We start from the raw sequence: 144,179 nt of genomic DNA on the forward strand, positions 1-144,179 counted from the left end.
TGCTGGCGGTGTTGTGGAAAATGCTGGAAATGTTAATCCTGAAAATGTTGTAGCTGAAAATGATGGGCAAGTTGCACAAAATGTCAATGTTGGAAATGTTGTTGCTGGAAATGTTGCAATTCAGGAACAAAATGCTGTCAATGGTGTTGCAAATGAAGCAGTGCTTAGACAGGTATGACTGTTAAATTCTAAGGACCGATCTTCTAGTAAGTGTAAAAATTCAGGGACTAATTTGATTGAATGTTTTATTAAATAGGGACTGATATGATTGAAACTGTTGTTGCAGGGTGTTCATGCAAGGAGGTATGGCATTAGAGGGCCAATTATAAACACCAATGAGGGGTCTTGCACCATAACTTCCAACTGCTCCTGGCGTTATTCGAGTGCCATATCCAAATTATGGTCCATCCGGTTCAAGTCAACCTAAGTTCATGGAGTTTATCCCAACCCCCGACTTTCCAAAGAAGTGATACTTGATGCATGTTTAAATTATGCTTTTGGATATGAAATATTTCGACTTGTTTAAATTATGCCCCTAGTTGGGTTCTTTTTGGCTATGTAATATTTAAGAACATCCTTCTATGACTTATGACTTGTCAATGCCCATAGTTAGGTTGCTTTGGCCTATGTAATATTTCAAACTTAAGACATATGACTTATTTAATGGTATTTTCAAGGATGAAGTTGTGTGTTCTGTCATTTTTAATTTGTTCTGTAAATATATGCTTCAAGGATCAACTTGGAAATATGTTTATATAATTCAAGAACTTATTTGACGGTTTTTAAAAATAATTTAGGGATCGATTTGATAGTAAGTAAAAATTAACAAGGACTGTATTGCATAATATTTTCTGAAATCAATCAATTTCGTCCTTGGAAATTTTTGTCATTATCCATCAATTTAGTCCCTTCTTATGTGGCATATGACATGGCAACCAATCTCAGATGTTAACGGCCACGTCATCACCGTTAACGTCTCAAATGGACGTAGGGACTATTTTGATGGACGTTTGTTAAATGCAGGTACAAAGCGTGCATTTCGATGAATTGGGGGACATTTTTGTCCGATTCGTGAAAATCCAGGGACGAATTTGGGTATTCACTCGTTTTACAATATTCGACACATTTCTATATAATGTCATTAAAAAAAATACAAAGACTACACATGAGTTGACTTAAAAATAGAAATCAAAAGTGGTGATTGAAAATTTCATAGAGACCAAAAGTCAAAGGAACATTTTAGAGAAACTAAAATAAAAAATTGACATATCTATAAAGAAAAAAAAAACATATTTAACCCTTTATATTACTAAGTTAATGCGGTGAGTGTTTTTTTTTTTTTTTTGTTGAAATGCCGTGAATGTTAGAGTATTAAGAAGATTGTGTTACTAACATTTTTTTTTTATTATATGAGAAATAATATTTGCACAATCATTTTGTGGAGAAAGTCTAACATGCATGGTCACAAACACAAATAAAAATGACTTAAACACACACATAGATAAGAAAAATTTAAAGATAAAAGTAAAAAATGATGTGACTAATTTATTTTTCTTTTAATTCTCTCCATTTATGTATGTGTGCCCAAATATTTTTTATTTGGGTTTGTGTCTAGGTAAGAATTGCTCCCATTTTATGATAATTTTATCTCTCATACTCATATTATGTTTTTACTTTATCTCTCTATTTTTGTTTATAAGATTGTTCAAATAATACATATTTTTTATGTATTTTCTTGTAATTCTTGTTTTGATAAGTTATGTTATGGTACGTATTCTATCGAAAATCCTATCGTCCCTTTTCTTATTATCTTTGATTCTATGTATTGTTAACATATTTACCCTTTTCACCTAATTCAATTTAATTTCATTTGCATCTCCAACACCCCACCCTCCCATTTAGCTCTCACTTGTGCTTGCTTTGATCGTTTGACATTGTTTTTTCTCCCTGTTGATGTTCATGGTGGTTGTGTCGTTGATAATATATGCGACTTTGCATCACGACAACACAATCTTCTGAAGAGTATTGTCTTCAAGTTCACTTGTTACATTGGGATTGAAATTATTCTAGCATATTTTAATTGCAGTTTCAAGCACATCATTGAAGTCGCGAAATTATTCTAGCATATTTTAATTGCAGTTTCAAGCACATCATTGAAGTCGCTAGAAGTTTAATGGCGGGTAGGAAATATAACCAAAGCGATGGAAGTAGCTTTTTAAATTGGAGGAATCACAATTTAGTAATATTTTCATGTAAAATGACATATTAACTACGCTAAAAAAAATTTAATATATACTAGCGTATAAACGGTCACTTATATTTCATTGTCTATATATTTTATCATATATTTTAATTTAATTAACTTATTTAATATCTATATTATTTAAAATTATTTGAATTTGACTTTTAATATTCAATTTAAATCTTTTTGAATTTGGAAAAAAATATAACAAAAAAAGTTCAACTAAAACATATATTTAGTTTTCAAATTCCTTATAACTATGATGTTGATTTAAATTTAAATTAAAAATTAAAAAAAGTTGAGTTAATAGATGTAATATAAAAGAAATAATAAAAACTCATCCCAAAATTTCTTATTCCCTTTGTATTTGGTATATAATTTTTTTCATTGTGGGCTTATATATAATTGCAGGAAAGAAGTAAAAAGTAACGGGGGCTTATAATTGCAACTGAATGCTTCGTAAAATTGTCAATCTACTAAATTAAAAACATGTAAAAATAATATTTTGTAAAAATTGATATACATTTGATTCTATAGAGTAACACATTCTATAACAAGTTAACTACTATATAGATTAAATATATTTAAAACAAGGCTACATAACCTTTTTTAATCACTAAATATTATTAAGGCATAACCCGCACAAGAAATGCAGGCTAGCTGAAAAAATGTGAAATACACTTGACAAACAATAGTTTCCGAATATGATGGTGACTGCTACCCGCTCATACAATACATGATGCAATTACATTGTACTAGATATTTGACCCGTGCTCCGCACAGGTTTATTGTAAAGGGATTGACATATGAATAAAGATATAGCCAACATGATAGGAATGAAATTGGTGCGATGTATTTTTTTAGATGGAATTTGTTAGGTTAAATTACTGATAACCTAATACAGCAAATGAACGGAAAATATTAGATTAAATTGCTGCAGACCGAACAAAATTAATAAATAAGGATATAGCCAACAAGATAGGAATGAAATTGGTGCGATGCATTTTTTTAGTATTAAATAAGTGTACAAAAAAAAAAGGCAAGAGGATAGAAATGAAATTGGTGCGATGCATTTTTTTTAGATGGAATTTGTTAAGTTAAATCACTGCTAACCTAATACAGCAAATGAGCGGAAAAATATTAGGTTAAATTGCTGCAGACCTAACAAAATTAATAAATAAGGATATAGCCAACAGGATAGAAATAAAATTGGTGCAATGCATTTTTTTAGTATTAAATAAGTGTACAAAAAAAAAGGCAAGAGGATAGGAATGAATTTGGTGCGATGCATTTTTTTTTTAGATGGAATTTGTTAGGTTAAATTCCTGCTAACCTATTACAGCAAATGAGCGGGAAAATATTAGGTTAAATTGATGCAGGCCTAACAAAATTAATAAATAAGGATATAGCCAACAAGATAGGAATGAAATTGGTGCGATGCATTTTTTTAGATGGAATTTGTTAGGTTAAATTACTGCTAACCTAATACAGCAAATGAGCGGGAAAATATTAGGTTAAATAGCTGCAGACCTAACAAAATTAATAAATAAGGATTTTATGCGGAAATTGTACGACGGTCGGCAGAAACATTTAATATCAAATATGACACACATTTTATATATATATATATATATATATATATATATATATATATATATAGACACACACACATAGAATATATAATCCGAAAATACCTAACAATCTTTTTTGATTATATAATCTAAACAGAGAGTATTTTCAAAAAGCGCGAAAATAAGATATTATTTATATATACATATATGGGTTATGATAGAAGACACCTTTTGTGAAGGTGTCTTTTATCAAGTTACTCTATGGGCATTTGTTAAAAGACACCAACTACTTTTTATGAAGGTGTCTTTTATCAAAGTTATAACTAAAAAAGTGAAAATCACACCTTGAGGTGTGACTTGATAAAAGACACCACACTACTTTTTATGAAGGTGTCTTGTAACATAACCCTACATATATATATATATGTATATGTATATATATATATATATATATGTATATATATATATATATATATGTATATATATATATATATATATATGTATATATATATATATATATATATAGAATATATAATCTGAAAATACCTAACAATCTTTTTTGATTATATAATCTAAACAGAGAGTATTTTCAAAAAGCGCGAGAATAAGATAGGACAAGAAAAGTAATACTCATGAAATAATACCCAACGAAAGGAAAAAAAAAACTGGCCTAATGATAGGGGTTTGGCAAGTGCACCAAATACTATCGAAGTAGTAAAAATATCGATCCCACGAGGACTATGTTAATCTCAATTCAGCAATAAGGTAAAATATTTAGGATGCGTAAAAGTTATTTTTGGTTTGCCACTAGGCAATAGATTTGATTGCATAAAATTAAATAACATAAAATAAAGATTTGGTTAGAAAATAATAGAGAGATGAGATCAGGTCTTTCGAATCATCTATGTTCCCCTAATTGGTATACTGCACCTATTCTTATGACTGATTTCCTAGTCCCACGATAGTTAACAAAATAGTCCTAATCAATCCCTTGAGTTAGGACCCTCTTCTCACACTACATCCCCTAATCCCTTAGGTGGTCTAATAATATTTAAAGGTTTAAGCATGTTAACCTAATATCACTAACAAACGATTATCTATTCCTAGACTAACCATGTTTATTAGAACAATTCAATTTGGTCTAAGTCGAAAGCTATGGTCAGTAGTCATTCGTTCTCACAAAATCATGTTTATATTTGATCAGGATATAAAAAGCATTAAGAACAATTGAATTGAATAAAGACTAAACAATCATTCACAATAAATAGAGTTTCACAGCATCATGTATCAATTAGGGTTACAAAGAATCATCTCAGACCTAATCTCTAAGAGATTTAGCTACTCATAATTGAGTTTACAAATAGCATAATCAATGAAAGAATTAAAACATACATAAACTGGTAAAGAATGGAGGAAATCGCCCCGTTCTTCAGTCTCCAGGTCTACAAATCACACTTTCTCTCTCCAGAATTCGTAACCCCTGTTTTCAGAATAGTCTTCAGCTTAAATAGGCAACAACTGCTCCTAAAATCGTGGCACGATTTAAGTAAATCATGACACGTTTCTGTCTTGTGCATCAAACCACCAAAATTAGGGTTTCCATAATCGTGTCACGTTTTAGCCATCGTGACATGTTTTCCTCAATGTCGAAACAATGCATTCTGTTTTGTGGAATCGTGGCACGTTTTTAAAAAATCGTGACACGTTTTGAATCTTTGCATATTCTTCAGTTTTCCTGCTTTCTTGCTGCTTAAGTTGCCTTGTGAACTCCAAAATGTGATGAAAATGACACTAAAAATAGCGAATAATTGACTGTCATCACAGCCCCAAACTTGAACCATTCCTTGTCCTCAAGGAATCTACTTGCAATATTGACAATTGACAGTAAAATAACAATTACCTGATCAAGCGATAGTACCCAAAAGTTCAACACCTTACTAGCTAAAGATGAGCTAGTTTGACTTGTATGTATCCACCAATTCACAACTCCACGCAACAATATGAAAAGGGTTCACACACAGTCGACATGCAATCTACATATTGCCATACGCTTGAAAAGTTTCTAAACGTCAATCAAAATCAATGTCAATGCACACTTTGAGGTCTTTAAGGGTTATAACGGGGCTTAGGTGAAGGTGGGATAATATTTGGATAAGTAGGCTACACAAAATTTGAGTTAGGCATTCCTACGGAAGTTTAAAGCACAAATTCAATCCATCATTCATTCACCTTATGGAACAACAATTATTGCAAAGGTACTAGAGAATACTTGTAACTATTGGGACAATCGAGTTTAAAGTTACTCAGATTTTCAATGTTTTGTCCCTTTTTCATTCTATTTTCTTCTTTTTTTTTTTTTTTATACACCATTTTTGTGTGTATTTTTTTTCATGATAATGTTCTTTGTTCTCTAGTACCCCCAGCCCCAAAACTTAGTTGGTTGCAAATTCCAATAGCAACCCCAAACTTAATTATTTAGCAACATTCTACAATGCCTAACTCAGAAAAGCAATATGGGACAAGTCCTAAAAGTCTCTAAGCTTGTAATGTAGTTTGTCACCGAACAAAAAGTTCTAATCCTACCGGCTCAAAGTGGTTAATAAAAGGATAAAATATAACAATTAACAATCAGGGTAGGCTTCAAAAGGCTCATAGGACCAAGCACTTTTGCCTCAGTGTGCTAATGACAAAGATCAATCAACAGTAGAGAAAAATCGCAAGTTCTAGAAATGTACATGCATGGAATATTCTAATATAAGTAAATTGAAAAACAAAATTTGGCAATGAACCTTATAGCTGAGATTTCTGGGAGTTGCGACTACCTATCTTTACTGCCGTACATTTCGCCTTTGAAAACCAAGTCACTCCTCCTTTTGAACTTTTGGAATACCACTTGAACAAACATTTGTTACTAAACTGTAAAAAGTCAACAAACAAGCAAATTCATCAATAATAAACAAGTTCAGATTCAATCACATAACAGGGGGATACAACTGAGTTATTCAAACATACTGACAATTGTCTGACTCGACAAAAAAAAAATACTGAAAATAAAGACATAATAAAAAGGATGGGTTGCCTCCCACCAAGCGCTTTCTTTTACGTCATTGAGCTTGACGCTTCAACCAATGTTAGGGTGGAAAATATGATAGAAAGAATATATCATCCTTCTTCTTCCTCTTGTTTGGTAGGAATTCCATGAATTTGTAGCAAAGAAGTAGATGCTCCCATGCTCTCACCGTTAAACCTTTGGAATTTAAGCTCTCCCACCGTAGAGAAGGACGTGCATCCATCTGCACACTAGTGATTTCCTTAACCTCCGTTGGTCCAGACTTCGGGAAAATATCAACACTCATCACTTTGGGTTTTTCTTCCACCACAACCTTGTGACACTCACTCTTCATCTGAACCAATTTCCTATGAGACTCATGTGCTTTCTCGACAAGATCACCACACTTAAGATCAAACTTCTCAAATGAAACTTGATTTGACACCAAGAAATCATCTAAAATATTTTGAAGTTTAGTGTTGTAATCTATGTTGGCCACCTCTTTCTTCCCTTCGCAATTACTACCCGGTTGATTCACCTCATAATGACCATATCTCTCATTTAATAACGAGATTTTGCTGTCCACACATTTTATCTTCAAAGATAGCACAACGTAACAATCTCTTTTGTGTCATGGAGGTATAACCTGTCCATCATAGCTGCAAAACTTGGATAAATTTTTTAGTAGCACAGTACAATGAGAAGAAAATGAAGAGCATAAATCTCTCTCTTTTTTTTATATATATATACAAAAATATAAATGACAGAAATCCTAAATAAAAAACAAAATTGCCAAATTGAAATGACTTAACAGTCCCCGGCAACGGCGCCAAAAACTTGATAGGGGTTTGGCAAGTGCACCAAATACTATCGAAGTAGTAAAAATATCGATCCCACGAGGACTGTGTTAATCTCAATTCAGCAATAAGGTAAAATATTTAGGATGCGTAAAAGTTATTTTTGGTTTGCCACTAGGCAGTAGATTTGATTGCATAAAATTAAATAACATAAAATAAAGATTTGGTTAGAAAATAATAGAAAGATGAGATCAGGTCTTTTGAATCATCTATGTTCCCTTAATTGGTATAGATATAGTGACATTTAAGATACATTTAAGAAGGGAGTGTGAGAGTGGAAAAGAATGGAGGTTTGATGTGGAGGTGGAAGGAAGAAGAAAGAGGAGAATTAGTGGAGTAGTCAAGTGATTTTATCTTTTTATTTAAAAAATGTTAATTTTCACGTTGGTGAACACAAAGAATAAGATTATATGTCATTAAAATTAGTCACGATAGTTTTTTTAGGGGATTTAATTAACTACTCCTTGAACTTCAAAAAATTGCATATATACTTACTTCTTTGTACGTTGCTTGCGAGACTTATAATTTCTAAAACATATACCCTATTTGAACTTTAATCAATAAGACAGTGTGGTAAAAGGTACATGTTAATTAAACGGTGCTTTAGCACATTTCCAAATTAGAACCGTTTGTTGGCTAAGTCCCTAAATGAAATGTGTTTTCTTGTGGCACAAAATATCATTTTATTCTACCTTAAGCTCTTGTAACTCTTGGACATAAGCAGATTATTATCATTCTTCCAGTAAGGGTTTGTCAAAATCCCAAAGATGTGTCGTTGGGTCCAATGGAAGTCTTCCCAGAGTAGCCTCATCTTTAATGACTCTGAATGCCAGGTCTGTTTTGATAAAACCAGGTGTGGCAATTGTTATGCCAATAGACCAACCAAGTTCAATTCTTAAAGTCTCAAAGAAGCTTATTATCGCTGCCTTACTAGCCTGATATCATTCAACAAATCACAACTTTAAGACCATCATCTATATATGTGTGCATTTTAACAAAATCTAAATGTGATGTTGTGGTGAAAAACACTATTTCTACAATATTTTGAAATTAATGTTTTAGTTTACATTATAGATACTGAGTCTTGGAATTGGAAACCACCCACAAGCTGAAGCAACCACTAGCTCTGTTTGGTAAAAATAGCGGATAGTTGATAAGTTAGCTGATAGCTTTTAGCTGATAAGCTAGCTGATAGCTTTTAGCTGATAAGCTAGCTGATGACTGATGACTGATAAGCTAGTTGAAGTGTTTGGTAAAATTAGCGGTTTAACTAGCTGATAAATGTAAAATGACATAAAAGGGTATTATTAATTCAAAATATAAAGTTTATATAACTTGATATTTAAATATTTAGGAATTCTTAATTCAATTTTGTTTTTTAAAAAGTAATTGAAATTTATAAATTTAATATATCTTTTATATTGTAAATTAAATTTTATTCACTAAAAAATTTATTTAAGTATAACGAGGTATATATACTTTTTTGTCAACGCAGGTATATATATTTTTTGTCAACAACATAAGGCAAGAGAGATAAATGGAGGTATTTTGTAAAAAAAAAAAAAGAAGATAAATGGAGGTATATATTGTCAGCAACATAAGGCAAAAGATAAATGGAGGTATTTTGTAAAAAAAAAAAAAAAAGATAAATGGAGGTATATATTGTCAACAACATAAGGCAAAAGATAAATGGAGGTATATATATTGTCAGCAACATAAGACAAGTGAGATAAATAATAACGAGGGATGTATTTGTCAAAAAAAAAATAACGAGGGATGTATATTTATTAGGGGAAAAAACGAGGGGTGTATATTAGGAAATTGTAGGTTTGAATTAAATTATAATAAAAGGGTAAAAATGGATTTTAGATAAAACAATAGGGGTAAAAGTGGAATAAAATATGAGAAGCTATAAGCTATAAGCTCAAACGCTACTTGGAATAGCTTCTGAAAAATAGCTTATAAGCTCGTGAAATAAGCTATAAGCTCATGGTCAAAAAGTGTTACCAAACAGAGCTATTTTTGTCAAATGTGCTTATAAGCTACTAGAAGCTAAGAGCTAAAAGCTCTTTTTTGGTGTTTACCAAATAGACCCTATATGATCCTGCCTTTACTATTTTTAAGATGTGGGATTGCATATAAAGTGCCACGAGCTGCTCCCCAGAAGTTTGTTTCCTGAGAAAAATAAACACATAAAAGTTACCTTTAATTTGAAACCAATTTTGCGACGACGAAGATGATAATAATAATTAAGAGCACCGGTTAGCATGATCGTTTTTGTTTCTTTACAACACATAAAAGTTACCTTTAATTTGAAACCAATTTTGCGACGACGAAGATGATAATAATAATTAAGAGCACCGGTTAGCATGATCGTTTTTGTTTCTTTACAAACCGATAATATTTGCAAACAGAATACAGGTTCTATAAATGTATAGATGTGATTGCTAGCGCTTGACTCAACCCAGTGACTCCGTAATTTTAAATGAAGTTCCATCTTGCAATTTCAGACGTAATTTTTTTTACTCCATGTATATATAAATTATGCTTCTATCTCTCTAAAATAAGTTTTGTAGATTCATTAATTTTGATATATTTTGAGTGTATACAACTTTACATTGTGAAACAATCATAACCAATCGTATTATGACTTTTCAGATAGTTTTAGTTAAAGTCCAACGTTGTTATTTGTTAATAATTGATTGATAAATAAAAAGTTATTTACACTTCAAATAATTTAGTTAAAAAAAAAAAAAAACACTTTGAAATAGACTTAATAGCTTACTTTAATTTGTGTGTATTTAGACAAATCCGAAAAAGCCTCTACCAACCTTGGAACCCCAATAACTCCAGCATTATTTACCAGATGATTAGGGGTGGAAATAGGCTAGGCCGGGCCGGGCTTTGTAAGGCCCAAGCCTGACCTACTTCAAAAATTATAGGCCTGAGTCTGGCCTATTACCCGTCATAGGCTCAATTTCGAGGCCTGGCCTGGCCTATTTAAAGGCCTGATGAAGCCCGAAAGCCTATTTAAAAGCCTATTTTACACTAAAGTCTAGCAACACATGTAAGCCTACTCCTAAATAGGTCAAAACTTATTAAGGCCTAAAGCACACAAATATGTTTGCTACTAAATAATGAATTCTTACGAAGGTCTAATCACACCAATATATCAGCTACTAAATAACCAATCATATGAAGGCTTGTGTTTATGGAAAAAAAACTTCAAAAATATCAATAATGGAAGATATATTATATAGGAAAAGCTTAATAGGCCGGCCCGATGGGCTTAATAGGCTTTTTTGCAAGCCTTGGCCTGACCTATTTAATTAAATAGGCCTTATAAAAAGCTTGAGCCTGACCTTGTTAATAAACGAGCTGGGCCGAGCTAGGCTTTAAATAGGCTAGGCCGTAGGCCCCTGTCGGACGGCCTGGCCTATTCCCACCCCTATCTACTACTAAATAACCAATCATATGAAGGCTTGAGTTTATGAGAAAAAAACTTCAACGATATCAATAATGGAAGATATATTATACATAAAAAGCTTAATAGGCCGGCCCGACGGGCTTAATATGCTTTTTTGTAAGCCTTAGCCTGGCCTAGTTAATTAAATAGGCTTTATAAAAAGCTTGAGTCTGGCCTTGTTAATAAACGAGCTGGGCCGAGCTAGGCTTTAAATAGGCTAGGCCATAGGCCCCTGTCGGACGGCCTGGCCTGTTCCCACCTCTACAGATGATCCACTGCATGAAACAAAAAGTAATCCCCTCATATAATTTTTTTTGTAGATGCATAATAAAAAGAACACAAATATCAATCAAATCAATTAAAATTTTCACTAGTGGTCCGTACATCGTTCAAAGTGGTTCACTGTTTCATCAACAAACCGCTTACTGTCTTCAACCTTGGTCACATCTGCACCAATAATGATAACATCAGGGGAACCAAGAGACCTTGCCATATCAGCCACTGCTACTAGATTCTCCATTCTAATGTCAACAAGTGACAACCTTGCTCCTCGTCTAGCATACTCATAAGCTAGTTGCTTTTTAAAATAAATAAATAAATTAACAAAGAAATGTTTTATTAGCAAATAACAATATTGAGTGGAAAAAAAAGATAGCAACATTAAAAAAAAAAAAAAAAAGATAACAATTTGACGACATGTTAGATTTTTTCATACTTGATTTATTTTTAGTGCATTTAATTAAATTTTGAGTTAATTTTGACTTATGGATATCGATACTGGCCACAATTTTTTCAAAAGGATCAAAGAATTTCACCAAAAAAATAATAATAGAGCAAGTGATCAGACCTCGCCAATTCCAGAAGCTGCTCCAGTGATTAGTACAACTTTTCTTGCCATATTTTCTGTTCGCACCAACCTTTTTATATAAATAAGCAATTTGAAGAAAACGTAAGGTAGCATGATGATAGGGAGCAGAATCAGTGACAGTGGGGGAAATGCTACATTCAGTATCTTGCAAATAACACTCATTGTCTTCAATATTTGTTTGTTATATATATACGGTATTATTTCATGTGTTAAATGATTATAAGCCTTGAAATTTTCACAAATAGCATGCGTTGATGATGGTAGGCCTTGAATTTATGATGTACACTCACCAATTTTATTGAGGGTAGTTACTAGTTAGATGGTAGGGTGGATATGGATACGAGACACACCAATTTTTGGGAGTTTCATTTTACAAAATAAACTAGGGTTATGTTAACTTGTGCCCTTATGGCACAAGTTAAGGAGCTTAAAATGAAAATTAAAAATAAATTTTATATTGAAAGTATAATTTTTGCAACTTTTAAGACATGCATAAGTTTTAAGAAAAACCTTATATATTTAGTTTCTTAACTTATACCCTATGGACACAAGTTAGCATTTCCCAATAAACTACCTTCGTCCCTAATTATAACATCCTTTCGAGAAATTTTTTTGTTCCTTTTTATAAGACACCTTTACTATTTCCAACTACATTAATTATTTCTTTACATACATGCCCCTATTTATTATACATATTTTTCTTCAATCAACAATTAATAACATGTTGAAAACTTAAACTAACTCTATCTCTAAAGGATAAAATTGTAAAATCAATAGTTATTACAAACAACTATAATACAAATATCTACTTTTTTAATTCATGTGATTTTGGCAAAAGTGAGATAACGTGTCGTAGTTATTAGTTACAAGGGGACTTGTTGATTGATTTGTGTAAGAGAAAACACGTTTTAATTGTTTACTTACACCCTCGACAGACAAAAAACATGGGTGCATGTGCATCTTTCTACTTCTCTCTCCCCAATTGAACTCAAGTAGAGAGGTTATTAGTTTTTTCATCTTATAAATTTCTGGTGCACGCTATTCTGATTTTAAAATTTGAAATATTTTATTCTACTTCTCTCTCCCCAATTGAACGCAAGTAGAGAGGTTATTACTTTTTTCATCTTATAAGTTTCTCGTGCACGCTATTCTGATTTTAAAATTTGAAATATTTTATTGTGTTTTGGAGGTTTTTATGAAGTGTTTAAGTTGTTCGGATTATATAATCCAAACAAAATAGAGTGCGTGAGAAATTAATAGGTGGAAAAAAGGAGTTGTAGAGAAATCTATTTTTAGATTCACGTATAGATTTGTCAAATAAACCGATCCGATCCAATCTGGTCTGGCTATATAAATGGGGCAACTCGACACATATCATTTATAATTAGGTCATATATTTTAGAGTTCGATCTGATCCATGTTGGTCATGAGCTATCCCTTATTATTTTATTTTATTTATTTATTCACTCTTTGTTATGTTTTTTTATGAGATGTGATATTTGAACATCCTAAAAAGGTTGTCAAGTATGCATATTGTAGCATTATAACACAAATTACAGACTACACGCAAATCAAGGTAAAGAAAGAAACTAATAAAAAAAAGGTTAAATATGTTTTTGGTCCCTATAAATATACCAACTTTTCGTTTTAGTCCCTCTAAAATTTTCCTTCAACTTTTAGTCCCTAAAAAGTTTTCCATCTTCAATTTTGGTCCCTCTTTTAAAGCAAACTCATATGTAGAATTCATATTTTTTGAATAAAATTTAGCAGAAAAATTGATAATATTATAAGAATCTCTCCCAAAAAAATTCAGAATTTTTTAACAAAACATGAATTTAATATGAATTTTTATATTTTTTATGGTTAAAAATTCATATTAAATTTATGTTTTGTTAAAAAATTCTAATTTTTTTGGGAAATATTTTTACAATATTTTACACATTTCTTCACAATTTCATTAAAGGGTTAATTAAGTTTTTAGTCCCTATAAATATTCACAGTTTTGTTTTTAGTCCCTACAAAATAAGATCACACTTTTTAGTCCCTGTGACATTTTCCTTAAGCATTTTAGGGACTAAAAATGTTGATGGAAAAATTTTATAGGGACCAAAAATGCTGATGAAAAATTTTATAGGGACTAAAAATGTTGATGGAAAATTTTATAGGGACTAAAAAGTGTGATTTTATTTTGGAGGGACTAAAAACAAAATTCAAAATATTTATAGGGACCATTTACTTAATTAACCCTTCATTAAAAAATACTAAAATTAACTTAAAAATAGGGATCAAAAGTAGTGATTGAAAATTTTATAGGGACTAAAAGTTGAAGGAAAATTTTAGAGGGACTAACACTACAAGAAATTTGCCATTTAGCAACGGCAGAAACCGTTGGTTAAAGTCCAAAAAACCGTTGGTATAGGTCATAAAACCTATACCAACGCCCACCTGCTACCGTCTAGGATACTATGCTTATACGAACGGCAGAAGTGTCGTCCCAATAGCTTATACCAACGGATAACTAGCTTGTTGCTAAAAATTTCAGAGCTATAGCAACGGCATTTTACACCTGTTTAATTGCTTTAGCCAACCTGTATATCCGTTGGTATAGGACCAGACTGCCCGTTGCTATAAGTTTTTTTTTTTTTTTACAAATAAATATTTTTGTCTAAACCAAATAGTTTTTTAATAACAAAAGTTTTACTCTGTTTTATTATATGCATCACACAATATTTAAAGCAAAATAAAAGAAAATTTCAATTATATTGTCAAATTAACAAGTCTTACAAACATGTGAAACTAAAATCTTACAAACTAACAAAGCTACATGGTACCAAGCTCTTATCCTTATAGAATTAACTTAATACAACCTATTTATGACTTAAGCTCGGATTTCTATTAACGATTTAAGCATCTCCTCTTAAGGAACTGGAACGGAGAATGTTATCAACACAGTCGTTGAATCATATTTGAAGCCGGCACACACTTCAGCAGATGCTGCAAGGAAGTAAACTTCAAACTTGCCACTGCCTCTCACCTTAACAAATTCACTCGTCTGTAACATGGGAGAGAGTGAATTATTAGAATCCAACAAAAAACACACAACACAAAGCCTACATCCTACGATAACAAAACATGTAACAGCCCGTTTTTCGCTAGATTTATTTTATTATTTATTTATGTGTGTTCTATGTGCTCTTATGTGATTAATTATCTCTGTGTGTATTTTTGGTTGGGATTCGTAGAGTTCGGTGTTAGAAGGGTATTTTAGTCATTTTGGGCTTAGGGGCATTTTGGTCATTTTGAGGGCAGTGGCAATTTTGTAATTTTGCAGAAAGTTATTTTTAGTGCTTAGTGAGGGTTTTATTTTACTAATTGCTAGAGGGTGTAGTAATTATTTTATTTACCGTTAAGTGACCGTTAGTGTTATATTTTACCGGTAAGTGAGTAGTGACATTTTGAGTGTTAGAATAGAAATGGGTTAGGCCCATTAAGGTTTAAGAAATAAGCCCAATTGAGTAGAGCTAGTATATAAACTCTAGTTGTTGGTAAAACTAGGTTTTACAAACATTTTCATTTCATTTGAGAAGAGAAGAGAAAGAGGCTAGAGGGAAGAACAAGGGTTAGAGCTTGAAGAGGGGATTCATCATCTAGGAGCTCAATTGAAGCTTGGGTTAGAGATTCTTGGTGCTAGAGGTAAGAGGGTTAGGTTTCAACCATAATTCATCTTTTTTTTCTCTTTACCCATTTTTGTTGAATTGATTAATTGAACCTAATTGTTGTCAAATTCGTGCATAATTGTTGTTGTTATGTTTGAGAACATGATTTATGTGATAATTGCATGTTAGTATGTGAATTAACATGTTCAAATGCATAGTTGTTGGTGTTTTGTGTTCTTGAGCAAGTTTGATGAGAATTGATGTTGTGATGTTGAATTATGCATGAATTTGTGTTCATTAGTTGTTGTTATTGATTTGGAACATGTTGTTGTGGAATTGGTACCTTGGGTATCAAGATTGGTGAATTAATGATGAGATTTGATATTGTTGTTGAAAGTTGAGAATGAATTGAGAAATTGGTGAATTTGGTTATGTTGATGATTTAATTCCAAAACTTGTATGTGCTTAAGTGTATTGAACCTATTTTGACCTATAAACACTTTCTGGAACTTGTTTTAGTGATTTGGGGGATTGAAAATGGGATTTTGGGATGAATTTGGGTTAGAACCCGTAACTGAGTTCTGAGAATCTGATGTAGGACGCTTTCGCGTGCTTAGGACGCTTAAGCATCCCATCAGCGTCCCAGAAGCGTCCCAAAAGCGTGCTGTTCCAGGAGTTCTGGAACTAGGACGCTTAAGCGTGCAGAGGACGCTTTCGCGTCCTAGCCTCAGTTCAGCAAATTTTGATTTTTGTTTTCGAGCACTTGGGGACCAATCCGATACTTCTAAAATGTTTCTTTGGACTTAATTAACCTCTGTTTATGCCTTTAATCCTACTGGAACATGATTTGGTTTGGTTTGGACTTGAATTTGTGAAAATCGTCTAACTTTTATAAAAACGGTTCAAACGTTGATTTTTCCGAAAACTCGTTTTTCTCCGGAATTTGAGGTGGGATTAAAGTTGTATATTGTTTATATGATTTCTAAAAATGGTTGTGATTGGTTCCATCAAGTTTGAACTTGTTTTGCTTTGAAAATGGAAAATTTTGTGAAAAGTGATAAAATGAGACGAACTTTGGGTTTTTCGTGAATTCGTCGCATTTGGCCGATGAAATGCTTATGTACCCTCTACTGCACACATATGTGAATTGTGAGAATACAAGGCATAGGCAATTGAGCTTGTTTACTTGGTTTTGACTCAAATGTTCAATTAATTTAATGTTGTGATTTTGGGAGACGAACTTGACTAAAGATGACTTTTGAGAATCAATTGACTGTGAATCCTTTATGGAAAGTTATTGTGTGTTATATGGAGATGATTGGTGTTATAATTATGTGACAACTACATGTTGTGTGATTTTTGGATGTGGTTGGTGATTGTATATATGATATGTAATGGTGAATTGTTAATGATTGCATATATACAAGTATTGGTGATGGTGAGGTGATTATTGTTTGTGTGAACATATGCATTTGTAGTTGAGTCATATGTTCATGCATACATGACTGATGGTGGTGGATTATATATCCAATGGAGGTGATTACGATGTTTTTGTTGCATCAAAGGTGACGACCTTGAGGTGTTTTGGTATCACATGCATCTAGATGAGTCTAGAGACATTGCATAAACTGTTGGTGGATTGAATTGCATTAAGATGTGTTTGATGGTTGATTATTGCTAATTGTACTTGCGGATTGAATTGTTAATTGTTGATTGACAAGGTGAGGTTGTGATATGTGTGAGATACACTTGAGGATATGAACTGGATATGATGATATTGAATGATCTTGGATTATTACATGTTGTGAATATTGTGGAACTATGTATGAATTGTCATTCTTTATCCTTGATTATATCTTTCATTTCCAAAGTTCTTATTAATCTTATATGGATTATGATGATGTAATGCTAACCCTCAGTGGTTTACCACCTACCTTTCTGTATGGACGGGTAGATGGAGTGCAGGATGCTTAGTGTTGCTTGTTGATGGCGAGGAGTGGAGTTCCTCTTTTTCATGCAAGTGTCTAGATTAGGGCTCTGATCTAGGATAGTCATTGCATGTTGTTTATTTGACTTTATGTTTTGAAATTGTTGAGCTATTTTGTTATTTGGAGTTTGGAGAATACATATGTATTTTATTGGAGATCCAGATATGTCTATGAATTATATGTATATGTTCCGCTGCTATGTGATGTGACATGATCGTTATGCATGTATCAATTGTGGTTTGTTTGGAGACGTAGCATCTATTTCTAGAATATGGTTGTATATTCGCGCGTTTTACCGTTTATTAGAAATAGGGTGTTACAAGTTGGTATCAGAGCCGTGGTCAGTCTTGTCTAGACTAGTAGATTAGTGTTTGTTGATTTACCCCATTAGTATGCGAATGGTAATGAGTTACCTTCGGTACTTGTTCTTGTGTTGTTGTGATGTTGTTCTTATCTGTTAGTTGTTTTTCCCGTTGTATGCGACATGTACGGAAGTACTGTCGATACTTGTTCTGGTGTTTCGTTCTTTTAGGCGGGTCTGAGCTAAGTGGGGAGAAGCCGCATACTCTAGGTATCTTTTGGATAGAGAAGCTCAGTTGTTTGTGGTTGTGGTTTCGGCGAAGTTTGAGGAGCTTTCGAGGTTTTGTCCGTACATCAATGCGGAGGATGCTATGGTTTCCAAGTGTGTCAAGTTCGAGAGCGGTTTGAGGCCCGACATCTATCAGTATATGTGTATTCAGGAGATCCGTGATTTCGATACTTTGGTGCATAAGTGTCGTATGTTTGATGATGCTGGAAGGGCTAAGGTTAATCACTACAAGGCTCAGAATGAGAAGAAAGGAAAGGGGCATGGATTTGGGAAGCCGTACAACAAAGACAAAGGCAAGAAGAGAGAATCTGGTGGAGGCTCTAAGGTGAATGTTGCTGAGGTGAGGTGCTACAAGTGTGGCACATTGGGTCATTTTGCTAATGATTGCAAGAGTGGTGAGAAGTGTTACAAGTGTGGAGAAGCAGGTCACAAGGCTGCAGAGTGCAAGAAGGAGATCACTTGCTACAATTGTGGTGAGAAAGGGCATATCAGTACTAAGTGTACCCAACCGAAGAAGGCGGCGGGGAAGGTGTTTGCATTGAATGCGGAAGAGGTGGAGCATCCTGATAATCTCATCCGAGGTATGTGTTTTATCAATAGTACTCCTTTGATTTCAATTATTGATACTGGTGCTACTCATTCTTTTATCGCGGCGAGTTGTGTTGAGCGTTTGGGTTTGGTTGTGACTCCATTGTCTCGAGGGATGGTTATCGATACCCCAGCTAGTGGTTCAGTGACTACTTCTTTAGTGTGTGCTAAGTGTCCTGTTAGTTTTGGTAATGTTGACTTTGAGTTGGATCTTGTGTGTCTTCCGTTGAAGCATATGGACGTAATTTTTGGTATGGATTGGATGTTGACTTTTGGTGTTAACATTAATTGTTTGACCAAGAGTGTAACGTTTTCTAAACCGGTAGCTGAAGAAGGCGGAAGGTTCTTAACCGCGGAGCAAGTGAAGAAGTCTTTGGATGGCGAAGCTTGTGTGTTCATGATGTTTGCTTCCTTGAAGGAGAGTAGTGAGAAAGGAGTTGGTGATTTGCCGGTAGTGCAAGAATTTCCAGAAGTTTTTCCGGACGACATTACCGAGTTACCACCGGAGAGAGAGGTTGAGTTTGCAATTGATTTGGTGCCTGGAACGAGTCCTATTTCGATTGCGCCGTATCGGATGTCTGCATCAGAGTTGGGAGAGTTGAAGAAGCAGTTGGAAGAGTTGTTAGAGAAACAGTTTATCAGGCCGAGTGTTTCTCCGTGGGGAGCTCCTGTGTTGTTGGTTAAGAAGAAAGATGGAAGCATGAGGTTGTGTGTGGATTATCGGCAGTTGAACAAGGTGACAATCAAGAATCGGTATCCGCTTCCGAGGATTGATGATTTGATGGACCAGTTGGTTGGTGCAGAAGTGTTCAGCAAGATTGATTTGAGATCAGGATATCATCAGATTAGAGTGAAGGCGGAAGATATATCCAAAACTGCGTTCAGAACGAGGTATGGACACTATGAGTATTCTGTGACGCCATTTGGAGTGTCTAATGCGCCAGGTGTCTTCATGGAATACATGAATAGGATATTTCATCCTTTTCTGGACCGTTTTGTGGTGGTGTTTATAGATGATATTTTGGTATATTCGAAGTCTGAAGAAGAACATGCCGAGCATTTAAGGATTGTGTTGGGAGTCTTGAAGGAGAATAAGTTGTTTGCTAAGTTGTCGAAGTGTGAGTTTTGGTTGCAGGAAGTGAGTTTCCTTGGTCATGTGATTTCTAAAGGTGGTATTGCCGTGGATCCGTCGAAGGCTGAGGCAGTGTTGCGGTGGGAATCACCTAAGTCTGTTTTTGAGGTTAGAAGCTTTCTTGGATTGGCAGGTTATTATCGGAGGTTCATTGAGGGATTCTCTAAGTTGGCGTTGCCATTGACGCAGTTGACTCGGAAAGGACAAGCTTATGTTTGGGATGCTAAGTGTGAGAAGAGTTTCCAAGAGTTGAAGGAGAGGTTGACGTCAGCTCCAGTGTTGATTTTGCCGAATCCGAAGGAATCGTTTGTTGTGTATTGTGATGCTTCTAAGATGGGTCTTGGTGGTGTGCTTATGCAGAATCGTCAGGTTGTGGCTTATGCTTCGAGGCAGTTGAAAGTGCATGAGAAGAATTATCCGACTCATGACTTGGAATTAGCGGCCGTTGTGTATGTGTTGAAGATTTGGAGGCATTATCTGTATGGTTCTAAGTTTGAGGTGTTCAGTGATCATAAGAGTTTGAAGTACTTGTTTGACCAGAAGGAGTTGAATATGAGGCAGAGGAGATGGTTAGAGTATCTTAAGGATTTTGACTTCCAATTGAGCTATCATCCTGGAAAGGCCAATGTTGTTGCTGATGCTTTGAGTAGAAAGTCGTTGCATATGTCTGCTTTGATGGTAAAGGAGTTGGAGTTGATTGAGCAATTTCGAGACTTGAGTTTGGTTAGTGAGTTAACACCGGATGGTGTGAGGTTGGGAATGTTGAAGCTGACAAGTAATATTCTGGAGGAGATCAAGAATGGTCAGAAGGAAGATTTGGAACTTGTAGATCGAGTGGTGTTGGTTAATCAAGGCAAAGGTGGAGACTTTAGATTGGATGAGAACGGTATTTTGATGTTTCCTGATCGTGTTTGTGTGCCAAGTGTACTTGAGCTTAAGAAGCAGATTTTGGAAGAAGGTCACAGAAGTAGTTTGAGTATTCATCCAGGAGCGACTAAGATGTATCAAGATTTGAAGAAGTTGTTTTGGTGGCCTGGGATGAAGAAGGATATTGCAGAGTTTGTGTATGCTTGTTTGGTGTGTTAGAAGTCTAAGATTGAACATCAGAAACCGTCGGGTTTGATGCAACCGTTGTTTGTGCCAGAGTGGAAGTGGGATAGTATCTCTATGGACTTTGTTGGAGCTTTGCCGAAGACTGTTAAAGGTTTTGACTCTATTTGGGTGATTGTTGATCGGTTGACGAAGTCGGCACATTTTGTTCCTATTAAGACTGGTATGTCTGTGGCGAAGTTGGCTGAGATCTACATTGAGCAGATTGTTAGATTGCATGGTGTTCCTTCTAGTATTGTGTCAGATCGGGATCCGAGGTTTACTTCTAAGTTTTGGGAGAGTTTGCAAGATGCTTTGGGAACTAAGTTGAGATTGAGTTCTGCTTATCATCCTCAGACTGATGGTCAGACGGAGATGACTATTCAGAGTTTGGAAGATCTGTTGAGAGCTTGTGTGTTGGAGCAAGGTGTCAGTTGGATTGAATGTTTACCGTTGATTGAGTTCACTTACAACAACAGTTTTCATTCTAGTATCGGGATGGCACCGTTTGAGGCTTTGTATGGTCGGAGGTGTAGAACTCCTTTGTGTTGGTATGAGTCAGGAGAAAGTGCTTTGTTAGGACCGGAAGTCGTGCAAGAGACGACCAAGAAGGTTAAGATGATTCAAGAGAAGATGAAAGCGTCTCAGAGTAGACAGAAGAGTTATCATGATAAGAGGAGGAAGGATATTGAGTTTCAGGTTGGTGATCATGTGTTTTTGAGAGTAAATCCTGTAACTGGTGTTGGACGTGCTTTGAAGTGTCGGAAGTTGACTCCTCGTTTTGTTGGACCTTTTGAGATTGTTGAAAAGGTTGGGGTTGTAGCGTATCGGATTGCGTTACCGCCATCTTTGTCGAATCTTCATGATGTGTTTCATGTATCTCAGTTGAGGAAATATGTGTATGATGCGTCCCATGTGATTCAAGTGGATGATTTGGAAGTAAGGGATAATTTAACCGTTGAGACTTGGCCGGTTAGGATTGAGGATCGTGAAGTGAAACGTTTGCGTGGCAAGGAAGTCGTTTTGGTTAAAGTGATGTGGATTGGACCAACCGGTGAGAGTGCCACTTGGGAATCGGAGAGTAGGATGAGGGTTGCGTATCCAGAGTTGTTTCCTTCAGGTAATTTTCGAGGGCGAAAATTCTTTTTAGTGGGGGAGAGTTGTAACAGCCCGTTTTTCGCTAGATTTATTTTATTATTTATTTATGTGTGTTCTATGTGCTCTTATGTGATTAATTATCTCTGTGTGTATTTTTGGTTGGGATTCGTAGAGTTCGGTGTTAGAAGGGTATTTTAGTCATTTTGGGCTTAGGGGCATTTTGGTCATTTTGAGGGCAGTGGCAATTTTGTAATTTTGCAGAAAGTTATTTTTAGTGCTTAGTGAGGGTTTTATTTTACTAATTGCTAGAGGGTGTAGTAATTATTTTATTTACCGTTAAGTGACCGTTAGTGTTATATTTTACCGGTAAGTGAGTAGTGACATTTTGAGTGTTAGAATAGAAATGGGTTAGGCCCATTAAGGTTTAAAAAATAAGCCCAATTGAGTAGAGCTAGTATATAAACTCTAGTTGTTGGTAAAACTAGGTTTTACAAACATTTTCATTTCATTTGAGAAGAGAAGAGAAAGAGGCTAGAGGGAAGAACAAGGGTTAGAGCTTGAAGAGGGGATTCATCATCTAGGAGCTCAATTGAAGCTTGTGTTAGAGATTCTTGGTGCTAGAGGTAAGAGGGTTAGGTTTCAACCATAATTCATCTTTTTTTTCTCTTTACCCATTTTTGTTGAATTGATTAATTGAACCTAATTGTTGTCAAATTCGTGCATAATTGTTGTTGTTATGTTTGAGAACATGATTTATGTGATAATTGCATGTTAGTATGTGAATTAACATGTTCAAATGCATAGTTGTTGGTGTTTTGTGTTCTTGAGCAAGTTTGATGAGAATTGATGTTGTGATGTTGAATTATGCATGAATTTGTGTTCATTAGTTGTTGTTATTGATTTGGAACATGTTGTTGTGGAATTGGTACTTTGGGTATCAAGATTGGTGAATTAATGATGAGATTTGATATTGTTGTTGAAAGTTGAGAATGAATTGAGAAATTGGTGAATTTGGTTATGTTGATGATTTAATTCCAAAACTTGTATGTGCTTAAGTGTATTGAACCTATTTTGACCTATAAACACTTTCTGGAACTTGTTTTGGTGATTTGGGGGATTGAAAATGGGATTTTGGGATGAATTTGGGTTAGAACCCGTAACTGAGTTCTGAGAATCTGATGTAGGACGCTTTCGCGTGCTTAGGACGCTTAAGCATCCCATCAGCGTCCCAGAAGCGTCCCAAAAGCGTGCTGTTCCAGGAGTTCTGGAACTAGGACGCTTAAGCGTGCAGAGGACGCTTTCGCGTCCTAGCCTCAGTTCAGCAAATTTTGATTTTTGTTTTCGAGCACTTGGGGACCAATCCGATACTTCTAAAATGTTTCTTTGGACTTAATTAACCTCTGTTTATGCCTTTAATCCTACTGGAACATGATTTGGTTTGGTTTGGACTTGAATTTGTGAAAATCGTCTAACTTTTATAAAAACGGTTCAAACGTTGATTTTTCCGAAAACTCGTTTTTCTCCGGAATTTGAGGTGGGATTAAAGTTGTATATTGTTTATATGATTTCTAAAAATGGTTGTGATTGGTTCCATCAAGTTTGAACTTGTTTTGCTTTGAAAATGGAAAATTTTGTGAAAAGTGATAAAATGAGACGAACTTTGGGTTTTTCGTGAATTCGTCGCATTTGGCCGATGAAATGCTTATGTACCCTCTACTGCACACATATGTGAATTGTGAGAATACAAGGCATAGGCAATTGAGCTTGTTTACTTGGTTTTGACTCAAATGTTCAATTAATTTAATGTTGTGATTTTGGGAGACGAACTTGACTAAAGATGACTTTTGAGAATCAATTGACTGTGAATCCTTTATGGAAAGTTATTGTGTGTTATATGGAGATGATTGGTGTTGTAATTATGTGACAACTACATGTTGTGTGATTTTTGGATGTGGTTGGTGATTGTATATATGATATGTAATGGTGAATTGTTAATGATTGCATATATACAAGTATTGGTGATGGTGAGGTGATTATTGTTTGTGTGAACATATGCATTTGTAGTTGAGTCATATGTTCATGCATACATGACTGATGGTGGTGGATTATATATCCAATGGAGGTGATTACGATGTTTTTGTTGCATCAAAGGTGACGACCTTGAGGTGTTTTGGTATCACATGCATCTAGATGAGTCTAGAGACATTGCATAAACTGTTGGTGGATTGAATTGCATTAAGATGTGTTTGATGGTTGATTATTGCTAATTGTACTTGCGGATTGAATTGTTAATTGTTGATTGACAAGGTGAGGTTGTGATATGTGTGAGATACACTTGAGGATATGAACTGGATATGATGATATTGAATGATCTTGGATTATTACATGTTGTGAATATTGTGGAACTATGTATGAATTGTCATTCTTTATCGTTGATTATATCTTTCATTTCCAAAGTTCTTATTAATCTTATATGGATTATGATGATGTAATGCTAACCCTCAGTGGTTTACCACCTACCTTTCTGTATGGACGGGTAGATGGAGTGCAGGATGCTTAGTGTTGCTTGTTGATGCCGAGGAGTGGAGTTCCTCTTTTTCATGCAAGTGTCTAGATTAGGGCTCTGATCTAGGATAGTCATTGCATGTTGTTTATTTGACTTTATGTTTTGAAATTGTTGAGCTATTTTGTTATTTGGAGTTTGGAGAATACATATGTATTTTATTGGAGATCCAGATATGTCTATGAATTATATGTATATGTTCCGCTGCTATGTGATGTGACATGATCGTTATGCATGTATCAATTGTGGTTTGTTTGGAGACGTAGCATCTATTTCTAGAATATGGTTGTATATTCGCGCGTTTTACCGTTTATTAGAAATAGGGTCTTACAAAACACAACAAGGAGAAAAATACACTCAATCCTACAAGAAATCTCAGTAACAAAAAAACGCCTATGACATGTAAAAGTAGGTTTAACATTTTTCCCACCATCATCTCGGTCATATTTTAATATCAATATTAACTCGGCACAACAAATCACAATCAGAATGACAAAAATCAAAATCTCCAAATCACAATTATTAAAAAGCTAAAAAGAGAATTAGGAAAAATAACTTGGTCTATTGTATCCTTAGCACCTAATTTCATAGCAATCGCAAATACATATTTCAGTGGCTGGCAAAATATCATACTACCAGCAACTTCAGTGTATTAAAAGTTCAACTCCCCACAAAAAATAATGCTAATTAGTACCTCGGATGATAATGGTATAGGAAGTACCTTGCAAGGTCTGAAGAGGAAGTGGCTTTCTCTTAGTAAAAATTCACATGTAGTGCTTGAAACTTAGTAGTTTTATTCTTCAAGGAACTTTCAAACTGCAGTCATGTAATCAAAAAAGAAGAATTAAACAAGTTTTCTTCAACACATATTTCCCTTCCTGCTAATGACTCAGTTAACAACATCATTCATAAACCAATTTGTATTTTAAATACCTCTTTGGAGCTGATATTCAGGTGAAAACTTCTCTTTGGACGGTGATGGTGATGGATCATAGATGATTTGCCAAATAACATGAAGAAGCATTGACACGAAACTGCAACATAAGATTGACAAGACCTTCATGAGCTGTATAATGGAATTCTCTTGTACCACGCTCGATTCAATGTGCTCTCCATTCTTATTCTTTTGAAATTTAGCATTCTCTTAATGCCTATCAGCCTAGTAGCAAACCTGCAATAATAATTTCAATTTCAGACATATCAATTGCTAAGGAGCAAAATGCAGCCCCTAAACACAAACACAACACCCCAACAGGAATCAAAACCAAACACACCACACAAAAAGAAAGCAATAAAGAAACTATAACATCTGACCTCTGGCATATGTGAACCAATTATAAGTAATGCTTTGGAAGAAGTGACATGCAACTCAACAGAGCCTTCAAATGACATAGTGTTCCAGGAACCACAGAATGTCTTGACTAATGACACAAGTTTAGTCGATCCTTCTAAGGACTTATTTTTCTCCAACTCTGACTCAAAGCACTTCATGAAAAATTTGATCATGAACTAGTACAGAAAACACTTTTTAAGTGGGGTGAAAATGACCTTTTAAGTGGGTTCCGGATCCCACTTATAGGTGGTCGACTTAAAAACTATTTTGATTTTAAGTCGGATGAAGTCCGACTTAAAAACCTTCTATTAGGTCTGATCATCCCACTTAAAATATGTTTATTAAGTCGGGTCACCCCACTTAAAAAGTCTCAAAAGGGATAAAAAAAAAAAATCAAAGTTTTTAAGTCTATGCTTTGATCCCACTTAATGACCTATTTTAATTTTTTTTTTATTAGCTATTGCCATTGTATATATGATTATAATATAGAATTTAACAAAATAATCTAAAATTTCATACACAACCACTAATATAAAATATCATTAGATCAAATTTCATAACAAACCGTAAACAAATTCAAATTTACAAAATCATTCATTGAAACCGTAAAACTAGACGTAAGGTAATAATTAATTGAACCAGACTTGCACAACGTTCTTGAACATTCATAATTTCATCATCAGTAAATGGGGTTTCGTCTCCAAAAACCTGAAGAAAGAAAAAATATATTAATTATAATTCATACTAACTTAAAAAAAAACACAAATAATTGAAATATTCAATTACAATTTACAAAAACTAACTTAAATGTCATCTTAACAAATTTTTCAAAAATATGTTGAATTACGGGACTAAAAGCTCAAGTCAAAAACTACTTTTCCACTGCACAGGGTCCTAAACAAAAACAAAAGGCAATACACTAAAGTGAAAAACCACCCAACCACTAGAACACAAACTCAATCTCAGGGAGTGGCAAAATTAAAGTAACAACAAAAACTCAACTAATGGAAATAAAGACTAGCCACAAAGCCACCACGGCTATAACCCGCTGCAGCCAGCTCCCAGCAACAAAACCAGAAAAGTGAACCCGAAGATAATGTAACAGAATAAAAATTTAGAAACATAAATTACATTGCTAAAGAACCCTGCTATGCTACAGTCAACGCCCGAATAGAAGCCCAGAGACAATACCAGACCACCAACCAAACTAATTCATGTAAATGACACATAAGTTAAACTATATCAAAATTCAATGGTTGAATGAATCAACAGACATAAAACTAATACCTGTTGTGTTGTGCAAAGAGATGGCGACAGAACACGGTTTCGCTGCGACAATGAGAGTTGACGGTCCACGACGAAAGTGAGAAGAAAGGAGCTGAAAAGGGTTTTCCAAACGCTGGAGATCACATGAATCCCATCAGCTCTGCATTTACGTCACCTCTTTCAGTTCTATTTCCTACAAGTAACCGAATCCAATTAATTCAAAACATAATCAAACATTCAATATTATCAATTATCCAATTCAAAACCTTATACATTAATCACAACAAACAGATCAAGCAAATTGCAATATTACATAAGCACTTAATATTATACAATACAAATTCAAGTACTTATCTCAAAATACAAACCTCCCATACATACATGATGAAGAACTTCTTTCTCCATATTGCTAAATAAGATACAAAATAAAAGATCATCAAAGCAAACTAGCAGCATAGTTCATAATCAGTGCATCCACACATAGCCCTATCCTTACCTTTGTTCAGCTGCCCATCTGTAACTTAAACTAAACTATGATATTGTATCTCAATGAGTTCTTTATCTATAACCATAAAATATTCATAATAAATTACCATAAATATATCCTGAATTCTTAGCAATCACATTATAACTATTCTAACGTGTATTTTAGTACTACATTGCATAATTTCAACGTTCTTTCATCCCAACACATATGTTGATATTTCATATGGTTGTAGATCATTCACACTAGCAGAGTAGCAGTAACTTCATGGCCTCTTCAAAGAACTAGTAACATCAAAGTCCCTAAAAGTTGTCACTTGCTTTCTCTTTTGATTTCATGTGCAACAATTGCTATAGAAAGATAATAATTATCATAAATCAATATAGGGGCTGGGAGGATCTCAATCGACAAATTAGACAACATTTTCAAGTCAAAACTTTATAAAAATATTGCATTAGTTCAGCCTATGTTCAACCCTTCACTAATTTTAATGATTTTACTACACTCTAAAAATATGGAAAGATCCAATTGTATTATCAACAACACAAAACAGCCCCTAATCAATTTCTAATGCATTATCATCTAATCTAGAGTTCAATGAAGGAGTTTATAGCATCAATCATGGGTTATAATATTTTCAAGTCATCAATCACTTTCTCATGAATTCAAAAGCATCATTACTCTAATTTAAAAGTTCTAACACATTTCAACAAACATGATTTTAAGATTAACAACTTATCCAACAGGTAAAATATCAATTCAATCAACAACTAACACTATCAATTCAAATATTCATAAACTTCATTAACTCAAGAAATAATTCACAATAATTTCTTTAGTCTAGTCTTACTAATTGTCTCTCTCTATCTATAATAGTGTTCAGTCCCAAATTCTCATTCTATTAAAACTCTTATTTCTACTCAGGGATCATACCTAAGACAAAACCCCGAACAAAATCATAATTTAATTAAAGAACTCACCAATTAATGAAGAGAAAGCTTGGAATTCCAGGAAGAACAAGATTGCAAAATTGGAACCCCTTTTTCTATATCAAAACCTATATAAGAAAAATTCTCTAATTTCAATCCTAACAGTTACATCATCACTTTCAAGCAACAAAAAACTATAAATAAAAATAATAAAATCAAACCTTTACCAGAATTTTCGAATACCCAGATGTTATACCCTAATTTTGGACCTAAAAATACTTGATCAATTCTTCTTTTCTTGCATTATAAGTCATTTGATATGTCTCTGATCAATTGCATCCTTCTCTGCATTTTATTTCAATGTTATTTGCAAAATTCATGTAAAAGGGTATTTTAGTCATTTCTTGCATTCAACTCATTTTAATCCTTGAAAATTGTTTGAGTCTTTTAAATTGATTTGCATAAGTCCTTGTTTCAATCCCATGTCAAAATTCATTTCAAAAATATCAGTCGAGTCATTTTTTAGTCAGTTTAGCCTCTAGGGGCATTTTAGTCATTTCCCATGTCAAAATCTCTTTCAATCTTTAAAAATTTGTTTGAGTCCTTTCAAACAGTTTGAATAAGTCTTCATTTCAATTCTATGTCAAAATCCATTTTAAAAATTTGCATTTGAAGTCATTTTGAGTCAGTTTTGCCCCTAGGGGCATTTTAGTCTTTTCATGTGTTAAAACCCTGTTTAAATTCTAAAAATTGTCCCTGAGTATTTTAATTCGCTTGTATAAACTCTTGCTTTAATCCCTTGTTAAAAAATCATTTTAAAATTGCATTTGAGTCGTTTTTAGTCGTTTTAGTCCCTAGGGGCGTTTTGGTCATTTCACATAATATTTCTGATACGTTTTAATCTGCTTCGTTGTTTTTAATCGTCTCGCTTTACGTTAATTTTCAATTTACTTTTTTCAATTCAATTTTAGTTTAATTTTCGTTTTAGTCCTCGTACTTTTGTTATTTGCATTTTAATCCCTTTTAAGTTTGTTAGAGTCCAAGTGCCACGTGTCCAAATGTTATTGGTCCACAAAAGTTTGTTACAAGTCAAGTGCCACATGTCTCTATCCCATTGGTCCAAGGCTAGTGACTTAGTCTATAAATTGGTCAAAGGGTCAATTAATCTTTTTCACCAATCATTATCACACTTTTCACAAAAAATTCACCCAAAAGTCACAAAATTTTTTTCTTTCTTCCCTCTTTCTTCTTTTCTCTCACGTGACAAAAAAAACACCACCACAACTAACTCTTTCCCTCATCTTCACCACCATAACAACCTTCCCTCCACCACTTCACCACCCTAACAAACTCCATAACTAATTTCCACCACCACAAACCACCGCCATCTTCATCAATCTTCACCTTCAACTAACAACAATCATCATCATCATAATCCATCACCAACACATCCATTTTCGTTTTCCTTTACCACACAAACATTCAAACACAAAGCAAAAGCCAGAATTGAATTTGAAGCAACGAAAGAAGAAGGAAGAACGAAATCAAGAACAAAGGAGAACGATTCGCGAAGAACTTCGAATTGGAAGCTCCAAGAGGTATCGCTGCTCCTCTTCATTTCTTTTGATTTGATCGCAAATCTGTTCGTGTTAGATTTAGGTTGTTCTTGATTTAATTTTGAAAAGCCTGCTCGAATTCGAATAGAGAAATAAAAACCGGTTCCGAAATTGCAAGATTCGTTTAGATCGGAGCGTTTTGGGACTCGCCGGAAGCTGCACTTCTCGCCGGAGAAGATGAAGTTTCCGGCGAGTTGATGAATTTTCCGGCGATGTTCATATATTTTCCGGTGAGGTAGGTGAGGGAGATGAAGATTATGATGTGTTCTTGATATTGTTTTCAAAAAATTTGAGAGAGAAGAGAGGGAGTTCACGTGTGTTGTGGTTTAAGAGAGAAGAAGAATTCACGTACTGTATGTGAAGAAAATCATTTGTTATTACTTCTCTTTTTAAAACCGGTTCAAGTAACCCATGGGTCTAACCGACCCATCCCCATTCCTTAGGCCCATATATTTGCCTTTTGTGTGGTTTCTTTGCAGTTTTATTGTTTGCACCCCCCTTTTCCTGCATGTTTTACTATTTTTTTTGCTAATTGCACCCCTGCACTTTCAAAAAGTCCTTTAAAAATTCCTAAAAAATTCCTATAATTTTCTTTGTACTTTTTGATCAATTTTGACATATTACATGTCAAGATTGATCAAGAAATACTGGAGAATTATTTTTTACTTTGGTTTATTGTTTTTTCTTTAATTTTTGTTGAAAATCTTGATAAAAAACTTGTAAAAACCTTGTGATTTCTTTTACATTTGTTTTGAGTGATTAAGACTTGTTTCTTGTGACCTTTTGCATGTTGAAAATTGTTAGAGAAAGTGCATGTGAAATTGTGAATGATTTGTGTTGTTTTTCATCATATCTTGTGAAGCTTTTTTGCACATTTTAACTCCAATATCTTGGCTCATGATAATTGGTACTTGATGGGTGATCTTAGGGTGTTATTTGTTGCATAATATGTAGTGTTTGGTGCTGTTTTGAATGGGTGATAATTGGTTGCTTAGTTAGCAAGTTATTTGTCATTTTAATATGTAAATTGGTGCAAAAATAGACCTAGTTTCATATCATGATTCCTTGGCTTATAATTTTCTTGTAACTCTCACATTAGGGCTGACCCCAAAACTCTTTGAAAAATGTTACAATGTGAGGGTTATGGGTCTTTTGTTTGCTTGGAATTTTGGTATCTTGTTAGATGTATTTTGTCATCTTTCTTTGCCATTTTATCATGTTATCATGCCTTATTTCTTTGTCAATCTTTTCTACTATCACATGCCTATTATTACTAACCATTTGTTCATTTGTTGCATACACCATAAGCATTCCATGTCTCATCCCTTTCTCCACTTTAATTTCTTGCACTTTAAGTTTCAATTTCATGCAATTGGATTTGTACCAAAATTAGAATGTAATAACTAGGAGTTCTTGTAATATTTTACTTTCATGCTTTTAATTTCTTGGCAAAGAGGCCATAGAATGTATCTAGGGTATAATGTAAAGGACAATGGACTCTAACGATGTACACCGACACAAGCACCGACACATGCACACACATCACTATATAGCTAGAATATGCATGTTTAGATGTATGTTTAGGATTGTATGCTTAGATGAATGCCTAGGACTTATACTTAGAAAAAACCAATTTTCCAAACAAATGCGAACAACTTCACTCAAACATTTTCCATAATAAACCTTGGGGTCAAAACCCCATTGAATTTTCCTTTGTCATTTTCTTAATCAAAAATTCAATGAATATTAATCATACTTTGACCATATTTTGCAATTCACTAATTCAACCTCACCTTTTCTTAAATTCTCATGCCCTTGAGGCCTCTTTCTATTCTTCAAAATCCATTTTCAAACTTAAAATCAACCAACAAAAACAAAAACATTTTTTGAAAGAGAACTACGGTGGATTTGATCCCTTAATCGGGTACGTAGGCAAGGAACAAAATTCCTTCAATTCAACTAAAATAAAAATCCAAAAACATTCTTCTCCCTCCAATTCTTCACTTAATAAACTCCTAGGTTTAAATAAACACTTTCAAAATAGCATTTAAAAATAAAGCGCGCGCGTAGAAATTAAAGACGGTTCCTATAGGTTACTATAGTCGTTATGGGTGCCTAACACCTTCCCGTAGCGAAAACAACTCCCGGACCTCGATTCTCAAGGGTTTTGCTTACTTTTTCCCTTCCCAAGAAAAAATAAGATATCACCGGTTAGAAAGGTTCAAACGTAATCAATGTTTGACACCCGAAAACCAAGATAAAACAGCTGGCGACTTCACTGGGGAGATTCGAGAGTTACGCCTAGTCTTTATTTCCACGCTTGCGCTTGTATTTTTACTTGCTTCTTTTACTTGCTTTTCTATGTGAATAAATGTTTAAATTCTTGCAAACGTGTGGGGTGAGAATATCAAAAGTCCTGCACCCGGGTTGAGTGAACTTAGGATTTAGGAGGGATATAATCGACAATTCATTCCGGGGGTTGCCTCGTGTTTTGGATTATGCGATCAATCCCACATAGCTGAGGCATTTTGGGGGTGATGTTGTCGGCGCGTGTTGTCGCGTTTAGGCACTTTACTTCTAATTGCTCTATGACGCTATGAACCGTAGATAACCAAACCCATCCATGGCCATTTTCTAGGATGTAGTGCGGAGGCTAAACCGAGTGTTGTCTCGAGTTTTAGTCGTCACGCGATACTACACTCAAGTTAGACCTTCTTATGTATAATCATGGAGCGAGTGTTGTCTCGTGGCACCATGATATACGTCGGAGAGGTTGCAACTTGGGAACCTTTTTTTAGAACCCGGTTACTATTTCCTAAAACCCTAGTTTCACCGGACACCGTGTCCGCCCATGACTCCTCGACTTTGAACTTCAACCCACCATGTTTTCTCCGAACTTGAACATAATCATGCATTCATGCATACATGCATACATGCATAAACTTTTTTCATGCATTTATCGGAGGACTTAGACAAGTCATCTTTTGAACATCACGGATGTGAACACCAAGTGATACCATCTCAACTAAACTTTTAGTCTTGCTCAAGATCTTCAAATAAAACCGTGTTTCTCCGTGATGTTCACAACCACTTTGACAAGTCTTCTGACAAAAAAAAAGAGTCTTTTTGCATTTGCATATCATGCATCATATGCATCATTCATCGGTCACAAATGGCTTCCCGTGCTCATTGTCTCCTGGTTCTTCTGCCGCAGTCTGAAAAGTGGTTCGTGCTCGCAAGATTCACCAACCAGATAGAGTTCATCAGACAAGATTGTACAAGAGAAGAAACATGGCTAACCTTGAGGAAGAGAATGCCAGCCCCTCGGGCCATCCCATCGAAGAGTCTAATCTGGACGAAATCCTGAGGCTTATCAAGAAAAGTGACTATAAGATTGTTGACCAGCTGCTGCAAACCCCATCAAAGATATCCATCTTATCTCTGCTCATGAGCTCGGAAGCTCACAGGAAGGTGTTGATGAAGATATTAGAGCAAGCTTATGTTGACCACGAAGTCTCTGTGGATCAGTTTGATGGGATAGTGAGTAATATTACCGCCTGCAACAACTTGGGATTTGGTAACGATGAACTCCCCGAAGCAGGGAAACACCACAATTTGGCTCTACATATCTCAGTACATTGTGGATCTGACATGATATCCAATGTTTTGGTAGACACTGGATCATCATTGAATGTAATGCCTGAGTCCACACTAAGGCAATTAAGTCATCATGGGATCTCCCTGAGGGGTAGCAGCTATCTGGTTAAGGCTTTCGATGGATCCCGCAAAGATGTTCTCGGGGAAGTGGACTTGCCAATTACCATTGGTCCTGAGACGTTTCAGATTACTTTCCAAGTTATGGACATCAATGCTTCCTACAGTTGTCTCCTCGGAAGACCATGGATCCATGACGCTGGAGCGGTAACTTCCACTTTGCATCAGAAGCTCAAGTTCATGAGGAACGGTAAGATCGTCACTGTGCATGGTGAAGAAGCATATCTAGTTAGCGAAGTATCATCTTTCTCTTGTGTTGAAGTAGGGTCCGCTGAAGGGACGTCGTTTCAAGGATTGACTGTTGAGGGTGCAGAACCCCGGAAGGCTGGTGCTAGCATGGCTTCATTGAAAGACGCCCAGAAGGCTGTTCAAGCAGGGCAAACTGCTGGCTGGGGCAAAGTGATTCAGATCTTGGAAAACAAGCGTAAAGAGGGCCTTGGATTCTCTCCAACCTCTGGTGTTTCAACTGGAGCTTTCTACAGTGCTGGGTTCATCAATGCTATTACTGAAGATGCTGCTGAAGGTGGTTACGTGCCTACCTTTGTTATACCAGGAGGCACTGTGAGAAATTGGGAAGCCATTGATGTTCCTTTAGTCATGCATGCTTCCATGTAATGTGTTTTGTTGCTCATGTCTTTTGTTTTCAAAATAACAATCCTTTCACTCTGCCCAAGGCGAAAGTGATATCATTGTAAGGGCGTGTTTGTTTCGGCATTGCCGTTATCAATAAAAGTTGTCGTTTTTCTCACGACTCTTTGTTTTTACCTTTTAGTGCCTTTTTTCTTGGAAATAATGGTAATGCCAGAAAAAACCAAAACATCTGTATTTTCTTATTAATTTTAAAAATCTGCATGAAAAAAACTTTTTCTAAAAATCATCCCAATCATATTATGCAGATTGAACCATAATAAACCCGTTGAACACAGTGACCCTACGGTTCCTCCAAATTTTGAATTCCCTGTATATGAAGCTGAAGATGAGGAAGATGATGAAGAGATACCGTATGAGATCACTCGACTGCTTGAGCAAGAAAGAAGAGCCATTCAGCCTCACCAGGAGGAGATTGAACTCATCAGCCTGGGTACTGAAGAGAACAAGCGAGAGATCAAGATTGGTGCTGCACTTGAGCCAGAAGTGAAAAGGAAGATTATTCAGCTTCTCCATGATTATCCAGATGTCTTTGCATGGTCTTATGAAGATATGCCGGGTCTAGATCCCCAGATTGTGGAACATCGGATACCGACAAGACCTGAATGTCCTCCTGTCAAACAGAAATTGAGAAGGTCTCGTCCAGACATGGCTCTTAAGATCAAGGCTGAGGTGCAAAAGCAAATTGATGCGGGTTTCCTCATGACAGCTGAATATCCTGAGTGGATTGCCAACATCGTACCAGTACCAAAGAAAGATGGGAAAGTTCGAATGTGTGTTGATTACAGAGATCTGAACAAAGCCAGTCCAAAAGATAACTTCCCATTGCCTCATATTGATGTGCTTGTTGACAGTACTGCTCAATCCAAAGTGTTCTCTTTTATGGATGGTTTCTCTGGCTATAACCAGATACGGATGTCACCTGAAGATAGAGAAAAGACGTCCTTCATTACTCCATGGGGAACGTTCTGTTATAAAGTGATGCCGTTCGGCTTGATAAATGCTGGTGCTACCTATCAGAGAGGTATGACAACTCTGTTTCATGATATGATTCACAAAGAGATTGAAGTATATGTTGATGATATGATTGTGAAATCAAGTGATGAAGAGCAGCATGTTGTGTATTTGAAAAAGATGTTTGAAAGATTGAGAAAGTACAAGCTGCGGTTGAACCCCAACAAGTGCACATTCGGTGTAAGATCCGGAAAGTTGCTAGGCTTCATTGTCAGCCAAAGAGGCATTGAAGTTGATCCTGACAAAGTCCGAGCCATCAGAGAAATACCAGCCCCTCAAACTGAGAAACAAGTTAGAGGTTTCCTCGGACGTCTGAACTATATTTCAAGATTCATATCTCACATGACTACTACCTGTGGACCAATTTTCAAATTGCTCAGAAAGAATCAGCCTGTTGTATGGAATGATGAATGTCAGGAAGCTTTTGATAGCATTAAAGAATACTTGTTAGAGCCACCTATCCTTGTCCCGCCAGTGGAAGGAAGGCCTTTGATTATGTATCTGTCAGTGTTAGATGATTCAGTGGGTTGTGTTCTCGGTCAACAAGACGAGACTGGTAAGAAAGAGCATGCTATCTACTATCTGAGCAAGAAGTTCACTGACTGTGAGACTCGGTATACAATGCTTGAAAAGACATGTTGTGCTTTAGCTTGGGCTACCAAACGCCTGCGTCATTATATGGTGAATCATACAACTTGGTTGATATCCCGAATGGATCCAATCAAGTACATCTTTGAAAAGCCTGCTGTTACTGGAAAGATTGCACGTTGGCAAATGTTGTTGTCTGAATATGATATTGTGTACAAAGCTCAGAAAGCAATCAAGGGAAGTGTCCTTGCTGAGCATCTTGCTTGTCAACCTCTTGATGATTACCAGCCGATTAAATTTGATTTCCCTGATGAAGAAGTTATGTATCTGAAGGCAAAAGACTGTGAAGAGCCACTGATCAATGAAGGGCCAGACCCCAATAGCAAATGGGGATTGGTGTTTGATGGTGCTGTTAATGCTTATGGTAAAGGAATTGGGGCCATCATTGTAACTCCGCAGGGGCATCACATTCCTTTCACCGCTCGAATAACCTTTGAATGCACGAACAACATAGCTGAATATGAAGCATGCATCTTGGGCATTGAAGAAGCCCTTGACCTGAGAATCAAACACCTCGACATCTATGGAGATTCTGCACTTGTTATTAATCAGATAAAAGGTGAATGGGAAACTCATCATGAGAAGTTGATCCCTTACCGTGACTATGCAAGACGTCTGTTGACATACTTTACCAAGGTTGAGCTGCACCATATCCCTCGGGATGAAAATCAGATGGCTGATGCTCTTGCTACTTTGTCTTCCATGTTTCGTGTCAATCACTGGAATGATGTGCCCGTAATCAAAGTGCAGCGTCTTGATAGACCCGCTCATGTGTTTACTATTGAAAATACGCCAGATCAAGCTGATGAGGTTGTGAATGATAAAAAGCCTTGGTATTACAACATCAAGCAATTCTTGCAGAATCGTGAATATCCACCTGGTGCTTCCAACAGGGATAAAAAGACTTTGAGACGATGGGCTAGTAAATTCTTTCTGGACGGAGAAATCCTATACAAGAGGAACTATGACATGGTCTTATTGAGATGTGTTGACAAGCAAGAAGCTGAGAAATTGATGCATGATGTACATGACGGTACCTTTGGGACCCATGCTTCGGGTCACACCATGTCAAGAAAACTGTTAAGAGCCGACTATTACTGGATAACTATGGAGCGTGACTGCCACAAGCATGCTAAAAGATGCCACAAATGTCAAATTTATGCTGACAAGATTCATGTGCCTCCACATGCTCTCAATGTTATCTCTTCCCCATGGCCTTTCTCTATGTGGGGCACTGACATGATCGGGAGAATCGAACCGAAGGCTTCCAACGGACATCGTTTCATCCTAGTGGCAATTGACTATTTCACCAAGTGGGTTGAAGCTGCCTCCTATGCAAATGTGACCAAGCAAGTGGTTGTCAAGTTTATCAAGAATAACATCATCTGTCGATATGGTGTTCCCAACAAAATCATCACTGACAATGGTTCCAATCTGAACAATAGCATGATGCAAGCTTTGTGTGAAGAATTCAAAATCGAACATCATAACTCTTCTCCTTATAGACCTCAGATGAATGGTGCAGTTGAGGCCGCTAACAAGAACATCAAGAAGATTATTCAGAAGATGGTCACTACTTACAAAGACTGGCACGAAATGCTACCTTTTGCCTTGCATGGTTACCGTACTACAGTGCGCAGTTCAACCGGGGCAACCCCTTTCTCTCTGGTATATGGTATGGAAGCAGTTCTCCCTCTGGAAGTGGAGATTCCATCTCTTCGAGTGATCATGGAAGCAAAGTTAACTGAGGCTGAATGGTGTCAAAGTCGGTACGATCAATTGAATCTGATTGAAGAGAAACGTATGGATGCTATGACCCATGGACAGTTGTATCAAATGCGGATGAAGAATGCTTTTGACAAGAAAGTCCGACCTCGAGAATTCAAGGAAGGCGAACTTGTATTGAAAAGAAAGATAAGTCAGCAACCCGACCCAAGGGGCAAGTGGACACCTAACTATGAAGGTCCTTATGTTGTCAAGAAGGCTTTCTCTGGTGGTGCTTTGATTCTTACACACATGGATGGTGTTGAGCTTCCAAATCCTGTTAATGCCGATATAGTCAAGAAATACTTTGTCTAGAAAGAAAAGAACAGCGTGGTAGGTCGAAAACCCGAAAGGGCGGCCTAGGCAAAAATGCGCTTCCCGGTGGATCGAAAACCCGAAAGGGCGATCCAGGCAAAAGTTAGGGACAAAAAAAAAATGAATATGAAAGAGCTCGCTGAGATTGTACGCAACTCAGGCAAGAATGAGCGCCTCGATGAGCCGAAAACCCGAAAGGGCGGTTCATGCAAAAATGAGGTCAATAAAAGACAAGTAACTATATCTGGCAAATCACCATCACCCCTTGGGGCATCTGCAACTGTCAACAGTCGTCTTCATCAGAGGCTTCAGTACTTGTGAATTCAAAATTTCTATGAAATGTAGCGGTCATCGTGTTCAATGTATCACCAACCAATAAAATTACCATTTTTCCAAGCTTTGTAAATCCGTGAAGTCATGCCTTTGGCTGACTCTCACTCTTCTACATCAGTTTGAGCCTTTCTACTGTTTGAAACTCCATTTTTCTTTCTACTTTCAATGCTTTATACAAAACAATTTCTTTCTATTTGATAATGTCAATGTCTGAAACAAACATCTTTGAAACTTGAAAAATCTTTTCCTGTCTATTTTGAAAGCAAACCTGAGCAACAGGGTACATTTCAATGAAACATGCATGAATGAATGAATGAATGTCAATGTCCATTTCAATACACGTTACAAGCAGGTTACTCCCCAGGATGATCTGTGGTCAATGGCAAGAATGAAAAACAGAATAGAAATGAAAAAATGAAAATGAAAATAAAAAGCTCGCTAAGTTGAAAACCCGGAAGGGCGGCTTAGGCAAAAATGAGCACCCCGCTGATTAACAACCTATGAAGGCAAATCAGGCAAAATGGGGCAACGAAAAGAATATTTATTCCCCGGTGAATCGAAAACCCGAAAGGGCGGTTCAGGCAAAAATGGGGTTTGAAAATGAAAAATGAAAGAATGAAGAATTGAAAAGCATTGACCACAGATGCGAACATCCAATGTTTACCCAGCACTGACACGCCTAGCAACGGCAACCTGTATCCTAGAACCCCCCAAAGGTCCCTTCTTTACAAGTTTTACTGCCCTCAGCCATGGTTTTGATACGTCTCTCAACGACGGTCTCTCCAAAGAGGTTTTCCCCTGTAAATATGTCGCAGCACGAGCCACTACGTGCCCAATCTTCCAATGTCTTGTCTGCCTTTGTGAAACTTTCTTGTCAAGTTGCCAACCAATCATGCATTTCAAGCATTCATACATGCATAATCATGCATTTTATGTGCTCATACATCCAATAATCTTGCTATACCATACATACATGTTGCATATCCAACTGTCAGCTGTCAAATGTCAATGTCAATGTCAATGTCAATATTCAATGTCAATGTCAATTTCAATGTCAATTTCAATGTCAATGTCAATGTCAATTTCAATGTCAATGTCAATATCCAATGGCAAATGCCAATGTCAATGTCAATGTCAATGTCAATGTTAATGTCAAATGCCAATGTCAATGTCAATGTTAATGTCAAATGCCAATGTCAATGTCAATGTCAATGTCAATGTTAATGTCAAGTGCCAATGTCAATGTCAATGTCAATGTTAATGTCAAATGCCAATGTCAATGTCAATGTCAATGTCAATGTTAATGTCAAATGCCAATGTCAATGTCAATGTCAATGTTAATGTCAAATGCCAATGTCAATGTCAATGTCAATGCCAATGTCAATGTCAATGCCAATGTTAATGTCAATGTCAATGTCAATGCCAATGTCAATGTCAATGTCAAATTCAACTTTCAACTCAATTCAAATCAATGTCAATTTACTCTTGGGCCAACAAAAATGGTCATGTCTACTTACAAATCAAGTCAATGACAATTTACCCTCAATTGGTATCTTGTTAAACCAGACTTTCAATTTGTATCTTGATTACTGGTCAAGTGCAAGGTTCAATCCAAAAAGAACCACTTGTACCTGCTTATATGTCTATGTTTCCGGTCAAACGGCAAGTTCGATCCAAAGAACAGTTTGTACCCTTTGCTTATGTTTTGTTATCGGTCAAACGGCAAGTTCGATCCAAAGAACAGTTTGCACCAACTTACATGTTGTGATATTGATCAAGTGGCAAGTTCGATCCAAAGAACAGCTTGTATCTACCTTTTGTCTATATTTCCGGTCAAGTGGCAAGTTCGATCCAAAGAACAGCTTGTACCCGTTTCTTGTTTGTATTTCCTCGGTCAAGTGGCAAGTTCGATCCAAAGAACAGCTTGTACCCGTTTCTTGTTTGTATTTCCTCGGTCAAGTGGCAAGTTCGATCCAAAGAACAGCTTGTACCCGTCTCTTGTTTGTATCTCTCGGTCAAGTGGCAAGTTCGATCCAAAGAACAGCTTGTACCCGTTTCTTGTTTGTGTCTCTCGGTCAAGTGGCAAGTTCGATCCAAAGAACAACTTGTACCTGTCTATTTTTTTGCCCGTTCTTTCTACCTTGATGTCTATAAATCCTTTGGTGGTGTGACACAACCCGTAGATTCCGGTTCGATTGTCTTGCATTCATAAATGAAATGTTGCATGGCATTCGTGTTTGTTTGAAAATCTGAAAGCGTATTTTTATGTCCAAAAGCAGTGCAAATGTTAATATTTAAGTATCTTCGTCCCGTCAATTCTAAGACTTCGTCTCTTGACTCCCCGGACAAAGAAACTTAAATAGGGGCAGCTGTTATACCCTAATTTTGGACCTAAAAATACTTGATCAATTCTTCTTTTCTTGCATTATAAGTCATTTGATATGTCTCTGATCAATTGCATCCTTCTCTGCATTTTATTTCAATGTTATTTGCAAAATTCATGTAAAAGGGTATTTTAGTCATTTCTTGCATTCAACTCATTTTAATCCTTGAAAATTGTTTGAGTCTTTTAAATTGATTTGCATAAGTCCTTGTTTCAATCCCATGTCAAAATTCATTTCAAAAATATCAGTCGAGTCATTTTTTAGTCAGTTTAGCCTCTAGGGGCATTTTAGTCATTTCCCATGTCAAAATCTCTTTCAATCTTTAAAAATTTGTTTGAGTCCTTTCAAACAGTTTGAATAAGTCTTCATTTCAATTCTATGTCAAAATCCATTTTAAAAATTTGCATTTGAAGTCATTTTGAGTCAGTTTTGCCCCTAGGGGCATTTTAGTCTTTTCATGTGTTAAAACCCTGTTTAAATTCTAAAAATTGTCCCTGAGTATTTTAATTCGCTTGTATAAACTCTTGCTTTAATCCCTTGTTAAAAAATCATTTTAAAATTGCATTTGAGTCGTTTTTAGTCGTTTTAGTCCCTAGGGGCGTTTTGGTCATTTCACATAATATTTCTGATACGTTTTAATCTGCTTCGTTGTTTTTAATCGTCTCGCTTTACGTTAATTTTCAATTTACTTTTTTCAATTCAATTTTAGTTTAATTTTCGTTTTAGTCCTCGTACTTTTGTTATTTGCATTTTAATCCCTTTTAAGTTTGTTAGAGTCCAAGTGCCACGTGTCCAAATGTTATTGGTCCACAAAAGTTTGTTACAAGTCAAGTGCCACATGTCTCTATCCCATTGGTCCAAGGCTAGTGACTTAGTCTATAAATTGGTCAAAGGGTCAATTAATCTTTTTCACCAATCATTATCACACTTTTCACAAAAAATTCACCCAAAAGTCACAAAATTTTTTTCTTTCTTCCCTCTTTCTTCTTTTCTCTCACGTGACAAAAAAAACACCACCACAACTAACTCTTTCCCTCATCTTCACCACCATAACAACCTTCCCTCCACCACTTCACCACCCTAACAAACTCCATAACTAATTTCCACCACCACAAACCACCGCCATCTTCATCAATCTTCACCTTCAACTAACAACAATCATCATCATCATAATCCATCACCAACACATCCATTTTCGTTTTCCTTTACCACACAAACATTCAAACACAAAGCAAAAGCCAGAATTGAATTTGAAGCAACGAAAGAAGAAGGAAGAACGAAATCAAGAACAAAGGAGAACGATTCGCGAAGAACTTCGAATTGGAAGCTCCAAGAGGTATCGCTGCTCCTCTTCATTTCTTTTGATTTGATCGCAAATCTGTTCGTGTTAGATTTAGGTTGTTCTTGATTTAATTTTGAAAAGCCTGCTCGAATTCGAATAGAGAAATAAAAACCGGTTCCGAAATTGCAAGATTCGTTTAGATCGGAGCGTTTTGGGACTCGCCGGAAGCTGCACTTCTCGCCGGAGAAGATGAAGTTTCCGGCGAGTTGATGAATTTTCCGGCGATGTTCATATATTTTCCGGTGAGGTAGGTGAGGGAGATGAAGATTATGATGTGTTCTTGATATTGTTTTCAAAAAATTTGAGAGAGAAGAGAGGGAGTTCACGTGTGTTGTGGTTTAAGAGAGAAGAAGAATTCACGTACTGTATGTGAAGAAAATCATTTGTTATTACTTCTCTTTTTAAAACCGGTTCAAGTAACCCATGGGTCTAACCGACCCATCCCCATTCCTTAGGCCCATATTTTTGCCTTTTGTGTGGTTTCTTTGCAGTTTTATTGTTTGCACCCCCCTTTTCCTGCATGTTTTACTATTTTTTTTGCTAATTGCACCCCTGCACTTTCAAAAAGTCCTTTAAAAATTCCTAAAAAATTCCTATAATTTTCTTTGTACTTTTTGATCAATTTTGACATATTACATGTCAAGATTGATCAAGAAATACTGGAGAATTATTTTTTACTTTGGTTTATTGTTTTTTCTTTAATTTTTGTTGAAAATCTTGATAAAAAACTTGTAAAAACCTTGTGATTTCTTTTACATTTGTTTTGAGTGATTAAGACTTGTTTCTTGTGACCTTTTGCATGTTGAAAATTGTTAGAGAAAGTGCATGTGAAATTGTGAATGATTTGTGTTGTTTTTCATCATATCTTGTGAAGCTTTTTTGCACATTTTAACTCCAATATCTTGGCTCATGATAATTGGTACTTGATGGGTGATCTTAGGGTGTTATTTGTTGCATAATATGTATTGTTTGGTGCTGTTTTGAATGGGTGATAATTGGTTGCTTAGTTAGCAAGTTATTTGTCATTTTAATATGTAAATTGGTGCAAAAATAGACCTAGTTTCATATCATGATTCCTTGGCTTATAATTTTCTTGTAACTCTCACATTAGGGCTGACCCCAAAACTCTTTGAAAAATGTTACAATGTGAGGGTTATGGGTCTTTTGTTTGCTTGGAATTTTGGTATCTTGTTAGATGTATTTTGTCATCTTTCTTTGCCATTTTATCATGTTATCATGCCTTATTTCTTTGTCAATCTTTTCTACTATCACATGCCTATTATTACTAACCATTTGTTCATTTGTTGCATACACCATAAGCATTCCATGTCTCATCCCTTTCTCCACTTTAATTTCTTGCACTTTAAGTTTCAATTTCATGCAATTGGATTTGTACCAAAATTAGAATGTAATAACTAGGAGTTCTTGTAATATTTTACTTTCATGCTTTTAATTTCTTGGCAAAGAGGCCATAGAATGTATCTAGGGTATAATTTAAAGGACAATGGACTCTAACGATGTACACCGACACAAGCACCGACACATGCACACACATCACTATATAGCTAGAATATGCATGTTTAGATGTATGTTTAGGATTGTATGCTTAGATGAATGCCTAGGACTTATACTTAGAAAAAACCAATTTTCCAAACAAATGCGAACAACTTCACTCAAACATTTTCCATAATAAACCTTGGGGTCAAAACCCCATTGAATTTTCCTTTGTCATTTTCTTAATCAAAAATTCAATGAATATTAATCATACTTTGACCATATTTTGCAATTCACTAATTCAACCTCACCTTTTCTTAAATTCTCATGCCCTTGAGGCCTCTTTCTATTCTTCAAAATCCATTTTCAAACTTAAAATCAACCAACAAAAACAAAAACATTTTTTGAAAGAGAACTACGGTGGATTTGATCCCTTAATCGGGTACGTAGGCAAGGAACAAAATTCCTTCAATTCAACTAAAATAAAAATCCAAAAACATTCTTCTCCCTCCAATTCTTCACTTAATAAACTCCTAGGTTTAAATAAACACTTTCAAAATAGCATTTAAAAATAAAGCGCGCGCGTAGAAATTAAAGACGGTTCCTATAGGTTACTATAGTCGTTATGGGTGCCTAACACCTTCCCGTAGCGAAAACAACTCCCGGACCTCGATTCTCAAGGGTTTTGCTTACTTTTTCCCTTCCCAAGAAAAAATAAGATATCACCGGTTAGAAAGGTTCAAACGTAATCAATGTTTGACACCCGAAAACCAAGATAAAACAGCTGGCGACTTCACTGGGGAGATTCGAGAGTTACGCCTAGTCTTTATTTCCACGCTTGCGCTTGTATTTTTACTTGCTTCTTTTACTTGCTTTTCTATGTGAATAAATGTTTAAATTCTTGCAAACGTGTGGGGTGAGAATATCAAAAGTCCTGCACCCGGGCTGAGTGAACTTAGGATTTAGGAGGGATATAATCGACAATTCATTCCGGGGGTTGCCTCGTGTTTTGGATTATGCGATCAATCCCACATAGCTGAGGCATTTTGGGGGTGATGTTGTCGGCGCGTGTTGTCGCGTTTAGGCACTTTACTTCTAATTGCTCTATGACGCTATGAACCGTAGATAACCAAACCCATCCATGGCCATTTTCTAGGATGTAGTGCGGAGGCTAAACCGAGTGTTGTCTCGAGTTTTAGTCGTCACGCGATACTACACTCAAGTTAGACCTTCTTATGTATAATCATGGAGCGAGTGTTGTCTCGTGGCACCATGATATACGTCGGAGAGGTTGCAACTTGGGAACCTTTTTTTAGAACCCGGTTACTATTTCCTAAAACCCTAGTTTCACCGGACACCGTGTCCGCCCATGACTCCTCGACTTTGAACTTCAACCCACCATGTTTTCTCCGAACTTGAACATAATCATGCATTCATGCATACATGCATACATGCATAAACTTTTTTCATGCATTTATCGGAGGACTTAGACAAGTCATCTTTTGAACATCACGGATGTGAACACCAAGTGATACCATCTCAACTAAACTTTTAGTCTTGCTCAAGATCTTCAAATAAAACCGTGTTTCTCCGTGATGTTCACAACCACTTTGACAAGTCTTCTGACAAAAAAAAAGAGTCTTTTTGCATTTGCATATCATGCATCATATGCATCATTCATCGGTCACAAATGGCTTCCCGTGCTCATTGTCTCCTGGTTCTTCTGCCGCAGTCTGAAAAGTGGTTCGTGCTCGCAAGATTCACCAACCAGATAGAGTTCATCAGACAAGATTGTACAAGAGAAGAAACATGGCTAACCTTGAGGAAGAGAATGCCAGCCCCTCGGGCCAGCCCATCGAAGAGTCTAATCTGGACGAAATCCTGAGGCTTATCAAGAAAAGTGACTATAAGATTGTTGACCAGCTGCTGCAAACCCCATCAAAGATATCCATCTTATCTCTGCTCATGAGCTCGGAAGCTCACAGGAAGGTGTTGATGAAGATATTAGAGCAAGCTTATGTTGACCACGAAGTCTCTGTGGATCAGTTTGATGGGATAGTGAGTAATATTACCGCCTGCAACAACTTGGGATTTGGTAACGATGAACTCCCCGAAGCAGGGAAACACCACAATTTGGCTCTACATATCTCAGTACATTGTGGATCTGACATGATATCCAATGTTTTGGTAGACACTGGATCATCATTGAATGTAATGCCTGAGTCCACACTAAGGCAATTAAGTCATCATGGGATCTCCCTGAGGGGTAGCAGCTATCTGGTTAAGGCTTTCGATGGATCCCGCAAAGATGTTCTCGGGGAAGTGGACTTGCCAATTACCATTGGTCCTGAGACGTTTCAGATTACTTTCCAAGTTATGGACATCAATGCTTCCTACAGTTGTCTCCTCGGAAGACCATGGATCCATGACGCTGGAGCGGTAACTTCCACTTTGCATCAGAAGCTCAAGTTCATGAGGAACGGTAAGATCGTCACTGTGCATGGTGAAGAAGCATATCTAGTTAGCGAAGTATCATCTTTCTCTTGTGTTGAAGCAGGGTCCGCTGAAGGGACGTCGTTTCAAGGATTGACTGTTGAGGGTGCAGAACCCCGGAAGGCTGGTGCTAGCATGGCTTCATTGAAAGACGCCCAGAAGGCTGTTCAAGCAGGGCAAACTGCTGGCTGGGGCAAAGTGATTCAGATCTTGGAAAACAAGCGTAAAGAGGGCCTTGGATTCTCTCCAACCTCTGGTGTTTCAACTGGAGCTTTCTACAGTGCTGGGTTCATCAATGCTATTACTGAAGATGCTGCTGAAGGTGGTTACGTGCCTACCTTTGTTATACCAGGAGGCACTGTGAGAAATTGGGAAGCCATTGATGTTCCTTTAGTCATGCATGCTTCCATGTAATGTGTTTTGTTGCTCATGTCTTTTGTTTTCAAAATAACAATCCTTTCACTCTGCCCAAGGCGAAAGTGATATCATTGTAAGGGCGTGTTTGTTTCGGCATTGCCGTTATCAATAAAAGTTGTCGTTTTTCTCACGACTCTTTGTTTTTACCTTTTAGTGCCTTTTTTCTTGGAAATAATGGTAATGCCAGAAAAAACCAAAACATCTGTATTTTCTTATTAATTTTAAAAATCTGCATGAAAAAAACTTTTTCTAAAAATCATCCCAATCATATTATGCAGATTGAACCATAATAAACCCGTTGAACACAGTGACCCTACGGTTCCTCCAAATTTTGAATTCCCTGTATATGAAGCTGAAGATGAGGAAGATGATGAAGAGATACCGTATGAGATCACTCGACTGCTTGAGCAAGAAAGAAGAGCCATTCAGCCTCACCAGGAGGAGATTGAACTCATCAGCCTGGGTACTGAAGAGAACAAGCGAGAGATCAAGATTGGTGTTGCACTTGAGCCAGAAGTGAAAAGGAAGATTATTCAGCTTCTCCATGATTATCCAGATGTCTTTGCATGGTCTTATGAAGATATGCCGGGTCTAGATCCCCAGATTGTGGAACATCGGATACCGACAAGACCTGAATGTCCTCCTGTCAAACAGAAATTGAGAAGGTCTCGTCCAGACATGGCTCTTAAGATCAAGGCTGAGGTGCAAAAGCAAATTGATGCGGGTTTCCTCATGACAGCTGAATATCCTGAGTGGATTGCCAACATCGTACCAGTACCAAAGAAAGATGGGAAAGTTCGAATGTGTGTTGATTACAGAGATCTGAACAAAGCCAGTCCAAAAGATAACTTCCCATTGCCTCATATTGATGTGCTTGTTGACAGTACTGCTCAATCCAAAGTGTTCTCTTTTATGGATGGTTTCTCTGGCTATAACCAGATACGGATGTCACCTGAAGATAGAGAAAAGACGTCCTTCATTACTCCATGGGGAACGTTCTGTTATAAAGTGATGCCGTTCGGCTTGATAAATGCTGGTGCTACCTATCAGAGAGGTATGACAACTCTGTTTCATGATATGATTCACAAAGAGATTGAAGTATATGTTGATGATATGATTGTGAAATCAAGTGATGAAGAGCAGCATGTTGTGTATTTGAAAAAGATGTTTGAAAGATTGAGAAAGTACAAGCTGCGGTTGAACCCCAACAAGTGCACATTCGGTGTAAGATCCGGAAAGTTGCTAGGCTTCATTGTCAGCCAAAGAGGCATTGAAGTTGATCCTGACAAAGTCCGAGCCATCAGAGAAATACCAGCCCCTCAAACTGAGAAACAAGTTAGAGGTTTCCTCGGACGTCTGAACTATATTTCAAGATTCATATCTCACATGACTACTACCTGTGGACCAATTTTCAAATTGCTCAGAAAGAATCAGCCTGTTGTATGGAATGATGAATGTCAGGAAGCTTTTGATAGCATTAAAGAATACTTGTTAGAGCCACCTATCCTTGTCCCGCCAGTGGAAGGAAGGCCTTTGATTATGTATCTGTCAGTGTTAGATGATTCAGTGGGTTGTGTTCTCGGTCAACAAGACGAGACTGGTAAGAAAGAGCATGCTATCTACTATCTGAGCAAGAAGTTCACTGACTGTGAGACTCGGTATACAATGCTTGAAAAGACATGTTGTGCTTTAGCTTGGGCTACCAAACGCCTGCGTCATTATATGGTGAATCATACAACTTGGTTGATATCCCGAATGGATCCAATCAAGTACATCTTTGAAAAGCCTGCTGTTACTGGAAAGATTGCACGTTGGCAAATGTTGTTGTCTGAATATGATATTGTGTACAAAGCTCAGAAAGCAATCAAGGGAAGTGTCCTTGCTGAGCATCTTGCTTGTCAACCTCTTGATGATTACCAGCCGATTAAATTTGATTTCCCTGATGAAGAAGTTATGTATCTGAAGGCAAAAGACTGTGAAGAGCCACTGATCAATGAAGGGCCAGACCCCAATAGCAAATGGGGATTGGTGTTTGATGGTGCTGTTAATGCTTATGGTAAAGGAATTGGGGCCATCATTGTAACTCCGCAGGGGCATCACATTCCTTTCACCGCTCGAATAACCTTTGAATGCACGAACAACATAGCTGAATATGAAGCATGCATCTTGGGCATTGAAGAAGCCCTTGACCTGAGAATCAAACACCTCGACATCTATGGAGATTCTGTACTTGTTATTAATCAGATAAAAGGTGAATGGGAAACTCATCATGAGAAGTTGATCCCTTACCGTGACTATGCAAGACGTCTGTTGACATACTTTACCAAGGTTGAGCTGCACCATATCCCTCGGGATGAAAATCAGATGGCTGATGCTCTTGCTACTTTGTCTTCCATGTTTCGTGTCAATCACTGGAATGATGTGCCCGTAATCAAAGTGCAGCGTCTTGATAGACCCGCTCATGTGTTTACTATTGAAAATACGCCAGATCAAGCTGATGAGGTTGTGAATGATAAAAAGCCTTGGTATTACAACATCAAGCAATTCTTGCAGAATCGTGAATATCCACCTGGTGCTTCCAACAGGGATAAAAAGACTTTGAGACGATGGGCTAGTAAATTCTTTCTGGACGGAGAAATCCTATACAAGAGGAACTATGACATGGTCTTATTGAGATGTGTTGACAAGCAAGAAGCTGAGAAATTGATGCATGATGTACATGACGGTACCTTTGGGACCCATGCTTCGGGTCACACCATGTCAAGAAAACTGTTAAGAGCCGGCTATTACTGGATAACTATGGAGCGTGACTGCCACAAGCATGCTAAAAGATGCCACAAATGTCAAATTTATGCTGACAAGATTCATGTGCCTCCACATGCTCTCAATGTTATCTCTTCCCCATGGCCTTTCTCTATGTGGGGCACTGACATGATCGGGAGAATCGAACCGAAGGCTTCCAACGGACATCGTTTCATCCTAGTGGCAATTGACTATTTCACCAAGTGGGTTGAAGCTGCCTCCTATGCAAATGTGACCAAGCAAGTGGTTGTCAAGTTTATCAAGAATAACATCATCTGTCGATATGGTGTTCCCAACAAAATCATCACTGACAATGGTTCCAATCTGAACAATAGCATGATGCAAGCTTTGTGTGAAGAATTCAAAATCGAACATCATAACTCTTCTCCTTATAGACCTCAGATGAATGGTGCAGTTGAGGCCGCTAACAAGAACATCAAGAAGATTATTCAGAAGATGGTCACTACTTACAAAGACTGGCACGAAATGCTACCTTTTGCCTTGCATGGTTACCGTACTACAGTGCGCAGTTCAACCGGGGCAACCCCTTTCTCTCTGGTATATGGTATGGAAGCAGTTCTCCCTCTGGAAGTGGAGATTCCATCTCTTCGAGTGATCATGGAAGCAAAGTTAACTGAGGCTGAATGGTGTCAAAGTCGGTACGATCAATTGAATCTGATTGAAGAGAAACGTATGGATGCTATGACCCATGGACAGTTGTATCAAATGCGGATGAAGAATGCTTTTGACAAGAAAGTCCGACCTCGAGAATTCAAGGAAGGCGAACTTGTATTGAAAAGAAAGATAAGTCAGCAACCCGACCCAAGGGGCAAGTGGACACCTAACTATGAAGGTCCTTATGTTGTCAAGAAGGCTTTCTCTGGTGGTGCTTTGATTCTTACACACATGGATGGTGTTGAGCTTCCAAATCCTGTTAATGCCGATATAGTCAAGAAATACTTTGTCTAGAAAGAAAAGAACAGCGTGGTAGGTCGAAAACCCGAAAGGGCGGCCTAGGCAAAAATGCGCTTCCCGGTGGATCGAAAACCCGAAAGGGCGATCCAGGCAAAAGTTAGGGACAAAAAAAAATGAATATGAAAGAGCTCGCTGAGATTGTACGCAACTCAGGCAAGAATGAGCGCCTCGATGAGCCGAAAACCCGAAAGGGCGGTTCATGCAAAAATGAGGTCAATAAAAGACAAGTAACTATATCTGGCAAATCACCATCACCCCTTGGGGCATCTGCAACTGTCAACAGTCGTCTTCATCAGAGGCTTCAGTACTTGTGAATTCAAAATTTCTATGAAATGTAGCGGTCATCGTGTTCAATGTATCACCAACCAATAAAATTACCATTTTTCCAAGCTTTGTAAATCCGTGAAGTCATGCCTTTGGCTGACTCTCACTCTTCTACATCAGTTTGAGCCTTTCTACTGTTTGAAACTCCATTTTTCTTTCTACTTTCAATGCTTTATACAAAACAATTTCTTTCTATTTGATAATGTCAATGTCTGAAACAAACATCTTTGAAACTTGAAAAATCTTTTCCTGTCTATTTTGAAAGCAAACCTGAGCAACAGGGTACATTTCAATGAAACATGCATGAATGAATGAATGAATGTCAATGTCCATTTCAATACACGTTACAAGCAGGTTACTCCCCAGGATGATCTGTGGTCAATGGCAAGAATGAAAAACAGAATAGAAATGAAAAAATGAAAATGAAAATAAAAAGCTCGCTAAGTTGAAAACCCGGAAGGGCGGCTTAGGCAAAAATGAGCACCCCGCTGATTAACAACCTATGAAGGCAAATCAGGCAAAATGGGGCAACGAAAAGAATATTTATTCCCCGGTGAATCGAAAACCCGAAAGGGCGGTTCAGGCAAAAATGGGGTTTGAAAATGAAAAATGAAAGAATGAAGAATTGAAAAGCATTGACCACAGATGCGAACATCCAATGTTTACCCAGCACTGACACGCCTAGCAACGGCAACATGTATCCTAGAACCCCCCAAAGGTCCCTTCTTTACAAGTTTTACTGCCCTCAGCCATGGTTTTGATACGTCTCTCAACGACGGTCTCTCCAAAGAGGTTTTCCCCTGTAAATATGTCGCAGCACGAGCCACTACGTGCCCAATCTTCCAATGTCTTGTCTGCCTTTGTGAAACTTTCTTGTCAAGTTGCCAACCAATCATGCATTTCAAGCATTCATACATGCATAATCATGCATTTTATGTGCTCATACATCCAATAATCTTGCTATACCATACATACATGTTGCATATCCAACTGTCAGCTGTCAAATGTCAATGTCAATGTCAATGTCAATATTCAATGTCAATGTCAATTTCAATGTCAATTTCAATGTCAATGTCAATGTCAATTTCAATGTCAATGTCAATATCCAATGGCAAATGCCAATGTCAATGTCAATGTCAATGTCAATGTTAATGTCAAATGCCAATGTCAATGTCAATGTTAATGTCAAATGCCAATGTCAATGTCAATGTCAATGTCAATGTTAATGTCAAGTGCCAATGTCAATGTCAATGTCAATGTTAATGTCAAATGCCAATGTCAATGTCAATGTCAATGTCAATGTTAATGTCAAATGCCAATGTCAATGTCAATGTCAATGTTAATGTCAAATGCCAATGTCAATGTCAATGTCAATGCCAATGTCAATGTCAATGCCAATGTTAATGTCAATGTCAATGTCAATGCCAATGTCAATGTCAATGTCAAATTCAACTTTCAACTCAATTCAAATCAATGTCAATTTACTCTTGGGCCAACAAAAATGGTCATGTCTACTTACAAATCAAGTCAATGACAATTTACCCTCAATTGGTATCTTGTTAAACCAGACTTTCAATTTGTATCTTGATTACTGGTCAAGTGCAAGGTTCAATCCAAAAAGAACCACTTGTACCTGCTTATATGTCTATGTTTCCGGTCAAACGGCAAGTTCGATCCAAAGAACAGTTTGTACCCTTTGCTTATGTTTTGTTATCGGTCAAACGGCAAGTTCGATCCAAAGAACAGTTTGCACCAACTTACATGTTGTGATATTGATCAAGTGGCAAGTTCGATCCAAAGAACAGCTTGTATCTACCTTTTGTCTATATTTCCGGTCAAGTGGCAAGTTCGATCCAAAGAACAGCTTGTACCCGTTTCTTGTTTGTATTTCCTCGGTCAAGTGGCAAGTTCGATCCAAAGAACAGCTTGTACCCGTTTCTTGTTTGTATTTCCTCGGTCAAGTGGCAAGTTCGATCCAAAGAACAGCTTGTACCCGTCTCTTGTTTGTATCTCTCGGTCAAGTGGCAAGTTCGATCCAAAGAACAGCTTGTACCCGTTTCTTGTTTGTGTCTCTCGGTCAAGTGGCAAGTTCGATCCAAAGAACAACTTGTACCTGTCTATTTTTTTGCCCGTTCTTTCTACCTTGATGTCTATAAATCCTTTGGTGGTGTGACACAACCCGTAGATTCCGGTTCGATTGTCTTGCATTCATAAATGAAATGTTGCATGGCATTCGTGTTTGTTTGAAAATCTGAAAGCGTATTTTTATGTCCAAAAGCAGTGCAAATGTTAATATTTAAGTATCTTCGTCCCGTCAATTCTAAGACTTCGTCTCTTGACTCCCCGGACAAAGAAACTTAAATAGGGGCAGCTGTTATACCCTAATTTTGGACCTAAAAATACTTGATCAATTCTTCTTTTCTTGCATTATAAGTCATTTGATATGTCTCTGATCAATTGCATCCTTCTCTGCATTTTATTTCAATGTTATTTGCAAAATTCATGTAAAAGGGTATTTTAGTCATTTCTTGCATTCAACTCATTTTAATCCTTGAAAATTGTTTGAGTCTTTTAAATTGATTTGCATAAGTCCTTGTTTCAATCCCATGTCAAAATTCATTTCAAAAATATCAGTCGAGTCATTTTTTAGTCAGTTTAGCCTCTAGGGGCATTTTAGTCATTTCCCATGTCAAAATCTCTTTCAATCTTTAAAAATTTGTTTGAGTCCTTTCAAACAGTTTGAATAAGTCTTCATTTCAATTCTATGTCAAAATCCATTTTAAAAATTTGCATTTGAAGTCATTTTGAGTCAGTTTTGCCCCTAGGGGCATTTTAGTCTTTTCATGTGTTAAAACCCTGTTTAAATTCTAAAAATTGTCCCTGAGTATTTTAATTCGCTTGTATAAACTCTTGCTTTAATCCCTTGTTAAAAAATCATTTTAAAATTGCATTTGAGTCGTTTTTAGTCGTTTTAGTCCCTAGGGGCGTTTTGGTCATTTCACATAATATTTCTGATACGTTTTAATCTGCTTCGTTGTTTTTAATCGTCTCGCTTTACGTTAATTTTCAATTTACTTTTTTCAATTCAATTTTAGTTTAATTTTCGTTTTAGTCCTCGTACTTTTGTTATTTGCATTTTAATCCCTTTTAAGTTTGTTAGAGTCCAAGTGCCACGTGTCCAAATGTTATTGGTCCACAAAAGTTTGTTACAAGTCAAGTGCCACATGTCTCTATCCCATTGGTCCAAGGCTAGTGACTTAGTCTATAAATTGGTCAAAGGGTCAATTAATCTTTTTCACCAATCATTATCACACTTTTCACAAAAAATTCACCCAAAAGTCACAAAATTTTTTTCTTTCTTCCCTCTTTCTTCTTTTCTCTCACGTGACAAAAAAAACACCACCACAACTAACTCTTTCCCTCATCTTCACCACCATAACAACCTTCCCTCCACCACTTCACCACCCTAACAAACTCCATAACTAATTTCCACCACCACAAACCACCGCCATCTTCATCAATCTTCACCTTCAACTAACAACAATCATCATCATCATAATCCATCACCAACACATCCATTTTCGTTTTCCTTTACCACACAAACATTCAAACACAAAGCAAAAGCCAGAATTGAATTTGAAGCAACGAAAGAAGAAGGAAGAACGAAATCAAGAACAAAGGAGAACGATTCGCGAAGAACTTCGAATTGGAAGCTCCAAGAGGTATCGCTGCTCCTCTTCATTTCTTTTGATTTGATCGCAAATCTGTTCGTGTTAGATTTAGGTTGTTCTTGATTTAATTTTGAAAAGCCTGCTCGAATTCGAATAGAGAAATAAAAACCGGTTCCGAAATTGCAAGATTCGTTTAGATCGGAGCGTTTTGGGACTCGCCGGAAGCTGCACTTCTCGCCGGAGAAGATGAAGTTTCCGGCGAGTTGATGAATTTTCCGGCGATGTTCATATATTTTCCGGTGAGGTAGGTGAGGGAGATGAAGATTATGATGTGTTCTTGATATTGTTTTCAAAAAAATTGAGAGAGAAGAGAGGGAGTTCACGTGTGTTGTGGTTTAAGAGAGAAGAAGAATTCACGTACTGTATGTGAAGAAAATCATTTGTTATTACTTCTCTTTTTAAAACCGGTTCAAGTAACCCATGGGTCTAACCGACCCATCCCCATTCCTTAGGCCCATATATTTGCCTTTTGTGTGGTTTCTTTGCAGTTTTATTGTTTGCACCCCCCTTTTCCTGCATGTTTTACTATTTTTTTTGCTAATTGCACCCCTGCACTTTCAAAAAGTCCTTTAAAAATTCCTAAAAAATTCCTATAATTTTCTTTGTACTTTTTGAGCAATTTTGACATATTACATGTCAAGATTGATCAAGAAATACTGGAGAATTATTTTTTACTTTGGTTTATTGTTTTTTCTTTAATTTTTGTTGAAAATCTTGATAAAAAACTTGTAAAAACCTTGTGATTTCTTTTACATTTGTTTTGAGTGATTAAGACTTGTTTCTTGTGACCTTTTGCATGTTGAAAATTGTTAGAGAAAGTGCATGTGAAATTGTGAATGATTTGTGTTGTTTTTCATCATATCTTGTGAAGCTTTTTTGCACATTTTAACTCCAATATCTTGGCTCATGATAATTGGTACTTGATGGGTGATCTTAGGGTGTTATTTGTTGCATAATATGTAGTGTTTGGTGCTGTTTTGAATGGGTGATAATTGGTTGCTTAGTTAGCAAGTTATTTGTCATTTTAATATGTAAATTGGTGCAAAAATAGACCTAGTTTCATATCATGATTCCTTGGCTTATAATTTTCTTGTAACTCTCACATTAGGGCTGACCCCAAAACTCTTTGAAAAATGTTACAATGTGAGGGTTATGGGTCTTTTGTTTGCTTGGAATTTTGGTATCTTGTTAGATGTATTTTGTCATCTTTCTTTGCCATTTTATCATGTTATCATGCCTTATTTCTTTGTCAATCTTTTCTACTATCACATGCCTATTATTACTAACCATTTGTTCATTTGTTGCATACACCATAAGCATTCCATGTCTCATCCCTTTCTCCACTTTAATTTCTTGCACTTTAAGTTTCAATTTCATGCAATTGGATTTGTACCAAAATTAGAATGTAATAACTAGGAGTTCTTGTAATATTTTACTTTCATGCTTTTAATTTCTTGGCAAAGAGGCCATAGAATGTATCTAGGGTATAATGTAAAGGACAATGGACTCTAACGATGTACACCGACACAAGCACCGACACATGCACACACATCACTATATAGCTAGAATATGCATGTTTAGATGTATGTTTAGGATTGTATGCTTAGATGAATGCCTAGGACTTATACTTAGAAAAAACCAATTTTCCAAACAAATGCGAACAACTTCACTCAAACATTTTCCATAATAAACCTTGGGGTCAAAACCCCATTGAATTTTCCTTTGTCATTTTCTTAATCAAAAATTCAATGAATATTAATCATACTTTGACCATATTTTGCAATTCACTAATTCAACCTCACCTTTTCTTAAATTCTCATGCCCTTGAGGCCTCTTTCTATTCTTCAAAATCCATTTTCAAACTTAAAATCAACCAACAAAAACAAAAAAAATTTTTGAAAGAGAACTACGGTGGATTTGATCCCTTAATCGGGTACGTAGGCAAGGAACAAAATTCCTCAATTCAACTAAAATAAAAATCCAAAAACATTCTTCTCCCTCCAATTCTTCACTTAATAAACTCCTAGGTTTAAATAAACACTTTCAAAATAGCATTTAAAAATAAAGCGCGCGCGTAGAAATTAAAGACGGTTCCTATAGGTTACTATAGTCGTTATGGGTGCCTAACACCTTCCCGTAGCGAAAACAACTCCGGACCTCGATTCTCAAGGGTTTTGCTTACTTTTTCCCTTCCCAAGAAAAAATAAGATATCACCGGTTAGAAAGGTTCAAACGTAATCAATGTTTGACACCCGAAAACCAAGATAAAACACCAGATAACAATAAGTTCATACAGTCTTCAATAACAACTTAATCATCGTGATTATGAAGAAAAAAAATCAATTAAAAAATAAAAAAAAATGAAACAAAAAATAGTGAAAAAATAAATTGAATGTGAGAGAGCTATAAAAAAGATACCTTTGAAGTGAAAAAAGAGTAGAATCGATGGTGAGGGTGGTGAAGTGAACTAATGGCAATGGTTAATTGAAGTGACGGAGAAGCCCTGGAGCTCGATGGGTTTGGCTGAAAAATGGTGGATTCTCACAATGGTGAAGTGACGGTGGTTTGAGATTCTGGATCGAATCTCAGAATCTCAGCTCTAGAATCTGACAGTGGATTCTCACAATGAAGTGACGGTGGTGGATCGATGGGTTTACGGTGAGAAAGAGAAATCGGAGAAAGAGAAATCAAGGAAGCGGGATTAATTTGTTTGTGAGAAGAAACCCCAAATCGATTTGGATTGAAGGGTTACGGGAAGGGGTTGAGCGATTGAGTTCAGGGAAGGAGTTCAAGGAATCGATCTGGAATCTGAGAAGATTTTGGGTGAGGAACGGGTTTTTGTGGTTTGAGAGTAAGAAAAAGGTGAAAAAATTAGAAGAGAGTGAAAAATTGAGCACATATTGTTTAAAGTTTTGGAGGTATTGAAATATATTGGGGCGCGTTTTACCCAAGAACCTATACCAACGGCAGGCTTGCAATTTCGGTCCCAATATGCTATCTATACCAACGCATTTCTTTACAGTCACTAAAGGTGACCGTTGCTATATGGCAAATTTCTTGTAATGTAAAACGAAAAGTTGGTATATTTGTAGGGACCAAAAACATATTTAACCCTAAAAAAAATGAAAAAGTGGAGTATTAATATACACTATGGGACAACTTGTATGTTGTCAAAATAAAATTTCTCTTTTTTTATATATTAGTTCTTCACAATTATCTATTTACTAAAATATAATTAGATAGACATAAAAGTGTAAATAATTTTACATAACATTGAATATTGATTTATGTTAGAAACACTCATTTTAACACACTATTTCAAACATTTACTTTTGAATATTAGCTAAACTCTAGCTTTATTCATTCAATTCAACTGAATTAAGTCTATAATTTATAAAATTTAAAATTTTAAGATAAATTTATCCATTTTCATTAAGTTTCCATATTTAAATATATTTTTATTAATAATTTTCAAATCAGTTGATATATTCTTTTAAAAATATGTAGTACTCCATCCGGTTACATTTATAAGTAAAAAACATTTTTTTAGATACATTGAATACTTAATGTATGCAGTCACATTTATAGGTCATGTACATTAATTATTCAATGTACCTAAAAAACTACTTTTTGCTTATAAATGTGACCAGAGGGAGTATTTTTTTTAGCAAAAATGAAAAATAAAATAAAATTTGGTCCATTTGCATATGAATTTTCAAACTTAAAATCTAATATAAACATAGATAAAAGAACGTATATTTGAAGACTGGGAGATCATTAGAAGGAAAAAAAAACCATAGATTTGAAGTTAATATTCATATGTAGATGAACAAAAAGGAAAAAAGTACAATAAAAAAGATAAAAGACCAAATTGTTATCTAAAATTAAATTATGTTAAGAGATTAAAAATGTAGTTTTGCCTAGTATATATTACTAGTAAATCACGTATATATCCAAAACATGTCCTTTGCGCAAGCGTTCAACAAAACACACCCTTTTGTCGGTGTGCGGAGCTATTTACGTTTGATTCGTGTTTTATATTTTATAGAAACTAGTCTAAATACCCGGCGTTGCCGGGTTAATTATTATAAGCAAATTTTTGTGTTCGGGAAAATATAAATATATTAGGTTGAAATAATTTAAATTCATAAGTAAAATTCATTAAACAACATAACATATTAATGGTTAAAATCCTTTAACCAACAAATATTGACTTTAGTTTCGCACCTAAATAAGCTATCAATACTTGGCTTATAGTGGTCGAAAATAATATTCATAGTCTGCATCATAAATAAAATAATATGTTAAAAGGTATAATACTTTGCCATAAAATAAAATTTTAAAGACGTATGAAAATAAAGAAGTATGAGAATATTTGGTTTAAAGTTATTGGACTTCAGGAATATTAACATTAATTATTGTAAAAAAAAAAGTCTACAGAAACAATCAATAGTATAGTATATATATAAAGTAAGGTTTTTTATGCCACGTGTCACTTCCACATTCATTCTCAATATTTCTATTATTTTTTCTATTTTTAAAAAACCAATATTTTATTTAACATAAATATCTCAACAACATTTTGATCTTATCCACTCAATATTTTCTTTAAATTTTTTTTTGAATTTCTAATATTTTATGTATCAGAAATATCTCAACAAACTACACATAATACTTTCAACAAAGTTTACATGTATGATCTTATTTTATGATTAAAAGACTTCAATTTGTTTATTTGTTTTTAGGAAAAGAAACTTCAATTAGTTATTACTAATCTTTTAGCACTGTATCATTCAATTAGTTTTTATGTTTGAGGAAAAAAAGGGTTCGATTAGTTTTTATTTTTGATAAAAAAAAAAGTTCGATTAGTTATTATGTTATCTTTTAGCAGCATATTCTAATGCAAATGTTAATTATAAATAAATAAATTTTTGTTAATCACACATATTTACATATTTTGAGCACAAGCAGAAATCCCAAACCTTCTTTTCATTTAACATTTTTCCTTTTTCAAGTTTGCCAAACACCAATTTTATTCCCTTTCAATCGATTTTTTTCTCTCATACGCGTGGGCCATGAAACAAACACATGACCACATGTTTAAAGGGACCCAAAACTTTTACCACTTGGACTAATTCATTATTGATTTTGTTCCACTTTTTATTCTTGCATTGGACATTCATCTCATCATTTATATATATTTTTAAGATATTATTATAATTGTAAATTTAAATAAATTCAATCTAATATACTTACATGTGTATTCGTGCACACAAACTTATAAAACTTACTATTTAATATCTAACCCGGGCAACGCCGGGTCTCTAAACTAGTAGATATATACAAACGATGAAAAAACATGATAGGAATGAAAAGCGAGCAGAAATATTAGGGATTACTGCATTTTAGAAGGAATTTGTTAAGTTAAATTGATGCGCTGCATTTTAGATGGAATTTGTTAGGTTAAATTGCTGCTAACCTAATACATCATTTTAGAGGGAAATTATTAGGTTAAGTTGCTGCAGACCTAATAAAATTAAAAAAAAGGCAAGAGGATATGAATGAAATTGGTGCGATTCATTTTTTTAGATGGAATTTGTTAGGTTAAATAATTGCAAACCTAATAAAGCAAATGAGCGGGAAAAAATTATGTTAAATTGCTGCAGACCTAACAAAATTAATAAATAAGGAAAAATTAGGTTAAATTGCTGCAGACGTAACAAAATTAATAAATAAGGATAAGTGTAGGGAAAAAAAAGGCAAGAGGATAGAATGAAATTGGTGCGATGCATTTTTTTAGATGGAATTTGTTAGGTTAAATAGTTGCAAACCTAATAAAGCAAATGAGCGGGAAAAAATTAAGTTAAATTGTTGCAGACCTAACAAAATTAATAAATAAGGAAAAATTAGGTTAAATTGCTGCAAACGTAACAAAATTAATAAATAAGGATAAGTGTAGAAAAAAAAAGGCAAGAGGATAGAATGAAATTGGTGCGATGCAATTTTTTTAGATGTAATTTGTTAGGTTAAATAATTGCAAACCTAATAAAGCAAATGAGCGGGAAAAAATTAGGTTAAGTTGCTGCAGACGTAACAAAATTAACTAGATTTTTGACCCGTGCTCCGCTCGGGTTTACTGTAAAGGGATTGGCATACGAATAATAAAATGCAATATATAATAGGTAACGGTGAAAAAATAACACGTGATAATCCATAGTAGACAAAATAAAAGACTTCATAAAATGTATGACATCTGAAAATATTATAAAAGAAAATTCGGTAATCCTATCAATAATTCAGGTATATATAACCAAGTTTACATGGAAATTAGGGTAGCCGAAAAAAAAGTATAAAATAGAAGGCATCAAACGTGATCATTGATATGCTCATAGTTTCTAGAACAAACGTGCAGCATCAAATAAGTGTAGAAAATATTTTCTTCAAAAAAAAAAAAAAGCAAGAGGATATGAATGAAATTGGTGCGATGCATTTTTTTAGATGGAATTTGTTAGGTTAAATAATTGCAAACCTAATAAAGCAGATGAACGGGAAAAAATTAGGTTAAATTGCTACAGACGTAACAAAATTAATAAATAAGGATGCATTTTTTTAGATGGAATTTGTTAGGTTAAATAATTGCAAACCTAATAAAGCAAATGAGCGGGAAAAAATTAGGCTAAATTGCTGCAGACGTAACAAAATTAATAAATAAGGATGATATTTGTACAACCATTTTGTAACAACCTTATTTCTCATACTCACATTATATTTTTACTTTTTCTATCAATTGTTTTGATTTCCATTTCAATATATCTACTTTTCTATATAAATTTATGATTATCTCAAATCTTGTTAATAATTATTCAAATAACACACCTCATATTTTACTATAGCTTCACGATCGTGTTTGAAACGTCACCTAAAACGCTAGACATCGATGATATGTGATATCATCTTTAGTTTCTGCATTCAACATATTGATATCATCTCCGTTGATTGGTTTTGTTTGGCATGGCAGGAAACCAAGTTACCATTATATTTGAATAAAACACGCATATACACTTTCAGATATTTTTTTTTTAAATAATATATATACACTTCTAGATGTCGCTACAGATATACACCAATCAATACTTATGCACATGTTATTTATTACAGTAGCGTAAAATAATTATTTTGGAATCATTGTTAATCATCCCCCTCAAGTTTTTCTTTTTTTTCAACTACTTCTATCTAAATAAATGATTTTTAGAAAATTTTAGATTTTTATTTTGTAATTCTATTCTATGTGATTCAGAAGTTTAATTGCGACGGTGATGTTTGTTTCCACGCCTTAATGTGGTGTGATTTTTCATCTTGTTGGTGTTCATTTAAATTGACGAATTTTCTTCTTTAGTTTCCGTTACAAATTCAAAAATGACTTTTACATGTTCTGAAATCATAGCTACTCCAAACACTTTAATTTTCATAAATGTGCAGGCTTTATTTTTGCCGTTTATGGATATTGCGAGTTTATTTATAAAATCATCTTTTTGTGTTTTAAAAACTTTAAAATTTATTGTTTTCCATAGATGTAATTTTTATCAAATTTGAGTAAATAAATATTATTTTGTCAGAAGAAAAAAAATAAGCACACTTCATAGCAAACAACATAGAGCATTTATCAGTTGGACACTTAGGGTGAAATTACAAAATAAATAAATTAAAGTGTTACATTTACCTTCTGTTTTTACTAATTTCTTTTGTTTGCGTGGGAGGAGGAGTCTGTTAGGGAATGTTCTCTTTTATTACATAACTTTGTTTTGCAGGATTCTGTTCATGATACTTGGCAGTGGCTGTTAGATCCCATTCATGGGTATACGGTGCGAGGAGCCTATCGCTCTATTACTTCCTCGGACGATATGGTGGACAGGTCCCTTGTTGATGACGTATGGTTTAAGCATGTCCCTTTGAAGGTGTCTTTATTTGTGTGGCGTCTCTTTCGCAACCGCATTCCAACTAAAGACAACTTGGCGATTCGTGGAGCTCTTTCTTTCACGGACGTGTCTTGTGTGTTTGGGTGTGATAGTAATGAGTCTGTGACACATCTTTTTCTTCATTGTATTTTCTCAGCTGATCTTTGGGCTCTTGTTTGGAATTGGTTAGGCATTTCTTTCGTGCAGTCTGCTGAGCTTCGACAACATTTTACTCAGTTCACTAAGATGGCGGGCATGCCAATCTATTCTCATTTATTTTTCAGAATTATTTGGTTTGTTACTATTTGGGTTCTTTGGAAGGAAAGGAACAGTCGTGTATTTCAAAATACGACTTCCACTCACTTTACTCTCATTGAAAAAGTGAAGCTTCATTCCTTCCTTTGGCTGAAATCTAAACAGGTGTCTTTTGCTTATTCTTACCATGATTGGTGGAAACACCCCATTCTTTGTATGGGTGTTCGTGTGTAATCTTTTGGTGTTGTGTGGTGCTCTGTTTTTGGCACCATAACAAATATTTTCCGGTGTTCTTCTTTTGCACACCTTGTGCGGGGAGCAACACCGTTGGTATAGTAATATATCTCATTTTGATTTGTTCAAAAAAAAAAATTTCTTTTGGGCGCTTGTTTATGCCCCCAATTTATCATTAACGGTTGGGGGTGCCAACATAATGGTTGAGATGCCATATCTATCAGCATCAAATTGAATTTTACCATCTTCCATTGGTGATTTGATTTCTCTTCTTAAAAGTCTTGGTTAAATACTCTTCTATTTGTGATTTAATCATTTTCTGGGTCTATCCCCGAATTCAATTTTGTTGTTCCCAGGTTGGTTCATTTGAATCTTAGGCTTAAATATGGATATATATGTTTCCAACATTTTTTTCTGTCAAAAATAAAATGTTTCCAACATTTTATATTGTAGGTTTTAATAGACCAAAAAAACAAAGGTTGAAGAAATTAAGAAGCACCTGACATTGTTGCCCTAACATTTTTATATAATAGGTTTTTATTTTGTCAAAGACAATTTGTTTTTTCATACAAAGAGTGAAACCATTTTTATAATCAAATTTCTTATTGAACATGTACAAAGAACATCTTGACGTACAAGAAAACTATCTACACTACTTGAAGACAGCCCAAAAGACACTCCCATTTGACAATCACTCATTCAGTTTTGACCTCAGGAGATCGAATTGAAGATGGATAGAACACGTTTTTGATCCCAGTAGCATCCAAAATCTTTTTACTAGGTGCTTCTCTTGCTGGAGTATTACTTGATCTAGTCAAGTACAGCATTCTGAAACCTAACTCCAACAATTCTGGACACAACACTTTCACAACATATGTCATTCTAAACCAAGCTGGTGCAGTCAAGTATCTATCTCCCCTCAATGTACCATTCACTATTGATTTTGCACATTCACTCACTGACCCCACTGGCGTTGCACTCACTTCAACCTAGTACATATATATCATCATAACATTAATAATGTAAATTATATGAATAGTTATAGCATGTATTACTAGGTAAATTAAAAGATGAGATTGAAAATTTTGTTACATCTCTCATATCTTGGTCGACGCCCATTTTGCCTTCTGGTGGCAATAATACTTTCCCTTTGGTCAATTCAGATTCTATGTAACCTGGTGTAACAATTGTTACACCTATGTCTGCTCCAACTTCAACCCTCAATGTCTCATATAGACTTACTAATGCTGCTTTGCTTGCCTGCAGGGTAGTAGTGTTTAATTTAATATATTGAACATATTAATTGCAGGGTAGTAGTGTTTAATTTAATATATTGAACATATTAATTGAAAATAGAGATACATTATAATAGTAATATATCAATCAGTCACTTAGTACATTATATATACTCCTTCTGGGTGCAGGCATCCAAGAATCAATTGATGAAAGGACCACAATTTTGCCTCTACTGTTTCTGAGGTGTGGTAAAGCAAAACGGGTGGTGTAAACTGATCCCCAAAAGTTTGTGTCCTACCAAAATACACAGCAAATATACATGCAATGATTGGCTGATTCAATTCAACTCAATAAGGCCAGATGAAGTAATGTAGTTAGCTTTAAATTACCATGAGAGGTCTCCAATTGGTGATATCAGTTACATCTTCAAACATCATGGCAGCACTGATTGCAGCATTGTTTACCAAATGATCCACTGCAATGCATTACAGAAAATTAACAGTACAAAACACAGTGAAATATATTATATACTATATAAGATATTTATTTATGTGATTAAAGAAACTTTAACTGTCACATACGTCTACCAAAATGGTTAACAGTGTCATCGACCAAACGCCTACAATCATCAACTTTAGAAACATCTGCACGCATTATAATAACATCAGGAGAACCAAAATCACGAGCTCTATCAGCAACTTCACGGAGTGCTGTATCTCTTCTAGCAGAAAGTGCTAAGCGTGCACCTCTCTTAGCATACTCGTAAGCCAAATGCTACAAAAATTAAAATCATTAAATACAATATTAATGTTAGTTATGTGTATATATGAATTAATTGAGGGTAGTATAGGAATTACCTCCCCAATACCAGAGGAAGCACCAGTGATGTGAACAACTTTACCAGCAACATTTTCAGGGAAGAATGTAAAGATAATGGAAAGGAAGAATTTGAAGGTCCAATATGGTGGTAAGAAAAGGAGTAAGGAAAAGAAGGTGAAGGGAGGTGCTACTATGTTCAGGAACTGATGAATAAGGTCCATCACTGATTACACTTTAAGAAAAAGGATAGCAAAATCTGGTAATAACTATATATCTGAGAAAGTTGCTTAATTTATTTGAAGCTGAAATTAATATGAAACTTTGGTATTTATAAACATTATAATTGATCATAAGAAGAGGAGCATGCAATGGAAGGTTAAGTGTTAGGAGTAGAAATAAAGGAGATAGATTACGTGTCATGACCAAAATGCCAAGTGTAGGACATGTGTCTTTGAGAGAGTGAAAAACTATCGGTGAGTTTCAAATCGTTGATTACCTCGGCAAGAGAATAATGTTTTGGCCAAGTATTGTAACAACATTTTCTAGAAACAATATCCAGATTCATCGAAGCAGACACATGCATAGCATCTATGAAGCAGACAGTTAAATGTCGACACACGAATAATTTGTGAAAATAAATTTATAAAATGTAATGAAATGTATCGATAACTATTTTCGAATTTAGGTTGACCATTACAAAATCGACTTATAAAGTGCTCACACTTAGAAACATAATGTCAAATATTATCTCTTTAATATAGTTCAAATTTAGACACACCTTTAGTCTCAAGTATCATACTTTGAAATATGTGTTCGCATAATTTGTATGATTTGGGCTTAGAGCATTGCTGATAATGATTTAGTGGTCTAAACGACTAGGCATGGCAATGGGGCGGGGTGGCGACAGGTTTTACCTTCCCCATCCCCATACCCTATTCTCATATATTTACCCGTTACCCTACCCATACCCAACGGGGATGAGAAATCAAACCCTATCCCCGTCCCCGACGAGCCCATCCCCATCCCCGTACCCGTAGTGAATTATTTTTTAATAAAAAAAGTTTTTTTTTATCCAACCCCATTGGCAATTTCTTAAAGCATTATGTTCCCTTAAACATTTCCTTAACATAATGATTTGGTTGCTCCTTTAAAAATCAAAGGCACTTTTTATAACATGGGAATTATTAAACCAAATAACAAAACATGATCTAGGGTTGTGTTTCTATTTATATAAAAAAGGGTAAAAAAATAATTTTTTACATTTGGGACGGGTATGGGTATGGGTTCGGGGTGGGTACATATAACCCCGTTACCCGTCCCATACCCGTGTTTTGAAATCGGGGAAAACCCAAACTCATACCCAAACCCAGTCAAAGCGGGGAAAACCCGTCAAATCGGGGTGGGTTTGGGTGGGTACCCATGGGGACGGGTATTGTTGCCATGTCTATAAACGGCTAGTGCTAAATGAACTTTCAAATCATTTATTACTGTAAAATGTTTATGCTGAAAATTCACTCAATTTTACGTTAAAGTTTTGTATGGTTTAATAATTTGGAGGTTTTGTTCTGGAAAAATCGTGGTATGATTTTTAAAATTATGTGACGATTTTGGATTAGGTTTTCCGTATAGTCATGTGTACGAGCTTTAAATTGTGACGCGATCCAGGAAAACTGTGACACGATTTTGCCTGAATTAAAACACTTATAAGAATCATTTGACCTATAAAGAGCTTGAGAATTTCATAAAAATCAAATGAGGGAACTTAGAAACAAGATGATGAGGGTCTTTGAATAAGGGTCAAGATGTGAGTCTTGTAGAAACAAAAGAGGGAGTTCTTGAGAAAGGGTTGATGTCTTTTGGAGAGAGGTTCACGGAGTTAGAAAACACATTAGGGTTTAGGGTTTAGAGTTGGGAAACATATTTGGGAAACACATTAGAGAAGAGTCATTGTGGGCAACTTAGGTGACCAGAAGAGAAGATCTTTAAGAAATCAAAGTCTATGGATTGGTTTCTTTTGAGGATAGATTATATAGAGTTGAGAAACAATTAAGAAACACCTTGAGTAGTGAAATAATTGAGTCTATTGGCTACGGGAAAAAGGTTGAAATTAGGATTGTTCTTGAAGAGTTGTTGAAGTTAATTTCTTGTAACTCTTTTGTATCTCTCTTTGTAAAAACTTATTCATAGTGGATTGGAGAGATATCTCTCCTCTAGATGTAAGTCATTGTTGGGCCAAACTGGGTGAACAAATCATTGTTGTTGTTCTCTATACTTTACTCTCTTCATCTTGTTATCTTTTTGGTTCGACTGTGATTTTGTTTTACACTTGATTGCTATATTAAATCTAGATCTGTTGTTGTTGCTTGTGATTATTTTGATTATTAGTTGTCATCGATATACTTACCCAACACATCTAAATTTATTTGTGTAATTTTGAGTCTTGAATTCACATCAGTCTAGTATAGTACTACTATTTTATTATTGAAAGTAACTACTATAAATTAATATGATGAAACATAGTCATTAAAAGTGTAAAAGTTAATTTAATTTAGAAAATCATATGTCACAAATTGGTTCATTGTAAAGAAAATATGAAGTACTGGGGCAACATAAAATTTCATGTTTCCTACTAAAATTACATCTAAACATATTTAGGAGCAAAAAATTATCCATCATAAATTTGTACTAATTGATATTGTGATGAGGTGCAATTTTCATCTCGCCACCTAATTTACAAACAAGATACCACACAATTGATATATCTATTTAGATAAGGTTTATTTTGAGATTATGCAAAATAACTTAAGCAGATAAATAAACTTTTATGTTAATTTATAAGTTTTCACTAACAAAAATTGTATCTTCGTAAATTGATTTTTCATAAATTACATTTACAAACTTTTAAATAATACATGAACGCTTATTTATTTGCATAAGTTGTTTAGTATAAACTCAAAATAAACCTGATCCAAACGGGCTCACAGTATTTGGAGATTATTAGTCTCCCGATCGCCTATTTTTAACACCTTAGAACTGATTCACCATTCATCTAAAAAAACTCCCAATATATTTGAAGGTTGTGGAAATGTCCCCTTGAGTGAGGAAATTAGGAAATTTGGAGATGCAAAGAAGCTTCTAAGCACGAGCAACCCTACAAAAGCGCATACTGGAATCCTGAAATTAAATGGCTACGGTGGGTTCATGCACTATATAAAATTAGCACGTGTAGAAGATATTCACGTACAAGTGGGAAGTACGTATATATGCTTATCCATGAAGCATTTTCGTGATGATCATGGCTGAGATCCATAGATAAATTATGGGTTTTTCTATCATGTGCAAATTTGGACAGGTTAAGAAGTTTAAAAAAAATAATTTGTATTGAAACTTGTATATTTAATATTAAATATAAATTTTTTAAATAAATAATTGTTGTTTTTCAAAAAAAAGTTATTATTTTAGTTGTTTTAACATGTGCAATGTTACACATGTTAGACAAACTCATAAATTATATATCCTAAAACATGTCAACGAATAAAACGGCTTTTTATATTGAATAAAGTGGTATAAAATGACACTAATTACCATTTTACAATGGTCTTCAAAGATTCATGGACTAAGTTTCATGAGGTTATAATGCTAACCTTTTTTTTTGTGGTGGCTGGGGTTTGAACCTCGAACCTTGCATATTTTATGCATTGTTCATACCAACTGAGTTAAGCTTACGAGAACATAATGCTAACCTCTTTTTTTGTTTGTGGTGGCCGGGGTTCGAACCCCGGACCTTGCATATATTCATGGACTAAGTTTCATGAGGTTATAATGCTAACCTTTTTTTTTTGTGGTGGCTGGGGTTATGCTAACCTCTTTTTTTGTTTGTGGTGGCCGGGGTTCGAACCCCGGACCTTGCATATATTATGCATTGTCCATACCAACTGAACTAAGCTCACGAGGACATAATGCTAACCTCTTACTACTAAGTTAAGGCTTCATGTATAAAAAAAATAACAAAAAAGAATTTTACTAATAATTTACATAGCTCATGTTGTGTACCTTTAATTAGTTGAAGAAATTTAAACATTGATTAAGTAGTCATTTTAAAAAAAAACATTAATTACAATAGTTAGAAAATATTTAAATAAAAATTGGATAACCAATTTATAATGTAATTGTATAAAAAGAATCATGAAAAGAGATTATCATTCTACTGATCTCGTAATTGAAATCATTTTAATTTGGTATATATAGCTACGGGTTATGTCTTCAGACTAATTCACGATTTTTTTTAAGATCGGGTATGATATTTTAAAAAGAATATGGATTTTGAAAAAATTCAAATGTACAATTCAAGTATATAATTTATGATTTTACATGGATCTCAAATGCATTATTATATGTAGGGGTCGGGGTTTAAACCCGGACACCCCCATTTATTCACTTTATACGGTGAATTCTAGCTATTAGACTATCTGAAAAGAAAAAGAAAAAAAACCTTAGAAAAAAAATACTTGTACCAAATAAATTAGTCATAGTACTCATGCCTTACAAAGCCCAATTTATTCTATTTTCAGGTGTCTAAACTAAAGGTTGGTAAAACATGATACCGTGTTTATGGTCTATTTTAGGTCTAAGTATTTTACGACTTGTCTTTTATAAAAGACGTCTCATTAGATTAAGGAGTGTGAGTGTTTTATATAAGACCAGTGTTATACCTCTAAAAAAGGGAGCATCACGATCTCTTCAAGAATAAAGAGCAGCAATCACAATGCACTATTTGCCACAACACACGGAGGTGTGGCTGAAAAAATTGGAAATAAATGAATGAACAATAAACCATGCAATAAACACTTGCCGGAAAAATTTCGCTATGCCTTTCTCTCATTAGAAATAGCATTTTCCATTATATAAATTAAACTTTACGTTGATTCCCAAGCAATGTGGGACATTAAGCCTACACCCAATGCTACTTCATTGAAGACGGACTCAAGAACTCTCTGTTAGCCACGATTGAGAGCATTTGTTTCGGTACACCTTAAAGTTTCACTACAAGAATTTTGGTTATTATTGGTGGAAATAATCCCCCAGTAATGCAAAAAATCCCTCAGTAATACGCATTACTGGCGGATTTGAGTCCCTCAGTAATATGAGCGTCAGAAATGTTACTGGCGGAATTTTCCCTCAGCAATGGAGTGGGAGTTCTGACAAAGCATTACTGAGGGATTATTCCGCCAGTAATTACTGACGGAACAATTCCGTCAGTAATTACTGACGGAATAATCCCTCAGTAATGCACAATCAACTTCCTTCTAGTATTACTGACGGATTTATCAGCCAATAATGTTTTTGCAGATCTGCATTACTGACAGAATTTTCCGCCAGTAATGCACTTTCCACCTTTTTTATTTTGTTACATCACTTTTTTATTTTAATTAAAGATATAAAATTAATTAAACGCAAATAAATTAAAGGAAAAAAATTAAACATAATAAGACACAAATTAATTAAACTAAAAGAATAAACTAATTATTATAAATAGTTTTTGTACAAAATCATAAATATTTCAATAATATTCATACATGTGAATTTTGCAGCAACTACTATTTCAATTAATCAAGTGGTGAAGAACTTTGGTATGATAGACAACACCTAATATATTTGTCTACGTGAATGATGGCTTGTTGAAATATCCCGTGAAATATCCATACGCATAACGCAAATATCCATACGCGTAACGCCCCAGACCAAATAGGAAGCTAAGAACAGAACAGCCCTTCTCAAGACAACAAGGGGAAAAAAAACAGCACCAGGCAAAAACAATTGAGTATCCTATCCTAACTTCAGCATAGTTTCTGCCACACACTGCTAAATGAACCTTATTTGCAAACTTGTAGCAAAGCTGAAGAATACTCACCCGCGCTTTGAGCCACCAATATAACCTATAAATAAAACACTCTATTTAATCAATCAACATTCATCATATCTAACATCAACTAATTTGAAACACACTGAATGTATTGCACAAAGACAGAGAAATCTTATAAATCGTCACACATGTAAGAATCCACAATTTCATTTGTTGGTTTTCAGTTTGCAGTATCCACACAGTCTTATAGTTTGTGTTCCATTTGAAAGAACAGAGATTAAAAGATAGGAATCTAATTCACAAAACAGAACCTACCTTTGGTTCCAAATTGCAATGTATTAAGCTTTTCTTTTATTACTTGCTTTCACCAGAAACAATGTAGAAAGCTTTTCTTTTTAACTTGTTTTCCCCAATCTGAAACAATAACCGCAGTTATTAGAATAAATTTTTAGCAAATATTGAAAGGAAATAAGATCAGAAGGATGACCTATGGACCACTGAAACCCGATAACCTCCGCTTAATTTTTATAATAACCTCGGCAAAAAGTGGAAAAAGAGAGGACATAACTAGAATTAGAAATATGTGTATTGTAAGATACTAATAACCATGTTTACAATTTGTTTCTTTTCCTAACTTTCTATCTTCTAGCCATGAGAGAACAAATCACACTTTCTCTCCATAAGTATTAGTTAAACTTAAAAATTCAGCGCTACTACTCTTATATCAATATATAGATTAACTGTGCCACGTAGAGAAAAAAGACATCATAAGTACTACTCCATAAGTATTACTTTCATGACCTTAAAAAGACATCATACATTTAGCATAAAAAAAAATCACTAGCATATTTTAATTCATCAGGACATTGAAAGGCAATAAGATCTAGAGGAAGACCTGTAGGCTTGCTTCTTATCATTCTGAGGCTTGCTTCTTAATGCATTGTCCACACATCCAAGTTTCATATACATATCTATAAGTGTCGTTCCAAGAATGACGTTGACATACAAATTATTTTGGCCTATAAATGCATAAACTCGTTTGCTCATGTCTATAGCTGACACTCTGTAAAGTAGTCTCATCCGGTCAAATTCCAAGGATATGCATTTACTGAAACAAAGCCATAGCCTCTGAGAAACATCAATGTTGAGCATAACCCAATATCATAGCACTCCAAGATAAAGTATCCTTCTCAAGTAACCAAAAATCTGCATTCACCATTCTACAAAATATACAAATCACGGTTAATAGGATAAGTTAACTAGTCAAAAAACAAAAGTTCTTGTAAACTTTATACCAGCAGGAAATTTAAAAAATCATAAATTAGAATCATAAATCACCAGAAAAAGTACTCCATTTCATTATAGATTTCAATACATATAAAACTGAACTAACATAACAGGTCAAAATACTAGGTGGATTATGGCAGGTACATGGCCAGTGGTGGTTGTCCTTTTCTGTGTTAGAAACATAGCAGACATGAACAACACAAGCAGGAAAATGCAGAAAAACCAAAGATATGTCAGAGTAACCTTTAGTCACACAAATAAAACATAAACTAAGAACAAATACTTATGTACTTAGAAGAAGCAACTGATCATTGACAACATGTATATCTGTCAAACAAAATACAGGCTTATTAACAAAATACCACTGTCACAGACACCACAAGTGATAGCATAACAACTCCAACATGCTCTAATGATTTAGCTAAATCAACCACTGTCCTAACAGAGCATTCTAGCAACAAATAATTTGGATATAGAAAATTCCAAAGGCATTAATCCTATTCCTCCATACCATGAAATGAGCCTCGACACAATAGCTTCAGAATTCTATATAGAAAATTCCAAAGGCATTATTCTATCTTCTTCTCTCCTACTTGTGTGAATTGAAAAATTAACAAAATCAAAGAAATTAACAAAACAAACCACTAAAATCAACAAAAAAGCTCAGAATTCTATAAAAAAAAAAAGAGATTAACCTGCAAAGATTGGGTCACAGTTGGATGGTGAAACGAACAGCTGGTTGCAGTTGGGTCGCAGCTGGGTAAAGAAAAGCACGATTCAAGGTGAACCACCGACTTGGGAGAGAAATGCGAACCACCGTGTTGGGAGAGAAGTGAGAAAAAGAAAAACACGATTCTAAGGTGATATTAAAAGGATTTAGGGTGAGATTGAAGAAACCCTTTCTTCACTATTGAAGAAACACGATTAAGGTGAGAAAAAAATGATTCAGGGAACAATTATTGAATGCAAGTGAGAAGGCATGGTGATGAAATTGAAGGTTAGGTTTCAAGAAATTGGATGTTTGAGAGTGAGATTGAAGATTAGAAATTAGAAATTTGGGAAAGTGAGATTAGAATTTGAGTTTTAGGGTTTTGGTAAAGTGAGAGAGAAAGCGGGAGTCTCTGAAAAAATTTGGGCCAAAAGGGACTTAAAGAGATGATTAAACTACATTACATTACTGGCGGATTTGGTTGCAATACTGACGGATTGTTTGCTTTAATTACTGGCGGATTGGAAGCGTTATTGACGGATTCTTAAATAACAACATTACTGGCGGATCTTTTGAATTACCGACGGATTATATAATTCAGTTATACTATTACTGACGGATTATATCCCTCAGTAAATGTGTGTTTACATTATTGGCGGATTATATCCCTCAGTAATAATTCGTAGGTTCTTTATTATTAATACTGACGGATTTATCCGTCAGAAATGTAACTCACTGAATTATTGTGGGATTTTTCCGTCAGTAACGTTATTGAGGGTTTTTTGGATGTTACTGAAGGTTTATTCCGCCAGTAATTACTGAGGGCCTAAATCCCCCAGTAATACAATTTTGAATTGGTTAGTAAATTGGGGAATTCTTGTAGTGTTTTACATTGTTTGGAAATCGAGATCAAAAGTAGTTTATATTTCCTCAACGCAACGAGACCTCTTTTATGAAAGACAAAATTGTAAAAGACTTACAATCAAAACAGACAATACCGTAGAACGCGGTGTGAGGTGTACCAGAACACTTACAAAGCCAAATTTATTTTCACCGTTGTGTCTTATGCTCTTAGCAGTAGCAACTTCAATTTTCATATGTGAGTTCAAGTGACATATTCTTGACCCAAAAATAAAAAAATTATGCTAGTTCACATGTCAAGTCCTTCAACTTGCTAAGAATAGAGGCATTTCCAAAATTTGTATTGAATGGGATTCCCTTGTGGCGATCAATTTCATTGAGGAAGGATTGTTGATATCTCATACTTGTCATGGTTTGGTTAATGATATAAAAAAGATCACAGCACAAGTGACTTCAGTTAAATTCTATCATAATTTTCAGGAAGCATAGAAAGTTTAAATATGGGATTTTGATCAAAACTTGTTAACAAAACCATTAAGCTTTTTATAATGGTTTTTTTTTAATTTGTTCCATCAATTGACTCTGTTAACATGTGTCACACAGACATTATAGATGGAAAACTCATGCACCCTTCACTACTATTATTAGTCTAGTAACAACCATTCTGCAAACGACTAAGTTCTAGTTTCCTATGCCTATTTACTCTTGCAATGAAATCTTCAGCCCTTCTACTCAATTCATCAGAACAAGAAGCAACCGAATTACTTTGTTCATCTCCTTCATCAAGATCACTATCTTCTTTGGCTCCCCATGTTTTTCTAGTTTCCTTACTCCATACGTTTCTCTTTAAGGTTATAGTCTTCTGTCCAACATGTTTCTCAAAAATGTTCATAATATTCTCCTCAACATGTTTCTCAAAAGTTTTAGTTTTGTTGACTTCAAAACTTTGAATCTGAGGCTTTATAGTTTGACTACTTTGAATGTACTCATCAAGATAAACTTCAGAATTTGAAGATGAATCTGAAGAAAGGATTTTGGAGTTTATCATAAGGACAAGAATGATGATGTTACAAAGGATGAATAAGAGCTTTGAACTCAAAAGAAGAGGGACTAAACTTGATATGTACACCAAGACTGAAGAAAGATAGGGTAAGCAAAGTGTGACACAACAGAATAAACTACATATTAATGCTGTTAAGGAATAGAAATGTAAATTTTCTAGGAATTGGTGCTTCTTGTACTTGTTCATGGCTTGAATCTTCTTGATCTGGTTAGGATCCATTTGATTCAAGTAGGGGTGTAAGGTAGCTAGGATTAATAAGAGAATATAGAGAAGATTAATTTTATTTCTCTGAAATGAGAGCAAATAAGAAAGGGTCAGTTATATAGATTGAGAAAAGGATTGATTTGTAAAATTATTTAAATGCTACTTTAGCATTATTTGATAAGGATTTCACAACTTTTTTTAAAGACATAGGACATAGTGGTGTGCCGTTTATTGGTCACTTTTTTTCATTTCAAATCTTTAATAATTTACTCTTCACTTCAGTTTGAGTCTACCTACGAATGCTTCTCAATAGTATTTTTTTAATTTTCTTTTATTTATTTTTTCTTAAGAAAAAATTGAGAAACTAGAATTTTTTTATTAATTCAAGTGACACTAATGATCATTTTATAAATATTTTAGATAAGATTCGATCTGCATTCTTAAACGTACAATATTAAACTCTTATCACTAAAACGACACATCATAGACGTGTTTATTTATTTATTTATTTTTCATTTAGTTATAAATACTTGTATAATTGCTATTAATCAACTATTTGTCGAGTATGCTCTTTTTTAAGATAATTTAAAAAAATGGTAGTTGCTATCAAAAACTAATTAATCAAATGCTCCCATTGCTTATCTGATTGTGATTCCACATTTGGTCACGTACTATTATTGTTGTTTGGCTGCTAAACAAAAAAAAAAACCTACCATAGGTAAATTGTTTTGTTTTACTTTTACCCCAACATTCCTGTTAAGAAAAGAATACATTTTTTGACTGATCTTGACTCTGAAAGCCTTGTTATCTTTTTTTTTCTTTCTTTTTGTGGTCTTATACGGAAGAGAAGTGGGGATAGATTTCGATAAAAAAGAAACTCTTTAACTTTTTCTTTTACATTTCTTCTTGTATAAGCCTCATTATTGGGTGGAAAGCAGAATAATGTAGCAAAGAGAATCAAGGATTGACTGTTTAAGGCAATCACATAGAAGAAACTTGAATTTTTTTTAAAGAGACATTTATATTTTGTAATATATCTACACAAATTTGATAAAAATTATAATTGTTTGTGTATTTTTGCTATGAAAAACTCTTACATATGTTCAAATATAGAAACAAAAATCATCCTAAAGAAGTACAGATATGAAAAACAAAAGCAGCTGAATGTTTATCTTTTTTTTAATCAGGTTAAATAGTACTCCTTCCGATCACATTTATAAGTAATTTTTGCTTTTTTAGATTCAGAGAGAGTATGTTTCATCTATTGTTAATTTTGACTACATGCCTGCTATTTTTGCACATTTCATTTTCAACATTATACTCCCTCCGTTTCAAAATGAGTGTCGTTTTAGGTGTTGGCACACAGATTAAGAAATGGAATGAAATAATCATTAGATATAACACTTTTACTAAACTGCCCTTTACTTTATAAGAAAAAGACAAACATAAAGTTGCATTCGAAATTGTGTGAGAGAAAAGTTGGAGTATTTATTGAGGGTAAAGTTGGAAGAAAAAAAATTAAAGTTGTATTGGAAATGTAAAGCGACATTCATTTTGAAACAAATTTTTTTGGCTAAAACGACACTCATTTTGAAACGGAGGGAGTAGTAAATATTCAATTTTTTATTTTTTTTTTACTTCTAAATATGCAGACTCTCTAAGATATTCTTATCATTAAATGATTTGATTTCAACATGTGTGATTTGAACACATGCATGTGAATACATTGCAAAGCTTATAAAATGCAAAATTAAAGATACATAATTAAGCTGAGAATCAATCAACCAAACCTGATAAGGGAAGAAAACATTAAAACAAATATATTATCAGGAAATGTTTGAGAATTTTTTTGATAGCTTACTCATCTTTCTAGCTTTATTAGTCAGTGCAATGCGTTAAGGACCCTTCGGATGTGTGGTGGAGCATTTTTTTTATAGTGTTCTGCAAAAGTTGCCAAAAAGTATTTTGGTTTGGACAGCATGGACCCTCACCTTCAACTTCAAGACAAGTAAACCATAGTCCATAAAGAAGGAAAAAAACACTAAGCCATGTTTGGGGTGGGAAGATGAAAGGGAAAAAATGCTTTGAGTAAACATACTTTTATGTGTTTATCGAAAATGCTTAAAAAATAATCGTTGTGACTTTTACTGGAAATTAATTATAGTTTTAAGAAATATTAGTGCCATGATTAAGGTTTTGTTGGAGTCATCTAAATCACTTAAAATGACATGCCATGGTGTATATTGGAGTAGTTTGGTTTTGTAAATTTCCTAAGATTAACTTGAATCAATCCGATTGATTTAATCGACATGTTATTTTAGATTGATGGATTAAATTTTGTTCATTTTGCAATTCCCATCTAGAGGTTGTGAATTCATAATTTTCTCTCTTGCACAGTATCTCTTCAGACATTATCATGTCTGGTCCGTCCACAAGTATTTATGTTCCTATCCACATTTAATATTGGTATTATCCCTCCTAATTTGACATAGACTCTTATTGTTCCAATTCCTAAGAGTGATAAACCTCAAAGTTTGGTGGACTTTAAGACGATTAGCCTTTATAACATTCTTCTCAAGCTTGTCTCAGGTTATGGTTTGAAGAATTAGACCCCATTTGAAGAATCTTATTGGTCTTGTTCAAAGTAGTTTTATTCCAAAAAAAGGTATTGATGATCAAGTAATTGTTTGTTACATGCATACAAAGAATGGTAAATTTCCTTTTCTTATGTGTAAAATTGATTTTCATAAGGAATATGAAAGTGTGTACTGGAATTTTCAAAGCTCATGTTGTCGGAATTTGGTTTTTCTCCTATTGTCTTTAATCTTATCATGAGTTGCACTAATCCTCGACCTTATTATATCTCAAATCGAATAATGAGCAACTTGATATTTTTATTCCCAACCAAGGGTTAAAGGCAATGGGACCCTATTTCTCATTAGCTATTCTTGCTTTGCATGGAGAAACCAGTTCTACTTGTTCAAAAAAAGAGGTAGGTGAACCAAGGACTATCTATTGGGATTTCTAATAACGCGCTTGTTGTTTCCCTGTTTCCCAATTTGGTTAGTCTACGGGGTTCATGAAACTTATTAAAAAGCGTTGGGTATGAAGACTAATGTGCATAAATCTAATTTCCTCCCCTCTAAAAATTTGGCTCATTCTATAGTGGAATTGAAGGTATGATCAATTTTAACCACACTTTCCCCATTGGTAAGTACCTTGTCTTTGCTTATGTACCGCCAAGGCTACCAATCCAAAGTTTTCATATATGATTGATATGATCAACCCAAGGTTAGCTGGTTGGAAAGCTTTTAAGTTGATCAAGGAGAGTGATTTTGGCTAAGTTGGTTGTTAGCTTGATCATTGTGGATTGACTCCTAGTATAGGTTTTGACGATGTTTTTAATTAGATTAATTAGATTAGATGTTCTTTATATATTTTGTATGTGATTATTTAGCTCAGTTGTAAAAGCATCCTAGTCAATCTCTGATCTTAAGTCACCTATATTAGTGTATGTGATTCTCTCAAGGGTCTTGGTGGTAGATTGAGGACCTGAAGAAAAGAATACATATTTCACCTCCAAAGGGCTTTTTGGGGGTTATTTCTCAACTATATAAAGAATCAAGGGGATCAAAGCTTCAGACATAGCAAAGACTAATTCTCTGAGTAGAAGTTGAAGGGATTGCATGGAACCTTGAGATTTGAAGATCTTGCAGGTGTTCAGTTTCAAGAGAACTTGAAATTGGATATTGTGTGATTGCTTAGCATAGAAGATTAGGGAATCGAAGGAATCTTTATAATCATACCTTGTAAACATTTTCATCATAGTGGAAGAACATGATAGAGATTTTTTCTATCACGAAGAGAGGATGTATCCCTGAAGCGGGTCAAGATCCTCTCCATTTATAACTTTTTCCATTTGTTGCAATTTGGAGAGAGATAGACACATAAAAAATAATGATGGTGGGATCCGCTTAGTGATAGGACCCACCACTTATTTTATTTTTTTTTGTCTATCTCTCTCTAAATTGCAACAAATGGAAAAAGTTATAAATGGAGAAGATCTTCACCCCCTGAAGCGAGGACGAAAGGGGGAACCTCAATAAATCTCGGTGTTCTTCTCTTCCCTATCCTTTTTAATTTCCGCATTATATTTGTATATGAACTCATTGTGTGAAGTTATCTTGATTTCATTGTGATTTCACTATTTTACATTACATGATCTCAATTACTTCAATTGAGATTCTTTCGGTTCAATTATCTCACAATCAAAGTTGAAATTAAACTTCAAACAATTGATTCATATACCTTGTGTCCATTAGTTGTTAGTGTGATTTATTGTTAATAGGTTTTATTTGAGATAATTTAGTTTTGCAATTTGAATGTGTGTATTGATTGTTGAATTGTATCCTAAGATTCAATATTGAACCTCTCAATTCATATTTGATTTTTATTTTATTTTAAGGATGTTATATTTGAATCTTTGTTACCTTCATTGTCTTACTTTTGTTATCATTATCAAACACGAATTCAAATAGTCATAAACAATTTTAACTCACGTTATTGCAAAATCTTTTGAAATTAAAAACGTTATTCAACCCTCTCTAGTGCATTTCCCATATTGTCATACAGACTAACAATCATGATTTACACTATCCATAATATTTGGCTAAGTTGATTCTAGTATCAGACAACATATTTAGGGTGATAATACTGAATTTGAACACTGTTTAAATTTTAGAATCTAAGAATCGAAGGTAATTACAATTTTTTAAAGGATGCCCAAGAACCATGTGGGATGGAATAAGAAATTCTCCAAAGTCAATACATTAAAATGAGATGGGGACCTAAGTTTGAACCAAACCGTATGATCTTAGAAATCTGCTCTTCACCCTGCTCAATTTGCTCGCGCCCTGCAAGCATTCCAAATATGCCCTTGCGTTAGTTAAGTCACGCAACGTGACTTAACTAACGCACGTTGTAAGCTATGCGTGACTTAAGTCACGCACTAATGCCATGTGCGAGTTAACTTGCGCAAATTGGGTAAAAACTGATTTTATTCTATACTAATTCATTTTTATTCAAAATTATAAAATAAATCCAATCTTTACTTATTTTTATGCCCTCTTGAGTTAAAAACTTATTTTTACCCTCTTCGGTGTATGCCAATAGCTCTTGGGGAAAATAGTGATCGGTCCTGTTGGGGAAAACGACATCAAGATGCCCTTTTCCCCACCGAACGGACCACTACTTCCCCCAGAAGACACTGGTACATACCTAAAGCGGTATAAACACCCTAGAAACTATAGAAAGAAGAAGAAGAAGAAGAAGAAGAAGAAGAAGAAGAAGAAGAAGAAGAAGAAGAAGAAGAAGAAGAAGAAGAAGAAGAAGAAGAAGAAGAAGAAGAAGAAGAAGAAGAAGAAGAAGAAGAAGAAGAAGAAGAAGAAGAAGAGGGGGGAGAGAGTGGGAGGAGAAAATGGGAGGAAAAGAGGAAGTATGTGAGGGTTTTTATAGGTGGTATAAGGTATATAGTACTTAATGAGGTCCAAAAACGTGGTCAAATCTTAAGGGAAACGTGCAAAAACCAGTCAAGACCATTGACTGCTGTAACAGCCCGATTTTTGCGTTAGATTTATTTTTAATTATTTATTTATGTGTATTATATATGTTTATTTGTGATTATTTGCTCTTGTGTGTATTTTGGTTGGGATTCATAGAATTCGGAGTTAGAAGGGTATTTTAGTCATTTTGGACTTAGGGGCATTTTGGTCATTTTGAGAGTAGGGGTAATTTTGTAAATTAGTTGAGGACTATTTATAGTACTTAGTGAGAGTTATTATTCCACCAATTTACTAGAGAGCGTAGTAATTATTTTATTTACCGGTAAGTGACCGTTAGTGATGTATTTTACCGTTAAGAGAGTAATAACATTTTTGAGGTTGGAATAGAAATGGGTTAGGCCCATTAAGGTTTGTGAGATAAGCCCAATTAAGTGAACCTATATAAACTAATGTTAGTAGAGAAATAGGGTTTTTCCACAACATTTTTCATTTGAGAAGAAAAGAGATAGAGGCTAGAAGGAAGAACAAGAACAAGGGTTAGAGGCAAGAGAGGATTCATCATCTAGGAGCTAAATTGAAGCTTGGGTTAGAGAGTCTTGGTGCTAGAGGTAAGAGGGTTAGAATTCAACCATAATTCATAACTTTTTCTTTCTTACCCATTTTTATGAAATTGATGAATTGAATCTAATTGTTGTAAATTCGTGCATGATTGTTGTTGTTATGTTTGAGAACATGATTTATATGATAACTGCAAGCTAGTATGTGAATTAACATGTTGAAATGCATAATTGTGGGTAAATTGTGTTCTTGAGCAAAAATTGATGAAGAATGAAGTTGTGGTTGTTGAATTGTTGATGAATTCATGTTCAAATGTTGTTGTTGTTGTTTTAACATGTGTTGTTGATGAATTGATGCAATGACTATCATTGAAATGATGAATTATGATGAGATTTGTTGTTGTTGTTCAAATTGGTGAAGTTTGTGTTAAGTTGTTCATGTGAAGGACCCAAATGAAATTTTGATATATGAGGTTGTTGACTGAGTTTTTGATGTTTTTGAATGAATTGGAATTGGTATAATTTCTGTTTTCATATTGTGGTTGTGTTAGTCGAGTTGTTTGGGAGAAAACGGGTTTTTCGTGTGAAATGTCGGTGTTTAAGCATTTTCGCAAAATAAATGATTATGTGAGGTTTGAGAGAAATGATTTTGGGATGGTTGAAACTTGAATTTTTCTGTAGATTATGAGAGAGCTAAGTGTCAGGAGCGTATAGGCGAAAACGGCGTCGAAAACGGATTAACGGTTTGATTTTTATGCGCGAAAACGTGAAGGTTGAAAATCTGCTACTGTTCAGAAGTAGTTCAGAAGCGCTACTCTTCAGAAGCAGTTCAGAAGCGGTTACTGTTCAGAAGCAGTTCAGAAGCGCTACTGTTCAGAAGCGGTTACTGTTCAGAAGCTGTTACTGTTCAGAAGCTGTTACTGTTCAGAAGCGGTTACTGTTCATACAGCACGCCTGTTCTGTGTTCTTGCGTCTTTTTCTCACATTTTTGTTTTGATTTGGCTTTCGACGTAAACATGAAAGTTGTAGATAATTTTGTTAGCTTTCCAGAGGCTTTGGTTTGACTTGAAAATGATTTTTGGTTTGTGAGTTATGAGGAAAATACTCCAAGGTGGTCTTAGGGAAATTTTACGAAAATTCCGCATAACTATTTCTAAGTCAACCCAAACTCTGTGGAATGTTTCTTAACTTCAAACTTATGTTCTCTAAGTTCAATTAAGGTGTTTTAGAGTATTCAACTGATGGTGGGATGGATCTAACTTGTTTTGATTCGAAAATGGAAATTTCTTGAAAAGTGATAAAGTGAGACGAATTTTGTGATTTTCATGATTTCGTCGCATTTGCCCGGTGAAACGTAATTGTATCCTCTACTGTACTTATAAGTAGCCTAGAGGTATACTTAGTTGAGGCATTGAATCTTGTTTACTTAGTTTTGAATTAATTGATTCAATTAATTTTAAGTTTTGACTTTGAGAGACGAACTTGACTAAAGATGACTTTTGAGAACTAATTGATTGTGAATCCTTTATGGGGAATTGTTATATGATATGTGAAGATGATTGGTGGTGCATTTATGTGACAACTTTATGTTGTGTGATTTTTGATGTTGTTGGTGATTGTATATGTGTTAATTGGTGATGAATTGTTGATGATTGCATATATACATGTATTGGTGATGGTGAGGTGATCATTGTTTGTGTGAACATATGCATTTGTATCCAAGACTGATGATGTATTGGTGATGGTGAGGTGAGCATATGTTCATGCATTCATGACTGATGGTGGTGGATTTTATATCCAAGACTGATGGTGGCGGATTTTATATCCAATTGAGGTGAGTACGATGTTTTTGTTGCATCAAAGGTGACGACCTTGAGGTGTTTTGGTACCACATGCATCTAGAGAAGAGTCTAGAACATTGCATGCATTTGAATAATTGATGAGTTGTGTCATAATTGAATATATGACTTGGTGAATTTGTGTATTGGTGAAATTTGGTGAATGTTGTGATTGTGTGGATTGGTGTATATGTACATTGGTGAATTTTGTGGATGGTTGTGACTAATTGTATTATGCTCTAATTGCATGTCTTAATTGTTTGTGCTTATACACTTGGTGAATCAATTGATGATGATTATTTTAATAATAATGATGAGGTGAGATTTGTATATGTATATATACATATATGATGTGGTGATGTTCTTTGATAATGATGATGGCTTGCTTATAACTTCGATATGACGAATTGTACTTGTTGAGATAGGCATGCTAGATGAGTAATGAAATGAGTAATGTTTTCATTGATTGATGTTGATAAATGATGAGCTTTTGTTGATGACTTGATTAGAGGTTGAATATGCATGCTATGCTATGATAATAATGTGATAGCTTGAAATGTGAGTGATGGGGGATAATAATGATCATGTGATGCTAGTGTTCTAGGAGGGAGGGTTATGTATATGTGATACGTGTATGATACACTTGTTGATATGAACTTGGAATGATTGTATGAAATGGTTTGAATGGTATGAGAATCATGAATACTGTGAATACATGTATGATTTGTTATTTTGTATTCTTGAATATATCTTTCATTTCCAATGTTCTTGTTTAAATCTTTTATGGATTATGATGATGTAATGTTAACCCTCAGTGGTCTGTGGTGGACCGCCTACCTCTCTGTATAGATGGGTAGACGGCGTGCAGGATGCTTAGTTGTTGCTTGTTGATGCCGAGGAGTGGAGTTCCTCTTTTTCATGCAAGTGTCTAGATTAGGGCTCTGATCTAGGATAGTCCTTGCATGTTGTTTCATTTTGACTATGTATCTTGGAGTTGTTGATATATTCTGTTATTTGGGATTTGGAGAATACAATTGTATTTTGTTGAGATCTGGAGATGTTTTATGATTTTTAAGTATGTCCGCTGCTATGTTGTGTAACATGATCTTTATGCATGTATTGTATTGTGGTTTATTCGGAGACGTAGCATCTATTTCTAGAATATGTCTGATGTATTCGCGCGTTTTACCGCTTATTAGAAATAGGGTGTTACAACTGCCGTCTAACAAACGTTTGTGCTTCAGTTTTTAGCACCGGCCAACTTGCGCAAGTTAACTCGCGCACAACTTATAAGGTGCGTGACTTAACTCACGCATAGCTCATAAGGTGCGTGACTTTTACAAGGTGCGTTAGTTAAGTCACGCAGCGTGACTTAACTAACGCAATAAATTTTTTATAATAAAGTAAATAAAATAAATTAGAATAAGGTAAATAAAATAATTTGAATTAAAAAATGTGATTAAATAAATTCGAATAAATATTGCGATAGTGTGAATTCAAATAAATATTGCGAGAGCGTGAACTCGAATAAATATTGTGATAGCGTGAATTCAAATAAATATTGTGATAGCGTGAATTCGAATAAATATTGCGATAGCGTGAATTCAAATAAATATTCGAATTAAGGTTTCGTTACATTACATAAACGACATGTATGTCAACAATTACATTACATTACATGCACCTTCCAACTACAACAATTGTCTTGCCCCTGAATGGGGCAAATTCAAACTGGCTAAGCAGCAGGACTCCAGCATACGATCAACATCTTGAATGATGGTATTCAAGTGCCAACAAAATGAGGTCCATTCCTTGACACTTGAATACCATTGTTCAAGATGCTCATCGAATGTTAGAGTCTTGCCGATTAACAAGCTTGAATTGCCCCATCCAGAGTAAGACAATTGTTGTAGTTGGAATGTGCATTCCAACTACAACAATTGACTTACCTCTGAAATGGGGTAAATTCAAACTCGCCAAACAACAGGACTCAAGCATTTCGCTCGGCATTCATGCTTTCCTTTGAAAAGAATAAATTCCTGTTAGGCTTGATTTAGATGATGGTATTCAAGTGCCAACGAAATGAGGTCCATTCATTGACACTTAATACCTTTATCTAAACCAGCCTAACAAGAATTTAATCTTTTCAAAGGAAAAACATGAATGCTGAGCGAAATGCTTGAGTCCTCGCCGTTTGGCAAGTTTGAATTACCCAATTTCAGAGGTAAGACAATTGTTGTAGTTGGAATGCACCTTACCCTAACTAATGACGATCTTCTGGGGGAATCAAGCTGTTGATGATATCTTCAGTTGATCTCAGCAACGTCACCCGCATATCGATCCACTGGAACATGTTGTGCTCCCAAAACATGCTCGTCACGTTTTCGTCGTTCTTTAACTCCACCCAAGTGAATGATACCCTCCCCTCGTCGAGCCTCGGACGTTTATACCGGACGTATTCCACCCTCCTTGTGTCTCTGGGGTTGAGTGCTTAGTTGAATTCATTCAGTTGATCCTTGAGACCTCTTAACATTACATCAAGGCACCGAACCTTCAACCTCTGAGGTTCTCCGCCGTTGAATTCTGCATGAATGTCGATCCACCCGGCCATTGCTTCAAATCTACACAATAAGAAATTAAGCACAATCAATGAAAAACTCATTCCAACATTTCATCAAACACTTGGTGTGCATATTATACAAAAACCCTAAAAAAGATAACTACAACATAAACATGCAAACATCTAAATAATTAAGCAATATTACTCATTTGCATATAACATTGTATCATATCTTGCAAAAAAAATCAAAATTTAAACAAACCCTAAATCTAAAAAAAATCTCTAAAACTCAAAACTACAACATAAACATGCAAACATCTAAACATTTAAGCAACACAAGTCATTTACATCCTAACATTGTATGATTTCTTGTCAAAAACACCAAAATTTAAACAAACTCTAAATCTAAAAAAATTCAAATCTAAGAGAAAAAATCTAACATGTAAAAATAAAAGGTTAATGGTGTTTGATCATGAAAACTTACTTGTTATTAGAGTGTTGTTTGATTTGAACTTGAAGGAATTTTGGATTTGGGTGATTTGAGAGGGATTTTTGAGATTTTAGATGAAAAATGAGGAAATGAGGTGGTCTGCATGTTTAAGACAGCTCGTACTCACGTGGCGTTAGTTAAGTGGCGCAGTGATTAACACTTGCGCTAGTTAACTTGCGCAAGGATATTTTTGGCATGACTGCAGGGCGCGAGCAAAATGTGCAGGGTGAAGAGCCGTTTTCATGATCTTATCGTATCCCCTAAGAAACCTTAGACCCATCCCCTATGGCCCTAACCGCCAAATTAGATTATTTTGCACACCCCCTCCAATTCTTGCAAATAGCCGTTTTAAAGTTTGAATCAGTGCCTATTACTCTAGTTGGTATCGATTGCGGGAATAAGTTCTTCCAAAACCTTGGTAGATAGATAGTATTTAATACCATATCTCTTTGTAATTTCTTTTTTAGAATATCTCGTTTCTAATTATTATATAACGATTCCAATAAAAAAGCATTAGTTGTAAAAAGAAAAAAAGCATTTATATCTTGACATATTTGAAAGATAAACTCTATAAGACAATGTTTTAAAACCCAGACTGATAGTCGACTCGGTCAAGACACTGGGTCAGTGGTCGGACCAATGGATCACTGGTTGGACCGCATGACTATTGACCTAGTCTTTATAAAAAAAGTCATGACATAAATTTCATAATATAAAAGTTAATAAAACTTCTTCTATGAGAAAATTAATAAAAATTCACACATTTAAATAATTACCGAATATATTTTTTTTGACAAGTACCGAATATATATATATATATATATATATATATATATGTATATATATATATATATAACTAAATGGAAAATGTATTTTTTTTGAATGAATAGAAAATATATTTTATAATTATCAAATAAATATGTGAGATATTATTTTTTTAGGAACATGAGATTTTTTTTTAACAAACATGAGAGATATTTATATCATATATTAATAAACACACACACACACACATATATATATATATATATATATATATATATATATATATATATGGGTTATGATAGAAGACACCTTTTATGAAGGTGTCTTTTATCAAGTTACTCTATGAGCATTTGCGAAAAGACACCAACTTACTTTTAGGAAGGTGTCTTTCATCAAAGTTATAACTAAAAAGTGAAAATCACACCTTAAGGTGTGACTTGATAAAAGACACCACCAAAGGGTGGCTTGTAACATAACCCTATATATATATATATATATATATATATATATATATATATATATATATATATATATATATATATATATATATGGGTTATGTTACAAGACACCTTCATAAAAAGTAGTGTGGTGTCTTTTATCAAGTCACACCTCAAGGTGTGATTTTCACTTTTTTAGTTATAACTTTGATAAAAGACACCTTCATAAAAAGTAGTTGGTGTCTTTTAACAAATGCTCATAGAGTAACTTGATAAAAGACACCTTCACAAAAGGTGTCTTCTATCATAACCCTATATATATATATATATATATATATATATATATATATATATATGTATACTCGTGAGAAATAAACGTTTCAGTTAAATATATATATATAATTCAGATGGAATTTTAACAAGCAAGTTCAAGTGGTAAGTGTTAACAATATTGTGGTGCATGCATCCTGTTCAACTCCCACTAGCCACAATTTGATAATTTTTTATAAAATAATCATTTAGAATCTGGTATGGTTCGCGGGTGGGTCATAACGGTTCATCGGTTCGCCCGCCCGGCCCGCACGGGTCACACCGAGTTTTCTGGGTTGCTTGCATATCCGGTCTGACTAACCCGTCCACCCCTCCGGTTCCCGGTTCAACCGGCCGGGTCGGTCCGGATGTTAAAACGCTGCTATAAGAAACTATTTAAGTTCAATTTAAATTTTTATCTACTAAACCAAATAGGAAAATCAATGTCCGTGGAAATTACCCTTTTGCCTTTATTGTAAGGGCATTTTCGTCAATTAGTAAATGGACTCCCCTTGCCTATATATATGTGAAAAGAAAAAAAAAAAAACAAAAGAAGGGGGACGAGAGAAACGAGAACGTGAGAGGAAGAAGGGGGACGAGAGAAAGAGGAAACGGGAACAGAGAAAGATTCATCAAAGAGGTGATTTTCTTATTCCTTCTTGAATCTAAGGCCATGCATGTCTCAGATTGAATGAGTTTTGTGCTTTTAATTCAAAAATTTAGGTTTTTGGTTTGTTTCTTTGCAATTTTGCGTTTAATTCATCTTTGTGAAATTAAATTTCTCAATTTGTATAGTTTTGAACTATTGCCATCAGATTGTTTAGAAAGTAGCAATTAAGTTGTTGTGGGGTATGTTTGAATTGATGTTTTAGTGTTTGGGTTAAAATTGAAGTCTTTATAAGCAATAAGCTGTCAATTAAGTTGTTTTGCAGAAGCTTAAGTTGGAATACAAGTTGTTGCAGGTATGGTTATGTGTTCTTTATATTACCAATGCTATATTTAAGTTACCATATGAGTAGTTGGTGGACTGATAAACTGTTTTGGGAGTTGACAGAATTGCTTAAATCATAATTGAGCTGTTTCAGAAGCTGACAGAAAGTGATTATGGAGGATTAGGGCAAGGGCAGAAGTGGATAAATTGTAATTAGGCCGCTGATTGGGATACAAGCTGGGAATAAGCTGTTTTTGGAAGAAGTTTGGTGAAACCCGTATTTGTGACAGGGCTCCACCAAAAGGGTAAGAACTCACTTCCTGTAACGTCGAATCAAGTGATTTTTGTTCTTGGTTTTTGATGATTAAACTGATTTGGGCTGTTTTTGGTTTAATTTGTGCTGAGAAGAAATATCAATGATTAGTTTCTGATGCAAATATGTCTCTGCAGAAGCTGTTTTTGTGTTTTAAAGGTGTTATAACTTTGTATAGCATATTTCTATTTTTTTTCTAACTTCCGTGTGATGATTCTTTGCAAAACAGAGAGACATTTCATGGTGAACTGAGTTTTGTGGCATCACTTTCCCACTTTGGCTGAATCTATAGCTTTGAGGTGGTGACTTCAATTGCCTTTAGGTACTGACTTCAATTCAATGTCTTTGGTGAATTTAGATGACCAGCAAGTTCACTCCTTAATGACGATGAGAGAAATAGCGTGTGGAGTTGTTGTTGGTCGAGATAGAAAGGTTAGATTATAGATATATAAGAAGTTAATTATGTTTTTACTATGAAAGTTCAATAAAATTTGACTTTGGTTTTCTTCTATGTAATTGATTTATGTTTTTAGGGAGGAAAATCATCAAGGATTGTGAGTAGTGTATTGGCTCTTAAATCCTATAGTGAATGGAAACAAACTGGGGCTAATGGTGTATGGAAATTTGGTGGTACTATCAAACCTACAACCACTGCAAAATCTTTTGTGAGAAAAAACTGATAAATTTTCATTATGTTGGTGATTGGTATAACCAGGACTACACGGTTAGTTATTGCCTTTCATTTAAGTTTCATTTTGAGGGTTACTTCTGTCTTTATTTTTTTGAATGTGCCTGAATTTGCATTTTCATTTTTCATAACAATGATCGAACAATGTTAATTTTTTTTTGTTACAAGTTCATTTCTTCTTTTCAATTCTAATGGAAAGGTAACATATTTTATATGTTGCTATTGTGTGTAAATTAAGATTGAACTGTGATCTGAATTTTGCTAAGTTGGCTTTTTATCTTAATGAATTTATGGTAGAATAGACGTTATGGAATCTCAATCTAAACTATGATTGTATTTATTTTGTGGGGCTGTTGTTTTGATTTCTCTACCAATTTTAGTAGAGTTTACACTGAATAGAAACGGTGTTCCTTTCTGTGCTATATCAGGTGACTCTCTCAGTGATATTGATTGCTGCTGGAGTTCTCATAGAAGCCCTTGGATATTTTTCCTTTGACTTTTTGGGTATAGCATGGCTTTCATTTCTGTTTTCTTCCAGGTGATATGCTGATATTTTGTTGTGCATAGTCCTTTAAATGGGGTAATAGATACTGTAACTGTGCGTGCTTTTCTCATTGTGTTGCCTACTCTCCTATGCAGACCATGTACGTTGTGCTGGTGGAAGAGTCTGGCGCTGAGAATGGACTTTCATCAGTGGGAATCATGTTCTACTACAGTTTTTTATGTCTTCCATTTTTTATGTTTCTTATTATAGCCACAGGTGAGCATACTTTCATTTACATTTCATGAAATTGTAGTATTTACTCGCATCATGACAATTGCATTTTGTATTGTTGTTAATGTTGAGGTTGATGTTAGTAGTAGTGAGAGTTGATAGATGGAAATAGAATATAATTGAAGTTTCACTTTTCAAGCAGTGCACTAACCTTATTCAATCAACATAAGTGTCTAGATATCCTGCTACAATGATGATTTCAGTTTCTTCTCTTGTGAGCATGGTAAGTTCTCAGTCTAAGATGAAGTTTTAAACCATGGTAGTAGTAATGATAACGATCGGTTGTGTCGCTATTCTTGATATCGTTGAGAATTGCGGTCTCTAATGTTGTTAATGCTGTCTATATTGCGGTCGAATTAGACTTTGATGGAATGTTGTGCTGATGGGATGTTGTTTTGTAGGTCAAGATGGTGATACGTTGAGTTTGATTAAACTTGCTAGCATAATTGAGTTTTCTGCAAAGAAAGGAACTCGTGATCTCAAGCTCCAGGGCAAGTTGATGGACCAAGTTGATTGGTTGCCTGATTCTATAGGGAGGTTATCTAGGCTGATTCTTGGTATAATATTTCACTATTGCAATTTTGTTATTTATATTATTTGTTCATTTCATGGTCCTTGAGTGCTAGGAATTATGGTGACAGCCACAGTTGTAAAAATTGGGCTCATGACATATTGGCTACGGCTTAATCGAAACTTGCTCTATTTGCTATTTGTGAAATGTTTTCAGAAGATTAAAACATCCAGATTTATTGCACTGACTTTTTTTTTTGTTAATTAAGGCTGTGGCCATGGTGAAGAACACATCTGCTTATAAAAATAAACTAAGGGCGTTGGAGCTTGAGCGCAGTGGTGGGATTACAAATAAGAAGAAGGGTCAAAAGAATAAGGAGAGGTATGGTATCATTCTGATTCTATATAGTCCGTGTGTGTAATTTTCCTCCTTGCAAACTTTCATTTCTTCTGTTAAACCCGTTTCTCTTTGATTCATAAGATTTCGATTCATTGCCTGTAATTTCTATACTTTTGATACACAATGACACAATCTGAATGACCTTTATATACAGAAAAGTGGAGGAAGACCTCAGTAAAGTGGAGGAAGAACTTGATCTGCAGATAACAGGAACTGAAAGGCCCTCCATATATAAGGTTTGGACTTTGGTTTTGGATAGTTCAAGATGGCAGAAACTGTAAAAGAACCAAGGTCATTGGCCTTGACTCCTACCTGGTCTGTTGTTGTCTCTTTGCTTGTGGAGCGCTTAATTAATCATTTAAGCAATGTAAGTATTGCTTGAAATCTTATTGTTGAGCTTTGTTAGTCTTTTGTCTTAATCTATGTAGTTGTAGGGAAAATTTTCATGGTAGGAATTGGAAGTTTGTTCCATTTTTAAGGCATTTTGCTAACTTAAGAATTAAGACTTAGCGTAAAAAGTGCATCAAGTTTAAAGATTCCAATGCTGTAGAAAGCTCTTAAAATCAGGTTTTGCATCTCTCTCCCAGACACACAAACGAAAGCACACACACTGACACACTATGTATATCTTAAATTTGTCAATATAATCCCGAGTTGTTAGTGAGTGTGATTTTCATTTGAAATTTTAGTGTTTGAACTTTTGTGTTGATAACTAATTTTATAAGCTTTTCTTTTCTGAATTATTGACATGAAGCCCCCGGTAGCTCCGCTTATGGTGCATAAGACGTCCTGGTTGAGTTGGTGTGGCCTGTTTGATGTTCTCGGTCATCTTGCACAAATTATTTGAAGATGAAATAGTTGAAAATGCAAGAAGTCTATTGGATAAATATCACTTAATGAGGGATGGATTCAAGCCTGTAAAAATAAAATCAGAGCGATTCTGGTGGAAGCCTTCATCCTATGAAAAATTAGAGAAAATTGGTGGTTCTGATTTCAGTGCTTGGACAAGTGAGTATGTACCTGCATATCGGTTAGAGATTGACCCCAAGATAATGGGAGATTGAAAGTTTCAGGGCTGGAAGAAGTCTTCAGAGAATAGGTGGGAAGTTCTTTTGACCCAATCTCAAATGGTACTTTATCTCTTCCTTTTGTGTCGACCTTTATATTTTTAGTGATGATTTTTTTGTTATTTTATTATTAGTAGTTGTGGCTCAACTATTTAAGTAAGCCAAGTAGTGGACTTCATCTTTTGTCCGTAGTTTTATTAAAAAATAGAAGGAAAAGAATATAATTAGAGCTTTAGCTTTGGTCAAATATTCATCTTTATGAGTTGTTAGTGGCCTTCTGGTTTTTATCACATGCTAATTGATTAGCCTCTGATTGCATGTGTGTTAGTTGGAGCTGTTTTGATTCTATTTTGGTGTTAGATGCAAGAAAAGGAATTATGAACTAAAGTAGAAGCTTGGGTTCTGATAGCAGTTTGGAGCTTTTGAAAAAGCTTATATTGTACAATAAATCTAATTGAAACTCATATCTCTATTGTATATTGTACTGGTTAGATATATTCCACCTTTCTAATGAGCACCACTTTCTTAGTTTACGGATTACTCAGCGATGATGTCTTCATTTATGTAAGTTCCTTTCAGTTCATTTTTTTTCTTTTTATTTATTCTTGAAATACCCTTTTGTCTGAATTGTGCATCTCTGCTTGATTTTGTAGGTGCCAAATGGGATAGGAACCCTTTTGGGAATGACCCTGTTGATATTATACTTCTATTATGAGAGTAAATCTAGAAGACTAGACGCCGAAGAACCGCTGATAGTGTCATGATCACTTCTGCTGAAAAGATTAAGGTACAAGCTAATATTCAATATTTTGCATTAAGATTTTTGGTCTTTCACAGTCTGTGGCGCGTAAAGAAAGTTGTCTGATATTAGCTATTTGTTGATCAATGTAAGAGATAGGTTTCTTGAATTGACTGATTCAGTGTACGCTCAAACGCATTTACACTATAATTTATAGATTTGCAACATAGTAGATTTACACTATAATTTAACTACATATGCTTGGTTAATCAAGGTCAAAATATCATTGGCTATCAATGATTCAAACCAAGTAAAAAATGTAGAATCTAACAGCAGCCTTTAAACACTTGATCAGAGACTAAACTGGAACAGAAATTTAATATTTAAACATATGTGGTCAATCCCAGATTGAGGGGTGGAACAGACCAGAGCTAGGCGGGCGGTCCCAAAACTGAGATTGCAGAGTACAGGATGGGGCTAAACTTATGATTGTGATTAGATTATATATTCTTCAGAGGTGACAACCAAAAATTTGAATGCCTATAAAAAGAAGTTAAAGAGTTTTGATGGGCACTGTGACCATGGTTTCAGCTTTTATTAATCAAGGTAAAGTTAATACCTTTCTATTGAAAATCATATGTTCTTATGAGCAATTAAGTTATAAAGATCACAAATTCTAAGGAAACAAAAATGAAGTCAGTTTTACGTAACCTTTGTTCCTGAGGAGATAAATGCTATCAACAAAGACTTTGATGAGCCTGGAACGCTTGCTCCAACTGGATACGCTTGCTCCAACTGGATTACATATTGGTGGTACTAAATATATGGTGATTCAAGGTGAAGCTGGAGCTGTCATTCGAGGGAAGAAGGTATAGACTGTTGCTTCTGTTTTCATTTGATTTAATTTGCATAAATTCATAATGTAGTGTAATGAGTCATCTATGCTATGCTATGCTTTAGTAAAGATAATCGTATATCGTTCCATTGAATGAATCATCTATGCTATGCTTTAGTAAAGATAATCGTATATCGTTCCATTGAATCTCAAAATTTGTCAATTTAATTGTAGGGTGTTGGCATGTTAGTCTTTGAAATTAAGGAATTGACAAAAACATAATTGTAATTGTAAATTTCACTTCATCATCATTTACATGTTATATTTGGTTAACAGATATGTCAAGTTATTCTATAAAGTTGAATATTTGGTTAACAGATAAGCTAAAACTCGAAGTGTTTACCATAAAATGTGTGACTAAAATGAACGTCATTTTACTATTTTAGGGATGTTGTTGTCAATTTAGGAATTTCAGGAACTATTCTTAGAGAAACTTACAATTTCAGAAATCACAATGGGTTTTAACTCTTTACCATTTTCTCTATCAAATTAAAATTGAAAATCTATTTGCAAAGTGTTTGATACCCCAAACCTGCCAGAGGCTGAAGCAATATCCTTTATCAGACTTTTCCATGCGGTGACTTTATTGGCTGATGCAAATTTTTCTTATAATGTTTATTTATAAACCAGGATCAGACTGAAGGAGGCTGCTTAAACGGCAACGATGACACTTCTCAGACATCTGAAACTCAGACCTGCAAGAACTTGGGAAAGAGGCCAGTCCAGGGTTTCAAAGGGTTGTGGAGGCATCAACCACTAACAAGCGACCATTGCGCTGCCTGAAGATTGAAGACTGAATAGTAACTTATTTTGGTGTGTTTTTTGTTTTACCATGGGATATAGTAACTCCCATTGATTGTCGTATTTAGCGTCTTCGCCACTTATGTTTTCATGTTCTCTGTCTTATGTATGCCTTTGTTTCCTATCCTTTTACTTTTCTGTGCACTGCCTTATGGTTTGCAATGCCTGTTAATGAAATTTGGATGGGGTTTTTGTTTGTTAGTCTACATTGATTACTCATACTTCCATTTCATCATGCCTATATTTTTTCCATTACTGCTGTGCCACTCTTTCCTCCATTATATGTTGTGAATGAGATGTAACTTATAACTTATATGATTATATATTCTCGGGCGCTGTAAGACACGTCATTATAAATGATGCATCGAAAAAAAACTAGAGATTTTAGTTTAAATGAGTCTAAAATATACCACATGGATTAGCCTGGCCACTTCTCTGTGTAGATGAAGTATAAAAAGTTCAGATCATAAGACTGGATATGAAATACTTAGGTTGCCATCGTTACATTATCAGGTATAGTTTTTTATGTCAAGAAACCATCTTACTTGGGCAAGTAGTTTACTTTGTTCTAATTTACATCCAAATTACCTTACTGATATGCTCTTGTGTAACATTTTCCGAAAACCCACATATGCTCAAATATGAATAAGAGTATTCCTTAAATCTTATTTACACAAAGATGTTCATATCTTAGCTTTTTCTCATATGCTTTTAACCGTATTTTTAGACCTTCCTTTGAAAGCCCGTAATAGGACATGATTATTAATATGCATATAAGGTTTTTTTTAAGTCAGAACTATGATTCGATTAAGATGTTTCTTTTTTTTTTTTAAGTTAAGAATTGATGGGTATTGAATTATGATTGTGCGTAGCATATATTACAATCTTTTTAAGTCAAAACTAATTCGGCATAAGTTCTTTTTGTATTAGGATGTTTGTTTTTTAACTGAAATGGGACTCATCATCAAATCTAAAAGTAAAGTAGACAATGTTGCATTAGAATCTCTATCTTGTGTGTGTTAATGTTATTAGTTTTCCCTTTCACATGTGTACAGTGTACTTAACCCTTTATTTTATGCCGTTTTTTATAGTACTTGAACAAATAGAGTTGCATCATTATTTTCGTATACAACAAAGTCTTTAGAAATCTTGTGCAATATCCATTAATTTGATTGTAGCATTTTTCTAATCAAATATCCAAAAGAGTCTTGAAGAGGAAGTATCTAAGGATGACTTTAGAGGATGTGGAGACACACAAGACATATAATTGCAGGGTAACAACAGCTGGCAGGAGGAATGCTGAGAAATCTTTAGGTGGTGAATGGTTACTTTTGGAATTGAAGATGATGGGGCTATTTTGGAAATTTAACTTTGTAATCCATCAAACACAACTACTTTAGAATCTATGTTATATAACTTCTGTTTTGGTTTTGCTTATGGTAGACCTATCTAGGATTTGATATGTTATAGATTTTGGTTTTTTATATTTATATGCATGTAATATCTAAATTTCGAATCAGTTTACTGTTAAGCGTATTAACAAATATCTGTTTGCCAACAAAATTATCCGAAAAAAAGCAATCCATTCCGTGCGAAGCACGGGTTTGTAGCTAGTTAATGTAAAAAAAAAATAACTCACTTTTGATGATATACCAGAAGTTGCCAACGTAAACAAAACTAAAGTAGGTGCTACTTAGCTTGAGTTTTTAATAATGATGATTTATTCCACTGGTGGGGGTGGAAAGCACCAACGAATTTGAGAAGGAAAATGGGGTTTACTTCCACTTTCGGCAAAGCTGAAAGGGACGTTTAAATTTTCATTTTGACTAGGGGTGATCATCGTCAACACCATATTCGATCCCCCCGAACCAAATCCCAAACCTAATTAATCACTCCAAATTGTTTGGATTGGACAATTTTTTTTATTGGACACAAAATCGATTTAAATCCTTCAAACTTGCTCATATTCGATTCGGACAACAATTTTAAGATGAAAAATGATATTTGTACAACTATTTTGTTACAACTTTATCTCACATACTTACATAATGATATTATTCTCTCTCTTCTTTTTTCTCTCTCCATTGTTTTTGACCAATAAAAAGAGAGAAAAATAAAGTTATCATCAAAGTTGTTAATAAATAGATGTACAAATATCATTCCTCTTTTAAGATTCTTAATTGCTCATCCACATAGCCAACCTGATCGCACATGTTTTATTTCTGTTTTTTTTTAATGTTGGGGTTTGCTAGGATACACCCACTAGTTTTTATTAAGGTGTGTTTTAGCAAAGATATAACTAAAAAGTTGTTAAATACACCTTAAGGTGAATGTTGCTAAAACACACCTTCTAAAAAATAAGTGAGTGTATGTTAGCAACTCCTATAGGCATTTGCTAGGATACACCCACTTATTTTTTAGAAGGTGTGTTTTAGCAAGTTATAACTAAAAAGTAGTTAAATACACCTTAAGGTGTAGCTTGCTAAAACACTCCCACATAAAAACTAGTGGGTGTGTTCTAGCAAACCCCTTTAATGTTTTACCCATTATATATATATATATATATATATATATATATATATATATATATATATATATATATAAAGTTAGTCTTCGTAAGGTTGGCTCAGTTGTTAAGGACGGTGCATAATACATGCAAGGTTTGGGGTTTGAACTCCAGACACCACAACACACACAAAAAAAAAGTCAAATCAAATTATAAACTTATTCGGTGGCGTTGACATGAGACTTTGTAATGTGTTTCTCTTCAAGATTTCAATTCGACTCGTCCGTAGTATCAAGTTGGGTGAATTAATTTAACTTCTTGAAAAAAATATGTTACACTATGATTTTATTAAAATTAAGATAGCATATGTATCTCCTCCAAAATCTGTTCAGTCATCTTTTATCAGGTTTCTCTTATCAGATTACCTAACATTTATATCCATGTTTTATATATTCAGTCTTGAACATGAGAGAATGTGTTAAAAAGTTTCACATCGTCTCATATTGTGTTTATAAATGCGGATAATTCTCACTTCACAAGTCAATTTTTATGTGATTGTATTTTTATAATTTTTTAGATTTGACAAAGTTCTCAAATAATTTGGTACATCCTTATATATTAATTTTGTTACGTCTGCAGCAACTTAACCTAATTTTTTCCCGCTCAATTGCTTTATTAGGTTTGCAATTATTTAACCTAACAAATTTCATCTAAAAAATGCATTGCACACCAATTTCATTTCTATCATCTTGCCTTATTTTTTTTAAGAAAATATTTTCTACCATATCAATTATGTTAAAAATTATTTATTGGTCTTTATTTATTGGTCTTTATTATAGTCGAGAAAATCCGTGCGACGCACAAGACAAAAGTCTAGTTTGTTGTTTATTGTACCCCATCAATCCAACCAAAACAAACTTGCTTTTTATCAGTTTGATTCTGTTCAAATTATATCCAAAAACGTGTAAACCCTAACCAAACCGCCATACTAACAATTCTAATATTAACATCCCAATTTCTTTTTGACAGTCTCCTCTAGTAATTGAATTTACCCAGAAGCCAATAATCCCCATTTCTTTGAAATAACTGTTTATTATTGCAACAACAGATGTGAACAGAAGTAACATTACGTAATATGGTTGTGATGAAATGAAACAACAATGCCATAATTTGAAACTGTGGCAAAAGCCATACATTAGAGATGAACATAAACCCAATTAGTATTAATTCTAATCAAATAGTACTAAATAATAAGCTCGTCCCAAGACCAAAAACTATAACGCATTCAATCTTCGGTCCAAAGCTTAAGTCATCCTGCTCAGCAGCACGGTCCTTCTTCTTCCTTTTCAACATGCCTCGTGAATCATTTTACATCTGTTCACCATCATAACACCATGACTAATCGTATCAGAAACTGAATCATTTAAATCATCAAAAGAAATTTAATAAAACAAAAAAAATTCACTAACTCACCTTCTTAGGTGTGATGTATTTTCGAACGTGTGGTCTCACAAACTTTTCATACAAGAAAGCAGCACCTTTGAACTGCGGCAAAACTAGCCATGCCACCAGAAATAGTTTCGCATTATACCAAATTGGTATCCTACAAAATTTAATTTATGTTGTATTAAACATGAATATAAGTTCAATTATATATTTATTTAAAGCACAAAAGTAATTTAATAAAATTTAATTATTTTTTTTATCTCAAATCATACCACTCTAAGAGGGACGCAAGAACAATTTCCACAAGGGTGAGAAATGAATAAATGATCCAATAAGCAAGCCATTGCTCATCATCCACCTTGGATGTGCTCTCAATTGCTACAACCGAAGCATACCTATGATAATATAAAGAAAAAATTAATCAAAGTTTATATAAATTAATGATTGATATGTGTATGGTGGGGGATTATACTTACAAAGGATATAGTAACATCAACACTGGCCTGCAAAAATGAAACATACATGAATTAGTATTTCATAACAACAGAGTAATCCAAATCTTGATTAAGGAGTGAAATGAAATGGAGAAAATAATAGAGAAACATAGAAGGTTTTGCATATACCCAGCAATGGAATTAAGTTGGGTGATGAAAATCCACAACTTGCTCATTTTGATGACGGGTGGTTGGAAATGAAGAAGGGTTAGGAATGAAAGATTCGGAGACAAAGTAAAGTAGAAAAACGTTCGAGAGTTACAAAAACAAACAACGCTGGTAGGTACATGGATTAAAGGCAGTTACATCTTACATTTATATTGGTTCTAATACAGAATATCTAATTATTTTTTTAACCAAATCTAGTTTCATTAGTACATTGATTGGAGCATGACCACGTGAGAAAGAAGAAAGGAGGTGTAGTAGTAGTAGTGGTAATACGGTATCAGATTCTTTAAGAAACTTGTCACGCTTAATTAGCACCCAGTTATCTTCTCATTAATATAATCCCATTACTTTCTTTTTAACTATCTATATTCTGGATTCCCTAGCAAAAAAAACCATCTATATTTTAATTTGGAGGAAAAAAAAAATCCTTTTTTGATGCATTAGAAAATATTAAAAGAAATTAATAAACAAAAATATATTTCAATTTTTTTGTTAATAAAGTATATTTCTATTTATCGTCCTTTTAATTTTTAAAAGGAAATGATACCTATGTCTAATAAATAAATAAATATCCCTCAAAAAAAATAAATAAATAAAATTTAATCAAAGGTTCTTTGCTCAATGTACAAGCCACGTGGAACGTTTCTCAATACCAGGTCGGTGATACACGTCACATCAAAGTCTGTCTTTGAATTATTTTTTCCTGACAAAAAGCAGTGTGTCTTGATTTTGAATTTGATGCATACCGACATGGCTAGATTTTTTTTTACGAGCCCGACTTCACTGGGATACCAAAACTACATGAAAAACAAACAAAATTAATGTAGTTCCTCAGTCTCTATGTAAGCACATTTTATCTCTAATAAAAGGATGTTTACCTATAAAGACGGATGAAGTACTTTTTATTTGAAATTTGGATCAAAATTGATGTATAAGTTTCAAAAAAAATCGTCGTTTGATTTAGAAAATCGTCGCACGATTTTGATTCAGCTTTTGGAGGTGTGTTGAAAATTTTGTGGCATGGAGGAATAAATTGTGACATGATTAATGGTTAGAATTGTATTTTGTACGAACTTGAAATTGTGGCACGTGATTGGCGAATTGTGCACGACTTACCTCGATTTTTTTGTGTGAACTCTATAATTTCATCATTTTTTTGTGAATCTCATGTAACCGAAGAAAAAAACTTTTAAGAAAACTTAAAAGACTAAGGGTCTGTTTGGATCAGTTTTTGTTTTTAGTTTTTAAAATCTGTTTTAGAAAACAATTTTAAAGAAGAGAGAAAAAGAAAATTTGTTTGGTAATGTAACTTTTCAAAACCATTTTAGAAATGAGAAAACAAAAAAAATTCATTTGGCAATCTAATTTTCAAAAACAGTTTTGGAGATGTAAAAATAAAAAATCTACTTTCAATCTAATTTTTTAAAAACAATTTTATAATTTTAAATGCTTTTTTTGAGCAAATAATTTTAAATACTAAAAAAGGTTTATATATATTGAAATTTTTTGTTAGATTTGTCACGATTAAATTTTTTAAAATATCAAATTTTTTAATTTTTGCTAATAGATATTTAAAAATATTAAATGTCAAAATTGTGCATTCACACATTTCAAACCGTCAACTGGATCACTCACTATGGAACGAATGAAGTATGATAAGAAAGTGACAATATGATATCGTTTGATTAATATACTAGTACGGATACTCGTGTCAAACACGAGATAGAATTTCGTCATACTTAAATTATTGAAAGTATCATTCTCGTTTGTGTGATTATTCTTTCCAATGAGTCGATCAACGTCACATGCTTCCCCGCAAGGTTCAACAATGGTATTATAGCCCGGTTCAACTTTATGTGAAAGAGAAAGCGAGGAAGGAATATATAGCCAAACTGGTTTTCATCATTTTCATCTTCCTCTCCCTCCCATAAAAAAATGTATTTTGTATGTTTTTTAAAGCATGAAGGTTTAATCGCTTGGTGGTAGATTGTGGGATTGATTTATTTTTTATTTGTTTCTAATTGCTAATTTATAATGCTACTTTTTTTTCTTCAGATTTCTGCTTAACATGTATATGCATTCTATGACGTCAAGGTTTAAACTTGAACAATGTAATTTATAATCAAGATGAATTTTTGTATCAATGTCGATGTATATATAATATAAATAAATGAGACTGATTCTATAATTTTTCCTCTCCACATGATATTGCTCTAATCACGCTCTCTTCACTTTCAGATGATTTTGCTTTGTATTACTCTTCTACATTTTTTTTGTTACACGTATATTTTTTGTTGTTGTTACAACTCTTCTCCTTTTGTTTCATTATAATCCAATCAATATTTACATTTATTTCTCAACTGATTTATCGTTTTATTTCTTCCATATCAATTTAAAATTGTTGTAAATGAAAGCAGATTTATATCTATATAATAAACAAATAAGGGAAATGTTAATTTGTGCCCTCAAGACACAAGTTTAGAAGCTAAATGTAGAAACTTATTTTTGGAAATTGTGCATTCAATGTTTTGAAAAGTTAAAAACTTATTTTTTTCAATACAAAACTCATGATTTAATTCTTCTTTTAGATCCTTAACTTGTGCCTTTAGGGCACAAGTTAACATGACCCAACAAATAAACAAATGACTTGCAAAATTTCGAAAGTACGCTTGACACTTCTCCTTTCTGTTAAGCATTAAATTCTACCCCACCTCATAAAAAAAGTTTGTACATGCGATCCATTTGACAAGGCAATGTCATGTGATCATATCTATATTTTGAATTGAAATTATATCTATAGTACTTATTTATTACTTTAATTTTTTATTAAAAAAAATATTAGTTCTATTTTCTTAGAGGAATTTTATTAGTTCTATTTTGTTAAAGCGACGAAAATTAATATGAATATCGTCATCATTAGTGTTTGTGTTGTTCTTGGTTTCGAGAAATGGTTGAATGATATCTAAAATAATACTCCCTCCGGTCTCAAATGTAAGAAAATTTTCACTTTTTAGATTCATTTAATAAATGATGTATGTGGTCTATATTATAGACCACATACATCATTTATTGAATGAATCTAAAAAGTAAAAATTTTCTTACATTTGAGACCGGAGGGAGTAATTTATAATATTTTAAAAGAAATATGTGAGGCAATCAAATAATTCCACAAATTCTTCATCTTATTTTTTTCTACTAAAGTTATATAATATAAAAGGCTAACATTATATAATATTCATCATCTTTTCTTTTCCATATAAATTGCAATTTATAATCTTAATCATTATATAATTGATGTTTTAGTATAGTTAATATTATTTTTTTCAAGTTTACCCATGTTGAAAAACACACCATAAAACTATTAAATGAGTTGTGACATTTGGCTTATTACATTTTTTTTGAAGGAACATTTGGCTTATTAATTACATGTGAATTTAATTATAAATAAGGACTTTTTAGTCCAAAACATACAAATATTTATATACTTTAATTATTCGTTAAGACTTGGAGTTAAAATATCAAAAGATTAAAAACAGAGGAATTATTTTTTTTTTTTTTGAACGAAAAACAGAGGAATTATTATTTACCGTAAATTGATTAAAACTAAATTTTTATTAATTAATTTGATGAAGAAAAAAACAAGAATATTCTTTCAAAAAAAAAAACGAGAATATTCTTTCAAAACCTTACCCATGTGCGTGCCACACTACCATGTTTTATTTGTTTAGATTTTTATTAATCAAAGTTGCCATTAATAATGATTTTGCCATTAATGAAAACTAACCACTTTCTCCGTGTTTTCTGTTTTCTTTTGGATACTCAAAAAAGAGAAGAGCAAAATGCAAAACATGGATTATGAGTTCTGGTTTTTTGCTTTTAAAAACACCAATTTTGAAAATGATTTTTAGAAACAGTATTATAAAACGATTATTCAAACAAGTTTTTAATTCTCTAATTTTTAAAAGTAAAACAGTTTTTAAAAAGGCAATCAAACAGGCCCTAAGAGTTTAGTGTTTCTTAGTGTGACTTTTGGGTTGAAAAATAATTGTAAACACATTGGATGAGTGAAATCATTGAATCTCTTATTTATGAGAAGAGATTGAGAAATGTAAAGAAATAATGTCTGTTCTTAGAGAACTTGTTGAAGTCAATTTCTAGATTATATCTAGGTCGGTTGTTGTTGCTGCTGTTTTAGGATAATTTGATATTGATTACCACTTTCTTTACTCCACACATTTAAGTATTATCAGAGCAATTTTATTATTCAAATTCACAACATCGTTAAATTTTTTAATCAATTGCACTAAATTTATTTAATATTTTTTTCATATTTGAGATCAGATTAAGCACAATATTAGAGTCAAGTTAGTGTAGTATATTAGACTATCCCAATGGGGGATGTTCGACTCTTTTAACATTGGTACATGATAGGTACCTCCATCGGGAAAATATAATATTAGTGTTTGTGAAACAAGAGTAACAATAATATAACAAAATAAAACATCATATAACAATATAAAACACAACATAAAAAAAAATACCGTATAACACATAATATTGTCCAAACATTATATGCTCGCATTAATGCATAATGTCATAGAAATGTAATACAACCACAGTCAAATAAAGTTCAAACAAGTAAAGATTAAGCAAAATGATAGCCACATGACCAACTATATGGTCAATTAAACTAACAAGAGGAATAAACGTCAACTTCCCAATAGGATGATGAATAGGATGATAGCCATGTGACCAACTATATAAACCGAATAGGATGATGAATATGTTTTAGATTATATAAACCAGGAAAAAAATTCTAACAAACGACAAAGATTTGAGAAAATGTAAACTAACTTTCTGTGCAGTTGTAAGACACATCTTTCATTTGAGGAAATCGACGAGATTTTTATGAAAATTGAGACAATGAGAAGAGAACGACGGAGCGTCGGAAAACAAAATGCCATTTTTTATAATGTTTGCTTGTAAAAGGCTTCTGAGAAAACTTCTAAAAGCATGCCTTCGATTGGCTTATGAAAATATCTAAAAACACATAAATGCTCTTATAGGCAACTTTAATTGCTCACACACATCTCAAAATACTTAAAATACTCCCATCGAGTCATAATTCCCGTTCGTTTGTGTTTAAGAGATAACTCATAATTTCTACTTTTTAGATCAGTTTTCCGTTCAACCAATTTAACAAAGTATCCCTATTTCTGGTCACACATGTGGCCCACATTACATGCTTTAAGAGCAATTTTCTTTACAAAATAAATTATAGTTTATTAAAAAAAGTGAATCAATTAATGTGTTTCAAAATAATGATATGAACGGATGTATGAAACAGGTCAAAGAAGGGGTGTTAGATCGGTTACATGTTTAACATCTCTAAAAGTCATACTTCGCTATTTCAAACAACAAGGTCACACGTATGTGACCAGAAATAGAGATACTTTGTCAAATCGAATAAACGGAGGACTAATCTAAAAATCAGTCATAAGGAGTTATCTTCCAATTACAAGCAAACGAAAAATTAGGACTCGATGGAGATATTTTTGGCATTTCAAAGTGGCTATGAGCAATTGAAGGTGCTTTAAGAGCAATTATCCTAAAAACGTTGAACAAGCCGGTAGAAGGCCTGTCATAGGCCCATGATGAATTGATGATTTTTGTCATCTCTGAACAGTCCAACTAAATTAATTTTTTTTAGATGGTCTAGCTAAATATTAGATAAAAAAAGTTTCTGTCCTCGTGAGTATAGCTCAGTTGGTAAGGACAATGCACAATGGAAGAAACCTTTTTATCCAAAAAAAAGATAAAAAGGTTTCTTATTCCCATATATATTTTTACTCTTTTTGTCGTCACAGACAAAAATAGTTTTAGTTTTAAGAGATAGAGCCTTAATGAAGGATGGGTTGATATATATATATATTACATTTCAATAATTTCATATATATATATTTTGATAATATTTTGCAAGACATTGTCAAATATTTTAGTTTGCTTCGATCTGAATATCATAACCATTGCTATATCATTTAGTACGTTTTTAAAAAAAAGTGCCTTGACCTGTACAAATTCACAGGTATTTTACTAGTTATTTGTATAACTAGGATTTTTAATTAAGAGCTTGTATAAGTAGGTAGGAACTTAACATGTCTTTAATGGTAAATCAATTTAGAGTTGTTAACTTTTTTTTTTTAGCAATTTAGATTCTGCTCCAGCATGATCGAGTATACCATTCAAGGCTACCTAGGGTACTCGGTTCTTTCCACTGAAGTCCTTTTTTCTTTAAGGATGCTGGAGTCGTTTTGTTGTTCTCGTTGTTCATATGGCCCAAAAATATAAATCATGTGAGTGGTGGAGCCACACGCAAGGTTGTGTGTGCTCCTACTTGCACTACTTTCTCCTGAAGTTCATAGACGTTCGCCTAAATATGAGTGTTGAAAGCAATGATATGACTTCAATATAAATGAACTATGTGAAGTAAGCAACTGCATTCCATTCTTAATGCGAGGCCGAAATTGATCCATGTTTAGTTGAATTAGGGGTGACAAAATTGATCAGATAAATATGAATATGAATATGAATATGAATTTGGATCATAATGGATATCAAATTCTTTCTCAAACAAATATCAATTTTGTCTAGTTGTCAGCAATGATAATAAGCACAGTTAACGTTATCTAAATTCTTTCTCAAGATAAATCCATGCGTCTTAGAGTTAGTATTCCTGACCTATCTGTCACTTACTCATATCATGCATCTTGGTAGCGCAGGGGTATTTTGGTCAGTTTGGTTGGGTGGGAGCGAAACTTGCTGGGAGAAGAGCAGAATTCTAATTTTTCACTAAGCCCAAAACATATTTTTTTATCCAGTCCAAAACATATTTCTCTTTGAAGTAAAATAAATAAATAAAAGGTGGTGGTGCTACTGTGTTGACCGGCGACCACCACCGTTGACCATCAGGGGAGCTCCGACCACCTCTATGCTGGCAATATGCCGAAAACTGTGATTTTTCGGTGAGTCATGGCGGAGCTTTGGAGAGTTGGCGGCGGTGGAAGGTGGTTGTCTAGCGGTTGTGGCGGAGCTCCGGTAGCCATAGATGGTTGTTGCTTTTTTTTTTATTAAGAAGAATGGGCTGATTTTTTTTAATGGAGTGGGCTTTATCTTATGGACCAAATCACTTGTGGAAAAAAATAAGAAGATTTCTTTTTAGGCCCCCATAATTAAAAAAATAAATTATTTAAATCATGTTTAAAATATATTTTTATTCAATGGATTTTTTTTGAAAGACTTTTATTATTAATATTGCTTAAATCCATTCCATTAACTATTTTTTTGTTTGGTGGATGGATATGGTTTTGGTGGATCGTATTGTCACATGTAAGTTGAATACCTCCAAATAAGAAACTTGCTTGGGGAGCCTTGATATTTTTATTGTTTAGGTACCCTTTTGCAAAAAAACTAATGTAGAGAATGAATGAGCTAGACATTTGAGTAATGGTTCAATTAGTTCAGTATTCTTTGGTATATTTGTTTATACAATGGAGAAATATTACAAAAGAAAATCAATTTCAGAGCAATCATCTACTTTTAATCCTCAATCACTTGATGAATGTTGAAGTATAAAATTGGGTCCCTTTAAAAAAAGATTTTTAGAATTGGATTTGGAAAAGCTTCCTAGTGATCTTGGGTTGAGGCCAAGACTTTTAGATTATCATCCATGTGAGAGAGAAAAAATTAGGAGATACTATTTTTACTTACAAATCTTGGAGAGGCCTCTCTATGTTTAATTTGGAATGATATTCAAAATATGACATTTGGTTGGAATATAGTCAAAAGGAAGATGCAACATATTGCTTATGTTGTTATCTCATGCGATCACATGTTACAGAACGTAGAGGTAGTGACGGGGCCTTTATTGCATATGGTGTTACAAATTGGAAAAATGTAACAGGTTTCAAGTCCATGTCAGAAGTTTAAATAGCGCTCACGATCAAATTATATGTATAGTACCCCCATTAGTTAAAATTCTTGGCTTCGCGACAGCTTGTGAAGGAGTCTTTTTCACTATTAATGATTTTTTTTTCTAGTATCCATTTATTATTTAATACTCTCTTATTTTAATTCTTTAAATTTTCTTCGTAATACTATTAATGAAGAATAATTTTGCACAATTATTTATAATATCCTTTTCCCATATAATATTGATTGTGAAGTATTTTTTTTTAACTTGTTTGAAATTGTCAAAATGATTTATAATTTGAGACACTGAGAATATTGTTAAAGGTCTTTAAAAACAACCAATTTATTGTATTTATTACTTGACGTAACAAATCATTCAAAATGTCTGGAAAAAATATTCACATTATCAATGTATAGAAGAAATTAAAGTCCTTCTAACAGTGTCTTTTGCAAATTACTTCATAGTTACTTGTTTGAGTAATGATTAAGAATCTGTTCTATCTTAAAGAACAACTTTAACAAGTGACATTATGTCATCATCCTTCAGTGCTAGTGTTTTCAACTAGAAATGGAGACCATTTTGAATCCATCATCTTTTCAAAGGGTAATCAATAAAGACAATGAAATTTATGTAAGGCCAGCGAGAAATATAAGCAATTGTTAAAGTAATTTTCCAATAATCAAATATCACTCTGTAAGTGTAAGCTATCTGTTTCCTTGGCAATAGCATTAATCTCATCCAACCAAACTCTGATAAGACATGTGACACTAAATAATTGATGATTGAATCTCCCTTTGTTTTGTTTGGTGGTGATTCAAAGTTTTTCTCGTAATGGGAATATAATTAAGATTGTCCCACACATAGACACACCCCACTCAGAGTCACAGTACTACTATAATTTATCTCTCATTTCACATTTTTTATTAAAAGTACAAACTTTTTCTGATCAACCATGTGACATTAAACATATAGATATGATATATTCATGTACATGTACTACTGACCCAATGGTCCTAACTCCTAACTCTTCAGTAATCATGATGATATTCTTGTTCATCTTATTTTTTCCCTTGACCATTAGTAATTCTCCATTTTGGACCCAAGTGGACATTTACTGTTATTAGCAGTAATATAGAGCTCAATTATTTCTATCATTGAAAGAAATCGAATATGGAGGAAGTTATTTTGGTCATTATCTTTTCAAAATTTTCCTTCCTTTTAGTAAGTACATTATTTAACTCTTACTCCCTCCGTCCCAATTTATCTGACCTCTTGGCTCATTTCACACAGATTAAGAAAAATGTATAAATAAAGGGGAAAGTGGAATATATTGTATTGGGAATGATAAAAGTAGTATTATTTAGTGTTATATTGTATTGGGAATGATGAAAGTTGTATTGAAAATTGAAATGACTCAGTTATTTTGGGACACTTTTTTTTAGAAAATGAGTCAGATATTCCGGGACGGAGGGAGTATCTCTTTATTTTCGACTTTTGGCTGGTTATGGGCCTTCCCTTACTACCATGATTCCACAATAAGGTACTGTCAGCTCTTGGAAAAGGTTATCAAGATTGTTGCATTTGCGTAGTGGCAATGCAAGTAGCTACAGCAGCCACATGTCCGTGACAAATTAATTTCCTTCTTTCTAAATAAGGTACTAGCTCTTATTTTTTTACCGGAGCATCTCCAACAATGGTTTCATCAATGAGTATTAAGCACGATTCTACGAGAGTATCTCCAGTTTCATCAATGAAGTACATCTACGTAATGGAAAAATCTTACGTACTTGAGCATAATCCCAACTAAAATTTAGAGTTGTGTTTAAGTAAGACTTTCTTCGAGATAACAATTTGAGTTCAATAAAAAATTGTAAAGCACCTTATTTAAACTACCGTTCCATATAAATATATAATAATTAACTATAGTTGCAATCACCCAACAAAATAATTAATTAAGGTACCATACCAGCATACCTTATGGGTTGCTTAAAAACAACCATTAGATTTAATATAGGGTCATGCTAACAAGTGTTTTAAAGTTTAGAGGTGTTAAATGCATCATTTTTAAAATAATTTTTTTTGGACTTCTTATCTAGTATTCTAAGAGTATTTATTAGCATTTCCCTTAAATATATAGTGAGTTGTATAAATATGATGTGACACAATAAAACCCACTAAATAAGCGATAGGCTACTTTATTAGCATTTCCCCTTATTTATACCAAGCTAATCAACTAAACGAGTAAATGATCATCAAAGGTATTTTGGTAAATTACATGGGAGCGGGGTGAAGGTATGATTCTCATCTCTAAACTACCTAAGAGGACTTTCTTAACTGTCTCCATGAGAAAAAATTCTCTGCTATGAACCTTGAATGGGGCCATATCATTGGATCATATTATTGACACATTTCGTTGTATTTCTTTATAAATAGGGTTCACTTAACTTGTAGAAAAGATGAGAAAAGAACATGTTCTTTCTAAATATGATAAACAAAACATGTTCTTTGATTTAGTGAAATCAATTAACTTTGAATTTTCAGAATCTCTTTCCTCGGACGGATAACAAAAAAAAACATTTAACTGAGTTTTAATGATAAAATTATTTACAAACAATACCTGCTCAATATCCTTCAGATTAAAAACTTTACCCAAGGATGCGTGTAATATAGTATAGCCTAATATAGTATATGATGTGGTTGAGTACGAATGAAGGTGGCACCACAAGTCCACAAGCCATGATTTGCATTGCATCACTAGCCCTTTGGATTCTTTAACTTCCGCCTATTATTTTACCCTAAAAAAACAAAACAAATAACTTGCGCCTATTAGAGACAAAAATGAGTAGGGGAGTTACGTCAAACTCATGCATGTCAATATTATTATCATATGGAATTCGAATATTCTCTTTTCTTTTAGGTGTCACTTATCTCCTACATGGCTTGCGTTATCCGGTGAAGTGAAAAGATCAACTACTTACAGTACATACATGGGACCAATATAAATAACCAAAATTGAAGAACTTAAAACTCAATTATGCAATGAAACTTGACGCGCAAGAGGCCAAAATGGTGTAACGTTTGTAATGTGTTCACACAAATAAAACTTGTAATACACGTAATTAAGGGAAGGACTTAAAACTCAATTATGCAATGAATAGTTGAATATCAACGATATGATACATTTCAAATGCAAAATAGGAAGAGGATTTTACCTTGTAGAATTATAAGCAACTGCCAGAATTAAGGCTTGGCTATCAGAGCGGCAAGATTGTTGAATTTGATGTCATTTCTCCCACATAGTTTTAGCTCGCCATATGATGGCTAGCCAAGATTTTTCTGGTCCCATTAGCACAAATTATTTACATGTTTTTCTTTGTTAAAAAAAAAAAAACAAAATTGCACGTTTTTCATATACTCTAAGGTAATACATAAGAAAATGAACAGGCTTTTCGGCATCAAGAATATTGAATACACCAAAAATTTGATTCCATGCATTAATAGCATAATTTTTTTTTTTGACAAGATGCATTAATAGCATAATGTAAAACATAAAATATGGAACCCCACAAACCTTCCTCCTCCCATCAGACTTGCAAGTTAGTCCTAAAACAATGAATTTTAATGTTTTGATGATGATAACATAAATATAAGAAAACAAATTATTATCCTCTAATGCTTGCTTATGTGTGCAGATAGTATATCATACGAAACAAACTATTGAAGTGAAGATCATTTTGGTGTTTAAGGTCTATTAAAGGTTCTTGAAGGTCAAAGCCAATCGGCCAGAAGAATCAATTTTAAATCATTAAAAATTATTACGAGGACAACATTAAATTTGTGTCTTTACTCTATACTTGCAATTAGAATTTTTACCACACGGCACCTATAGTGATAACGTCTCTCCAACGACCGCTCAACACTGAAGAAACTAACAAGGACACATTGAACTTATTTGAAACCACTGAAGAAATTAACATGTAAATGCCATGTATTTGGTCCACTGGAGGGAATCTTTTCCCTTTTTGAGACGGCTAGTTGTATAGTCTGCTTGACAGAAGTGTATCATATTAGACTTTCTAATCAATTTGGTTATAGTGGAGCAATTCTTGAGTGTGTGAAGGGACTACAAGTAGCTACTAAGTTGGAAAGTAGACTTGTATAAGAATTCTAATTTGATTTTCTCTCTTTATTATATTCATCTTTTCATATGTATTGTTTTTATTTAAACTTGATTTGAAATTTGATATCTTTAAATTCCTATAAAAAAAATTCAACATTTGTAAACCATGTTAAATTTAATTTTTTAATTATTCTTAAACTTTTAAATTTTTGAATAATTTTTTTCGACATGTTTAGAACTTTATTTAAATTTCTCTTGTAAAAAATAAGTTCAAAGTATGATTTTTAGGTCTAGAGTTACATTAATTACTAAGTTTAAAAAATTCATTTAATTCTTTCATGTTAAAAAATTCTAGTTTTTTGTAAAAGAATTTTTATATGATTCTAAACATGCATGCAAAAGTCATTCAAAAATTTAAGAATAAAGGGCAACACGGTGCACTAAAGCTCCCGCATACGCAGGGTCCGGAAGGGGTCCCACCATTTGATGTATTGTACGCAACCTTGCCCTGTTTTTTACACAAGAGACTGTTTCCAGTACTTGAACCCGTGACCTTCCAGTCACATGACAACAACTTTACCAGTTGCGCCAAGGTTACCCATCATTCAAAAATTTAAGAATAATTAAACAAATTTAAATCTAATATAGACTAAAAATTCGTGTTGAAATTTTTTTAGGAACGTAAATATGTAAAGTTTTTTTTTAAGGAAATTAAAAACAAAATTTGATATATTTATAGAGAATAAAAATTATTTACAATAATTTCTTTTGTATACTTTCATGTTGTCCACCAATTTAAATCTAGTAAAGCTGTAAATTGTATTAGTTATCTTTGTTAATACTTTTCACATCTCTCTCTTTTATTTTTGTTCTCAAAGGTATCTATCCCATGTTGAAATCAATTCTTTTCAGAAGCATCAATTCATTTAAGGTATTGATTTTTTTTCTTTTGGTTTAATGGTTAGAAATTCACCCTTAAAATAAATAAATGGAGAATTCAAAGTTCGAACTCCAGATCTTACGTGTGTGTGTGTGTGTGTATATATATATAATGCGATGTGTCTACCAACTCCGTGTAATATTGATTTACTGATCTGCAGACTATGTAATAACTGGAATACTCTCAATGTCCCACCATTAAGCTTTGTTCTTCATTGAATATTGATCTAGGTACTAAGTACTATTATCTTTAGGGTCCTGCTAACCGGTGCTTCCGGGGCACTAGTTAAGCATATCATAAAAGGGAATTATTACCATAAAAGGAAACTGCTTTTGACTTTATTATGAATTAATTACACAATTTTAATGCATTAACTACTGTATAATTTCCTTTTTCATATCCTTAACCAGTGTCCCAGAGCACCGGTTATCATTTCCCATATTTTTATTATGTGAATAAACTTTTTCTTATTAATTAAAAAAGCCAGAACTAGATCGCATAGCTTTACCAATATTCCCCTTAGAAGAAAACAAAACGAAAGCTCCCTAAGCAGGAAGAATGATGAATTTTGCATGTGAGATCGAATCTTTAATTAGGCACAACAAACAGTCATAAGACCTTTTCGCATCAAAATTTTGAGTCATAGAGAAACAGTTACATATAATCAATATATGTTGCCATGATGCATGATTAACTTGTGTATCAATACTGCTGTTGGCACAACTCTCGACAATACCACTTTGAACTCACACTAACAAAAAGGCACCACATGTGCAAATATCTGTGCAATTATGCTAATTTTACTTGTAGTACTATTATTATTTGATCTATTAAACCCACAATTCCATGACCTACTTCCACTTTTAATTGCCAACTTTGTCAGAACACAAGAGTCTTTATTTTTTATTTTAAGATTGCATTTTTTAAAGTCGTTATTAAATTTATTGGATTCAACTTCAAATTTTGCTTTTTCCCTTTTGCTTTTCTTTTTTCAGGCACGTTAAAAATACAATATTACTCCCTCCGTCCCGAATTAATTGAGTCCTTGGCTCATTTCACACTTATTAAAAAAATGTATAAATAAAGGGAAAAGTGGAATATATTGAATTGGGAATGATGAAAGTAATATTAATTAGAGTTATAAAGGGGAAAAAGTGGAATATATTGAATTGGGAATGATGAAAGTAGTATTGAAAATTGAAATGACTCAATTATTTTGGAACACTTTTTTTTTAGTAAATGGCTCAGTTAATCCAGGACGGAGAGAGTACCATGTAAATTGTAGTGAACCTAACCTACTCAAATTAACATTAGGCATGGAGATGAGGGCACATGTGTGGTCCTACAACAATGCGCAAACTATGCATGCATGAAACAACAATGTTAATCAAAACGCTTTCGAGTTTTGAACTTTCACAAAATCTTAATCAATCCCATGCTATTCGATGTGTTTTTAAGCTGCTCATTGGGAAGTGATTTTCTATTCCACCAGTTTGGGGGTGAAAAAACCGTTTCGTTTGTTGCTGCCCATGGATTAGTTTTGAGGACTAGTGGTGTACGTGGTCTTCCAAGAGATGCCATTTCCAAGAATCTCAATGAAAACAATGCAAGTTGATTGTACTTTCCATGGAGAAAAACAAAGCATTATGCTATGACTTGGTAATTGTCTATTGCACTACTATCAATATCAATCTAATCCATCTAATTCAAATGCTCCCTCCCATTGTCCATATTTATAGGGTCATTTATCATTTTTCATAAGAATAATTAGCACTGCAGTATAGTTAATTTGTACACAACTCATATATTCTTGTAGAACAAGTTTTCATAAGGGACGATCTAAATAGAAAAATGATATTGTTATATTCTAATAGTTCCGGATAGATATGGAGTTTAGTTTGACCATAAGGATATACATGAAGTTTACTTTGACCATAATTTATCACAACTTTCTCCTTTATTCAATCAAATCCGGAGCTTACACCCATCCACAAATAAGCACATCGGCATTTCGTGAGTATATATACCTTCCCACTAAATTGCAGATCTAAAAAATGTAATTACCATTTGTGGTTATTTAAGAAAAGAAAAAAAAAAGAGATAAATTATCTATTTAAAGAGTGTGAAGTACCATTTCTTTTTTGTTTCAATTTTGCTTTATATACATACCCGATGAAATAGCTTATGATGTTATGCCTTATGTGTGATTTTATGGAATAACTAATTACATTTTTTTTTAAGTTTTTGTTAATTAAATTTAACTTGTTTTTTGACAAAATTAAATTTAACTTGTTGTTACATAAGTCCAAAAACTCATGTCAGAAAATTAATTTATTATTCCAACAAAAGCCAACATACATACGCAAGCTTAGACATGCAGACCAGAAATTAACAATTCATTCTACAGTAACAGTACTCACATTACATACCATAGATAGCGACGCAACAAACCAGAGAGGATACACTACAACCGACATTCTACTACTATAGTTTTACCTTCTTCAATCCTCATCTTATCTTATCTTTCGTAGAAGCATATGCAGACATTGTTCTTCAAAAATCAATTACTCCCTTCATAGTAAAATATTTTTTTGTTTCGTATTATGTGTCATGTTGAAAATATTTTTTTGTCTCAATAAACTATTTATCGTTTTCTAATATATATCAATTCATTAATTTATTTTTACTAATATTAAGAAGTTGTTGCATCTTTAAAAAAAAAAAAAAAGTTGTTGCGAATATAAGGTGAAAGGTGTATGATTTGTTAGTGTTAGGGTTTAAGCCCAGTAATTTCCTTTGTGTACTCCCTCCGTTTCAAAATAAGCAAAATTGACTTTTTAGGTTCATTCATTTAATGATGTATGTGGTCCATATTATGAACCACATACATCATTAAATGAATGAACCTAAAAAGTAATTTTTGCTTATATTAAAAAACGGAGGGAGTACATAATAATACTCTCTCATTGTCCCAATGGATATATACTATAGGTAGCAAATTCTTAGAGACAATCATTGTACGTACATAATAGAAAACTAGAATTGTAAAAGTAGGTTGGATTGAAGGAGTTTGTGTATGGGAAAGAGAAAGACAAGAAGATATGGATATTGGAGAATTGGCAAATGGCAAGGGGGAACAACCAAAAAGAAACCACCGTACATGAATTTGGTTTATAAGTAAAAAAATAAATGATTGGCAAGAAAATCTTGTGAGGTTTGCCAATGGATTTTTTCTTGAATAGCAGCTTTAGTTTTTGAGTGATCATACAAAATTTCGAGGGATCAATTATTACATACTACAGTACGATGCCAAAAACGTCCCATGCTTCCTTCGTACTGTAATTATTTCACCTATCTGTAGAAATATAACCAGAAAACTTGCTCTCATTAGACTCCAAGAGGCAGAGCTACTTCAAAGCGGTATTACTCATCTCCAAAGCCAGGTTGCTGTCGTTGTCAACAAATCATAGCACAGTACCCTTTTGTCTTTACATGGCGTCATAAACGGGATGGTGAAAGAAAGAGAAACGATATAAGGCCATAAGGGTAACTTGATAAGGGATTTAGGTTCATGGGTGGTCGACAAATTCTCACAAATTTAAATTTTGGTATCGTTTGGTTGATTGTATTAAGGCTAAACTGTTGATTTGGAAGAGCAAGAATCTTTCGATGGGTGGTCGTTTGACGCTTCTAAAGTATGTCATGTCCTCCCTCGTGGTTTTTTTTTTTTTTAATTGTTCAAGGCTCCGGTAAGTATCATTTATTCTCTCGAATATATTTTTAATTGCTTTTTGTGGCGGGAAAGTGAGGATTTTAGGAAAATAACTTGGATAAAACTGGACATTGTTTGCTTGAATAAGGAGTTTGGATGTTTGGGGATAAGGATAATTAAAGAATTAAATGTGGCTCTTCTAGGTAAATGGTGTTGGAGGTAAAGGGAGGAAAGAGAGTGGTTGTGGTATAGAGTTTTAGCAGCTCGTTATGGGGAGGTAGGAGGAAGGATCAAAGGTGGCGGTAGATTAGGTTCTGTTTGGTAACAAAATCTATCTAGTATTTGTGGAGGGCCAGGTTTAGGCGGCAGAAACTGGTTTTGTATAATTTAGATTGTTCCATAGGTGATGGGTCTCAACTTTTTTCTGGGTGACCCTTAGTTGGAGGGGGAGTCCTAAAAAACAGATTCAAATGTCTTTTTGAGTTGATTGAGAAAAAATTGGTGTAAGTTTTAAAAATGAGTCTTTTGGGATGGGGGAGGATGGGGAGGCTTGAATGTGGCGTAGGCGTTTATTAGCAAGGGAGGAGGAGCAGGTTGGGGAGTGTTGTGCGTTGTTGAATAACATTGTGTTTCAAGTTTAAGTGGATGACAGGTGGCAATGGCACATACACTCATCTACAAAATATATAATCATATCGGCTTATCACTTTTTGACAGCTTCTGAACACGTTACAACAACAGACTCTTTACACAACATTAGGCACAAAGCGGTCCTTTGAAAACCAGTCTATTTGCTTGTCGTTTGCATCAAAATCGTATTCCTACTTCCGATAACTTATTGCAGCGGGGAATTCTTCAAAATCATCAATAACTCTGTGACTGTATGGGTGGTTATGGTTCTAATGAGGATATCAATCATTTGTTTTGCATTGTCACTTCTTTGGAACAATTCGGTCTTTGATTTCTGATTGACCATGTTGCATCACAATCAATTATTCTCACATTTCCAACCACTTGATTCAATTTGGACCTTTACGAGGAACTTCAAAGCATCATCGATCAACAATGAAATTTTTATTGATTGCTTGCGTTTGGATGATCAGGAATGAAAGAAATATATGAATTTTCAAGCACAAGGAACACATTATCACACAATTGCTCAATAAAATGAAGTTACTAGCGTATTGGTGGTTGAAAGCAAAATTTGTTACTTTTGCTTTTGATTACCACTCTTGACGACTTTATCCTATTATGTGTTTAAGTACTATAAATTAGACTGCTCATTTCTTTCTTAGCTCATTGTTTGTTTTGTTAAGATCTTGACTTTGTAAACTCTTGATTTTAACTTCTTCTTCCCTGCACACATTATGTTTGAGGGACCTACGATTATTTGGTAATATAATCTCATTTTAACTTCTTAAAAAAATTAATTATACAACTGAAAGTGTGTGTGGATTCTCTCAAGCAATGCACAACATGGCAATTAAGAAAACTGTTAGATTAAGATAATACGGGGTTTGAAATTTTTTGGAGGGCATTACTCAATGCAAAATTAATGTCATACGAGCTTATAAGCTATAAGCTCGTTTACTGACCTCACCAAACAGTGCCAAACGTGAAAGAGAGACGATGAGTCAAAAAGATTGATTATTTTTTTAATGAACATAAAGATTCTATTTTCCACATGAAAAAAAACATAGAGGATTTAATTGGAGAGTGGAGACTATCCTTTCTCAAAATCCATTGCTCATTAAAAAAAGAAAGTCATGTGTGACATTGTGGTTGGTCAATGTCACCAATATCACGAACCACAATATCAGCCAAGTGCTTTCCAAAGTATACGATGAAATATTAAAGAATCAAGTAATTTAAATTCATCTAATATAAATATTAATTAAATAGTTTAAAGCTAAATATAGAAAAAGATAAAAATAACTGACACCAATCAGATAAACAAAAATAATTTAAAATAATGTTCATAGAAGTAAAAATTAAAATTATATTTTTATACACAGACAATATCTTCGTGAGGTTAAATCAGTTGGTAAGGACAATGCATAATACTCCCTCCAAAATACAGACAATGCCACTTTTTTATACATAAATATTTTTTGAAAGAATACATTAATCTAATTAAATCAGATCTCGATATCATATTATTATATGAACTTTTTAAATCTATCTATTGATTTTTACATATATTGTAAAATAGAGATGGATACATATATTGAAAAGTTACTATTTTACTTTGATAACGCATAAACTAATACTTTAAAAAATGATATTTAATATAAGAAAATGTACAAAAATCAAAACTAGTTTTAAATAAATGCAACCATATGCGTGAGCTCTAACCATTAGGCTACTTGACAAAAAAAAATGCAACCGTCTTTTCATCCATAGTTTTTGACACGAGTCTAAGTTAAAAAAGAAGTCACAAGTTCTATTCTATCGATTAAAATATCAAAATTGATAAGTTAAATGTTGTGATTAGGGTTCAAACTTTATCTTGTCAAAAAAATTATAAAAATATGTTTATGATTTTTTTATTGCACGTTTATGTGTCAAAAAAAATTATAAAAATATGTTTATGATTTTTTTATTGCACGTTTATGAATTCCTTATTGTCACGTTATTTTCTTAATAAAATCAATCAATATGTGAAAACAAAACAGTTTTTTAAAAAAGATCTTGCAAATTACTTAAGGACGTTATTTAAAGAGGAATGATATATTTTGACAACCAATTTTCAACAATTTTTGGTGACAACGTTTTTCCTCTCTTTCTATTGGACAATAACAATAGAGAGAGAAAAAGGAAGAGAAAGAATAAAAGTACAATAAAAGTATGAGAGAGAAAATTGTCACAAAAATTGTTGAAAAATGGATGTTCAAATATCATTTCTCTTATTTAAATTTAAAAATATTGTTTCATCGTTAAAAAATTAATCACATCTTTTCTCAATATTATACTCGTACTTTAGACAGCTTTAACTTACTTTTTTTAAAAATTCGTTAAACTATAGTACTAGTATTGCCTTTAGAAAAATAGTCATGTATTTCTGCTAAATTTTCTTTTCTTTTTCACACATCAAGTAAAGCCATAAACACTTGTTGGTTGTCAGCTATAAATGCATATAATAACCCACTTGTGGAAACAGTATGCATTCAGAACTTCTCCCAAGAAAAGTAACGGACAATATGGAAAATTAAAAATACTAAAATGTTTTTTCCTTAAATAGGGTCGAGATAACAACAAACGTAACCTTGAAAATTTGTAACTCAGTCTGAAACTGGCATTAAATGTAAAATTGGAAGTGTACTACACTGCTAAAAAATCTAAATAAAGATTTCTTCAAAAAAAATCTAAATAAAGATAAAAAAAAAAAAAACTTTATACTTCAAAAAAGAAAACTTTAATTATTTATTTATATTTTTAGTATATAACAATTAATGTTTTAAAAGAAAAAAAAGTACAAAGAGTTGCAAAATTCTACAGTTGATCTGTAGATTACCCCTTTTCTACTGCAGGGAAAAGTACATAGGGCACATCTTACCCAGGATATGGCTTTCACCCAGATTTCATTATCATTATCATCATATAATAATAAAATCTTCCATAATTCCAATATTAACCTTATCATTACCAAATTTTTACATGATAGAACAAGCATTTGGATTTTCATCACTGAAAATTTGAGGAGGGTAAGCTGGATCAGGATATGCATAAAACTCCGTACCATACCTTGGTGGATTAAAATAATATTCATTTCTCTTTAACTCCACCACCTTAACTTCTTCTGCACCACCTCCTCCATCACCACTTGGTTTTCCATCTCCCTCTGCAGCTGCAGCTGCAGCTGCAGCTTCTTTCTTTTCCTCTCCTTCACCACTCCCTTTCTGATCTTTTTCACCTTCCTCAGTTTTTTTCTCTTCTTCTTTGGTTTCTTTTGGATGTTCTTTTTTCTCTGGCTCTTGTTTCACTATCACAGCTTGTTTTCCAGTTCTCTTGTAAACATATTCTACTAATTTATCAGTTTCAAGCACTCCTTTCACTGTCACTAATGAGTTCTTCAGATCCGGTTCAGCTGATTCAACTCCTGCATGTGAATATAATTTTAATATAAGATTAAGATTAATTAATGTCACACCCTTTGCACTTGCAGGACCACTTACAAATATTTTATCAAGTTAAAATATTTTATAATAAGGTCTTTATAAGAGAATCAAAGTGTAAAGATGATTTTGACATGTTAAATAAAATTGAATTGTATAATGAAGTGAAACAAAGAATAAAATCTGACAAATTCCTGAAAGGATGGGACCTGAGAATTGAACCAAACCAAGTGAGTGAAATAAAAGTGAAAATCTGAATTTCAATCAAAACAGAACACAGTAACATTAACATACCTTTGATTTTCTCAATACGTCTTTTGATTTCTTGTGAACAAGCTTCACAATGCATGTGAACTTTCAGAATCACTATCATAACCTTAGGCTGCACCATATAATAAAATAAAAATGATAAAATGATCCATCACAGATTCAGATAAATTTTTTAAAAAAAAATTAATTAATTAATTAATTAACCTCTTCAGCTTTCTTTTCTTCCTGTGGCTTAGGTTTCTCTTTCTCTTCAATTTTTTTCTCTTGTTCTGAAGGTGGTTTTGGGATCGGAGAAAGAAGCTCAACTTGTCTATGACTCTTCCTCTGAACTCTTTCAAGAACCTTCAATGGATCCGCCTTTTCTCCTTTAACAACAACCTTGTGAGATTTGCAATCAGTAACTACATCTTCAACCCCTGAAAAATCCATCACAAACAATTAATCATTAACACAAAAATATCAGAAAAAAAGTGTAAAGAAAAGGCAAAAACTCTTCACCTGGAAAACCTTTGAGTGAACGACGAACTTTACGAGCACAACCTTCACAATGCATGAAGACTTTAAGCACAATTTCTGGCGGTGTAACTTCCTTAGATTCCTCCGGTTTTTTCTCTTCTTCTGTCGGTGGTTTCTCAGTTTCTTTCTTCTCTTCTTCTTTCTTCGGTGGTTCCTCTGGTTTTTTCTCCTCTACTTTCGTTTCCTCAGGTTTCTTTTCTTCCTATTCAAAACAACAACAAAAAAACAGAACCAGAAACAATATTATTAAAATGATAATTTGAGAAAAATAATAAGAAGAATGAAAAAGCATATAGTTATTGAAGAGAACCAACCTCTCCCATTGGTTTAGTGTGACTGACTGACTAAAGGTTTGAAGTTGCTGAGATTAGAGAGAGAGAGAGAGAGAGAGAGAGAGAGAGAGAGAGAGATAGAAGCTAGGTTGGTTCTGCGGCTACTTTTTTTGCCTTAAAATTTCGGTGTTTTTAATGTATCAAGTGAAGTGTATGTTGTGTTGTGTAGCTTCTTTCTTTTTCTCTCTTATCTTATAATTTTATTATTATTTTTGGACCATCTGATTTGAACCCACTCATTCTATCATCATCAACATGACGTGGCAAACTTTGAGAGGCACGTGCAATGGAGGAGTTTCAAGCTTAAGACACATGGAATAGAACATGGTATTGGTATATACTACACTTACCTTACCTCTATGAAGCCCGGATACTCCAAAACCGAGACGTACCCGTACCGGATACGTATCGGATACCGATACGTATCGGATACTCGCGGATAGGTATCCACGAAGTATCGGAATTAATTATTTTAATTTTTAATAAATATTTTATCGGATACTTATGTGATACTCCACAGATACACAAGGATACTTCTAAGATACTTCACATACACGTATCCTAAAAAAAGATGAAGAGTAAAAAAGTGAGATAATGTTGTAAATATTCATTATAGATGTATATGACTCAATTTTAGATATGCATCAATAGAATTGTTTCTCGATGAAACACTTAAAATTATACTTCTTGTGGATGAACGTAGCGAAAGATGTGATTCAGTTAATCAATATTAGATAAAATTTGTGTTGAGTTTTTTTAATGATGTTTCTCTCAATATCCCAATTCCCAACATATGAAAATGTAATATAGTTATAAGAAAACTTTCAAAAAAAATTATTTTGATCACATGTATTATTTTTAAAAATTGTAACTTTTATAATAGTATAATAATGAAGAGTAATCAATGTTAATTTTCTTCAAGTATTTTACATGCATATAAGTTTTATTATAAATTTTTGTTAACGTATCCTAACCGTATCGTATCCTAAATTTAAAAAAAATCGCGTATTCGCGTACCCGTATCGTATCGTACCCGCACCCGTATCCGTATCGGGGATTCATAGCCTTACCTTACCATTGCATTGCATTAATAATATTTACCATGACTTCAGTGGCGGAACTGGGGGGTGGCAAGGGGGAGTCACCGCCACCCCATCCTTAATGTGAAATTACGATTATACCCTTAGTTAAAATTAATATTTTCCAATTCAATTTTCATTTGGTCGTTCAATTTCTCTTTCATCTGAACAAGAACAACGCGCTTTCTCTTCTTCTCCAACCAACAAAGCAAGCAAATCGTCGATCCACCAGATTACCACCACACCACCACCGGCCAGCCACCGCGACCACTCTCCATCTCCATCGCCATCGTCGATCTGAAGTGAGAACAGAGAGATATCTCCATCTTTCTCCACAAACCCTAATTATTGGAAATTGTAAGGTAATGTGAAATTGAATGTTTTTTTCCTTCAAATATGATTCTTCTTTGATGATTACTTCTTTAATTGATTGCCATGCTATGATAACTTACAAGTTTAAGGCTTTATGCATTGCAAATCGACACACTGTCTGTCTCTGATTTTGATAGAGACTAGATGGTATAGTTTGTTTGCTTCCTTCTTAAAAAATAGTTATAATTTTTTGGTCATCAATCGGAGCTTTCTGCTTTGCGTTTGTAAGTTGGCGTATGGTCCTTTTCAAAATTTGGAATTTGAAACATCTTTAGTTGAAGAAAATAAAAATTTGATTAACTTAAAGCGACTATTAAATAAATCAGCTATTCAAAATTAAAATTCATAGCTGAATAATTCTTTTTGTTTGTTAATGAATTTGATTTTTGATTTGGTTTTCAATTTCAATTTTTACATAACCCTTATCAAAACAAAAGGGGATTTTTATTTTTGATTTGCAAATTTGTCATTTTGTTGCAACTTGCAAGTAGCTAGGGACGAGGAGAAGGAGAATAGAGATGTTATTAATTGTTTGTTCTTTATACAAATAATTAGTCCTCTATGTAGTATGTATGTTCATGCTATATTTTTAGTGCAGAACAATAATAGTGCAGGCTATATTTTTAGTCCTCTATGCAACTTGTACAACAATAGTGCAGAACAAACCTATATGAATTAATCATCTTATTTGTTACCTATATGAATTAATCACCTTATTTGCTACCTATATGAATTAATCATCTTATTTGTTATTAAATGTTTGTTGTGCAAATCTGCCAATGCTAATGAAAATATACTTATATGTTGTGCAGGAAGAACAAGATGAAGAATCGACAAATCCATACGTTTTACAAGAGGAAGGCCAATGATATTGTAAGAGATGAAGAAGTTACAATTATCGATGATTTCAAGTCACTCGGAAAGCGTAAAGTGCATCTTTAGGTATGTAATGATCGAATTTATATATTATGTAGTTTAAATTTGGTTTTTGGTTTATTATGACTTAAATTTGTTGTATGCAATATATTTTATATATATTATATTTTAGTTTATTTTGATGGCGGGATGGCGGCCACCCCAAACTTTTTTGGCTGGCTCCGCCACTGCATGACTTTGTATTTATTCACACTAGTTTGGGTATTTCATACATCGACTTTGACTGTTTTGGGACTCTCTAGAATCTGTTCCCCTGTTTCCTGTGGGGGTTCCTACCACCCTCTCCTGCTATTTACACCTAGTAATGCTTTAATTTAACGGAACATATTTAATCAATTAAAAAATGAGTAGTGATATGTACAACTATTTGGGACAACTTTGATGACAACTTTCATTTTTTATCTTCTTATTGGTCCAAAATAATAGAGAGAGAAAAAGGAAGAGAGAGAATAAAAATATAATGTGAATATGAGAGAGAAAGTTGTCAAAAAGTTGTAATAAAGTGGTTCTACAAATATCATTTCTCTTAAGAAATACTACCTCCGTTCCAATTTAATTGACACAATTTTGTTTTTCACACATATTAAGAAAAATGTATAAATAAAGGGGAAAGTGGAATATATTGTATTGGGAATGATAAAAGTAGTATTATTTAGTGTTATATTGTATTGAGAATGATGAAAGTTGTATTGAAAATTGAAATGAGTCAGTTATTTTGGGACATTTTTTTTTTTAGAAAATGGGTCAGTTATTCCGAGACGGAGGGAGTACAATCATTACTAAAATTGACTATGATCTGAATATCTAATATGAAAATTGATAACCATATGAATTCAGTGAATACTTTGCCTGTTTACATATTAACAACCATACCAACCGTTACTTTATTTTTTACTGCAGTACTTTCTTTAACTTCATTGCTTAACGAGTGTCATCTGGGCGTTCTTTAACAATTCTAAATTAAATAATTATTTTTAAAAATGTCAATGTTTTCAATTTCTAATATACTAATTACACAAACTTTTATAAAAAATTATCATTTAAGATCATTAACTAGTGTTTCAAAGACATTGGTTATTAGTTAGCATTTTCCTTTAAAAAATCACAATCAAACGTTGCAATTGTGGTTGGTCCACCTATTTGGAGAAGAGCAATGTTATATATCAAGAAAGATTTTATCAAGAAAATTTCAAGAATGACATGGCAGAATAATCACCTTTAGATTTTATCAAGAAATTATTCTGAAATTAATGTTAGCCAATAAAATCTCAACCTGGCCGGAAATCATGGGTGATTGGTGTTAATGTATTTTTTTATGAAAGGTTAATAAATAAGATTGAAATCTAAGGGTGATTATTCTGCCATGTCATTCTTGAATCTTTCTTGATAAAATCATTCTTGATATCTAGCATTTTCCTTTGGAGAATGATTGTAACAAGTTAGACTGAATTAAACGGAGAATAAAAAAATAAAAAATGAAGATATATTGTGTTTTCATTTGTAAATATGTAGTGCAATAAATATAGGATTTAGACTGAATTGAACGGAGAATAAAAAGTACAGGGAAGGAGATGATCCAAGTTGTTTTCATGGTTTAAATGGTAGTATATCACAAGTTGTGGGTCCCAGTAAATATAGAGACATTGCTTTCCAAAACTTTGTATACGTATTTGGCACTAAGTTGCAGTGTTGAGGGGTTATGCATGTGATGTGCTTCAGCATATACACTTATCACCAACCCCAAACAAGACACGATTCCAATAATCACATGCAAATTCATTGATTCAGTGAAGAGAAAATCGAATACTTTTTGCAACAGAAAATCGAATACTGTCCAATGATTTTTTTTTTTAATTGTGAATACAGATTTCATCATTTGATATTATATATCAACGTTCGGAAAATTAGAAGAAAAAAAAATCTGATACATGAAACAAAGTTTTTCTTTTTTTTGAGGGGATGAAACAAAGTTCATATCTCTGTATTTTATCATTATTAATTAAACACGAATTAATTGGTCAATATAACTGTCATATTATTTCGGACCCACATCATAAAAAATATTTTTCAAAATGTAAATATTATTATAGGTCATTGTCTATAATAATATTTACATTTCGAAATGTAAATATTTACATTTCGGACCCACCTCATTGAATTAAGCGTTAAGTTTTCTTTCTTTTGGGCTAAGGCCCTCTTCTTGTACTAAAAAATAATAATAATATGGCTCAATAGGTCATTTGATCCCTTAAATAATTTTCAGTTTTTATTTTGGTCACATAAGTAATAAAACTCATGTTTTGGTCCTTTAATTGTATCTTCGTCGGTCAAAAAAATCGCTTCCGTTAAAACATTAAACTTCCGTTAGTTTTGCCACGTGGCAAGTATAAAAGGGAAGTTTTTTTTTTTTTTGAGAAACCCAGAAATTAGGGTTCTTTCATCACCATTCCTGCCTCTTTTCTTCTCTCTCATTTGAATCCATTCTCCTCTTCATTCTTCCCATTTGAATCCCTTTTGTCAAATCAAATCCAACATCACAAGCTTCTCTTCTCTTATAACCAAATTCAACATCACAATTTCATCATCATTATCACCATCCACAACACCAAATTAAAAAAAAAATCAAAAATGAAAAAACTATATCTGCTTTTTCTGACTAGCAAGGTTCTGAATTCTCCAACACATGTTTTCCCAATCGATAACTTCACCAAAATCGAATCCAAAAGCGGTAGTGATTTGTTCTCTTTATCCACCCACCACGCATGACCCATTGTCATGACTCCACCCTTCCTCGACCCTTTATCTCTTCAATGCCTGGTCATTAACAATAAGCTGCAAGTTGTTTCTGGAAACAATAACAAACATGAGTTATTGTAGAAGCAGTTCAGTCTCGCCACCAGGTGCAGCTTCGTTGTCACGAGATGCAGCTATATTGAGATTTTGGATTTGAGAGTTAATGAAGAGAATAAGTAAAAAAAATGATGACCCATAAGGCTAAATTGAATATAGCAGCAATGTTTAGTGAAGAGAATGTCAATGATGCAAACGACACAAGTCTTTAATCACTTCTCCATTGAAATTGTTGAAGTTGAAATTGGAGATGAAATTGGATATGGTTATTGTTGTTTTTTATTTGTGATTTGTGATAGATATGAAACATTTATTTTTCTGGATATTTTTCTATGAAGTTCTTTGATGAATGTTTGAAAATGTGAGTTTGAAGATGATGAAGATTGGTAAGGTAGAAGATGAAGAAAGAAAGGAAAAAAATTAGTTGTTGTTGGTACACCATAAGTTACAATAGACACGCATAATCAAATGGTCATCTTTTTAAAAAACATATTAAACGGTTTAAATTAAAAAAATTAATAAGGTCTATGGTGGACCCCTCTTAAGGTTGGTCCACCATAAACATTTGGGGTTAAACTTAACAGCCTGGAATTTATTTGACCGACGGAGATACAATTAAAGGACCAAAACATGAGTTTTATTACTTATGGGACCAAAATGAAAACTAGAAATTATTTAAGGGACCAAATGACCTATTAAGCCTAATATTATTATAGGTGTTTGACCAAAAAAATTAGTATATAAATAAATTTCAACACTGACTAATTTTTCGGACTCAAAATATTAAAAACTGACACACGTACAATCTGATGAAGGGTGGTTTACATATTACACGCTCAAACATAGGATTTTTCTTTCTTTCTTTTTGATTAGCCAAATAAAGGATGGTGATTTCATTATCCTAAATTTAAATCTACTATCATGTTCAGGTTAAAAAAAAGGAAAATGCTACTTATCTAAAAAATATTTATAAGGACAACATCACGACTTTTATTAATAGTCATTTGACTAATACCCCTTCTGGTGTTTTATTTGCCAGCCATCCATGTTTTTCAATAAGGATCAGATCAAACGGCTAAAGGCTATTCGTGAAGACTTCGTGATTTTTCAGTCGCGATCAATAGCATGTCTCTTAAAAAAATATTAAACTATTGTTTTTTTAATACTAAAAACAATATTCATTTATTCAAATTGATTAAACAAAATCACATTATTCATGTTAAAACCATAAAATGACAGAATACACAAACCTACGTAATATTTTTAAATGTTTTGGAGATTTTAGTTTTCATACATTTTCAAAGTAAAATTTTTACGGTGTCACCATATCGCAATCACTTTATATGGGACTTTAGAAGTTTTCTTTTTGTAAAACAATCAATGTTAATTAGTAAACAAGTATTTATTTTCGCTTTAGCTTAAACAAGTTGACTTACCCAATTCTCAAAATATAGAACTTAAAAATTAGAAGCAATTATCTGCAAAAATTCTTTCTTTCTCTATCTCTCTTCTCTCCTTCGCAAACCCTAGCCGTCATCTTTTTCTTCTTCTTCTTCTTCTTTTCAGAGGGGTGATTTAGGGTCAATTTTGACCCAAAAATCACCCCTCCGAATTGTTTTTCCTTCTATCCTAATTGAATAAGTGATTTCATCCTAATTGAATAAGTGATTTCACATATTTTCTGTTTTCTTTTGTTTGTTTTTGCGATTTCGTCGTCTCTGAACGACTCTGTTTGTTTTGATTTCCCGTCTTTGTGCGGTGTGTTTTTGATTTCCCGTCTTAGTGCGGTGTTTATTTGATTCAGGTTGAAAGATTAACTTTGAGCAAGTGCAGATCCGATCAATGACAATGACTTTGGCGTCGTCAACGTTGCAGATCCGGAGACATGAATATAGTCATATTAGTCATATTTTTAGGCATAGGTACTTTGCTGTTTTATGCTATTAACATGGATGATGTGAGTTTGTTCACAGATTCATCCATTTTGTTTTTAGCGAATTTGGATTTGTATTGTATCGATGTACTCTATCAATTTGAATGAATGAATATCGTTTATTTTTGTCTAAAAAAAAATTAGAAGCAATTAAAAGTCAAATATTTTAAATGATTTGATCATTATGATTTATTGATAGTATAAAAACTCTTTGGATTAATGGTTTATATGAAATAAACAGAAATGATAACTGGACACACAAATACAAACACAATACAGACATCATTTACTGTTGCTTTATACCTAAATTTTCATTTATTTTTTTATTTCATTTCCTTCTTTCTCCTTCAACCCATGTCTCTGCCATCCTCTCTCTCCCGGTGCAACTTCCCACGCCGTCCATGCTCTATTTGCAAGCATCGGCGTTGTCTCTGCAGAGAAGATGAAGAGAAGACAGTGATGTGCTCACCGGCGACGACTTTCTCTGATCTGGTCGTCACCGACATGTCACTTGCAGATCTGCAAAGAAGATGAAGGGAATACGGTGTTGCAGAGAGAAGGTCGTCACCGACGTGGTGGCGGTGATCTAAACAGATATCCGGCGACGTGAGGGAGAACAAATCTGAACGGTTTCATGGTGGTGAATACGACGGCGGGGGAGGATGAAGGGTGCGGTGTTGAGGACGACGGTGGCGGAGGACGCTGGTGGCGGAGGACGCTGGTGGCAGCAGGTTGGTGGTGTGATTAAAATGGAGTTACGGGGAAGAACAGATAGAAGGCAGAGAAGATGAGAAGAAGATGGTGGTGTGGGATTACAAAACTGCCCCTTTTTAAGGTTGAAATGTCAAAAAGGCCCATAGTGTTGTATTTGTGTCTAAAATTTTGTGTTTACTTATCATTGCTCTGAAATAAATATATGTATTGATATGATCTTGTTGGTGTCAAGTGTGTGTCGGAAATCTCGCGTTATATACTAAAAAAATTAAACGTTGAGTAACATATAATTAAACGAGATGACTGATGTATTTATTGTGTTAAAATACACACCTTGCCCAAAAGACCTTTAACAACCCTTTAAAGCGCTATTTATTCCAATTGTAGGTTAAAATTGTGGTAAGAAAATCAAAATTCAGTACTAAATATTTGTGTCTAAACATAAGTTGGTGTATTTAGTATAAACTTTGAACAAAATACATTAATTTTTGTTGATATGCAAAATCATATGTCTGATTTGACCATAAAGAATGACAATCGACATATCGCAATTTCAAGATGATAAAAATTACAAGCAAAATATGTTAATTTCAAAGATTTTACTAACCAGTGCCCTAAGAGCAATAGTTAAGGATGTCAAAAACAGAAAATTTTCATTAAAAACAACAACTCTTTGACTTTTATAAAGTTAAACATTCTACTTTTCACCAATTTTCAATGCATAATTTCTATATTAATCTTCTTAATTAGTGCCCTTAGGACACTAGTTAGCATTTTCCTAATTTTAATGCTATAGTTAATTAATAAATAATAAGATTACAGTTTCGATACAAGAAAGTAAACGACAAAATTCAATGAGGAAAATAAACAGATGAGAGTAAAATGCCTGATACTTTTTTTTTTGTCAGAGGGGTGATTTATGGTCAATTTTGATCCAAAAATCACCCCTCCGAGTTGTTTTTCCTTCTATCCTAATTAAATAAGTGATTTCACATATTTCTGTTTACTTTCGTTTGTTTTTGTGATTTCGTCGTCTCTGAACGACTCTATTTGTTTTGATTTCCCGTCTTTGTGCGGTGTGTTTTTGATTTCCCGTTTTAGTGCGGTGTTTATTTGATTCAGGTTGAAAGATTAGCTTTGAGCAAGTGCATATCCGATCAATGAAAATGACTTTGACGTCGTCAACGTTGCAGATCCGGAGACATGAGTATTCCAGAGACTTGAATATAGTCATATTAGTCATATTTGTAGGCATAGATACTTTGCCGTTTTATGCTATTAACATAGATGTTGTGAGTTTGTTCACAGATTCATCCTTTTAGTTTTTAGCGAATTTGAATTTGTATTGTATCGATGTACTTTATCAATTTGAATGAATGAATATCGTTTACTTTTGTCAAAAAAAAAAAAGTAAAATGCTTGATAGTCTACCAATCAAACTTAAATATCACAAAATTCATCAAGGTCTCAAATGACCAACAAGTCGATATGTGCATCTTAAATTTTACGGGAGTTGTCTTATTTAAGGACCAATTTAAGAAAGCTTTTCGTATTGGTATACTTCCAAAAAAGAATAGGTGGCAAAAATTTAAATGGAGTACTTGTATTGGTATTTTACTAATGGTTTGTTTTCTTAGGTCTATAGTCGATAGATTTTGTGTGAAGAATTACACATACTAAACAATGTATACTAGATGTTTCTCCTATCGTGACGCAATGAATTACGACAAATTCCAAATAAAACATGACAAAAGAGGTATGTTAAGTTGACTCGAGGGACGAACATAGGACGATGAAGCCCATGACATGAAAGGTGGCTCCAGCCTCCACAGGATGATGATGATGGAAAGGATAAGGTGACAGAATTAAGGTAAATTATATATGCATGCATGGATGCAAACGGTGTTGATTCGGATTCATAAACCATTTGCAATTCAAATCACTATAAAAGAAATATTGTTGGATAATTACTAAGGTTTACTGTATATGCATGCGCTCTAGTGCAACATGTCATGTCTTTTATAGCATCTCCATATATGTATATTAAATGGATTCCATTATTTCAAATCAAACTTATGTAAGTGACGCATATTCTACTCTATGATAGAAAAATTAACCTTTTCTAAAACTCATGTTTTTTTTTTTTTTTTGTAAGATGTAAAATCTAGGAAGAGGAGATTAATTGTTCCCCAAACTAAGGCATGAAAAAACTTTAAGCTTAAAGAACATTTGCAATACATTTATATTTATCTCTCGCAAAGACATTAGCGGGGCTCGAACATAACATGACCAAACCCTTGAAATTAACATGTTTTATAATTGTACTGGGAGTGTAAGCAAATTAATCATTAATCATTTACTCCCTTGATTGAAAACGATTCCAGGTGGTTTTGTAAAATTCCAGGGTCCTCAAGAAAACACATCACGGAGGCAATCTCACTCAATACACCAGTAAATCCACAAGGTATTGTCCCTCTTCATGTTGTTTTGTCGGATTTATCACATCATAAATAGCACATCCATAACAAATAATATTGACTATATATGAAACTATATAATTAAATTAACCAAAAAAAAAAAAGGAAAAACATGCTACACTTTGCTCCTTGTTATATCAACTCGAAATATGATCAATGACTTTTGTTTTGAGAGGTAGTGATCGATGACTTGTCTAACAATAAGCCTAACTACTGACACGACACGAGGCAGCATAATTTTACCAGCACACCTGTTATTGGCGTGGAAGCTCAATGTCCTAACACCTGAACATGAAGAGTTGCTATCACCAGAAACAATGGTGTTGCTGTCCCTTGCTAAGTTCCATCAATTTTTGCTTTAGTGTTTTTAGTTTTCCATAGATTTTATTCACTGAATTTAATCTTATTTGCGGCGTGTCAAACATCTAAATATAAGTACCATTTTCAACTGATAGATATTATTTTATTGAGTAAATTACACTCTCCTCCTCTCAAAGATGCTTGAATTACACTCCCCTCCCTTCTTATGTTAAAATATACACTCCCCTCCCCTCTTATTCAAAACATATTAGAAAACTTTCCATTCCCCTCCTCTAAAAGAAGCTTGAATTACATTCCCCTCCCCTTTTATGTTAAAATCTACACTTTACTCCCTCAATATTTTTTTATTTCTAATAATCTAACAAAAAATAATAATTTAACACACTTCGGAAAAAAAATAGTATTGTGGGTCTGTTTTAATATAATAAAAAATTGAATACATATTTTTCGCTATTTTTTATTCACAATTTCAGTAACATATAGTTTTAAACCCTATTATAAAATATGAAACAACCCAAAATAAAATTAAAATATGTGAAAAATTACTAAAGACAATAAAGCATGATTATTTAAAAGTTAATTTTATACTCTAAATTATAAAATCAATAGCAAAATATTTAAATTTAATTATCATTGACATTTAAATTATAAAGAAATGAATTAATTTTTCTTAAATGGTGATTCAAAATTAACATATATCATAAAATTATTTATTTATGTTAAAATAGATTAAAGTGTAATGCATATTTAATTATTAAGGAAGGGGTTTGTAATTCAAGCATCTTATAGGGGAGGGGAGTATAAACTTTACTTTTCAAGAGAGAGGAGTGTATATTTTAACATAAGAGGGGAGGGGAGTGTAATTTAAGCATCTTTGAGAGGAGGGGAATGTAATTTACTCTATTTTATTCAAAGTGTGTCATACATTAATTTGTTTCCTTGCTAAGTTCTTAATTTTTATTGAGTTTTCTTAGCGATATACTAATATCACTTTTGTTTTTAAAATAAATTTAGCAATTTTTTGTTTTTGTTATATCATTATTTTCTTAATGAAAGTTATAACTTGGAATTGTAGGGGTGCCTAAGGAAAAAATTTCCAAAGAGCACTTACTAATTTTTGCAGGAATAATAAAGTGGATTTGGTTGCTTTACAGGAGACTCGGTGTAGTGGCAATATTGCCCGCAACACTATCAAAAAATTGGGTTTTAAATATTGTCTTTTGGCGGAAGCTAGGGGGTTCTCTGGCGGTATTTGGCTTATGTGGAATAGAATGGATATTAAAGTTCAACTTATCAAAACTAATTTTCATTTTCTTTATGTTCAGGTCAATGAGAGGAACTTAGAGCCTTTGTTGCTTACTGTGGTCTATGCTAGTCCTCGAGAGATTGAGAGAAGTGATACTTGGCATCAAATCCGACATTTAGCAACAACTATTAATGATCCTTTGCTTGTGTTGGGGGACTTTAATGAGATTGCTAGTCCGGATGAGAAAAAAGGAGGAGTGCAAACTGATATTAGAAAATGCATAAACTATAAAAATTGGATCAACGAGTGCAATTTAATAGAGGTCACTACTGCAGGAACTAAATTTACTTGGAGAGGGCCTCATTGGAATGGGAGAGATAGAGTCTTCAAAAAACTCTATCGAGTTTTATGTAATGTATCTTGGAGACTAAAGTACCATGAGGGTTTTGCTAAGGTTCTTCCTCGTGTTCAATCTGACCACCATCCCATCATTGTTTTGATGGAGGGAGACCCAAACGTAGGTAGAGACCGTCCTTTTAGATTCGAAGCTCCTTGGACTACTCATGAGAATTTTTACAAGTTTCTTCGTGAGAATTGGGATAAAGGGAGAGATTTGGGGTTTCTACTAAACAATCTCACAACCAAACTGAAAGAGTGGAATAAGGAGGTTTTTGGAAATATTTTTAAAAGAAAGAATGAGCTTTTAGCCAGACTAAATGGAATTCAGAATAGTCTGAATTATGGCTACAACAACTTTTTGGAATCTTTGGAGAAGGATCTGCAGGATCAACTTGCTACTACTTTGTATCATGAAGAGTGTCTTTGGTACCAAAAATCTAGAAGGAAATGGGTAATTGACGGTGATAGGAACATAAAGTATTATCATTCCAAAACTGATAGAAGTTTGGCAAGTGCACCAAATACTATCGAAGTAGTAAAAATATCGATCCCACGAGGACTGTTTTTAACTTCAATAATTCAATTTCGTTATATAATTAGGATGTATAAAATTTATTTTGTTTTGCCACTAGGCAGTAGATTTGGTTTGATTTTAATTAAATCAAGAAACAGAAAATAAAGATTTGTTAAGAAAATATGAGAGAAAGATGAGATCAGATCCGTCGAATCCTCTAAGTTCCCCTAATTGGTCTACTGCACCTATTTGTTATGAATCCTTTTCTAATTTACGATGATTAACAAAATAGCCCTAATCAATCCCTTGAGTTAGGACCCTCTTCTTAAACTACAGTCCCTAATTCCTTAGGTGGTCTAATAATTCTTGAAGGTTTTACCGAACGTTAACCTATTATCACTAACAAACGATTATCTATTCCTAGACTAACCCTGTTTATTAGAACAATTCAATTAGGTCTAAGTTGAAAGCCATGGTCAGTGGTCATTCATTCTCACGAAATCAAGTTATATGTGATCAAGATATAAAAAGCATTAAGAACAATTGAATTGAATAAACTAGAATTGAATTCATAAACAAAATAGAGTTTCACAGCAACATGTGTCAATTAGGGTTACAAAGATTCATCTCGGATCTAATCTCTAAGAGATTTAGCTACTCATAATCGAGTTTACAAATAGCATAATCAATGAAATAATTAAAACATACATGAATTGGTAAAAGGTTGAAGAAATCGCCCTTCTAGCTGTCTCCGATGTCTCAAAATCGCACTTTGCTCTCCAAAATCGTAACCCTTGTTCTTCAACTTGAGTGCAGTATTTATAGGCAAATAACAAACTGCCAGCACAAAATCGCGCCGCGCCACTTTTTAGCCGCGCCACGATTTTGCCTTTACAGAACATAGTGAATTTTTCAACAAAAATCGCAGCAAGGCTGTAAATTGGAGCAGCGCGATTCTTCTTGGCAGCACACCAGTTTTTCATCATTTTGCACTCCAAAACAGCTTAAATTGCATCAGAACTCTATCAAAATGTCACAATAAGTCCCTAATATTACGTAATGACAGGATGTCATCACAACCCCAAACTTGAACCATTCCTTGTCCTCAAGGAATTTGCTTGCAACAGTGACAAACGACAGTAAAATAACAGTTACCTGACAAAACGTTAGTACCCAAAAGTTCATTCTCCTTCTAGCTAAAGATGAGCTAGTTTGACTTGTTCGCATCCACCAATTCACAACTCCACGCATTCAATTGAAACAGGGTTCTACCAGTCGACATGCAAGTCTACATATTACCATACGCTTGAAAAGTTTCTAAACATCAATCAAAGTCAATATCATTACACACTTTTGAGGTCTTTAGGGTTATAACGGGGCTTAGGTGAAAGGTGGGATATATTTGGATAAGTAGGCTACACAAAATTTGAGTTAGGCATTCCTACCGAAGTTAAAGCACAAAATTCAATCCTTTAATTATTCACCTTGTGGAAATACAATCAATGCAAAGGTACTAGAGAACATTTTTAACATTTAGGGACAATCGAGTTTGAAGTTACTCGGATTTTCAATGTTTTGTCCCTTTTTCATCATTCATTTTTTTTTGATACACCATTTTTGTGTGTATTTTGCATGTCAATTTCATATTTTTGTTCTCTTATTCTCTAGTACCCCCACCCCAAACTTAGTTGGTTGCAAATTCCAATAGCAACCCCAAACTTAATCTTTAGCAACATTCTACAATGCCTTAACTCAGAAAATACATTAAGGGACAAATCCTAAAAGTCTCTAGGTTTGTAATGTAGTTTGTCACCGAACAAAAAGTTCTAATCCTACCGGCTCACAATTGGTTAAGAAAGGATAAATTTAACAAATTAAAACAGGGTAGGCTTCAAAAAGGCTCACAGGACCAAGCACTTTTGCCTCAGTGTGTAATTGACAAAGACCAATCAATAATAGAGAAACAATGCAAGTTCTAGAAATGTAGTTGCATGGAAAACTAATCTAAATATAAGTAAATTGAAAAACAAATTTGGCAATGAACCTTATGGCTGAGATTTCTGGGAGTATGTGACTACCTAGCAACGCCGTACACTTCGCCTTTGAATCAAGTCACCCCTCCTTTAGAACTTTTGGAATACCGTTTCATCAAACAACTGTTACTAAACTGGAATAGGTCACATGAAACAAAACAAATTCATTAATAAAACAAGTGCAGGAGCAATTACAATAGGGAAATAAGTTCAATGGACTTCGACATTAAAAAGAAAATAAAGAAAATACATCAAAAAGAAAATAACTGAAAAATAAAATACAAAGCAGAAAATGCTAATCCATCAGTAGATCAGCCCATGTCCTGATCATCATCCGAGTGTCCAACCCCCGGTGTCCTCAATCCTTCAAAGATGCCATCCCCTTGATCTTGCTCGGTGGTGTTGAAATCATCAGTGATTTCCCTCCTCATGCGCAGCCCATACTCTTCTTGATGTGTAAAATATTGCTCCATGTGCTCACGGGAGCCTCCAAACCTCTCATAAGACCCACGAATCGGACCCATATGCAATTGAGCCTCCGCAGCAAACGCAGCTGAGAACCTAGGACGGTTCACCCACAGCTGGTCCGAAGTCTCCGTCATACCAAATCTCTCCCTCCTCAGTTTCTCAACCCAACACTCCTCCGACAGTTGAACATTCAGCCATTCATTAAGGGCTTCAGGGCTGAAATCAATTATCTTTCCCCGAACAAAAGATTGAAAGGGTGTATCAGAAACCCGTGCATTTGCAAAGAATTCGACGATCACGGTTTTGTTGTTCGCTTCACCGATCATCTCATTCAACTTCGTCCACCCTCTCCTTCGTAATTCAGCCTCAAAGAACGGATACTTAACAAGCCTTGTGAAGTCAAACTTTCTCTCCCCCACAACTTCAAAACTTTTCATGGATTGGTGGAACTCTTGGGCTTGGTCATTGATGAAATGAATGGCGTTTTCGGGTGGTTCGGATGCGGCACGAGGGCGTTTGGATTTGTTTGTGGATGGTTTGGGGTTGGTGGCTTTCTTTGAGCGGGTGTTTCTTTGGTTGGAGGCCATTTGTGATTTAAGAAAATGGTGAAAGGGAAGTTTTGTGAAGTTTGGGAAAGTTGGGAATGATGGTGGTTTGATGGTGGTTTGGATTGATGAATTGATGATAGGATTGTGGGTAGATGATGTTTAGGAAGTGAAGAAGTAGATGAAGATGGAAGAAATTCGTGAATGGGAAGTCTAGGGAAAGTTTGGTAAAGAAAAGTAGGAAGAATGGAATGAAAATGATGATGAACAGTAAGGTTTTTATAGGCTGAGGAGGAAAATCGCGCCGCGGCTAATATCAGGCGTGCCGCGATTTCCTCAAAACAGGGAGTTTGGTTCTTTGCTTGTGAAAATTGAGCTACGGCCATATACAAGCGCGACGCGATTTTGGTCAAACAGGGAGCATGTTTTGCTTCCTCAGGCCAAAAATTTTGTTTTCTTGAAAAATGCCTGAGTTCCTTTAATTTCTTTTGAGGAGAGAATCATGCAAGACATCAGTACCTTGCATGATTTTCTTGGCAGGAGGTATACTTGAACAAATTTTTAGACTTTCCTGCCTTGTATTAAAAGAAAAGAAAAATATTTTTGTGTTTTTGTTTTTGAAAGCAATAAAATCATACCTGAAAAATAAATAGTGGGTTGCCTCCCACCAAGCGCTTTCTTTTACGTCATTGAGCTTGACGCTTCAACCACTGTTAGGGTGGCAAATATGTCAGAAAGAACACATCATCCTTCTTCTTCCTCTTGTTTGGTAGGAATTCCATGAATTTGTAGCAAAGAAGTAGATGCTCCCATGATCTCACCGTTAAACCTTTAGAGTTTAAGCTCTCCCACCGTAGAGAAGGACATGCATCCATTTGAACACGAGTGATTTCCTTAACCCCTGTTTGTTCAGACTTCGGGAAAATGTCAGCACTCCTCACTTTTGGATTTTCTTCCACCACAACCTTGTGACACTCAATCTCCATCTGAACCAGCTTCCTCTGAGACTCATGTGCTTTCTCAACAAGATCACCACACTGAACATCAAACTTTTCAAATAAAACTTGATTTGACACCAAGAAATCATCTAAAATATTCTGAAGTTGAGTATTGTAATCGATGTTGATCACCTCTTTCTTCCCTTCACCATCACTACCTGGTTGATTCGCCTCATAATGACCACAACTCGAGATTTTGTTGTCCAAAATTTTGATCTTAAAAGATAGCATATATTTTTCATACTGCAACTTAGCAATCTCTTCTGTGTCATAGAGGAGTAACCTGTCTATCATAGCTGCAAAACTTGGATAAACTTTTCAGTAGCACAGTACAGTGAGAAGAAAACAAAGAGCATAATATTTTTTTTTTTATAAATATATATACAAAATTATAAAAGACAGAAATCCTAAATAATAACGTAATTGCCTTGTTGAAATAATTCAACAGTCCCCGGCAACGGCGCCAAAAACTTGATAGAAGTTTGGCAAGTGCACCAAATACTATCGAAGTAGTAAAAATATTGATCCCACGAGGACTGTTTTTAACTTCAATAATTCAATTTCGTTATATAATTAGGATGTATAAAATTTATTTTGTTTTGCCACTAGGCAGTAGATTTGGTTTGATTTTAATTAAATCAAGAAACAGAAAATAAAGATTTGTTAAGAAAATATGAGAGAAAGATGAGATCAGATCCGTCGAATCCTCTAAGTTCCCCTAATTGGTCTACTGCACCTATTTGTTATGAATCCTTTTCTAATTTACGATGATTAACAAAATAGCCCTAATCAATCCCTTGAGTTAGGACCCTCTTCTTAAACTACAGTCCCTAATTCCTTAGGTGGTCTAATAATTCTTGAAGGTTTTACCGAACGTTAACCTATTATCACTAACAAACGATTATTTATTCCTAGACTAACCCTGTTTATTAGAACAATTCAATTAGGTCTAAGTTGAAAGCCATGGTCAGTGGTCATTCATTCTCACGAAATCAAGTTATATGTGATCAAGATATAAAAAGCATTAAGAACAATTGAATTGAATAAACTAGAATTGAATTCATAAACAAAATAGAGTTTCACAGCAACATGTGTCAATTAGGGTTACAAAGATTCATCTCGGATCTAATCTCTAAGAGATTTAGCTACTCATAATCGAGTTTACAAATAGCATAATCAATGAAATAATTAAAACATACATGAATTGGTAAAAGGTTGAAGAAATCGCCCTTCTAGCTGTCTCCGATGTCTCAAAATCGCACTTTGCTCTCCAAAATCGTAACCCTTGTTCTTCAACTTGAGTGCAGTATTTATAGGCAAATAACAAACTACCAGCACAAAATCGCGCCGCGCCACTTTTTAGTCGCGCCACGATTTTGCCTTTACAGAACATAGTGAATTTTTCAACAAAAATCGCAGCAAGGCTGTAAATTGGAGCAGCGCGATTCTTCTTGGCAGCACACCAGTTTTTCATCATTTTGCACTCCAAAACAGCTTAAATTGCATCAGAACTCTATCAAAATGTCACAATAAGTCCCTAATATTACGTAATGACAGGATGTCATCAAAAACTATTGTTAGAAGACGGCGCAATAAAATTGTTTCTCTAAGGAGCGAGACAGGAGGATGGATTGAGGACCAGGAGGATCTCAGTAACATGGTTAGGAATTTCTTTCTCAATTTATATCAGGAAGAAAATCCCATTCGGGACCTTGTGGTTTCATGGGCAACCTATCCTCAAATTTTAGAGGCAAAGCAAAATAAGTTAAGTGCCCCAGTGATTTTTTCTGAGTGTAAAAGGGCCATTTTTGAGATGGGTCCCCATAAGGCTCCAGGTGAAGATGGGTACCCTGCTTTATTTTTTCAGTAACATTGGAATACGGTAGCAGACTCAGTCTACCATTTTGTGAATCAGGTGTTGTCTAACCCTTCGTTTATCTCTTCTATTAATAATACTTTGATTGTCTTAATTCTAAAAATTGATAAGCCTGAGTTTACTTCTCAATTCCGTCCTATTGCTTTGTGTAATGTTATCTATAAAATTATTACTAAGGTGATTGTTAATAGAATTAAGCCATTTTTGAATGAAATTATATCCCCATATCAATCTAGCTTTATTCCGGGTCGTACCATTCATCATAATATCGTTGCAGCTCAGGAGATGGTGCACTCTATGTCTAGAATGAAAGGTAACAAAATGTTTATGTCCATTAAGATTGACCTTGAAAAAGCTTATGACCGTCTTAATTGGAATTTTGTTGAAAATTGCCTAGTTGATTGCAAGTTTCCTCCTAATCTTATTAATATTATTCATCATTGCATAACTTTTCCTATTTTTAAGATTTTATGGAATAGTAATAAAATTGAGGAGTTCTCTCCTACAAGAGGCATTCGGCAGGGGGACCATTTGTCGTCTTACCTATTTGTCATTTGTATGGAGAAACTATCTCACATAATTGCTGATCAGGTACAAGCTAATTACTGGAAACCTATGCGTGCAGGTAGATCAGGACCTCTAATATCTCATCTTCTCTTTACTGATGACCTTCTTCTTTTTGCAGAGGCTTCTATTGAGCAAACACATTGTATTATGCATTGTTTAAATCTCTTTTGTGAAGCTTCAGGTCAAAGACTCAGATTTTCTTCTCCAAGAATGTTGATCAACAACTTAGGGAGGATATCTTACAGCACACAGGATACACTCCTGTAATTAGCTTGGGAAAATATTTGGGGGTCAATATTGATCCTGGGAGGACCACAAGAGAAAAATTCAATCATATTATTGAAAAAATCCAAAGCAGACTTAATGCCTGGAAACATCAGTGTCTTAGCTTGGCCGGAAGACTTACTCTCTCCAAGTCTGTTCTTAGCTCTATCCCTTACTATTGTTTTATCTTGGTTTTCGGGTGTCAAACATTGATTACGTTTGAACCTTTTTAACCGTTGATATCTCATTTTTTCTAGGGAAGGGAAAAAATAAGCAAAACCCTTGAGAATCGAGGTCCGGGAGTTGTTTTCGCTACGGGAAGGTGTTAGGCACCCATAACGACTATAGTATCCTATAGGAACCGTCTTTATTTTCTACGCGTGCGCTTTATTTTTAAATGCTATTTAAAAGTGATATTTACACCTAAGAGTTTACTAAGTCAAGAATTGGAGGGAGAAGGAAGCGTTTGAATTTTTATTTTATTTGAATTGAAGGAATATTGGTTCCTTGCCTACGTACCCTTTTAAGGGATCAAATCCACCGTAGTTCTCTTCCAAAAATGTTTTTGTTTTTTGTTGGTTGATTTTAAGTTTGAAAATTGGAATTTTGAAGAATGGAGATTGAGAGGCCTTAAAGGCATGAGATTTTAAGAAAAGGTGAGGTTTGATTAGTTATTTTGAAAAAAAAGTCAAGTATGATTAATTTTCATTGAAATTTGATTAAGAAAAATAAAGAGAAAATGCAAAGGAGTTTTGACTCCTGTATTTTTGGAAAAGGTTTTCAAGTGATGTTGTTCAAGTTCTTTTTTGGAAAATTGATTTTTTCTAAGTGTAAATCCTAGGCATTCATCTAAACATGCAATCCTAAACATACATCTAAACATGCATATCCTAAGCATATATCTAAAGTAACCAAGTGATGTGTGTGCATGTGTCGGTGCTTGTGTCGGTGTACATCATTAGAGTCCATAGTCCATATTACATCCTTCACCTACATACACACTACTTCCTTGTGAGAACTTAATCCCACATAAATGAATTAAAAGCAAAAGAAATGTAAAGAAATGGGATGAGAAAGTGTGATGGAGAATATGCTTATGATGTATGAAACATGGAACAAGAAAATGTTAGTAGCATAGGGTAATATCGAAGAAAATAAAGCAAGTAAAATATCAAGACAAAAGCATAGAAAACTTCACAAAATAAAGCCAAAAAGTGCAAAAATATAGCTAAAATTTACTCACAAAATGCAAGAATCCTATTGCCTAAAATTTTCACATTCTAATACATTTTTCAAAGGCTTAGGATCAGGTCTTAAAATGATGAACTTGACATTTACAAAGTAAACTTTGGCATATTTGCATTATTTATTCACAAATGTAACTTGTAAACCAAGCAACTAATCAAGATTCACACACAAGCATCAAAATTATGTACAAACAGTAGCTAAAGATTCCTAGAATCATATAACATGTGTATCAAACAATCATCAAGAACATAGAATGGAATTGAGCAAATTTTTAGAGGTTTTTTTTCACATAAAATCAAGAAATAATGCAAGAAAATGTGATAATATTTTTTTAACAAAATTTCAGTAAACAAAATGCATGGAAACATCACAAAAATAACAAGAAATATACATGAATTTTTTTTTAGAATTTTTAAGGGATTTTTAAGCTCAAGAACATATAAAACTTCACAAATTTTAACAAAAATAGTAAACAATTAACAAGAAAAATACCACACATATTTTTAATCAAGATTTAACACATAACAACATCACAAAAATGCCAAGAAAATGATCAAGAACACATAGAAATTTTTTTAGGAATTGTATAGGACAAAAATAAGCATGCAGGGGTGTATATAGCAGTTTTTAGCAAGAAACGCAGGAAACAGGGGGGTGTGCGTAGCAAGGCTCATGCAGGCATGGCAGTTGGGCCCTAGGGGAACAGGCTGGGTCGGACAGGGTCCTGGAGCGGGTTGAACCGGTTCACAGGCCTATATAAGGCCTTGAACCGGTTTCCCCTCATTTCCCATGCTTCCTTCTCTCTCTAGAACGAAGAGAAGAGAGAGAGAGAGTCTGCAACACCCCCTCGTCTTCTCCGACGAGCTTGAGGACGCCGGCGTGGTGGCTGCCGGCCCAACATGGCGGCGCCGTCGCACCAGAGGTCCCAAACTCCTCCTTTCTTCATCCTAAACTCGAATCTAAGCTCAGAAATCAAAGAAGACAAATAAATCAGCGTAGATCGGGGAAGTTCTCCACGGTTTTGATGATTTCTTTTATTAAATCTCTTTTTTACAAATTTTTTGAAAGGTAATGGTTCTAAACATTCCGATCTACGTTGATCCATAACAACAAACACATACGAAGCAAGAACTTAGATTTGTGAAGGAATAGCGAAAGGAAAGGCAGAAGAGTTTGATACCTGTGCTTAGATTGGTGATGAGTTCTTGATGAGAACCGAGCACTTTTATCTTCGTCTTTTGGCTTTCTGAAAGCTATTCAAAACCCTAACCGTTTTAGTTCTTTCGCAAATTCAGGATTCCTTCGCTGTTAATCTTCGATTCGATGCTGGATTTGAAACCCTAGGGTTTTGGATTGGCTCTAATCGGACCTTGATTTGATTTCTTTGAATATTTTGTTTCGGCTTTGGTGAAATTGATTCGATCTTGATGCTGGTTTTCTCTTCGTATTCTCTGATCAAATTCTTCTTCGATATCTCTTTTTCTCTCTCTCAACTTTCTTCTTGCGATCGCCTTAGGGCTTGAATTGCAAGGAGAAAGGGAAAAAAAAGTTCGATGATGAGATTTTCGTGGAAAATCACTGAGAACTGATGCAAATGAAACTGAATTTGACGAACATTTTTCGAATTGAAATGGTTTTGATTTTGATTTTCTGAAAGCTTGAGTTGTTTCTGCGTTTTTGATGATGAATTTGGTAGAGAAAATGATTCGGTTAGGGTTGTTGGATGATGAAGTTCTTGATGAACTTCAATATGTTCATCACTTTTTCTGTGTTTTGATCTGTTTTTG

General features: G+C 34.1%; 7 protein-coding genes, 5 long non-coding RNA genes and 1 pseudogene across 32 annotated transcripts; 5 read left to right on the forward strand and 8 right to left on the reverse strand.

Moving 5' to 3' along the window:
* Nucleotides 1-8,290: 8,290 nt before the first annotated feature.
* Nucleotides 8,291-12,215, reverse strand: LOC146934083 (11-beta-hydroxysteroid dehydrogenase A-like; annotated as a pseudogene). The gene is made up of 6 exons (XR_015007643.1): nucleotides 12,033-12,215; nucleotides 11,572-11,762; nucleotides 10,505-10,595; nucleotides 9,813-9,894; nucleotides 8,787-8,839; nucleotides 8,291-8,654 (listed from the first exon to the last, which is right to left on the reverse strand). The product of XR_015007643.1 is annotated as an 11-beta-hydroxysteroid dehydrogenase A-like (transcript).
* Nucleotides 12,216-14,782: 2,567 nt separating this feature from the next.
* Nucleotides 14,783-57,739, reverse strand: LOC146934084 (uncharacterized). The gene is made up of 7 exons (XR_015007646.1): nucleotides 57,261-57,739; nucleotides 28,820-28,896; nucleotides 27,377-27,548; nucleotides 26,071-26,797; nucleotides 25,690-25,927; nucleotides 25,478-25,572; nucleotides 14,783-15,105 (listed from the first exon to the last, which is right to left on the reverse strand). It is a non-coding gene; the product is annotated as an uncharacterized LOC146934084 (long non-coding RNA).
* On the forward strand, nucleotides 29,968-34,922 carry LOC146934085 (uncharacterized). Its single transcript, XM_085705934.1, has 2 exons — nucleotides 29,968-30,366; nucleotides 33,599-34,922. The coding sequence occupies exon 2, from the start codon at nucleotides 33,676-33,678 to the stop codon at nucleotides 34,771-34,773; it is 1,098 nt and encodes a 365-aa protein (XP_085562060.1). The 5' UTR covers nucleotides 29,968-30,366; nucleotides 33,599-33,675; the 3' UTR covers nucleotides 34,774-34,922.
* LOC146934086 (uncharacterized) lies at nucleotides 42,202-47,156 on the forward strand. The gene is made up of 2 exons (XM_085705935.1): nucleotides 42,202-42,600; nucleotides 45,833-47,156. Exon 2 carries the CDS (start codon nucleotides 45,910-45,912, stop codon nucleotides 47,005-47,007), a length of 1,098 nt encoding a protein of 365 aa, XP_085562061.1. The 5' UTR covers nucleotides 42,202-42,600; nucleotides 45,833-45,909; the 3' UTR covers nucleotides 47,008-47,156.
* Nucleotides 57,740-63,774: 6,035 nt separating the features above from the next.
* LOC146934087 (11-beta-hydroxysteroid dehydrogenase A-like) lies at nucleotides 63,775-65,646 on the reverse strand. Of its 2 annotated transcripts, XM_085705936.1 has the most exons (6): nucleotides 65,380-65,646; nucleotides 65,104-65,296; nucleotides 64,912-64,997; nucleotides 64,685-64,816; nucleotides 64,379-64,546; nucleotides 63,775-64,275 (listed from the first exon to the last, which is right to left on the reverse strand). In XM_085705936.1, the coding sequence occupies exons 1-6, from the start codon at nucleotides 65,560-65,562 to the stop codon at nucleotides 63,982-63,984; spliced, it is 1,056 nt and encodes a 351-aa protein (XP_085562062.1). In that variant the 5' UTR covers nucleotides 65,563-65,646; the 3' UTR covers nucleotides 63,775-63,981. The 2 variants fall into 2 exon arrangements, with proteins under 2 accessions (XP_085562062.1, XP_085562063.1); XM_085705937.1 differs by lacking the exon at nucleotides 64,685-64,816.
* Nucleotides 65,647-70,842: 5,196 nt separating this feature from the next.
* On the reverse strand, nucleotides 70,843-72,093 carry LOC146934088 (uncharacterized). The gene is made up of 2 exons (XR_015007644.1): nucleotides 71,520-72,093; nucleotides 70,843-71,277 (listed from the first exon to the last, which is right to left on the reverse strand). It is a non-coding gene; the product is annotated as an uncharacterized LOC146934088 (long non-coding RNA).
* A 445-nt stretch (nucleotides 72,094-72,538) lies between these two features.
* On the reverse strand, nucleotides 72,539-73,699 carry LOC146934089 (uncharacterized). The gene is made up of 2 exons (XR_015007645.1): nucleotides 73,187-73,699; nucleotides 72,539-72,659 (listed from the first exon to the last, which is right to left on the reverse strand). It is a non-coding gene; the product is annotated as an uncharacterized LOC146934089 (long non-coding RNA).
* An 814-nt stretch (nucleotides 73,700-74,513) lies between these two features.
* Nucleotides 74,514-75,443, reverse strand: LOC146934090 (uncharacterized). The gene has a single exon (XM_085705938.1). The coding sequence runs from the start codon at nucleotides 75,341-75,343 to the stop codon at nucleotides 74,711-74,713; it is 633 nt and encodes a 210-aa protein (XP_085562064.1). The 5' UTR covers nucleotides 75,344-75,443; the 3' UTR covers nucleotides 74,514-74,710.
* A 5,801-nt stretch (nucleotides 75,444-81,244) lies between these two features.
* LOC146934091 (uncharacterized) lies at nucleotides 81,245-84,424 on the forward strand. Its single transcript, XR_015007647.1, has 2 exons — nucleotides 81,245-81,497; nucleotides 84,142-84,424. It is a non-coding gene; the product is annotated as an uncharacterized LOC146934091 (long non-coding RNA).
* A 3,976-nt stretch (nucleotides 84,425-88,400) lies between these two features.
* LOC146934092 (UDP-galactose/UDP-glucose transporter 7-like) lies at nucleotides 88,401-95,165 on the forward strand. Of its 17 annotated transcripts, none has more exons than XR_015007648.1 (16): nucleotides 88,401-88,485; nucleotides 88,778-88,807; nucleotides 88,900-89,081; nucleotides 89,319-89,521; nucleotides 89,623-89,813; nucleotides 90,206-90,315; nucleotides 90,417-90,537; nucleotides 90,695-90,775; nucleotides 90,954-91,109; nucleotides 91,332-91,444; nucleotides 91,617-91,829; nucleotides 92,217-92,592; nucleotides 93,022-93,093; nucleotides 93,183-93,316; nucleotides 93,676-94,137; nucleotides 94,794-95,165. XR_015007648.1 is itself a non-coding variant. In XM_085705943.1 (16 exons), the coding sequence occupies exons 6-9, from the start codon at nucleotides 90,289-90,291 to the stop codon at nucleotides 91,364-91,366; spliced, it is 339 nt and encodes a 112-aa protein (XP_085562069.1). In that variant the 5' UTR covers nucleotides 88,401-88,485; nucleotides 88,778-88,807; nucleotides 88,900-89,081; nucleotides 89,319-89,521; nucleotides 89,623-89,813; nucleotides 90,206-90,288; the 3' UTR covers nucleotides 91,367-91,444; nucleotides 91,617-91,829; nucleotides 92,217-92,592; nucleotides 93,022-93,093; nucleotides 93,183-93,316; nucleotides 93,676-93,874; nucleotides 93,950-94,137; nucleotides 94,794-95,165. The 17 variants fall into 17 exon arrangements, 13 of the variants coding, with proteins under 13 accessions (XP_085562069.1, XP_085562070.1, XP_085562068.1 ...); XR_015007649.1 differs by having other exon boundaries at nucleotides 90,723-90,775; XR_015007650.1 differs by having other exon boundaries at nucleotides 90,730-90,775.
* A 3,377-nt stretch (nucleotides 95,166-98,542) lies between these two features.
* HVA22E (HVA22 homolog E) lies at nucleotides 98,543-99,697 on the reverse strand. 2 transcript variants are annotated; one of them, XM_085705954.1, is made up of 5 exons: nucleotides 99,540-99,697; nucleotides 99,393-99,419; nucleotides 99,189-99,311; nucleotides 98,944-99,073; nucleotides 98,543-98,844 (listed from the first exon to the last, which is right to left on the reverse strand). In XM_085705954.1, the coding sequence occupies exons 1-5, from the start codon at nucleotides 99,584-99,586 to the stop codon at nucleotides 98,839-98,841; spliced, it is 333 nt and encodes a 110-aa protein (XP_085562080.1). In that variant the 5' UTR covers nucleotides 99,587-99,697; the 3' UTR covers nucleotides 98,543-98,838. The 2 variants fall into 2 exon arrangements, with proteins under 2 accessions (XP_085562080.1, XP_085562079.1); XM_085705953.1 differs by lacking the exon at nucleotides 98,543-98,844 and having other exon boundaries at nucleotides 98,935-99,073.
* Nucleotides 99,698-119,718: 20,021 nt separating this feature from the next.
* Nucleotides 119,719-121,719, reverse strand: LOC146934094 (Heavy metal transport/detoxification superfamily protein). Of its 2 annotated transcripts, XM_085705957.1 has the most exons (6): nucleotides 121,632-121,719; nucleotides 121,535-121,601; nucleotides 121,203-121,422; nucleotides 120,909-121,120; nucleotides 120,729-120,816; nucleotides 119,719-120,418 (listed from the first exon to the last, which is right to left on the reverse strand). In XM_085705957.1, the coding sequence occupies exons 2-6, from the start codon at nucleotides 121,541-121,543 to the stop codon at nucleotides 119,973-119,975; spliced, it is 975 nt and encodes a 324-aa protein (XP_085562083.1). In that variant the 5' UTR covers nucleotides 121,544-121,601; nucleotides 121,632-121,719; the 3' UTR covers nucleotides 119,719-119,972. The 2 variants fall into 2 exon arrangements, with proteins under 2 accessions (XP_085562083.1, XP_085562081.1); XM_085705955.1 differs by having other exon boundaries at nucleotides 121,535-121,719.
* A 942-nt stretch (nucleotides 121,720-122,661) lies between these two features.
* LOC146934095 (uncharacterized) lies at nucleotides 122,662-124,165 on the forward strand. Its single transcript, XR_015007652.1, has 2 exons — nucleotides 122,662-122,993; nucleotides 123,816-124,165. It is a non-coding gene; the product is annotated as an uncharacterized LOC146934095 (long non-coding RNA).
* The last annotated feature ends 20,014 nt before the right edge of the window (nucleotides 124,166-144,179 follow it).

Source organism: Medicago sativa, chromosome 4 (assembly GCF_051527215.1).
Source record: "Medicago sativa cultivar Bolivia chromosome 4, Bolivia_mono, whole genome shotgun sequence".
Lineage (NCBI taxonomy): Eukaryota > Viridiplantae > Streptophyta > Magnoliopsida > Fabales > Fabaceae > Medicago > Medicago sativa.

Coding starts and splice junctions, on each gene's coding strand:
- LOC146934085 (XM_085705934.1), top strand. CDS start 33,676: ATGGCTAACCTTGAGGAAGAGAATGCCAGCCCCTCGGGCCATCCCATC.
- LOC146934086 (XM_085705935.1), top strand. CDS start 45,910: ATGGCTAACCTTGAGGAAGAGAATGCCAGCCCCTCGGGCCAGCCCATC.
- LOC146934087 (XM_085705936.1), bottom strand. CDS start 65,562: ATGGACCTTATTCATCAGTTCCTGAACATAGTAGCACCTCCCTTCACC. Junction 65,297..65,379: donor CTTCCTCTGGTATTGGGGAG/GTAATTCCTATA, acceptor TAATTTTTGTAG/CATTTGGCTTACGAGTATGC. Junction 64,998..65,103: donor TGTTAACCATTTTGGTAGAC/GTATGTGACAGT, acceptor AATGCATTGCAG/TGGATCATTTGGTAAACAAT.
- LOC146934090 (XM_085705938.1), bottom strand. CDS start 75,343: ATGGATCCTAACCAGATCAAGAAGATTCAAGCCATGAACAAGTACAAG.
- LOC146934092 (XM_085705939.1), top strand. CDS start 90,289: ATGGCTTTCATTTCTGTTTTCTTCCAG. Junction 90,538..90,953: donor GTTTCTTATTATAGCCACAG/GTGAGCATACTT, acceptor GTTGTTTTGTAG/GTCAAGATGGTGATACGTTG. Junction 91,110..91,331: donor GTTATCTAGGCTGATTCTTG/GTATAATATTTC, acceptor TTGTTAATTAAG/GCTGTGGCCATGGTGAAGAA.
- HVA22E (XM_085705953.1), bottom strand. CDS start 99,586: ATGAGCAAGTTGTGGATTTTCATCACCCAACTTAATTCCATTGCTGG. Junction 99,420..99,539: donor CAACTTAATTCCATTGCTGG/GTATATGCAAAA, acceptor TCATTTTTGCAG/GCCAGTGTTGATGTTACTAT. Junction 99,074..99,188: donor CTTGCGTCCCTCTTAGAGTG/GTATGATTTGAG, acceptor TAAATTTTGTAG/GATACCAATTTGGTATAATG.
- LOC146934094 (XM_085705957.1), bottom strand. Junction 120,817..120,908: donor AAGAAAAGAAAGCTGAAGAG/GTTAATTAATTA, acceptor TATATGGTGCAG/CCTAAGGTTATGATAGTGAT. Junction 120,419..120,728: donor ACGTATTGAGAAAATCAAAG/GTATGTTAATGT, acceptor ATTCACATGCAG/GAGTTGAATCAGCTGAACCG.